Source organism: Scardinius erythrophthalmus (assembly GCF_964197995.2).
Source record: "Scardinius erythrophthalmus genome assembly, chromosome: 19".
NCBI classification, from domain to species: Eukaryota; Metazoa; Chordata; class Actinopteri; order Cypriniformes; family Leuciscidae; genus Scardinius; species Scardinius erythrophthalmus.
This window is the reverse complement of record NC_138239.1, coordinates 17,131,861-17,255,268: the sequence shown is the minus strand read 5'-3', so window position 1 is coordinate 17,255,268 and position 123,408 is coordinate 17,131,861. Positions and strand designations below refer to the sequence as shown.

At 32.9% G+C, this 123,408-nt stretch overlaps 8 protein-coding genes across 8 annotated transcripts; 4 read left to right on the top strand and 4 right to left on the bottom strand.

Moving 5' to 3' along the window:
* Nucleotides 1–1,720: 1,720 nt before the first annotated feature.
* Nucleotides 1,721–8,686, bottom strand: arhgef33 (Rho guanine nucleotide exchange factor (GEF) 33). Its single transcript, XM_081394205.1, has 15 exons — nucleotides 8,220–8,686; nucleotides 7,998–8,032; nucleotides 7,511–7,675; nucleotides 6,711–6,808; nucleotides 6,493–6,605; nucleotides 6,255–6,350; nucleotides 6,049–6,175; nucleotides 5,609–5,741; nucleotides 5,416–5,517; nucleotides 5,136–5,228; nucleotides 4,744–4,958; nucleotides 4,607–4,672; nucleotides 3,327–3,921; nucleotides 2,573–2,709; nucleotides 1,721–2,483 (listed from the first exon to the last, which is right to left on the bottom strand). The coding sequence occupies exons 1-15, from the start codon at nucleotides 8,239–8,241 to the stop codon at nucleotides 2,369–2,371; spliced, it is 2,112 nt and encodes a 703-aa protein (XP_081250331.1). The 5' UTR covers nucleotides 8,242–8,686; the 3' UTR covers nucleotides 1,721–2,368.
* Nucleotides 8,687–9,409: 723 nt separating this feature from the next.
* On the bottom strand, nucleotides 9,410–10,699 carry morn2 (MORN repeat containing 2). The gene is made up of 5 exons (XM_081394206.1): nucleotides 10,594–10,699; nucleotides 10,378–10,434; nucleotides 10,177–10,283; nucleotides 9,685–9,821; nucleotides 9,410–9,589 (listed from the first exon to the last, which is right to left on the bottom strand). Exons 1-5 carry the CDS (start codon nucleotides 10,598–10,600, stop codon nucleotides 9,487–9,489), a joined length of 411 nt encoding a protein of 136 aa, XP_081250332.1. The 5' UTR covers nucleotides 10,601–10,699; the 3' UTR covers nucleotides 9,410–9,486.
* Nucleotides 10,665–12,766, top strand: znf593 (zinc finger protein 593). Its single transcript, XM_081394208.1, has 4 exons — nucleotides 10,665–10,822; nucleotides 11,529–11,731; nucleotides 11,829–11,891; nucleotides 12,117–12,766. Exons 2-4 carry the CDS (start codon nucleotides 11,532–11,534, stop codon nucleotides 12,241–12,243), a joined length of 390 nt encoding a protein of 129 aa, XP_081250334.1. The 5' UTR covers nucleotides 10,665–10,822; nucleotides 11,529–11,531; the 3' UTR covers nucleotides 12,244–12,766.
* Nucleotides 12,767–13,376: 610 nt separating this feature from the next.
* Nucleotides 13,377–22,183, top strand: selenon (selenoprotein N). Its single transcript, XM_081393910.1, has 12 exons — nucleotides 13,377–13,742; nucleotides 14,647–14,764; nucleotides 14,960–15,090; nucleotides 15,316–15,528; nucleotides 15,722–15,846; nucleotides 16,010–16,147; nucleotides 16,677–16,758; nucleotides 16,957–17,145; nucleotides 18,534–18,639; nucleotides 19,811–19,923; nucleotides 20,031–20,132; nucleotides 20,211–22,183. The coding sequence occupies exons 1-12, from the start codon at nucleotides 13,548–13,550 to the stop codon at nucleotides 20,376–20,378; spliced, it is 1,680 nt and encodes a 559-aa protein (XP_081250036.1). The 5' UTR covers nucleotides 13,377–13,547; the 3' UTR covers nucleotides 20,379–22,183.
* On the bottom strand, nucleotides 21,460–37,321 carry LOC308707415 (oxidation resistance protein 1). The gene is made up of 15 exons (XM_081393909.1): nucleotides 37,033–37,321; nucleotides 35,844–36,069; nucleotides 35,591–35,754; nucleotides 34,703–34,770; nucleotides 32,972–33,124; nucleotides 32,642–32,773; nucleotides 32,350–32,534; nucleotides 30,913–31,229; nucleotides 30,669–30,816; nucleotides 30,355–30,520; nucleotides 24,418–24,528; nucleotides 23,114–23,266; nucleotides 22,865–22,960; nucleotides 22,658–22,731; nucleotides 21,460–22,538 (listed from the first exon to the last, which is right to left on the bottom strand). Exons 2-15 carry the CDS (start codon nucleotides 35,903–35,905, stop codon nucleotides 22,403–22,405), a joined length of 1,965 nt encoding a protein of 654 aa, XP_081250035.1. The 5' UTR covers nucleotides 35,906–36,069; nucleotides 37,033–37,321; the 3' UTR covers nucleotides 21,460–22,402.
* Nucleotides 27,323–28,638, bottom strand: LOC308707417 (uncharacterized protein; the record flags this gene model as incomplete). The annotated part of the gene is made up of 2 exons (XM_081393911.1): nucleotides 28,285–28,638; nucleotides 27,323–27,814 (listed from the first exon to the last, which is right to left on the bottom strand). Exons 1-2 carry the CDS (start codon nucleotides 28,618–28,620, stop codon nucleotides 27,323–27,325), a joined length of 828 nt encoding a protein of 275 aa, XP_081250037.1. The 5' UTR covers nucleotides 28,621–28,638.
* Nucleotides 37,322–37,527: 206 nt separating the features above from the next.
* Nucleotides 37,528–44,417, top strand: mtfr1l (mitochondrial fission regulator 1-like). Its single transcript, XM_081393908.1, has 8 exons — nucleotides 37,528–37,710; nucleotides 38,227–38,346; nucleotides 38,426–38,533; nucleotides 39,407–39,516; nucleotides 39,652–39,863; nucleotides 40,039–40,393; nucleotides 42,317–42,460; nucleotides 42,595–44,417. Exons 2-7 carry the CDS (start codon nucleotides 38,332–38,334, stop codon nucleotides 42,426–42,428), a joined length of 912 nt encoding a protein of 303 aa, XP_081250034.1. The 5' UTR covers nucleotides 37,528–37,710; nucleotides 38,227–38,331; the 3' UTR covers nucleotides 42,429–42,460; nucleotides 42,595–44,417.
* A 10,735-nt stretch (nucleotides 44,418–55,152) lies between these two features.
* Nucleotides 55,153–81,195, top strand: stac (SH3 and cysteine rich domain). Its single transcript, XM_081394109.1, has 12 exons — nucleotides 55,153–55,490; nucleotides 60,912–61,266; nucleotides 65,985–66,014; nucleotides 68,520–68,620; nucleotides 70,923–71,004; nucleotides 71,134–71,240; nucleotides 75,539–75,620; nucleotides 76,238–76,305; nucleotides 77,441–77,535; nucleotides 78,936–78,987; nucleotides 79,403–79,540; nucleotides 79,627–81,195. The coding sequence occupies exons 1-12, from the start codon at nucleotides 55,383–55,385 to the stop codon at nucleotides 79,723–79,725; spliced, it is 1,317 nt and encodes a 438-aa protein (XP_081250235.1). The 5' UTR covers nucleotides 55,153–55,382; the 3' UTR covers nucleotides 79,726–81,195.
* The last annotated feature ends 42,213 nt before the right edge of the window (nucleotides 81,196–123,408 follow it).

Below are 123,408 nucleotides of genomic sequence, written 5' to 3'. Positions count from 1 at the left end.
CATGTCTACGTTGTCTTAATGTGGGGCAAGGAGGAGAGTTTGAGTGGCCAAAGACTCTCCAAGGATCAAAGTTGGAGAATTGCAGAGATTAGTTGAGTCTTGGTTTCAGAAAGCCTAAAATAATTTCAAACAGCCCCTACATCACCACATGTTGTTTGGGAGGGTTTAAAAATAAATAAAAAACCTCCGCTCTCATCCTAAAACAAACTCCAGCATATTCAGTTGTCAGACACTACGGGAAATTCAAACAGGAACGGGTTCTGTGGTCAGATGAAACTAAAAAAAATCACACCTGATGGGTTTGGTGCGCACAGGAATAAAAAGTACCCAATGCCCAAAGTTAAGGGATAGTTCACTTAAAAATGAAAATGGTCATTTACTCACCCTCATGTTGTTCCAAACCTGTATGAGTTTCTTTCTTCTGCTGAACACAAAAGAAGATATTTTGAAGAATGTTGGTAACCAGACAGTTGACGATAGCCATTGGTTTCCATAGTATTTTTATTCCTTCAATGGCAGTCAATGTCACCCTCAACTGTCATTCTTCAAAATATCTTCTTTTGTGTTCAGCAGAACAAAGAAACTCATACAGGTGTGGAACAACTTGAGGATGAGGCCCTGTCCTAAATAGCACCCTAAACACTTGCTATCTTCCTCCGAGTCCGCACTTTTGTGACTGCTTTGACTGTCGGGAAGAAGTCCGCTGTGGAGCTCGCTTCAGTGCGGGCTCGGCAAAAGTGTGCATTGAGGGAGCAAATCAACCACAAAGGGGTCCTCATTCAGAAGGACCCTTCTGAAACCTAAAATGACAAATGGGACACACTACAGTTTCATGGACTTAACAGACATGCGTACGTGGCAGCCATTGTATTTTCACAAGACTGAAAGTGCATATAGAGTGCCATTTGGGACAGGGCCTGAGTAAGTGATGACAGAATTTTCATTCTTGGGTGAACTATCCCTTTAAATATACTGCTGGATCTTTGAAATTGTGGGCCTATTTTTCTGTCCTGGACATCTTGTTTACATACATGGCATCATGGATTCTATCAAATACCAAAAGATAATAAAAAAATCGAAACTTGACCGCCTCTGCAAGAAATCTTATATGGGCTTATAATCTTTTATCGGGACAATTATCCAAAACAAACAACAAAATCAACACAAAAATGAAGGTTCTGCTATCCCAGTCCCCTGACCTGAACCCTATAGAAAACTGAAGAGAAGAGAAACCAACATGGACCTGGAAATTTGAAGGTTCTGGAGAGATTCTTTATGGAAGAATGGTCTCTGATCTCTTGTCGTCAGGTGTTCTACAAACTCATCAGGCTCATCTTGGCAAAAGTAGGGTTGCAAAAAGTATTGAATAAAAATGTGCCATTAATTGTGGCCAGAATGAGGATATTCTCCTCATTTTAAATTCTTTTACTTCAATAAAACGATAGATGATGAGATCTTGTGAATTTAAATAAAATATCAAAATAATTAATGCAGATTTATTTTCACAGGCTTCTTTGTTCATATTTACCAAGGGTGCCAATAATTCTGACCAGGACTGTACACATAAACACATTTATACTCAAGAATAAATGTTTTTCTTAAAATATTACAGTTTGTACTTTATTTTAATTGTTACCATTTACATTGCATTCAAATGTATGTACATGTGACATTTGATTTTTTTTTTTTTTTTTTTTTTGGAAAGTATACATGTATTTATAATTTTTATTTATTTATGAGTAATTATTGTAATTAAGTTAAGAGTTATTAATATAATTTATCATTTTATCACATATAGTTTTACATCCTGGCAATGCAACCCAGCATAAACCCCACAAGATATGGATAAGTGTGCCTGTTTGTTTATATGTTTGAGTATATATTTGCGTCAACAATGCAAGATGTTCTTTGTTTCTCAAAATTCTGACCAAAATTATATTGAAAATTGATTTATCATGCAAAATGTTTTTTGTGCTATGTCAGCTATGAAGCAGCTTGAGGGTTTTTTTTGTGTGTGAGAAAAACAGTGGTTCTCAACTGGGGTTGTGGCCAAAAAATGTGCCATAGCCTTGCAGGTCTATTCTAACAATCCTAAAAGGGTGGAGAAAGCACAAGGTTTTGCTTCCAGTATTCCGGTATTTTGATGCAAATTTACCTGTCATTTGGACAACTTGTGTGTAATAAACCACAAAAGAAACCCATGTTAAACACAGGTTCACTTGCAACTAGAATAAACATTCAAGAGATATTTAGAGATCAAACACTAAAAACCAAAAAGTGTGTTGGGTCACCCCTTGAAGTTCATTGTAAAATCTGTGTCCTGAAGCAAAACCAGTTGAGAACTTCAAGTTTTAACCTCTAAAACTGTTTAAACAGCAGTTCCTCTGTCAATGTCTCCTGCATGAGGGGCTTTGGTGGACTCCAGATCTCCACTGCTCTGACAATCAGCTTTTACTGTTGTCTTCTCCTTTCCGTCACTAGACCTGAGACACACATACAAAGTATCATGGCTTTAAGTGTGAGTACAGTATATAAAAGCAAAGCATCCTTGTGTCTATTCTTATGAACTCACTTCTTCTTAAAAAGCTTTTTGAAGGAGTTCCTAAATCCTTTTCCTTCTTTCCTACCAGGTTCACTCAAGGGGGTGTGGTCATAGTCATCAGACACACCCCTCAAATTGAGCTCCTCCCACACCAGCCTTCTAGGATCCTGAGGAACAAGCAGAATGAGCTTCCAAACACACTTGCAGTTAAATAACAGCATACTAATTCAAATAACATTTCATTTTAATTTATGGACATTCAGACATCAGAACTGTCTGGGTTGCCATGATGTTGCTTGCTAAGGTGTTTTTTTTTTCTTTTTTTTTACATATTTCTATTGCTTCGCTGTTGTGGGTGGTTACAACATACATATACATAGATACCACATTGACCGCTAACCTTTCAGAGAAGAGAATGTGTTGGTTTGTGTTTTTACATGTATTATGTAACTTGTTAGCTGACGCCCTCATCTTGTTGTATTGTGTTAGTTTAGCAAAATCATCCACTGAAGTCTACTTCAGATATTTGCACATGCGCCTACGGTTGTAGACGCTCAGTCAACTTGCTCTCGAATGTTCACGGACCGGCTTTGACTGCTCCAATATGGCGGATGGGTTCTGTATAGAGACCGATAGAAACAGCCGATAATGAGGCATCTATGTATATATATCTATGGTTAGCATGATGTTGTTTGCTAAGGTGTTCTGAAGGATTTTTAGTGGTAATTATGGGTTACCACTAATTGTCAATTATACATGTGTGTGTAAATGTGTGAGCGTGTACCTTTTGATTTATTAGTCGTGGCTGCTCCTCTGTGTCAGTGTGTGTCTCGAATCTGTGCTTTGGACTGCTGGATCTGAGTCTTGATTTGCCACTTGACTGACGCTCCAGCCTCGGGTGGGCAGGATGTTTTGTCTGGTGGGTGTGGCTATCAATACTGTCCATTTGCAGGCCATTCAGTGATTTGCTCTTTCTCTGCACTGCCTGTAGAGGCTGTGGTCTCACAATGTCTGCAGAGTCAGGTGACACACAGGCCCTGTTGGGCCTATAAACCACACCCCCAGCACTTCGCCCCCTACTGTGGAATTGTCGAGGTGGACTATTGGTAGGACTACAATGCACAAAGGCAATATCTATGCTGGAGTCTGAGGAATGAGATGGGCTTGAGCAGCGGTAGTCTCCAGTTCCGTAGGGAAAGAGTGCAGTGAGGGCAGATCCTGCTCCTTCCGTTTCTGGGATGCTGCGCAGAGGAACTGAGACAGCTTTGTGGCGAGAGTCAGAGTCGGACAGGAAGGAGACAGGGGACGGGATTTCTGGATCATAGTGATAGGGCATCGCTTCATAGTCAGGGTAGCGTCTGTTACGTCGAGAGGGATCACTTACAAAGAAAGACAAATTGGAAATGTATAAGTGTGTTTCTTCAATTACAGGCTCTTTTTCTCATTATTTGAGATGTAATTGCATAACTAAAATTAAAATGTAATTGCAATTTTTTTATCTCACAACTGACTTTATAACAAAAACTCAGAATTGCTAGTTTATATATTTTTGTCTATATCTTCTTGTGAGAAAAAAGTCGCAATTGCGAGAGAAAAAGTCGTGAAAATAAGCTTCCATACATACCCTACCGTTCAAAAGTTTGGAATTGGCAAGATTATTTTGTTATTTTATGTTTTTTAAAGGTAGTCAGTGTCTCAAATTTGATCTCAAACACACTCTTCAGTTAGACTCTTGTTTAGTATTTCACTAACTTTTGAAACAACTTTTTCAAAATAATTTTTTTTAAATTATTTAATTATATATAATTATTTAATACAATACAATAGTTTATATTCGTTTTACTCTGTTTAAATTATCATAGTTTTAAATATAATTCATATTTTTTATTAGGATTATTAGATTTATAATTAAACTAGCTTATATTCATTACATTTTTTTTAACCTTTTCATAAATGGCATTTGAAAAGTACCAAATGAATGAAGGCACGGTAAAAAAAGACACCCATAAATTCACAGAGAGATCACTTTGTAATATCTATTGGTTGGTGTGTCTATGTACTCACTTTTGTGCACTGTTACTGCTGTAATTTTTCTCATAGTCGACTTTATACAGCTGTCTCACTGTAGACCTGACATGAAAAAAAAAGAGCCAGTAAGTCTTATAACACAATAACACACATATTTGATCTTTTCCACTTACCTGCTTAGCTCTTTTCGGGTGTGTGAGGGGCGCTCCTGTTGGTGTGTACACAGGTTGTGTGTGTGTTCACGCAGGGCATGACTGTGGTCATGCAGAAGCTCCTGGTTGTGCTGCAGTAAATGGCTATACTGGGTCATGAAAGATCGGAGTTGTTGCACAGACACAAGTAACAGGTAATAGTCCGGATGCTCTGACTCTGTCTGCTGCAGAAGACTCTGTAAAACACATGAAATACAAATGGACACATATATACAGCATGCATTTTCTTGATTGGACAGTTTTTATGTTGCAATACTTGACCAAGGTGATTTCACAAGTGTCACTTCATCAAACATGCACAACCTATAAACATACAATGCTGTTAGTATGACAATAAAGATGAATCTGATTACCTGCAGGAGTGTATGGTATTCTGGGATACGTTGGACAGGCTGTAAAAGCAGAGAGTGCAGCGATGGACGTGTCTCATCCCCTGTGATGTCACTCTGGATTCGAATGCATAAAGCAAATCAGAAACATTTACAAAAACATAATGTAAATGCCATTTCTCAGATATAATAGTATTAAATCTGCCCCTATGTGCCTCAAATATCAGGATCTTTAAAAATATGAAATGTTAAGTCTTTTTAATTTTGTATTTATTAATTATAAAACTTGTGTATGTATACATACCTCCAGTAAGCTGCCTGATTTTGAAGAGGAAAACAGACTTACAACCGTCAAACATTCCGGCAAGTCCCGTAGATACGATACATAATGGTCCAGAAAATCACTCTGCAAAACACACATTTGATATTACATAGTGGACTATAGGAGAAGGTAGGATGGTAAATGTTGCTCATTTTCACTCATTATAATATTTTACTTCTTTGCTGGTGAGCCTTAAAAATACATCTCCCATGATGCCTTGCCAGTGGCTCTTAAGAACTCTCTCCTGGAGAAGGTGCAGGAGTTCCAGATGCTGCTGAATCAAGAAACGCAGAGAGGGAGGGAAAGGCCTGAGAGAGAGAGAGAAAAGAGAATAATAATAAAGCATGATGTGCCTCAAAACACTGTTTTACATCAAATGTGTCAATACTCAAATCAACAACAGAAGAGAGAAGAAAATATGTAGATGTGTATGTGTTGAGTACCAAAACCAGCTTTATACTATCCTGTTTCATAATAGACATTATATTTAGAGTCTCTGTTAAGCACTGTTGTTGTCTAATTGCACTTTGTGTGATGATCTGCATACTTTTGTCGGGTGAATTCTGATCAATTGGGCCACTTTTTGACTCTGAGATGAGAGTGATACACAGTTACCGTTTATCTTTGACGTTGAGGTTCTCTGAGCCGTTAAAACTGATGTTGGCCTTTAACAGGAGTGAGAGATACGACACATACACTCTTTCAGACTCCAAAAGCTCCAGCGCTGCCGTCTGCCTCTGGGCTGAAAAAAGACATGATTTTAAAACTCTTTGTTAATTTTTTCAGTTCTTTTCACTTCCATTCCACTGCATATCACTCACTTATAGCAGAGCTGTTTTGCTCTTTCAGATCTCGGCTGGTTTTTTTCTCCCTCCAAACTGGAGACTTTTTTTGACCGTCATGCTCAGGATAATAGTCTAAACAAACAAACACAACCTGTAGTCCTCGTATACACTATCATGCAATCATTTCCAGCAATAGCTCATGGTTGTTCGACACGTGTTTATAGTACAAAAACATTCATTCATTAGACATCCATCTCTAAATTGTTATACTCACTCGGATTGGCTGACAGGCTACTGATGTAATGCTGAATGAGACTGAGTTCTGTTTGGCTGTTCGGAGAGGCGTGGCCATCCAATGACCCCTCCCCCCTTGAGCCTTTCCTGTGACTGTCAATGATCCAGCATGTTTATATATTTTGAATTTAATGTTTAATATACTATAGCATAAATTGTAAAAGAATATTAAGCAATTTAACAGACACTGTGTAATACCTGTGTTGTGTGCTCTGCATGAGGTCCAGGTCCCTCTGTTGGTCTTTTTGGTTGCTCCGGACCTCAGAGAGCTGCGTTTGAACTGTACTTATGTCTTCCTGCACACACACACACACAAAATAATTAAAAATGTTGCTCAAAATATGAGCAACATTTTTAAATGAAAGTACAGAAAAAAACATGAAATAGAATTTACAAAAATGTATATTCTAGAAAAGCACTGCAACATATTTTGACTATTTTAATATCATTTAATTTATTAAAATATATATATTAATTTAATTTGTACATAAAATACACTACCATTCAAAAGATGGTACATTTTTGGTACACGGGTCTGGTACATTTATTTTTAATGTTTTTTTAAGTCTTACCAAGGCTGCATTTATTTGACAAAAACAGTTATTTTGTGAAATATTATTACAATTTAAATAACTGGTTTCTATTTGAATATATTTTAAATTATAATTTATTCCTGTGATGGCAAAATTTAGTTTTCAGCAGCCAACAGTGTCACATGATACTTCAGAAATCATTCTAATATGCTGACTTGGCACTCAAAAAACATTTCTTATAATTATCAATGGTAAAAACAGTTGGGATGCTTAACACTTGTGAAAACAGTGAGACTACTTTCAGCTTTGATGAATAGAAAGTTCAGAAGTTTTTTCATCATCCTTACAGAATAAAAGTATAATTTTATTCTTTTTTCTTTTTTTAAGAATCTTACAGACCCAAAATTTGAAAGGTAGTGTGCTTATCCACTCGTCTTAAGTCACATAATATATGTGTGTTAGAACCTGTAATGTGTTAAGTGTGTTTCTGAGAGACAGGATCTTGTCATTAGTTTCTTGCTGATAGGTGGAGACCTTCTCCTCCAATCGGCTGTAGGTTTGCCGTAGGATGGCAAAATCTTCGACCACGCTTCCAACTCCAGATTTTAGCTCCACCCACATTGCCTGCAACTGAAACAAGGAGTCAGAGGTCACCGGGACTGATTAGAGACAAAACCAAAGACAGAAGGAAAAAATAGATGAAGGTTAAACAGGATTAGCATTAGGGAGAGTCAAACTAAATGTGGCCTGAGTTCAGTCACACTCTTCCTATTAGCGATTCATTGTCTCAATGACTTTTACTTTCCTAACAGCTGTAATCTTTGTGCATGTGATTAGAATTAGCATTTATTTAAACAATGTACTTAAAACAAGTGTGTAGTAAATTGAAAATGTATTTTCCTCACAATTTCTTAATCTATTTAGAGTAAGAGAGAGAGAGCAATTTAATTACCTGAAGGTCTACAGCATCTATGTCATTACCTGTACCTGCAAGAACACACAAACATATACTTTCATACAGAAACATAAACTATATCATACTGAAGCTGACAGAAACATGCACAAGAGAAGGCATTATTTGAACTCTGAAGTGGACGTCATTGTTAATGATAAATTATTTATGTAAATAAAGAAGCATGATGGAAGATCTAATTTAAAAGAAAATATTGTTTACCCTCTATTTTGCCATTCTCCATGATCTGATGGTCTTCCAGGTCCAAATCCAGGATTGTTGTTTCAGATCCTGTGGTTTGGATCCTTCCTAGTCGCGTTTCTTTACTCAAACTACCTATTTTACAAGCTGATGAAATGTCACACTTCTATGGTTAGAAATGACATGAGAGCTCTCTGACTCTGTGACTTTTGTCTTTCTATCACTTTTCTTTCTTTCTCACTCTCTCATCTGTCCCACCTTTCTATTCCCCTCCTCTTTGAAACATGTGAGTCTGATGAAGTCGAAGACAAAAAGAGGCCTTGTTTTACAGTAAGTGGATGGATGAAGGGAGAGTGGGAGAAAGATAGAGACGGCTGTTAGCATTTTTATGGCTCAAAATCAGACGATTTAATTTCCTCTTCAACCTTTAAGACCAATTTTCCATTTTACAATGAACTCTGTATCAGCTCTGGAAAGGATCCGCTAGACAAATGAGCAAAAACACCCTCAAAATTATTGTCATAAACTCAGAAGTGAACATTGAGTCATACCAAATTAAATTAAGGTATAGCAATGAAAAAAAAAACCTAACAAGTTATTCAGTTTCAAGTCTAATCAAATGCACTGGAGCTTCAGGTTCATTTAAAGCAGGATTAGAAGTGGCCTGCAGGGCGGTAGATCTCTAGGAGCAGGATTGAGCTTTCCTGATTCACAGTAAACACGTTCTCACTCCAGAGGACAGGAAATTGAGCTTCACGCTCTTACACAACTCCTGACTTCTCACCGCAGTCATGAGCTCAGCTGCTTGTGCATGCTCGTGTATTTTGGAGATGCGCTCCACCAATGGCTTTACACTGAGAGTCACATTCCTCGCACAAAACAAAGTCATGATTCTTTCTGAAGTGCAGTGTGTAAGAACATGTGTTCTTGATCGTCAATGGATGCTGCTGGAACTGAAGTCATTTCATCTGTATAACAGATTACATCAATGCCTCAGGATTGCTAGCTGTGGTTAATGCATCAATGTGTATCTTAGATCTCTCTCAGTAGTTTCACAGGCGTTAATTCTTAGAGATTTGCCTCAAGTTATCTTGAAAATATGCTCATCACTATTTGATAATTGAGTGCTTCAAAATATCTTTTAAAGTTGAGCTTGATCCAGTGATTAAATTAAAAAAACTAAAACAATAAAGCACTTTCTGTCAAAGAAACATGTATATTCTGACATTTTATTGAGTGCCAAAGGGTTTCACTGTATTCATTTAAATGGTGTGTGTATCTGTGCACGTCACATGTTGACTTTGAGCTTCAGCCCCAGTGCTGCTTTGTTATGGAACATCCCGGTCCACAAAAGTCCTTGTGAATCTGTGAACTCCCCGTCACCTTCTAATCTGCAGAAAAATCATAAGTAACCTTTTTTTTGCATATGTTTGCATATAAAATCAGGTTGTCATTGAGACCAAGGATTGATTTTGTATTGTTTCACCTGTTGTTGTAGAAGTTTCCAGTGTATTTTGTCCCATCGGGAAATATGTAAGTTCCTTTGCCATGATACATGTTGTCTCTGAACAGGCCACTGTAAATTGCCCCTGATGGGTGTGTAAGAGTTCCTCCGCCATTCATCTGCTGGCCACAACAACAGCAACCAAGACTTAATTACTAAAATCACATTTTATTTCACTTTTACATTTTAATTTACATTTAATGAACTTTGCTGCATAATCCACTCAAAATAGAGATACAAGCATGAATAACAGTAGGCTATGAAAGGAGATCATATGACTGAAGTTCCAGTGTGTCACTGACTTTCAGTCCAGCACATGTGACTGCTTCACTTATTGAAATATTTTATTTTTTTAAACCATTTCACACATACACACACACACAGGGAGAGAGAGAGAGAGAGAGAGAGAGAGAGAGAGAGAGAGAGAGAGAGAGAGAGAGAGAGAGAGAGAGAGAGAGAGAGAGAGAGAGAGACCTTATCATTGGCCCATTCCCCAGTGTATGTGAGTCCAGAGGCTGATGTCTGTGTGCCAGAGCCTTTCCTTATAACCACTCCATCTGAAGTACGAGAGCACTCGCCATCTAATCACAACACACAAACAGACATCTTTTCAATGTGCTTAATGAAATAATAGTGAAATATCACAGACATGTCAAAAGCTGACAGCTAACTCACCATATTTGTCTCCATTTGGAAAAATGTAAGAGATTTTAAGTGTTGTAACGTTAGTCTCTGCAACAAAGAGTAGCAAAGTTAAATCAATAAGACTTTTATATCTTGAAGTAAGTTAACGTTAACAGAAAAAAAAACACTGTTTAAGTTGTTCAGCAAGTAACAAGCATTTATAATCAGAACATTTATTACGGTATTATATATTATGAATATATTTACCAGACATGATGGTGTATTTAATTGGTTTTAGTAAAAGCTTTATTATAAACTGTTGACACCTCCATAGCAACGACGCAACAACTCTGCTTCGTCTGATTGCTTTGAGTCGTGTGCTGTCTGTACAGCCCTCTAGAGGTTAACGCGCACATAACACGAGCGCGCCTGCCGACCCGGAAGTTATTCGTGCGCATGTCCAACGTGTGGTACGGTGAGGCAGCTGCGTGTTAACGTGAGTAAAGTAATAATTATAATTATATATCTTCATCACTTCTGCTTTACAGATCCATAATTCATAATAACAAGTTGATGAAAGGGCGCTTATTGCGAGATTGAGAGCACGTAAAGATGTTTTGAGTGGATGTTTTTGTTGAATGTATTTGATTTGCTGTTCTTTGCGAGTGCTATAACGTTACCACTGTCATACGAACTGGTATGACCGCATTTTGCTAATTTTCAGAATGGAGCTTAAATTGTAACTTTTTTTAAATGTGTTGCTCTGACATTTGATAGCTCAACTTTTCTGTTGACAGATTAAAGGGATAGTTCACCCAAAAAGGAAAATTCTGTCATCATTTACTCACCCTCAAGTTGTTCCAAACCTGTGTGAGTTTCTTTCTTCTGCTGAACACAAAACGATATTTTGAAGAATATTGGTAACCAAACAGTTGATGGATCCCATAGACTTCCATAGTATTTTTTTTCTATACTATGGAAGTCAATGGGGTTCGTGTTTGGTTACCAATATTCTTCAAAATATCTTCTTTTGTGTTCAGCAGAGGAAAGAAACTCATACAAGTTTGGAACAACTTGATGTTCAGACGGCAGATTTTGGTTGTAGTGACATATTTTAGTTCAGTGAATACTGTCTTTTGGAGAAGTTCAAAACTCCCTAAACTCACTTCAGAAATTTAAAAACTGATTTCTCTTGTTTTCAGATCATGGGTAAGTCCAAACAGGTAGGAAACCACAGAAGTACCAAAAAGAAGCATATTGCCAAGACATGGAAGACCAAGCACAGGACAAAGGACCTTGACCAGATCCATGTAGACATGACCCCTGGAAATGCTGCTAAGTTATTAAAGCAAGATGTAGATTATGATGTTACAGGCAGTGCCCAGCATTACTGTCTGCACTGCGCGTAAGTCACACCTCAACACCACTGAAAACAAAGCATGCACACGCCATAAAAATCAGTTTTTTATCTTAAATGTTTTTTTTTTCTTCCTGTTTTGCAGGAGATATTTTGTTGATTTGAAAACCATGAAAGAGCATTTCAAGACCAAAGTTCATAAAAAACGGTAAGCAGATCCTCATCATCTTCCTCCTCTCATCCTTAAAATTGAATCTTTGGATCATATATAAAATACATTTACCTACATAACTCGAATAAAATGATGCTTGGGTTTCCCCATTTAGAATCAGAATGATGCTCATTCTAAAAGCTCCATAATGCATCCCTGGTTGTTTAGACTTCCTAATATATATATATATATATATATAATTTTAATTTTAATTTTTTTAAGACTGAAAAAGCTGAGGGAAGAGCCGTATACACAAGCTGAGGCAGAGCGGGCAGCAGGAATGGGCTCTTACATCCCACCCAAAACCATAGAGGTTCACACACAGCAAGTCGAGGAGAATATGGACTGAAAAATGACTTCTACCCATCTATGGACTATTCTGAGTAAAACCATTAAGTCTGGACTCAGACCAACAATTTTGAAATTAATTTATGATAATGGAAAAACTCCTACATTTAACCTCTTCTCTCTCTCTCTCTCTCTCTCTCTCACACACACACACACACACACACACACACACACACACACACACACACACACACACACACACAAACACACAAACACACAAACACACACACACACACACACACACACAAACACACACACACAATTTTCCCAGTGCCAGGTGTATTACAAGTTTAGAAGGAGACAAGTTAAATTAAGTTGATATAATATTTTATGAATATTCATTCTCAGTAAATTTAGACTCTGTTTGATTTTGGAGAAGTCCTGGAACAGCTGACTACTTTCATACACTGCTTACAACAAGCAACCTTCTGGGACTGTAAGCCTCGCAGTGTTTACTCTGTGTGAGTGTGTATATATACTAAATAAATGTGCTTTAAGAGAGCTGAAATAAAATTATAAATCCATTAATGTCTCCTCTCAAATGTTTGTTCGCCAATGTAATTTTTCACCTATAGCATATTATAATTTATATTTGTCATGTGCCCTTCTTGAACAATGGCAGTTAAATGTATAATGTAAACCATAATCCATGCCAGCAAACTATAAATTATTTGTTAAAAACCTAATCTGTCATGGAAGAAACATGGAAATGTATTTATTAAAGAGTGGGACCCTGCATTATGGTTTTATGGTTGGAATTGCCACAGTTGTAAGTGTTTAGATCCTTCTTTATAAGTAATTTATTCATTGTTTCTTAAATATTAAAAATATTATTGACCCAATTCCTCTGTTTTCACTTAATATTAATTGTGTTCACGTCTAGTCTCCCTGTGGTTGAAATGCCCTTATCATTCATGGACATTACGCGAAAGACAGAGACAGTACATTCTCTGGCCCCGAACCGTATGATTATGGTCACACATTATATACTGTGTTTTAAAACCTAATCTGCTGCCTATCTAGACAGTATTTTTGCCATCATAGCCACGTTCCGAGATAGGCAGATCACTAGATTTGATCATCACACACCCAAAGTGTAATAGGCATAAATGTGCGCACTGGCCCTTTAAGAGCGTCAGTCAGACATGATCCACTAGCTAGCAGGAGAAATCTCGGAGAAGCAGGAGTGTTATATCCTCCTGCTCCGCTAACATTGTGATTTCACTTAAGAGTCTTGTTTTCACCCTGGGCTGTTTTTATGCCCCTGTAGTGATTTACAGAGCAGATAGAGACATTTATTAGAGTATGGCCGCAGACGTGGATAAAACTACTGCTGGAGACCCAACGGCTGATGATCATGATGAAGATCGCGCGACTCCATCCAGCAGACGCGCCCGCTCACGTTTCAAGCAGCTCTTCAGCTTATTCATAATCGCTGCTGTTCCTTTCATCGGCTTCTGCATTAAATATTATCAGGACATCCAGCTTGTGAAACGACATGTAAGTTATACCAGTTTGGTCAGATTTTCACTGCAGTTTGACCCCTGAAGGAGGGATGCTTCCCGGAGCCATTCTAGAGGTATTGCGTGATTGTCTTATTGTAGCTGTTCAAGCCACATGTTGTCTTTGTAGTTGACAAAGTTTATTTATCTTTATACACTCCTCTTTTAATATTCGTTTAAAGTGTAATGAATTTGGCTACAGACTGCCACGTCCTCTTTTGTTATTTGCGAACAGTAAACTTGCATCTGCTCCAGCTGCCCGCTGTTTTACAAGGGTTGGGTAATTGCCACAGCTGGGAAAGACTGTTAGAACACCAACCAACCCCCCTCTCTCTCTCTTTCATACATCACTGTTAATTCTGTCACTTCCCATATTAGACATTCTCCTGGTTGCCCTCCTTCTGAGACTGACAATAAACCCAGACACAACATACAAAGTAGGTCAGTAACTTAATTCAGTTAAAAATAAATCGACGCAGCCATCATTGTTTTGTTGCCCTCGGGTATTTAGCTGTGCTTTCCAAACGAATGGTTTGTTCTTTTGAGTCGAATCTTTTCAATGAATCAGTTGAACCGGTTAAAATGGTCTAAAATCATCACCCACGAATCTGCCTGGATCGGTCCGAGTAGTTCTGCAAGTCAAGTCGTGTAAAAATAATAAGCTTGAAAGTTAATAAATAACATTTTATTAAACCTTGCAAAAAAAAAAAACGCCGAGAACTAGGACGAAATTACAATAAACGGGAAGACATAATAAATGCTCCCCCCCCCCCCCCCCCCCCCCAGTTCAAAAGAACTAATCGCAAAATTAGCCTGTTTTACAATTACTAGTTCTTTCATTAATGGGAGCAGCCTGTAAAATTGCTGAGGTTTCTTCTCTGTTTGGATTGCCTCTATTGTAGGAAGCAGGATTGAAGGCGTTGGGAGCAGATGGACTCTTTTTCTTCTCATCCCTGGATACTGATCATGACCTTTATCTCAGTCCAGAGGAATTCAAACCTATTGCAGAAAAACTCACAGGTATTATTTACCCTGTCTGTACTCTTGCAGAGCATTAACATCCTTTCACAGGCAGATATAGTCTATTAAAGCAGAATTAATGTGCTTCAATGTCAGTATTCATCACTGTAGAAAACTGAATGCCCGCTGAGAGTTTTAAAGCAATGCATTTTTCACATTGTTGTAATGCCTGATGTCCATCTCTGTTGCCTGAAGGTGTGGAACCTCCTCCAGAGTTTGAAGAGGAGATACCACATGACCCAAATGGAGAGACGCTGACCATACATGCTAAAATGCAGCCATTACTACTGGAAAGCATGACTAAGAGCAAAGATGGCTTTCTAGGGGTAATTTAAACATTAGACTTCATTATTTATACATTTGTCACTAAGCAATGATATAAACAGACAGGGTGATGATTTCAAAATATATTAAAATGAAAATTACCATAATAAATTAATTTTATTATTATTAAAATATATATTTTTTAATTATATAACTTGGACCCATTACAAGGTAAATACTAAAAATGGGTGTATAAGGTAAATTGAGTGCAGTGTCCTTCTCAACAGGTTTCTCACAGCTCTCTAAGTGGGCTACGGTCTTGGAAACGTCCAGCTGTTCCTTCATCCACGTTTTATGCCAGTCGGTTCAAGGCCTTCTTGCCACCCAGTGGTAAATCTGCCCTGGGTGACACTTGGTGGATTGTTCCCAGCGAATTGAACATTTTCACTGGCTACCTTCCCAATAACCGTTATCATCCTCCCACTCCGCGAGGCAAAGAGGTACAAATATACCTTTAAATTTTTTAAATTAGTTCAGTGAGTTTAGTTGCTCATTGTTCACACCTTGTATTTATTCAAAGCAAATTGTTTAATAATAGGTTATCTGAGATTGTGAAGAGTATTTTGATCAAGAAGGAGATTGATTCGATCTCTTTATTTGTAGATGGGTGACGTGGTTGTCATTTATTTGCAGGTGCTGATCCACTCTCTGCTGAGCATGTTCCACCCGCGGCCCTTTGTGAAATCCCGCTTTGCTCCACAGGGAGCTGTTGCTTGTATACGGGCTGCTAGTGACTTTTATTATGACATTGTTTTCAGGTGAGTTAAAAAACTGCCATTTTAGAAATTTAAAATAAATGGGATTTTCTTAAAATCCAGTAGTAATCTACTGTGCATGTAACTGTTTGAAATCTTCTGTTTTAACTTTATTTGAACTGTGAGCCTCCAACGGATTCTAATGGTATTGTGCTAATAATTACAGAATCCATGCAGAGTTCCAGCTAAATGATGTTCCCAACTTTCCATTCTGGTTCACTCCTGGGCAGTTTGCTGGTAACATCATCCTCTCTAAAGATGCTTCTCACATCCGAGAGTTCCATCTTTACGTCCCAAATGACAAGTCAGTCTTCCCTCCACTATTCCTAACTGCAAGAATAAGCACTTTTCAGGTGTTGAGTGTAGGGCTGCGTAATTAATCTTGTTTTAATCATTAACACAATTTCTGTTTCTCTCGATAAATTAAGCATAATCGCCTGAGCATTTTGCCTGCTGGGTTTTTTCCTGACAAAGTTGTTTTCATTTGACTTTTCCATTATTTTGCATTAGTGACAAGCCTCCACAAGCTTTCATGTAAATAGAAAAACATTAACATAATTTAGAATTTAATTTTTCATTTCTCAGTTTTAGTTTTTAATTATGTAGAGTGTTAATTCATATAATAAACATAATGAACCAGAAAACTAGATGAGGTAAAATAAAACCATGTTCTCTTGATTTGTGCTCACATTAATGAATTCTAATGAAATGTATTAAAAAAAAACTAAAATCAAAATATTCATGATTATATAATTGTAATTGTGATCAAATATTTGTGATTATCTGTTTAACCGTTATTGTGCAGCCCCAGTTGAATGTGTTTTATATGGCAGAACTCTGAATGTGGACATGGAGTGGTTGTATGGCGCCAGCGAGAGCAGCAACATGGAGGTGGATATTGGATACCTGCCTCAGGTTAGAGCTGATAATTATGTACAGAGGGTTTTGATTTATGGTTCTACATAATACTGAAACTGCTTCCATTGACATTTTACTGCATGCTCTTAAATCACGTTGCTGATGAATCAAAGCTTAAATTATTATTTTACTGTCATCTTGGCATGATTAGCTAAAACATGATACATAAAGTAAACGGGCCGTATATGTTTACAGATGGAGCTCAAGGCAGCAGGACCCTCCACTCCCTCTGTGATCTATGACGAGCAAGGTAACATGATTGACAGCCGAGGGGAGGGAGGTGAGCCCATTCAGTTTGTGTTCGAGGAGATTGTCTGGAGTGCAGAGCTGAGCAGAGAAGAGGCATCAAGATGCTTGGAGGTCACAATGTACCCATTTAAAAAGGTGAGTCCCTTGCTACAATTCCTAAAAATTCATACTTGAACACCTGAAATCAGTTAACAAGAGTTTGCAGCAATGCTGTTGCAATGAAAGTTCTTTGAAGTCAGCATGGAATGAATTCACACTACCAATGAAGGTTTCAAAAAGGGGTTTTCACACCAATGTCATAGAAGAAGGGTTCCCCAAAGAACCATTCAGTGAACAGTTCATAATAAATAACCATTTTTGTTTCTAAAAGTAACATTTTAAAGGGGTCATATAATGGCATTTTTGTACAAGCTTATATGATTATTTAGGGTATAAATTAAAAGTTTGTAATATACTTGAATTAAAAATCCCCATTAGTATTGTAAGAAAACACTCATTTTACCTGGTCAAAAACAGCTCTGTTTTCAGCACGCCGTTTCAGTGCATGCGTCTTTAAATGATAATGAGCTTTGCTCACCCCGCCCCTCTGTTCTGTGTGTACACCGTTTCTAACACAATAACCATAACGCGTTGTTCATTATAAACGTGGGATTATGAATTATATTGAGAACGTCGTACATAGAAAACGTCATAATGTACCTGAGTGTAAAAATAGCCGCATTCATCGTGAAGCGTGCAGCAAGCGATTTGCAAAGATTAATATAAATATTAATATAAAGGTTAATAAAATGTTACTCACTTCAGTTCTTCTGGAGGTGCTGCAGGAACACGAATAGTTGGTACCGATCCTATTTTCAGGAACAGCTTCTTAGCAAAACCAGCTTTACTGACCCTCGTTTGTAAAGCAGTCTGGTGTGTGAAATGATTCGCAAACATGAAAGCATGGACGTTGATCGTGGGGAATCCCCGCGTCAATGCTTTGGGAATATTCCACCGAAACATCAAAATGACTGCTGTGTTCCTTATTACACCCAAGAACAGAACGCCACAATCGCTTAGATGCCATTCTTCTCCAGCATATCAATGCTCTATTATGACGGACAGCTCGCTCACGAGCGAGGGCGGGTCTGTGTTGAAACGCTGCTGTCAATCACAATCGTGGGAGGGGCGTCGATTTTGTGACGTCACAAAATCGAACGGCTTGATTTCAGAGAGGGTAAAACATATAAGGAGATTAATTTTTTTTTAATCATTTTATGATGGTTGTGTACAGGCACTGCCAACACACATTTCAGTACAATCAACTTGTAAAAGTGCATGTACCATTATATGACCCCTTTAATAATCTAAAGAACCTTTAGTGCAATGGAAAGGTTCCATGGATGCCAATAAGGAACCTTTATTTGTAAGAGTGCGTCTATTTTCTAAATGTTTCTAATTGTGAACGTTTGATCCATGTATGTTTTTTTGGAGCCCATAATTTTCACTCAAAATGTCAAACGCATGGGTCTTCTCTTTGGAAGGTGCCATATTTACCATTCAGTGAGGCCTTTAGCAGAGCTGATGCTGAGAAAAAGCTGATTCACTCCATTCTGCTCTGGGGATCCCTGGATGACCAGTCATGCTGAGGTAAGACACCCATGGTCGACTATAACAAAGCATACATGCTGCTGGAAGAGCTCAATTCGGCCATATGGGTCAGCATTAGGGATGCACGGAAATTTCGGCAGCCGAAGAGTATCGGCTGAAAATGGCAATTTTGGTTTTTGACTGAAAAGGAAAAACGGGCCCTCAGTGTTTAGCGCTGTTTGCCTCTCGCTCTAGCTGTTATCACTGCGTGATTTGATGCTCTGCTCAATTTTCAGCTCTATGCATGTGTGCTCCGCTCATGCTCATCGGAAAAGTCCACTCAAATAACATCCCGACATAAAAGTTCTATGTAATAGTAGACTTGTTTCTGTTTGGAATAGCCCTGTCAATCATACAAAAAAAGCTAATTTAAAATAATAAATAAAGCATTTTTGATTTTCAGTGGCCCAGAATTTTCATTTCAGTGTATCCATAGTCAGCATGACATAGATCTCTGGTAGTGTTAAAGGAGAACTCCGGTCAATTTTAACATTGAGCTCATTTTTTTGTACATTTGGAGTGCTGTCAATACAGAGAACAACGACAAAAATCGGTGTTGCCTACACCATGTTATCCTCTTTTTAAAATTTGCACCCTGTTGACTTCAATAGGGCAAGTACTAAACCTGCTTTTAGCCTCTTAACATCCTTGATGTGTCATTACAAGTGCACAGAAAATGTGAGTGATTCCTTCTGAGTGAACACAAGTGGATCTGACTGCAGTAGATGTGAAAGATATGTATAAAAATTATGTTATTTAAGCCAGCGCAAATACCTGTGTTTACATCCTGTTTTCGGGTGAAGTCCAAAGTAGTCGATTGCCGAGTTCACGCGCATAGGTTTATTACCTATGATCACGCGCGTGAACTCGGCAATCGACTACTTTGGAGTACTTTAGTACTTTAGTACTTGCCCTATTGAAGTCAACAGGGTGCAAATTTTAAAAATAGAATAACTCGGTGTAGGCAACACCGATTTTTGACGTTGTTCTCTGTATTGACAGCACTCCAAATGTACAAAAAAATGAGCTCAATGTTAAAATTGACCGGAGTTCTCCTTTAATCATTTGTCAGATTGTGTTTTAAAGCTAGAGTACTCAGGTTCTTTCAACTATATTAGATGTTTCTCTGATTTGCGTTCTGTACACTTCTGTTTCTCCTTATCTCCGGTAGGTTCAGGGCGGACTCTTCGGGAGACAGTCCTCGAGAGTTCGCCCGTTCTGGCCTTACTCAACCAGAGCTTCATCAGCAGCTGGTCTCTAGTCAAAGAGCTGGAAGATCTGCAGGTGAAGAGTTTGGGTTTTTTAGCTGATGTATATTTTTTAAGCCAAAATTAAAACTTATAATTTTAGATACATATCAGTGCTAATTAAGTGCTTTTCCTTCCATTTAGGGTGATAAAAAGAATCTGGATTTGAGTGAAAAGGCTCGTTTGCATTTGGAAATGTATACTTTTCCAGTGGAGATGATGGTGGCGCTACCCAACGGCACTGTGGTGAGTCTGCTTTAGATTTCTTAATCTGTGCCAACCTTATTCAAGTTGCTTAGATTAATATCACTGTAACTTCTCCAGGTCCATCACATCAATGCTAATAATTTCCTGGACCAGACATCCATGAAACCTGAGGAAGAGGGACCAGCTCTCAGTTTCTCAGCAAGTTTTGAAGATCCGTCAACCTCCACATACATCCGCTTCCTGCAGGAAGGACTTGAAAAGGCCAGACCTTACCTGGAGTCATAAAACTAGTTTAAAGATCAGATTTCTGTCTCCAGAAAAATCAGTGCATCTCAGAGAGAATTGAAGGGAGTATATGAGGGAAAAGAAAGGAAGTGCTGATATCAGCTCGACTCCCCCATGTCTGCTTTGAGGAAAGGTATGCGGAGGGGCTGACGCCATTTCTTCATTCAGAAGGCAGCTATTGACCACATCTTCTTGTACATGGTCCTTAGTGTGACACGTAAAAATGCACAATATAACATCATTTTGTCACTACAGTCACAAGAGTGTGGTTTGTCACCCCAATGAAACCGGGGTGTTAGCTATACACAATAATCTCAATTAAGTCATATATTTTTATATAGAAATTTGCCGTTTTATGTGCAAATTTAACACTTCTTGAGTGACGAATGTCATTAGTCTGATATATTGCTCAGATTAATGAACTAAAACAGCATTATGTAGTATTACTGATCTGATAAAACCACTTTTGTTTCATTACATACAAAGCCACTTATGTTTTGCTGCAAATTGTTTTGTTATTCCAGATGGTTCTGTAGGAGACAGAATTATCCAGGCTGTGGCTTCCACGATTAGGCAGTTTGTGATGGTCTTGTCTGAAAGCCCAATCAGGGTGAGGCCAGGCCTGATGTTGTTGTTTAAGTCTGGAAGCAACGCCTGTTTTTCTGTCTCAACAGAATACTGGCACTGTGCTAAAATACACACAAAGCAAAGCTTTGGATTTCAGCTCAACCACACAGCTGCAGGAAAGCTGCCATGGGCTCTAATATATCTGCTGAAATCCACTTTTGTCTAAAGGTGGAGATGCATAATGGCTAGTTAAATTTGAAAATAATTCTTTTAAAAATTAAATATAATGCAAAGAGCTCACATGCACTCGCGTCTGATTCTTTCTACCACATTTAAGCTGAAGAGCAGAAGCAGGAAGGAAAACTAGAATAGATTTATGTAATTTGGCATAGTATTCACTGTCTTGTTTAAATGGTGCAACTGAAGCTGAATTAACTTTTGCACAACTAATTATCTACCTTTGTCAAATAGATACAATGTGCTTTTTTTAAATAAATAAAACAGTGTTATTGTTAATTTGATGTTTATTAGGTAAGTTAATTAACACTTTAAGTATTGAGTGACTGCATTTTCACATGTATAAATATTGCATTGGTCTTGTATGACTATAATTTGTTTTGACAGTTTTTTTTAGAGCCATTGTTTGTACAGATATCTTTGTGAACTGATGTTATTACTATCGTAAGAGTTATTTACAGAAAGTAAGTTTTCCTACAGGCTAGGAATCCACAGGAGTGCTTAAGACTTTATGTGAATGTCTAAGAAAGTTTTGTGACACCAAAATTCTCAAGACATGAAACATGCAGCTCTGAGGTTTGTGTGATGTTTATGTGTGTGGTTTTTAACCCAAAATCATTTCAGTCTTGGTTTTGTTTTGGCTTGAGTGATGAGGAACCTTTTCTATGTGTAAAGTGTAGCTATGGAATTTAAACTAACGCCTAAGCTACTGTGTATAGCAGATGCTTTGCTTACTAACAGCAGGTGAGGCTTTAATCTGCGCCATTTAGTCAGGGTGTAGCTTATTTAAGTTATAAATGAACAGATAAAAAAGGTTTCCTCATCAAAGTAACATGCGCACTGTAACCAGCGCTGCAGTAATAATGTAGGACCCAGGATTGACCACACTAGTGTAAACGCGTACCATTCAAATGTTGTTTGGGCAGATACTATTCCATTCTGTCCCAGAACATTATTTCTTGTACAATGAAGTGCACTCATTTAAATAATGAAATTAACCCAAATGCATCAGGCTTTTTTTTTTTTTCAGCATGGTGGTAAGATGATAGGTGAGCTTTCATCCATTGGTGCAAAACTCTTCCCTTGACTTCACTTCAGGAAGAATATTCACAGTTTGCAGGGTCTCTTTCCCTTCATTTACAGGTGTCAGTAAAATGTGATCGAATAGTTAATTTGAATGGCCATATTTCCCACTAAATCATGATTATTTGGAGCATGTGTCAGCCAAATGTCCAGGCTTCCAAATCCAAAATTGTGAAGTCGTTAGTCTCAGACAGGCTGCAGTTATTAAAGGTGAAACAGGGGTTGCTTCTGCCCAAGAACAACCTCTCATCCACCCACAGACCAAAGTGACCACTGAAATGAAAAGAGACAAAAATGAAGTTTACTTGTACAAATCACTTGCTAGTCTAAAATAAAAGACAAGAAATATGCCGCTATGCATATATGGCATTTAGCAGAATATTAATATGTACCTTCCTCCTCCAATGGCAAAAGAGTCCAAATACCCTTTGATGAAAAAAGAGTTTTCTCCAGTCCATCGGAAACACTTAAATGTAATAAATATAATCTCAGAGGTGTTTCAAAGAAATTTCCATTAAGAATTTCATTTGATCTCATAAACCTTTAAAGTTGTTTCTCTCAATGATAATAAATTTGCTCAAATGTGTCTTTATGTGTACCTTAAAGCGTGGGTGAGACAGGAACAGGAAGGTCTCTCCGGTGCCATAAAATGCCTCACTAGGATGCAGAGGATGTGAGAGGAAGCTCCCAAAAATCTGAGGGGGAAATTAAAACCACTCAAATAACAATACACCTTAACGAAACCAAAACATCCAACTTAGGTCAAAATTACAAGTGGAATGAATATTGCAATTGAACAGTGACCCTTGACCCTCAGCTGTCCACTTCACCAGCTGTGAAATAATGACCTGCTGGTTGTTGTCCTTGATGATTATCAGCACAGGTGAGTCGGTAGTGCTGAGTTTTCTGTACAGGGTCTTGAGACTTGCCCCGTGTTTGTCCGTGCTGTAGGACAGCTGCCACGTGCGTCCGATGGTACGTGGAGGCAGCTCTCTCGAGATCTGAGAGAAGACGCATGCTACATATTTTACTACACATTACACACACTGGGCCACCAGCATGAGATCAGGGCCCGTATCCCTAAAGATTCTGAGAATCCTCTCAGAGAGCTCCTAACTTAACCTAAAAATTCCTTGCCAGGAGTTTTAGCTTAGAAGTGATTCCAGAACATTTTCAGTGAACTCTGAGCAAGGAATGGATGGAAAATCCTATCTTAGTGAGGAGGTGTGGTTGACCCCGTTGCTAGGTATGAGTCATCATTTCAAAAGCCGTGATTGGTTGATCCTACAAGTTTGATGAAAATTAACTTTTGGTGATAATGAGCAAAGGATGTACCCTCAAATCAATAAACATAATTATACACTCTAATCTTATGCAGACTGTAATTGTAAATAATATTTCACATTCAAGAAAATATCTGGAAAATGAATAGTAAGCTGTAGGGGTTATAGCCTAACATTAGAATCTAAAATATGTGAAAAATTACACCCTGTTCAAATAATGATTTGTCTTATTTGCTCATATTAATATCCTAGCTGGCATATTTGTACTTTCACTCCCATATGGACCCCATTGAAAACAAGATGGCCTATCTCAAGGGGCTGTCCTTAATGAAGTAGAAATTGCAACGTTACAACTCAGTGTGGTCTTAACGAGGGTAACACGGCTCAGCTTTTATCAATGTCTGTGATTGCTGGCTGGTCTATTTATGAAGGCTTGTTAAAAAATAAAATAACAAACATGATTCCTGCACGATCCAATCTGTAGCGTCTCAATAATTCCCTGTCATCCAGTGTTTGCAGGACATCTCTCCTGCCTCCTCTGTTGGCCATTTTGTGCAGCTGCTTAGGGGAACTCCTAAGCCACTAAAAGTCCTCTTCCCTGCTCTTAGCAGATCTCGCCTTAGGAGCCCTTTTAAGCGCAAGGAATCTTGAGAAATAGCTTTTATATTAACTGGGATTTTCGTGTCACTTTTAGGGGAAATTCTAAGAAAACGTCATGACTCTGAGAATTTTCTTAGAATTTGGCCGCTAGGAGCCACTTTTTGCACAAAAATTCTTTAGGGATACGGGCCCAGGTCTTCATTTTACAAAACTGCATGACTATGAATAAGTATTCATGTATACTGAATCTGAAGTGTGCGAGTACTGACCTCTCTAACTTGTTGGGCATCCAGTATGACACTCTGCTTCAGTATGTTAGTCAAACCTTCTGGTTCAGTAGAGACAGAAGCTTTCAGCCCACTCTCCTCCACTGACACCATCTGTACAGAAACAATAAGTGTATGACTCACCAACCCATACACTACCGTTCAAATGTTTGGGGTCAGTAGGATTTTAATAGTTTTATTCAGCAAGTATGCATTAAATTGATGAAAAGTGAAAATAAAGACATTTCTATCATACAAATGAAGATTTTTAGCATGGCAATGGATATGACAATATTAATGTAGTCGGTTTTGGTGGAATAGATCTGCTTTGCTTCTGTTGATTATTGGTGGTGTAGATTATTGTTGCTTCTGCAGAACAAGTACAGGAACTTGCTACTGCCAATACATACACTGATACACTGCTGTGAGCATGTAGCATATATAAAATTACCCGTAGCAGATGTGTACAGGTGGAGCTGGGGAAGGTGGAGGGTTTCAGAGGAACTCTGGAAGCATGCTGCAAAATGCTATAGTGAACGCTAACCAGCTATTTAAAGGTGCAGTAAACAATTTCTGAAAAACTGTCGAAAATGAATCGGACCAAGCAACACAACAAACTTCTAGCCAATCAGCTGTAGGGGGTGTGTCCACTCATGACGGGGTAGGAGAGAGAGTGAGCAAGAGGGAGATTTAAAGAAAGACTGCTAAAAGAGAGATGGCTGAGAGACATTACAAAACAGAAAAGGTCAGAGGAATATCAATGGAAAAAGAAGGGTTATGATCAAGCAAGAGCTTTAGGACCGGCGTTAATATTAGGGCTGGACCCGAATATTCGAATAATCATTCGGTGGGTTGGTATTCGATTTGAAAATTTGACATTCGAATATTCGTTTTTGTTTTTGTTTTTTTTGCACACCTGGGATCTCCCGCGAAACGGTTCTCATCTCAGGCATCTCAGGCGCGGCTCGAGACACGCGGAAAACGCGTGCATGCTAGAAATAGAACCGACGCCTGTTCCAGCAACGGGAGTGTTCGTTTGTAGCCTATGGACCGAAGTGCATGCCTGAGCTTGTGTTTTGGGTTAAAAACCCAAAATGTTGCTTTGACATTGTGAAAAATAGAATAATAGAAACAAAATGTATTAGCCTTTTTACCCGTTATTATCAATCTAAATTAATCTCGTTTTTAATTTAACTTAATTTCGTTTTTTTTTTTTAAATTTCGTTTTTTCTTTATTTAAATTTCGTTTTTCTTTATTTAAATTTCGTTTTTCTTTATTTAAATTTCGTTTTTTCTTTATTTAAATCTACCCTGTACTGTGTCAGTAATTTGTTAGTCAGAAAAATATTAGACTACCTTAAAAGTATTGCTTAATTTAACAGACCTGTGTGTGTGCGTTTTATATCACTAGTGCAGTGTCCGTTAGGAGCATATAAGCCCTGCCTGCGTGAGGTGCGCCGCTTCCCGCTCGCGCTTTTCTGTAGTTTACTAAAAGTTTAAATTCTGAATGTGTCGTGTGTCGCGTGTCCATCTATATTGCACCAAATGCGACACTGCACTCCCGTGTGAAGTCGATTGGATGAACGGTTCTCGAAATAATAATAATGCAAATGGACAGACAGACACATAGAGATTCCTGTCTTTATTAGAGAGAAGAATATGTTCAGCCCCCTCTCTCCGAAGCTTCGAATATTCGATGTTCATTACTACCGAAGCTTCGAAGCTCAAAAAAATGGTATTCGGACCAGCCCTAGTTAATATTAGAAAAGCTTTCCAGCGCTGGAGAGACCTAAGCGGGAAGGTCTGAAAACAGAGACCGAGGTTGCTTTGTTTCTGCTCCAAACGTAACATTGCTTGAGTGTATGCTGCTGGTGCCTAACAACAAACTCTTGCTTATGTTCATTTTTTGCTCTTCCTTGTCATTCGTTCTTCATCTTCGCTTTATTTTTCTTCGTTAATGCATTTTGGGGGCGGAGCAATGAAGTGTTTGTTTGGGTTGATTTCAAATATGAAATATTCAACAATGATTCTCAGAAATTGCTTACTGCACCTTTAAATGTTGAGCAGCAAGCTCATTGGCTGCAGATGCACAGAAACCAATCTGCTTGTGCCATGTAGTTAATGATGTAAAAGAAGGACCCATCAACCTGCACCATCTAAAGTTTCATAACAGAACGTGGCATTTATAATGTTACAGAAAAAAAAATTATATTTAGATAAATGCTGTTATTTGAACTTTTTATTCATCAAAGAATCCTGAAAAAAATGCATCTGTTTACAAAAAAAGCACAACTGTTTTCAACAGTGATAATAAGAAGAAATGTCTCTTGAGCAGCAAATCAGCATAGGATGATTTCTGAAGGATCATGTGATGAAGACTGGAGTAATGGTTGCTTAAAAATCAGCCATCACAGGAATAATTAAGCAATTGGTGAACATAGGAGACTTCTTTAAAAAAAAATGTTTATAAAAAAAGTGTATTTCACTTTAAACTAGCACCTATAAATAATGAATGCATGTTAACTACTGCAGTTTCTAGTTTAATAATATGGAGCACTAGACAGGTATATGAGAGGTGTAAACCAATTTGCTCATTCACGATGTGCCGTGTACAATACTCTACTGCATGAAAATCTAAAATATTTTTTGACCTGTGGATTAATTTTGTCTTCACATTTTAGTACTATATTTACACAGAATAGGGTTTACAAGAACTTTTGTATTGATAAAATCAAACTCCAGTTAAATATTGAAGTTTTTATTTATATACATAAACATTTACATCTGTGAAATAAAATAAAATAAAATAAAACATATATATACACATATATATATATATATATATATATATATATATATATATATATATATATATATCTATCTAGTCTCAGTGAAAACATGATGCTGTCTATGTTTGGGTATTTCGCACAGCTTCATACAGTACTTGATGGATCTTGAATTTAACCTCAGGCTTCCGGTGAGGATCAATTTTTGCCAGCATGTCAGCAATGACGGCAGCGAATCTGAAATCTTCAGTGTCCTGCTGCATGGCCCTCTCCCTCTCCCAGTCCAGCTGCTCCAGTATCTTCAGTAAGGCTTCTTCAGAGGTAGACATTCTCTTAGGCATTAAGTCAGTAGAAGATGGTGAGGCATTGGAACAGGATGAGATGCTTGGGGTAGGGTAAGTTGAAATTGAACAGGGCGAGGGGCTGCGTTTGGGTGATGGACAGGGTGGAAGAATGGATGGAGTGGGGGGAGGTGGCGATGATGGCATGAGGGACAGGGGTGGAGGTTTGGCCGAAGTCACAGTCTCTGATGTTTCTGATGTTCCTGATGCTGGAGAGGTTAGAAAGCTGTTTGTCTTCAGTTGTTCCTCAATGGAGTCCACTTTATATATTTCCTTATGAAGAAACAAAAATTACATTCAGGTCTAAAAGATGTTGTAAACGAACTAAACAATGGGTATATTTTACAAACATGTATACAATCTACCACTACATTTTTCATTCCCTTCTAGCAAAATTTTAAGCAACTTTAGTATTAAAACCACAATGAAACAGAAGTACAAATATTTAATTCCATATTAATCTGTACCATATTACTCTCTTACTGAAACAGACTATAGATATATAAAAAGTGTAGGGCATCCCATCCCACTGAACTATGCAACACTAGCCTGAGAACACAGTAACATCCGTCAATAACGTTAAAGAAAGGAAGAGTGACGTTAGAATGAAAGGTTAGAAAGTGTTGTCTCTAACTCTAGGGCTGAACGTGTATTCATTTAATAAAATTCATTCAATAAATGCCTAAATATATGCATTTGTGCATTTAGCGATTAAAAAAAAAAACATCATTTGTGTTTCTTACCTTTACATTTGAGACTTTTCCCCGATGTTTAACAAAGTGGCATAACCATCCCAGCTCTGTCATGATCCTGTATGGACTTGGATCAATGCTTCCTGTGTAGACCCTCTTCTTGATCCTCACAAACTTGTCTCTTAAATTCTTCCACGCTTTACGGCAATCTGCCTCGTCTGTTCCCGTGGCGGCGGCGATATCTTTCCATGCATTATTAATAATCTGAACGTCAGTATTATCGCGCATACTCCGATCATAGAGGCACCTATGTCGGCGGACTTGGTCCGCCACTATTTTCTCGAAATTATTCATTCTCAAATTAGTTGCGAAAATTGGAGACGTCATAGACTGTAAAAAAATGAACGCGCGAAACCTTGCGGAGCCAACGCGCGCGATACTGCGTGCGATGACGTCACTGTCGCGCGCGAGGGTTTGCTGTTTGGACAGTCACGGCTGGTGGCGCTGTTTCTTACAAAGATTGAAACAAATGACTGGTCTCTTCATCCAAGTACTTTAATCTACCACCAAAATAACACTACTGCAGTTTTACAGATGAAAACCTTGAATGAATGTTCAACATCTTTATTCATATTATATGAATTCCCTATCTAACATAATGTGAAAATATGATTTAAGACTCAAGGTTAATGAAGTAACCACAAGATCTAAAACATAACAGATAAAGCTAAAAAAAAAATTACATTATAGTAAACATATTATGAAGACTAAAACTACTGTTCAAAAGTTTGGGGTTGTTAAGATTTTTTTTTTTTTTTTTTTTTTTTAATACTGTTTTGTATTTTAATCTATTTTAAAATGTAATTTATTCCTGTGATGGCAAAGCTGGATTTACTCCAGTCTTCAGAGTCACATGATCCTTCATAAATCATGAGGTGTTTTTGAGTCTAACTAGGCTTCCACCAATAGGTGACATCTGCCAGTTGTGGGCAGGAAAGAGCTAAAAACAGAGACCCGAAGTTGGACACTCTGCTTCTCATGACGCTTGCGAGGTGTTTGTGCACTTTATCACATATGAACTGCATTAGATGCAGTATTTGTCAAATACATAGACGTTTAGATGTTTTCATGAAGCAACAAAAACACTTTTCATTCAAGTCTTTATGTACTGCTTAATACAGCGCCATCTGTACAAGCATAAAGTTCAACAGAAGCCTATACTATTTAAATACCAATAAAGTGGATCTATATTTTTTATTAGTTTTATTTTGATAAACATGACTTGCAATAACATTAAGGTTAGATGAAAAGAGTTTTTACTTTTATAAAAACACAAATTTTTGAACATCACCTGAGCTGAATGTGTCAGAATAAACACGAAACTGCTGTGTCGTCATCAGAGCTCGTGAAGCCAATTTGGGCCAGCTGTAGCACATGACCGAGGTGGCTGGTCTCGTCTTGCTCTCGCGGTACTTTGATGGCACACGTGATTGTGACGCGGCAGCGGACAAACTTTCTAAACAGAATGCATTGCGTTGCATCCGATTGGTCTAATATGCTGATTTGCTGCTCAAGAAACATTTCTTATTATTATCAATGTTGAAAACAGTTGTTCTGCTTAATATTTTTTGTGTAAACCATGATATCTTTTTTCAGGATCCTTTAATGAATAGAAAAGTACAAAAGAACAGCATTTATTTGAAATACAAATCTTTTGTTACATTATAAATGTCTTTACCTTTCAAAAGCTTGGGGTCATTAAATTGATCAAAAGTGACAGTAGTGTATGCAAAAAGTAGTTTGTTTTAGGCTTCAAGTTCTTGACCTTTGACCATGATTGAGATACTGAGGGTGTGAGTAATCTGGTTGTCATAGAAGCAACACTACAAGTCCATAAATATTGTTAAGCATGTTCGACCAGTGAATTACCATGTCTGTATTTACAGATGCAAAGTGTTTTAGTTTTAGTATCATTAAAGTGAGCGAGAGACATCCCCTGCACATTCCAACCAAAACAGGCATTTTTCTTTGTATCACTTCAGTTCGATTGTTATTCCTGCTCTCTTGACGTGTGTTATCTCAATTTATTTGTTTAATCCATACATTTAGAAAATAACTGACCTCCCAGTCCTCTCCGGCCTGGCCTTCTCGTGGAGACCCCTCTTCTTCCTCATCATCGAGAAGCACAAAATCCTCTTCATCATGCTGTGCTTCATCCTCCTCACCTCCCTCCAGGATGCACAGGTCCGGTCGATGCTGGCTCATGTAAGCGTACAGCTCGTCTGAGCTACAGCACAAAATCAAAGGGAAAAAGAACAAGAAAGTGAGATGAAGTAACTTGTACTATAACATTATCAGCATATTAATTAAAACATTCTGCCATGTTTTGCTGTTTATTTCTAGCAGGCTGTGTAGTCTAGGTAAGGCTTAAGTACCTTCCCTGCTGCATGGTGAACCAGGCGTCTCTGGAAGGAATTTTAGGTTTAGAGAAAGCCCTTTTCTTCCCATGCTGCAGTTTCTGTCGAATCCTCACAAACATCAGAGATCCGTTTATGCCACTACTAGATGTAGAAGTGCAAGGACCTAATGAGTGAAGAGAGATAACTAAGTGGATTAGCTGAAAAAAGAGTTGTCAGTACAAGTTAAATGTCAAAGTTCTTGAGTAAAAATCCTGATTACCTAACAGCTGTCTTTCCAAATATGACCGCTGTTCGGATTTGTCTCGGAATTCATATTCTTTGTTTCCTCTCTGAACACTGTCTGGTCCTCCACAACAGAAAGTAGCAGCAGCAGATGTTAGCATTCCCCCAGACTGCCTCTCAGCTTCAGACATGTCCCTGGTCTCTCCAACTACCTCATCCTCTTCTTTAGCATCCGGAGTCGCTGTCAGATCATGTGAAACGGAGGACACAGGTGCGGGAATGGTCTCTAATGCTGACTGACGGGTTTTCTTGTGGCTGTTTGTTTTGCTCTTTGATGGCTTACAACTGTTACATCTGGAAGAAAAATGAGATCAATGTGTCTGAGCTGTATGTGCAATGAATGATGGGAAAGTTGCACTGTTTAATTAACAACCAAAATTCAGTTGTTTGGGGGGTGCTGAGGGGTCTGCAACAAATTGTCACTTATTTGTGAGTGTGTGTATATACAGTATGTATATACTGTGTGTATATATATACATATATATATACACACACACACACACACACACACACACACACACACACACACACACACACACATACATACACACACACATTATCTATTACAAATTACATTATATAATTACATTGTATATTACAAAATGTATTTTCAGGGCTGTCAAAGTTAAACTTCTGGTGAATGACATATGTTAAATGTAATGAATTTTTGTACATTCACCAAATTTGATAATATTACAATTTTATTCTGTTATTCTCTGTTAATCTCAACTATTTGCTTTGTATTAATTAATAATTTATATTATTTATAATTGATCATTTTATATATATATATATATATATATATATATATAATTTTTATACTATCTCATAATTTGGCAGCAGGTATATTAGGCTGCTATCACTTTAAAACCTGACACACAGACCCATTATACTGTTTTATATAGCCATTATGGTGTATTTATGTGCACGCACTTTGGGGTTGAGCACAAAATCTGCTGGAATGAGTAAAATGATGCTCAATATGCACAATCCCATGCCAAAATTCAAGCCCCGTAACACCAAAAATATTCACCCGAAGCAAATTAAACGAGTGATTAAAGGGACATGGGTTTGTGTGTCACTCGCTGTTGGAGAGATTAGAGAGCAAGAATGCACAGATTGCATTGTGTATCTATTCTGCAGGAAGAGTTTCAGAAATTTCAGTATCGATAAATCAATATTTTTGACAACACTAGATTGCACTTAGTTTATTATTTCAGATGCCTTTTTAAATGACTTGAAAAATGTATATTATATCAAATTCAATCCACCAAAGTGGCTAGTAGGAATATCCACCTGCATTTGGAAGGTTAGTGGGTGTTAATGTCAAGCCCTGTATATATATATATATATATATATATATATATATATATATATATATATATATATATCCAAGCAGTGAAGCAGAAAGTACCTGTATGTGGTCTTGTTGAAGTGAATGTGAGAGATATCTGTGTAGAAGGACACTGAGGCAAGATCATCCACAGAGCAGGAGAATACATATTCTTCACAGCCATTCTCCTGAACAAGTGGGTGAGACTTTTGAGGGTCAAAGAAGATCTTATTGGACGTCACCAGCAATATTCCAGAGACCACACCCTAGTGAGACAAGCAAAATGGTGAGTCAGAACTGAAGCTGAATATGCTGCATTTTATCAAATGTAATGGGAATATAAAACAGGGTAACATAAACCTAACATTGTCACCTTTCTGTCTGTGATGTAACGGGAGAACAGTTTGAGGCAAGACATTGCGGCTGGCCCCTCCCCCTGAGAGCATTCAGATGGAAGAGCCAATAGACACACATTTCCATCAGGTAAAGGAACTGCCTCCACATCCTACGAGAGATAAATAAACATCACACAAAACAGTAGAAGAGAAGCCGTTGTGAGTCACTACATTACAGTTTGACTGGCATCACAAAGAGCTTAAACTTGGAATTAATGCTGTACTGAGATTTGTCAGGGTGTTCACTATTTAAACCATAATTCATTAAGCGCCAAGGTTTGTAAACACACTATTTTTTACTCTCTCACCGTCAGTTTGTCATATTCCGCATCCGTGGAAGGAGACACAAGAGTTGCAGTTCCCACAACACCAATGTCGAGCGCAGGATCAAGGCTGTGCTCTTGTCTTGGATGTGGGTCAGAAGCTGTCGCCGTAGAAGTTGAGACCTTGTTCTTGGATAACTGTTTGAGGTGGTGCATAAGGAAAGACATTGTCACACTGAGAGCAGTTTCACTTCCCTTCCTTTTTTCCACACTGCTGTACACCCCCTCATTTCCTTATTCATAGCCCAGTGACATCAGATGTCTGGACTTAGTCACAGCACCCAGGAACTATTAGCTAATCACAAAGATGCATAATTCATGCAAATGGGTTTACATGACATTGTCACTTCCTGTCATAGATTATTTTCCTTTGTCATGTTTGTCTCCCAGATGTCCCGAGAGATCTTATGCATAAGAATAAAAATTAATAGGAGATTAACTGCAACTTTTTTTCAAATAACATGATTAAAACCGTAAAGACTAGTGTTTGTAGTGTTTACCTGTGGGCCTGTGAGTTACTAAACTGAGAGCACATTAGAATGATTTCTGAAGGCCCAATCATGAAAACTGACATTACAGAAATAAATTACATTTTAAAATATATTAAAATAGAAAACAGTTTTTTAAACTGCAATAATATTTCACAATATTAATGTTTTTACTGCATTTTTGATCAGATAAATTAAGTCAAGCATAAGAGACTTCTTTCAAAAACATAAAAAAATCTAGTCTTTGAACGGCATTGTATAATAAAATTAAGTATAATACATATGATTTAATATGCATAATTAATGTACATAGGGACACCCTAAAAAGAAAACCTATGCAAAAACTATTCTGACCTCTATTTCTGATTTTATTCATGCCATTAACTGAAAGGTGGACTTCTTTTTGTTCCACAAATCTTACTCAAATCAATGAACTCTGCGCACAGTGTAATATCTGATCGTCCAAACTCAAATTCTTCATTCCCTATGGCTTTGCTACAGACAACTGCCTCCAGACATGCAAATAATGTTGGATAACATGTATTACTTATACTGGTAGTGGTATCTAATGATTTGCATAGTTTTATCTTTAAACAAACAGCCCAGTCTTTTATTCTGAAACTGTTTAAACCCAGCACACTTAATAGCAAACTAAAGTCAGTTTGTTTCCATATAACAGAAAAGTCACACTGAGAATCTTGTTGATGATCTTGTAACACATTTCATCTGGTGAAGCTTGAATAACGACAGACGTTGTGTATTTTCAACGGTGTCTCTGTGTAATACAATTCAAACAATATTACCTACTGTACACAAGAAACTAAATGGACATCAACTTAAAAAAATGAGAAGGAAAGACAGTTTGATATTGAACAGAAACATTTGGCTGGGTCATCAAATTAGCCTAGTTTATTATTTCTAGTTTATTAATTCATTTTAAATAATAAAATATTAGTTACCAAAGCCTTCGCAGTCGGCATTCTCCCATTACATTTGCTGTAAAGTTTCCATGTTCTCCTTGAATTATCCATTAAACAGTTTCATTAGAGATCTTTTAAAGCTTGACAAGACAGCATGGGGTGTTTCAGTAACCTTTGTTCCAAAGTTATCAGTACATGACGGCAAGGTATGACAATGTTGGCAGTTATATTTATGGAGACTTCTATCACATATAAACAGGAACTTGAAGGCGATAGAGTGTGTAAATAAGCTTAAAAACTTTACTCACTCCGTGTTCATTGTTTCTGCATGACTCCAAAATCTTCGTTATTGGATCTTTGACTGGAAATGCCGCCTCTATGAAGATAGATGCAAAAACAGTTGAAACTGCACACAAGTAACTAGAGTGAAAGCAGATGTGTTTGTTTCTCAGTTTGTTTCTTCAGCTGTTTAAACTACACACACACACTGAGTATGTTTAGTAAGCAGGAACTGTAATTTTAAACCAGTGTTTGTGAATCATTACCATTTAAAAAAATGTCAGCTGGGATTTTCAATGTATATGTACAAACTCCAAGATTGGCTTTACATTGCAGTATCACTAAGGCTGCATTTATTTATCAGTAATATTGTGAAATATTATTACAATTTAAAATAACTCTTTTGTATTTTAAAATGTCATTTATTCTTGTGATGGCAATGGTGAATTTTCAGCATCATTACTCCAGTCTTCAGTGTCACATGATCCTTCAGAAATAATTCTAATATGCTGATTTGCTGCTCAAGAAACATTAATGTCAGTGTTAAACAGTTGTTCTGCTTAATATGTTTGTGGAATATGTGATAAATTATTTTAAGGATTCTTTGATGAATAGAAAGTTTATTTGAATGTCTTTACTGTCACTTTAAGTTTTCAATCTTGATCAATTTAATGCATCCTTGCTGAATAAAAGTATTAATTTCTTCTTCTTTTTTTTTTTAATCTTACTGACCCCAAACTTTTGAACGGTAGTGTAAACCCTTTATGCAGTACTGAATTTCATTTCTGTTTCTAACTTAATGTGCCATAATAAAAAAGCAACTTTATAACTAAACACTATTTCTGTATAGGTGTGTAGTTAGGTGCCTAAAAAATCAGAAGCTAATTGTCAATCGTTGTTGATGGTCATTCACTTACCCTTTAGATAGTACTGTCTTAGTTTGGGGTTTCGGATTTGGTGATTTCCTTTGCCACACTCCTGCCCAACACTGTTCCCCAGCACACTCTGAGCGCCTATGGAACATTGAGCAGTAATGAAGCCTGGAGGCTGCGAAATTCCAGCCGGCAGCTTTGATCCCAGTCTAAAGACAAGATGACACAGGTCTCTTTATTAATTTACACATTAATGATTTCTTTTTCATCTATCCCTTTAGTCCCAACCAAACCTTACCTATTCTTAACATTTCCAAAGTAGCTGGCCCTGCTCTTGTCTCTCTGAGCTCTGTGGTCCATGAGGTCTCACTGCTGAGATTGAGAGTTGACCAGTCAAAAAAAAGTTAACCCTTCCAGTACAGGAATCAGTGATGGAACGACTGTCCACTGCTGTGTCGGCATCTGGAATTCTTCCTCTTCCTTCTCTCCATCCTCATCAGCATTCTCTGCACTTTACAGGAAACCTGCAATATGCAATAAGAAGAGTCTGTACTTAGTACAAACCATTTTTTATATGCACAAGACATTTTCATTGTATTCTTATATATATATATATATATATATATATATATATATATATACACACACACACACACACACACACAAATACACACACACACACAAACACACACAAGTATTATAGATAAGTAAATATATTTCAATATAAATTATAAATATATCATTTTGTTATATTGTCTTTTTTTATTTGATTTAGTTTTACCATTCATTGTATCTCTTTTTTTTTTACTAATATTTTATTTTCTGTACTATTTTAATACTTCAGTTACTATGTTCTGTATATGCTTCAGCAATTTTGTAAGGATAGAAAATCATGCCAATAAAGCTTAGTTGACTGAAACAAATCGATCTCTTTCGGTCCACATAGAGCCAGGGAATGCATACATCTAACAAAAGACACAGATTCATGCAAAATGGCCTACTTGAGCCCAATATTACAGCAAATACCCAGGTCCAGTAATTATGTGGTTCATCTAAGTTTTTTTTTTTTTTTTTAAACAACATCATCGACGACAACAACAACATCATCATCATCATCTACAACATATGCTCACAGCTGCTTTAAGAATTCAGTCATTTAATGTCGAAGCAATAATCAGGCCCAAAACACAGTACAAGATGTGGATTGTTGATAGTGCTGTTGCTGCAGGCCCCAAATGCATCACAATGTCGCACTTCTGTGTCTAGAATCCACAATAATATATAGATATATATATATATACAGTATTAATAAACAATATCTTTTCTGAAATCTTGATAGATCATAATTATCTCTCCCGATTAAAATTCTTAAGCAGTATCTACTGATGGACCACTCATTGTGCTCATGTTTTATGTGTTTCTCTAAACTTGGCACTAAAATTGAGATACAATAATCGAAAATCACCAAATATGTGCATTCATCTTACCTTGGTCTTTAATGATCCCATATAACGACCAGCTGATCGGGACGCTCCGCATGATGCACTGTCATGTGTTTTGATGCCAGTGAATCTGTCAGTCAGTCATTAGATAATAGTTAGGACCGCTCAATTCCCAATTACAATTCCCTTTCGCTCAAATTCCCAATTACAATCGAAATATCGTTTCAGAATGTACCAGCTGAAAATATCTCCCTCTAAATATTTGAATTTCTAAATCTACATTTGCTTCGATGCAGTCTGGCCAAGCAGGTATATTAACTTCCATCTGCAAGGTGACTTTTATTTTGTTTTTATGTATATAGTAGTTTAAATAAACCTAATGCGTCTGTATTTACAATTGTGTAAGTATATAAAACATAAAATCTATTTACATGTATATAAAAAAATGGTTTCAAAGCGGTATATTTATAACTTTGTGTGCAAGATTACTTTTATTTTGTACAGGACGAGGTTACCACACGCACTTCCGACTCATGCACCGCCTGCAAAATTCATGGCAAAATTAGCCGGGGGCGCGCTGGGCTAACTGCATACTGTCTATGGCTAACTGCTAAACGGCTAACGGAACAGGGAGAAAGGAAGCGCCGGACATTCACATCACATAAACCATAATAATATGCACCAGTGCAGAAAAAATAAACCAAACTAATCTGACCACACACGGTATGTTTTATATGTTTTCTAAATGCATAATTCGTAGCAGGACGTTATGAGGTCGGTTGTTAGCTGTGATGCTAAAAGAAGGAATGAGGGTCACAGGACGCCTTTGATTTGTTTACCTCCTTGTTTACATTTGAGGTTTTATTGTGTTTGTTAATGTTCACAATTACTCTGTTCTACCGCATAACGTATAGCATTATCGTATGTTCATTTAATTTCCCATTTTTATTTCTTTACCCTTATTTATGATTTTAGTACTCAACTTATCAGTTTATTTACTTAATTTATTACGTATATAGATAAATGATGTTATAAAAACGTCATAAAAACACCTTTGCTTACACTGCTCAACGCTTTATTTACTTTATTCACTTGATTTACACAGACTAACACAAAGGAGGCAATCAGTCTGCAGTTCTGTGCTTATGATCTCTTGATCTGCATTCACAGTGGTGTTGCACATAAAATATAGAATATGTTTTTGTTTTAATTTTATGTTTTTCTTGCTAATTTTTCAAGGCAAAGGAACCCTCGTCCCAGATGAACATGATCAGTGTGCTATAATAATAATCATAACACCACTGTAAAATCCAAGGCTGCAGTGTTTTCTACACTTTCAGAAAAATGGAGACAGAAGCAGTAAGTAAATAAACATCTAAAAGAGCTATTTTATGTTTATATATTTTTTTTTAAATACTTTTTTTTATTTGCTCTTTAGGAGGTAATCCCTATTTGGCAAAATAAACCACATGGATCAACTCGTAGTGTGGTGAGACGAATTGGTTCTACACTGCCTCTTAAACCCTGTCCCAGGGCTTGTTTCCAGGTATGGGAATATAGCCTACATTGTTCACATAAACAAGCATATGCTTTCATGCACCCAGATCATCAGGTGGTCGAGTTAAAGATTGAAAAGTGTTTTAAGTTAACCCTCATATTTTCGAAGAAGGAAAAAAAAGTGTCACGTTTTTTTTAAATGAAATGTTATAACACTAATTTCCCTGAAGTAACAATAAAAATATGCTGCTCTTTTTGGATTTTAGGTCATTTAGATGTCATTTATCATCTATTATCAAAAATAATCATCTAGATGTTATTTACCAGATTAAAATGCATGTTTGAGCTGTTTTAACTGAAAGCAACTTCACACCAGTAATATTTTTTCTAAGGCATGTTTAAAAAAGCTACTTAAATGTCCTAATTAAACTAAGGCTTAATCCTGGCTTAATCAAAGCCTTGTCTGTAAAACCAGGCCAAAGTAAATCATTGCTGCCATATGGTGAAAACAGAAGTATAGCATGACTTCATGTCAGGACAAAATCATGTTTTGACAGTAATGGTCCAGTAGATAGCTGAAGTGTCCTCTGCATCCACCCCTTGCACAAGAATTTGAGATCTTATGCTTAGGAAATATACATTTGGATATTTATTTAGACATTATCCAACTATTATGTGCCAAATTGTGGTACTTAAAAAAAAAAAAGTCATTTTGAAGCGTCATTTTTGCAGTAGTATGTAAAAAATAAAACATAAGCATTAAAAAACACATAAAAAAGAAGCTCTGCATTAGGGTCTTTCCCATGATTTCCCTATGGTTGGTGTGACCTTTTGTTATGATGACTTAAAAAATCAGCAAAAACAGAATAGCTTATAAGGGTTAAAACTAAAGGAATGGCTGTTGTCTGCTTGTGTTCTTCAGGAACTCCCAGGCCTTCCTCCAATGCGCTCTTTGGATGGTCCACTGGTGCCTACGCTGGCAGATATCGCCTGGATTGCAGATGATGAGGAGGAGACATATGCCAGAGTGAGGTAAGTCTGTCATGCTAGTGCACCAGATGTCCTATTTGACTGCTTTTTTTAATGGTGTTTTGTAGGATTTAGAGCAGAATTTGAATTTAGTGTTGGATCCTCACTAAAATATTAAATGAATTAATTTTATCCCAGGAGTGACACACGTCCCCTTAGGCATGAGTGGAGGCCAACACCGCTGCTGATCATGCACAGGAACTCGTCTGTGCCCAACTTCAGACGAGAAGGCAGGCGAGTCGAGGGCCTGAGGAAACCAGGGGTTACCGCTCTAAACCGCACCACAGCTTTACAAGATGAGCTGACTCGACTCCGAGCCCAGATCGCCAAGATTGTTGCTTCAGAATCAGGTTGAGCATTTGACTAAATCATTTAATTCTATATAATTTAATTTAGTTTCTCTTGGGTTCTAATTTTTTGACATTGGCAAGTTAATACTTAAGATGTATATGGCTTTAGACTCAAAATTAAGACTAGTATGCAGTAGCAGAAATGTATTTGCTTAAATGTTTTGACCCGTTTCAGATTCGAACCCCATCACCCCTGACCTGCTGTCCCCTGACGACACTAGTGTGGGCTTCTCCATGGCTCCTTTTGAGACCGCTGCTTACCAGGCTGCTCCCACAGCCTCCTTTGTCATTAGTGATGTCACAGAAGAGGTAGAAGAAGAGGAGGATGAAGAGGAGGAGGTGTCAGAGCTGGTGCCTGATCCTGTGCCGCCTGTTTCCATGACAGCATCTGCAACTTTTGATCTTGATCACCCCACTATGGACTTTCGGGAGCCAGAGGAGGACACGGTGTCTCTTTCAAAATCGACGAGCTTTGCTGATGTAATGGACATCCTGAAAGACATGAACCGCATGAAGATGAGCAAGGACAGGTGAGTGCTGTTTCAACACCAGCTTGACACTGACTATGCAGAAATTTGGTGGGGGGTGTTTTCATTCTTCTGTAAAGGCCTTGTATTAATATTCTTTATTGTATGAATATTATATTATTATTATTACTACTAATCTACTTATTTTGAGTCTATGGCAGCCCATAGAAACGCTTGCAGGAAAGTTATGAAATTTGGCACACAGATAGAGGACAGTCTGATCTGTTACCATAGCAAATTTAGTGTCTCTAACCCAATCTCTCTAGCGCCACCAACTGTCCAAAGTTGCGCTCATGTTTATGCTAAAAACTTTTGAACCATAAGGGCTAGGGATGGGCATTCGATTAAATTTTCTTAGTCGATCGTCGGGAGAATTAACGATCGACTATCGATTAATCATTAATATTTTTATATTGAAATTCATTATTTCTTCAACTTTTTATAAATTAAAAATGCAATGAAAATACAAAAATACAGTTTTTTTTGTCCTCGATGAGATCTTTATTACAAGAAGATCAACTTGTGGCAGTGAAACTGCACGTTCGGTAACGTTAGACTTGAAGATGCCCTGCGGTGCTCTAAAACAGCGGAACAGCGAGCCGGCGTTCTTAAACAGAGACCCATGGCCACTTCATCCGTTTTCTGTGATCGGATAACTATCCGATCGTGAAAAGACCAAATGTAAATGCCCTCCGAAACGCATTCGAGGCGGATTTAAACCCGATCGCTCAAACCACTTCAGGAGGAGATCTGAGACGCATTCCAGACGAAACTGGACAAGAGTAAATGCATCTGGTTGTTGAAACTACATATGTAAATTTGACTTATCTCAAAAATGCTAAGAAATAAACATGTGAGAGCGTTTTATAGGCCTAGGCTATATGTCATGTTATAGCCAGATATGACGGCGTTACTGGAACACGCATCACCACAGATGAGCATCTATTCAAGCCAACGTGCAAACTATCGCAAATCAAAGTGAAAGTCATTCATCAAAACACAATCATCTTCATTAAAAGTAAAGTACCGAAATGATCTTACCAGGGCTGTTGCCGCAATATTGTTGCAGTCTTTGATTTAGAAATTTTCGCTGATGATCAATAAAATGCAGCTCATATCAGTTGCTTTCGGACGTGCAACAATTTAAATATGCATGTAGCGCGGGAATTCAAGATCGGATTTATATCCGTTTTGCAAAAACACATTTATATGACCGGGTGTAGCTGCTAAATGGAATCGTTTTGATAAATCAGATAGCTATCCGATCTGAGAAAACGCATGAAGTTCCCATAGAACTTCTGCACCAGTCCACTGATTTCTGTTGAGAAAGATAAGCATGTTGACATGATCTGGGATCAGATGCGACCGCAACCTGGTGACAGCCAGTCAGCCGCTGAAAACACCCGCTCTGAGGGGACTGACGTTGCCGGGATGCACAGGTACCTCCGCGCTAAAATCAATTCCATTGCTTCAAGACTCACACTACGCAACGCAACCTGCATTAGATTAATCGATAACAAATAAACGTGATCGACGAAATTCTTAACGATCGATTATCGATCGTCGATTAATTATGCCCATCCCTAATAAGGGCTAGACATTATTCTTAATTCATTAATACAGTTGGTGCTGTTGTGTTTTGTGATCATAATAATATATATAATTTTATCATTGCTATTGATTTATATTTACAATAATAATAATAATAATAATAATCATTATTATAAATCAATAGTAATGGTGTTTTGATGCCTATTATTTTTTATTTTATTTATATTATTAATAATTAATGTAATTGAGTTTTACGTGTTAAATGTATAATTATTATTTTAATGAATAGTTATAGCATATTAATACCTATTTTTTATTTTTTTATTATTATTAATAAATAATATGGTGAATGATGTTATTTTGTATTGTATTCAGATATAACCGTGGGTGCACCTCACTGAGGGAGGAAGATTCTGCCTCTCTTATATCTGAAGCATTGAGGAAGAAATTCGTTCTGAAGGACGATGACATCAGTATGAGGAAATAATCTATTATCCAGACCTTCTCAGCAGACTCTATGTAAGGCTGAACTGCATGGATTTTTTTCTTCTCTGGTTTAAGTCTGAGATACAAAGCCGAGAGAATAAAACATGACTGTGGAATTTTAACTACTTTTATGTTCTTAAGTTGTTTTTTTTCTACTGGGTCAATAGGCCTGTGCCTGTGGATCATTGCCATGGAAACCCCATAAAGCCTCTGAATAAAAGGAGTTATTCTGCGTTCCTCAGTGCTTCCACAATGCTGCGCTGTTGTGAAGCGTCTGGAAGGAAAAGCAGTTCTCGTCAGCGCACACACATACATACTCCAACTGGCACTGAGCGATCAAGTTTATAATGCGTGTGTGTGTGTGCGCGCACATAAGGGTCCATAAGGATAGCCTTTACACTCAGCAGATCAGTGATCACTCAGCCTTTGTCGTTCCATCATAGATTTTGTGAAATCTAAGCACTACTTCCTGTTTCACCATCATTGTTTTGTTAATTTTAATAGGACATTAGTATCTTCAGATCCTTTATCAACAAGCACGCAAAATCACATCATTTCAAAATTTCAAAATCACATCATATTATTCAAGCCATGAAATTACAGAAGATTCCTGAAGGATCCCAGTTCCAGTCTGTTATTTTGTAGATGTGTAGTTTGGAGCTGTAGAAGTGTATCTCTTGCCTTACACGTTCCCTCATACAACCCTGTTATACTTGAAGCAGATTTGATGAGTGATCTGATGTTACGATACATGTGTATTTTTGCCTCCGTTTAGAGACTAAACAAGACGCTGTTCTATTTAAAGGGTTTATTGTGTGTGTGTGTGCATGTGCACTGAAGACTTCGGATTGCATTCTGTTGTAATTAGCGCTCTGTGATTTTCCCCTTCTACCCCACAGACTTTTGAAGTGTATATTGTGTACGAAGACTGATGTGGTTCAGCAACATAAGTTTGAATTTATAATTTGTGTTTATCTTCCGGAAGTACATGGTTTTTGCTTGTGTCAGGCAGGTTGTAAATGTTTCTGTAAAATCTGAATAGCATGTGTGATGTGGGGCTGGGTGTGACTGTAAGCCAGTTTTGAGGATGCCTCATGTTTTATATGATGATGAAGGATGTTTTTTCCTTTTTGCAAAGTGTAACAAGAAGCTGTTTTAATGCATACACTGCTTTGGTGCCATGATTGCTCACTAAAGTGGAAATCAAACTCGAAATGTGCTTTTCATTTCTTTCACATTCTTTTTTGGACATGCCTGCAGCCTTTCCCCATCTGTCTGACACTTTGCATTAGAAGAGATGTTTTGGTGTTTTTAATCCAAAACCCTTCTTCTCAAACTTAACAGTCATCCAGCTATGTTGAATCAATTTTAGTATGAATTATAGATACTTTTCAAACAAAATTTAAGGCCACAACTACCTACATTTTATTTCCTGAAGTGATACTCTAGTTTACAGTATAAATGTTTTCATATAGGCGTTATATTCATATATGAGCCTGATTAATGTCCTCATCGATGCTAATGGGTGAATAGAGCTGTAATATAGAGTGTTGTATCATGCACTGAACATACTAACGTATGTTCCTGTACCTGTCAGTAACAGGTTAAAATGTGTGTGCTGCTCTTTCATTCTGACTGCAAGATTTCATTTATAGTTTTTACCATAGTAAACACTGCAAGTTTGCTTTTATTCAGGTAAATCTTGCAGTTCCATAGTTTCTTTTAGAAGACAGAAATTTGTGTGTTTGCTTTTTGTCAAATAAGGGTATTCTATCTGCCTGTTGTTTGTGTGTAAGAGGAAATAAATGGTTAAAATGCATTATAATTCATGTATTTTCTTCACCCACAGGGGGCGGCATTCTCTTCAGTCTTAACAGAATAGTTCACTTAAAATTCTTTAAATGTAACCTTTACACTACTGTTCAAAAGTTGGAAAATTAATTCTTGGGTTCAGCAATGATGCATTGATTAAACTGATCAATTGATTTTGAAATTGTTACCAAAAAAATTATTCATATCAAATCAAATTCATATAAACTCTGTTCTTTTGAGCTTTTTATTCATCACAGAATGACTTTAAGTATCACAGTTTCAGCAACAAGATTACGCATCAAGCAGAAATACTGTTTAACACTGACATTAATGTTTCTTGAGCAGCAAATCAGCATATTAGAATGATTTCTGAAGGATCATGTGACACTGAAGACTAATGATGTTGAAAAGAATAATATTTCACAATATTACAGCTTCAAATATCAAGTAAATGCAGCAATGGTGAGCATAGGCTAAATTTATGGATGGAGTTTTCCCCAACCTTATTTTCTCGCGAGCTGATTCTTCTGATTTACTACAAAGCTCTTGCCATCAGTAAATTGAACAGCTGAAAACAAAAACAGGATGTTTTTTTCTGATGTTCTGTGACACTAGACCTACAGCTGAAGCAAACACACTTGCCGATACGTGATCGTGTCTCAGGCCAAACCTGCTGCCAAAGACTTCCTTTCACGTTATATTTAATCATTTACCAGATGCTTTTATAAAAGTTACTTATAAATGTTGTTTAAACACAATAAGCATATCATGTAGAAGTCAACAGTATTAGCAGTGCAACAATACTATATGTGTAGTTCTGCAGTTCATTGTAATAAGTTGCATTATTTACAGTTCTAAAAAAATGCTCAGAGCCAAGAGGCTTGTTCGACTTGAACCGGCGCTGCACAGACCGATCGGTTTATGACATCAAAGTACCGCGAGAGCAATTCAAAAGTATAACGAGCTGTCTGCTCTCTATTCGCTCTCGCGGTATTTTGATGTCATTCATTCACCCATCGGTTTGTGCAGCGCCGGTTCAAGTCGAACAAGCCTAAGGTGTTTCTTCTGCCATTTTTAGGTTGTAATTTTTTTTTTTTTACATGATTTAGTCACGTGATCTTCCCTGAATACTACAGTTACTGAAACATTACGGTCCCTGTTGCTAAAAAAAAACAAACAGTTTATCTTCTTTGACTGACACTGATAAATATGCCAGCTATAGCGTTTGCATGAGTGTCCTGTCTGGTAAAATGATGATGTCGCTGCACCTCTAGCACTGAGTCTCCTGCACCTATCAGTGCGCATGGGGCCTGTTCCTCACATTACCCCCCCAGGGACACCCGTGACTTCGAAGATTCTAGTTAACCTCCTTTTTTAATTTTCTCTCAAAGACCTGATTTGATCCAGGCCAGTTTTAGTGTTTAGTCTATTTTCTGTGGCAGTCCTTGGCCTACTTTATTACACCTCACCTCTGGAAAGCAGTTTCTGTCTATTTTAGATCAGAGAGGATTTTTAGACGTCTGTGGAGATTTTGTTTAATAGAGTCCAGTGACACAGTGGCACTGTTTGAGACTATAAATATTGACCTTTGTGTGACATTGACACACTAATTTAGCCTGTTGCTCAAAAGTTTCACGGATCATTTTCCGGCTACTAAATCTACGTTTACATTCTCACAAACTGGTCGAATTTGATTAATTTCAGGTGTCGTTATGTTGCTAAGATGAAAGCTGTCACACCAGCTCCCGAAAGCTCTTATTCAGACCTTGATTTACTGAACAATAAAATAAATCTCTGTCAGACTGACCAGTTGAGAAGAGTAACAAATAAAGCATTTTTTTTTTTTTTTTTTGCGATCCGCTTTATCACGAAAACCAGAATGTTTATGTCTGACCTGTTTTCACACATAATGAGCTGATGATTCAACATGCAGGTTGCTTTATTAAAACATACCTGAAGCACAGAGTCTGCGTTGTTTAAATTAGAGCTTGACTCCAAGAATACTAAGCCAATAAAACCATTTCCTTAGAAACCGAGTCGGGACTGAATGCATGTTTTATGCTTTAAATGTGGCAGAAGTGGCGTATAGAGGCCTACGTGAGAAGTATAATGGGCCCAGAAGAAAAGAAGTGCCTTCTGAATGAAAAATGCAAGTCTTCAATAATAGATTTAGCATTTTTGAACGGTTCAAAAAGGCTCTTTCATGGTTGCAAGACGTCACCAATGGGAGAGTTTCTCCACAGAGAAACACAGATGTGTCTTCGTCCATATGTGTGAATTGATGGTCTGATTGAGATTATTAAAGAAAAATGAGAAGTCTGTTTATTCTCGTTTTTTTTTCTCTCTCTGTTTGTCATTTTTCAAAGACTTGCATCATGCACACATAAATGTTTCATGTTCTGTGGAATTACGAAAAAGATTTCTGTTGAATGGGATTGAAATACCATCTGCATATATAGTGAGGCCTGTGATTTAAAATCCCATTTACACCTGTAAATAATCAGAAGCTTTAATGATTATGTGCAAATATGTAAGATTCTTCACTATTTCTGTCTTTTATAAAATCATTGGGCTACGCTTCCTTTACACTGTAAACTCCTTTGTACATATGACCAGATGTCCTATACAATGACACACAAGATGCTCTTTGGATCATCGTTGATCATCATGGATCATCATTATCATTGGTGTTTACAAACTTGTGAAGTTTGAGCTTAAGCACTATATTATATATATTATATTATATATATATATTATATTTATATATATTATATTATATTATATATATCTGTTTTCACTAGTAAGGTCAGTGTCCTGAAGTAATCTGTGTTTCCATTGTCAATGCAGGACACAGCAACCTTCACAAGCCATTTACATTCTTTCCACTTCAAATTACTAACAGTCACATAAAATACACTTGTCAGTCCTGGTTCCTTACAGCTACAAGGTTTTAATCCTTGCTTGCTCGAATCCAATGTGTTTTATCACTGTAGATGGCCTTGTACACACTGAACACAATCAGTGCAAACATGTCCTTTGTGCTTTAAAGGACAATTGTTGCCATGCACAAACGTGATGTTTTTGTTTCTCATGAGACATGAGGATAAAGAGGTTTGTCATCTGCTCTAAATAGAGTGATAAACACTCTTTGTCTTTCAAAGCGTTCCAAGTGTGTTTCAGCTGATATGTGTTTGATGCGGAAGTGTGTGTTACATTAGGAGATATCAACAGTCTCAGACAGGTTTTGTGCACTAAATAGAAACGATAAACACTTTGTCTTTCAAAGCGTTCCAAGTGTTGTTAGCAGATATGCGTTTGATGTGGGGGTGTGTGTTATATTAAGAGACGTCAACAGTCCCAGATAGTGTTTGGACAACATACTATATGTCCTAGTTTCACAGGTCTGTTATTTATTGGACAGTGTTCTGATCTTGATACTGTTTATTTTATTGTCTTTAATAAACACATACATCTAAATATGACTCTCACACCTTTTGTATTCAGTTGCATAATCATACCTTCTTTCATCGTTTCATTTAGCCATCTGCCTCCACCCATGCATCTGAGGAAGAGACAGACGGAGAGGGTGAAAACAAACTAGGTGGTTTTCTTGGCATGTTATTATGAATTACTGGCTTCAATATTTTTTTATTGTTTGTGATCAAGTTTTGAAAACAACAAACTCCTCTAGAGGATCATAGCTTGCCATGAAGTTTCAAGCTAATCTGATGTTTGGATGAAATCATCAAGTGCCTTCTGAAAGTGTCACATTTAGTATCAGAGAGAGATTTTGGCATCATTTTACAATGGGTATTTTTGCTTTTATAAAGCAATGGAGGTAAAGGGAAAGGGGGGACTTGGAATTGGGACATAACTCAATTCAACATGAATTCAAACCTGTCCCCCTATGAGTACACAACACTTATATGACGTCTACATGAGCAAAAAGCATGTGATTTTGCAATAAAAATTGTTCTAGCCAGTTTGATTTGTTTAAGCAGAATATTTTAGATGACACTTCATCGTCTGATTATATATATTCCAATCTGCAATAAAATCTCAGACTGTTTCATGAGTCATTCTTTCCATTAGAGCTGACAGTTGTGCTTTGTTAAAAAAAAAAGTCTGCCAATAGTCATAGTCATTATGTAATTGTGCCCAGAGTCACCCACTCACTTCCACCACATGCTATGAAGTTCAGTGTAACACTTTTTATACCAGTGATGAAATCGATGCAAAACATTTGAAATATTTACATGTACTTACATACTTACACATTGCAGAAAACTCGCAGTACATGGCATCCTCCTGTGAAATGTTATGCGAACTGAAAATCAGGCTTCAAATCCAAACTAACATACTGAACCAGAAAACTAAACAAGAAATTTCACAAGTATGTCAGTAATACAAAACAAATTGATATCAGACTACTTTCGTTTCGCATGTGCATCCGTTCTGAAGCCATGCAGCCAGTCCAGATCAACCTATTAAACTTGATTAGCACTGTTATGGCATTGGTTCAGCCTGCATCCGTAACCGATATATTTTATTTAGATAAATGATGCACTTGGAGAAGTGACGTGAAGAACACAGTATAATTATTGTAATGGTGTAACTGAGACAGGGCACAATAGGATCTGAAAAGATCTATGAGAGATAAAAATCTATTGGAAAATTTGATGGAAATGTGTTTAGTTCCTTGACTGAAAGATTAGATCTGTTTGACAAGTAATACTGATTTAAAGTCATGATAAAACAGAAGAAGCAACAGATCTTTTTTCTGTATTGTGAGGTGTAACAAATTATCTGAAAAGAACTATCAATCGGTTGTGGATTTGATGAAGGCAGATCAGAATCCGAGCTTGCAGTCGATTTAAAGAGATGAAACAGACTAAATGATTAGAGAAGCCCGGCATATGTCACCAGAGAAGTCTGTCATTTTCACTGGAAATTCACATTACGAGGTCCAAACATTTAAAAATAAGGCCTTTAGATGAATAGTTCACAGTAGACCTATAACATCTATTTAGAAAAAAGATAGAACTTTGTATTTTATTTTTGGATTAGATATGATTTCTTGATTTTATGTGTTTTATGTGTGCATTTTAATTTAGATTAGAGTTGGATTACTTTAACATAATAATAACAGTTCATTGGAAGTTTGCTGAGGCCCCTATAGTGGGCCCCGGACCCCTAGTTGAGAACCATTGCTTTAATGAATTATGGCTACAGCAATCCCAGAATCTAATCCATAGATATAAACCATTCCTGATCAGCTTTATTCAACCTCTGTGCAGTTTATTTATCTGTAAACACTGAGAGCTGCACAATATTTCACAGGAAGCAAAATGCAACCAGTAATTACAGTCTAATTCTGAATGCATAATGTTTATACAGTCATGCATGTGCCATGAGCTCACTATAATAAAACAGAAAGAACTTACACTCAGTCTAGGGGGATTCTGGTGTATAGCAACATAATTTGTATCATCAAGTCAGAATACACTAAATCACTGTAGGGGGATCTTAATTATAATTTGTTTCTAAGGACAAGAATGCATTGTGGGCAACCCAAACTGCACAGGTGGTTTCAAGCTGTTGCATATGTGCATGGATGCAAGTTTGTGAATAAGCATCTGCCAAGAACATGTGTGTGTGTGACAGAAAGGATGTCCCTCTCGTAGACACACAGCACGCTGTTTTTAGCTCCAGTCTCATTAGCGATGGCCTGAACAAGCAGCAGTCTTAGGGGTTCATTGTGCGTCAGCACTGCTCACGCTCCCCAGACGGGAGGAAATATTATTCTTCACTCCCTGACTCAATGTACTGAACAGGAAATGATGTGCTTTATTAAAGGTGCTTTGATGATGATACAAATAAGTGAGAAGCAAACTATGCGGTTCGGGTTCAGCAGATCATGGATTTATTTTTTTAAATTAATGCTGAGCTCCTAAAAGACTTGAGGTAAATTATGAACAATATGAAATACTTTACGTGAAACATGCAGGAATTGAGTGCAAACAGTGCCTGTCCACTTTTTCAGCAGCCTTTGTTCCAGAAGTTTCTTTCCCTTTCATTTCTTCCAGTGGGGATTAAAAAAAAAGAAGAAAAAGAAAAAAAGAAGGTTGGTTTGGTTCATAGCTTAACCAACTAGAAGGTGAATCACAACATTACAAACATTATTTGAAGCTAAAAGTATTTGAAAATCTGACAAAAAGGCTTTTATGAGGAAAAGAACTACAATCCCATGAAGCATTGTGAATGACAATCAAAATAAAAACATTGGATAAACATAAAACTATTGATTTAAAGATGTAGATTATGTATATAGATAGAATATATTTTAAATGTACTGCTATATATACATACACACACACACACATAAGTATTCTAAGAGTAGGGTGTGATTTTTTGCAGAATCATGGGTAATGTAGTTTCTCATGAGGAATTCAGCTGTTAAACATAATTATTTAAAAATATAGGTTGAAATAATGCAGGCCAACAGAAGCATTTGACATTGATTAACAACCTCATAAATGACAGTAGCTAGGTGTGTTAAAGGTTTAATTTATCGTTAAAAACCAATTTCCCTATGGATAAAATGAATGGGATTATTTTGGAACCCAACTGTTGCACTCTATATTAACTCTGATGTAAGTGAGGGGTTCAGAGATCCAAAGGAGACTGGGGCCAGGGCACAAACATCACAAGCCCATGTGTATCTGCAAACAAGCTTACATTTAGCCTATATATATTAACCTGTCCAAAGAGCAAAACACACACACACACACACACACACACACACACACACACACACACACACACACACACACACACACACACACACACACACACAAACAGCATATTAGATGGCTGTTGTGAAAGCATTGAACTTTACCTGAAGAATAGTTTGCAGTCATGACTCCCAGCTCCCGTTCCTCCCATTCTCTTGCTCTCTTTCCTGCTGGGATGGATGCTTAAATCCCTCATTAGGGGGTGGTTTAATTGGTACTAATGCTCTGGAGAACTTCTCAGGAAATCCATTTAGCACATTCCCGAGTTTTCCTGCTGTTCTGTCTATCTAACAGCGGTAGAGAGGACCATGTTCACCGTGTGGGCGTCTTGTTTTGGGTTCATATTGAGTTCAGTTTAACATCTAAGCTGTTTAATTTCATGCTCTCCTCTTTGTGAAACAAACTGCTCACAAAACGTGCAGTGTCATTTTTTTTCTTAACCTCCTAATATAGTCATTTATGGAAGAGAATTTTTGACAATTTAATATTCAACAATTGCAGTAAGAAATCAATGTCCAATCAAAGTGACAAGTGATTATTTTGTATCCCTCGTACTGTTGTGGGTCAATGAGCCCAAAAGTCTAGCGCCCTCTGGTGGAGCCAGTAATATCTGCTATGTCTTCTGTCAGTCTTTCTCATTTGATCTCTCATCTACGCACAGGCTACACCTTCACCTGCTATAGAGGATATGGTGTGTTGTGGGTGTTGTATTGCGTGTTCAGTTTCTTTAATTGTGTGTTTTGGTTTGTGTTTAGGTTTTTATTGTGCATTGAGGCCGTTGGATTGTGGTGGGCTTGTGTTGTAGAGATGTTTGGGGATGAGCAGTTGCTGTTTTTGCAGTATTGCTCTTTTTCTGGCTGTACCTTCAGATTTTTCACTTTCTTTAGTTTTTAATACTGTTTGAATGTGTTACCTGTCTGGTGCTGTTAACTGTTAATTTTTATATATACATTCATTTTAAAGCTGAAGATGTAAACAAACAGTACTTTTTTTTCTAGCTGAAATTTGTTGCATAACACTGTATCAAACTGTTGCACACAGAACTTGCATTTTGTGGTCTGTTGGCATCTGGATATGCATCTGAAATTTGATATTTATGTTTACCTTAAAATGTTTTTTTTTTTCTCTGTTCTCTGCTTCGATGTAGTTTCATCCAGAAGTGTTTAGAGTAGACGCATGTCGACCTGTTTAATTTCTCTGCCCTGGTGAAAACGGTTAGCGTAAAATGTCATTACTGCCAGTGTGTGTGTGTGTGTGTGTGTGTGTGTGCGCGCGCGTGTGTTTTCTCTTGAGGGCATTTGAACAAATCTTGCAGCTTTTATGTTTGTGACTCCATGATTCATGTGGAGCTTCGAATAGAACAGATGGAAAACCCCGAAAGCAGTTTCATCACACTCTTACGCTGAGAGTTTAAGATTTCCCTCTGTTTGTGTTTCAACAGTGGATGGAGAGAGTGACAGTTCAATGAGGCTGTGCAATGAACTGGCATGAAATACAAGTAAATGACCATAATTTGTATGTCACATTAAACTGATTTGAGGATGAGGAACATCAAGTATGATATTTAAGAGTGTGGATACTCATTAGACTATCCTCTCCTGTTTTATGATTCTGATGTCACACCTATGTGGGATTCCATTAAATATTCAGTGTCATGGATATCTGTCTCTCTCTCTCTCTCTCTCTCTCTCTCTCTCTCTCTCTCTCTCTCTCTCTCTCTCTCTCTCTCTCTCTCTCTCTCTCTCTCTCTCTCTCTCTCTCTCTCTCTCTCTCTCTGTTTGTTGAGTCATCTGATAAACAAGCAGCAAGCGCAATTACCTCAGTCCATTATTCACTAATGCTAAACTTAGCAGGGATCAGAGGTAAAACAGATGACAAAAAAAGATATTATTGAATCCATATATAACATGAGCCATAGTTATATTTAGAGACGGATCAACTCTATTTAAGGCAACTGCTCAGAAGGAAGTGCATGGATCTCAAAGCTGATATCTGACTGAATCTGAGCCATTTTATTTTCAAAGCAATGCCAAATCAGCCTCTGATCACTTTGTTGGTATAAGGCTCAGCACATGGGGATAATGTTTGAGCAGTGATTTTATATGTCATATTGTAACCAATAGATGAAGCCATATTTTAGATTGGGGAGGAATTTGCTGAAAGAAACTAAAGCGTGTTCACAGCTGATGATTCATTAGCTGAAAAGTAAATCATGATTCCCTGAGAAATGTTTGATTCTGGTTGAAGAAGTTCTAAATATCCTCCTTCACCAATTCTTGTGATTCTAGAATTGATCTGCTGTGATTGGCTTAACCTATGAAGGACTATTATCTAATTAACACATAAAAAGGGAAATTGAAAATTTTACCCTCCTCTCATGAAAGATACATTTGAAGCCCTAGTTTGATTGTTTCTATAGAGAATTACAAATCAGTTTATACAAATGTATCTGGCATAATATATTTCAGATTTAACTGCAGTCAGATTAAAGTTTCAATTTCAAGAAGATGGTGATGCTGGTAAATACTTGTCATTGTGCGAGAACTTGAACTAATAGAGTAAAACCCTTCTGTCCTCTATAATTAAGACCCTGTTTTCCTTCCCCGTGGCCTTCAGTGCTCTTCTGCAGCTGGGGGTGAAAATTACAGCCTTTCCTCGCTCTCCTGCACAGCTCTCTTATTCTTCCTCTCATATAAATGAGATGCCATCTGTTGCCATCACAACTGATGGATTTTTAAGAAAAAAATCTGATGCCATGATGCATTAAATTGGTAATTCTTGCTTATTTTTTGGCCAAATCTGTAAATATAAATGATGGGATTAGCTGGATTTGATGTCTAATGAATGAAAAGAGCAGAATGTTTGTGAGCCATGGCTCCAACAGCTCATAGGATATTGATGCAGAAGAATCGCACACATATGGTGAGACTAATTAAATAATGATGGGAATTAATCAGACCAACAACCTTGACAAAACAGAATGTGATGTGTTTTAAAAGATATTTACAATATGCAAAGGTCCTGGATGCTCCAAACAGTGTGTGTGTGTATATATATATATATATATATATAATAGCCTATATTTTCTTTTTCTTTTCTTTTTTCCAATAAATTAATGTTTTAATATTCATAGTAGCCTATCGTTTTTAAAACATTAATTAGCAGATTCTGCTTTTGTGCTGCCTTTGCAGTGCAAAGATGGCACATCTGTAGATTTAAAAATATATTGACCATTTTACATAGTCAATTTCTTTTCTGTCTTTATCCAAACATTTTGTTAACGGTTAGAGTCTGTTCTGTAGGCTATAGCTTTTAGGATCCGAACGTCAACGTCTAAAGTACTTTTTAAACACAACTTGAAATATATGGCCTAGGCTACATGTGTTAAAAAGTGAAAATGACATTTTGTTGATGAATATTTTAATTTTTTATCGTTGTAACGCAAACTACTGTTGTTATCTTTAAGCAAATGCGAATTCTGTTCACGACTATAGCAAATTCATCCTGCTTTAAAGAGCTTAAACATTTAAAGCAACAAACAACTGTAGCGCGTTCTTATGCTGTAAGCTTTTTCGTATACGTTGGTGTGGATAATAGTCATCTTTATAGCCAAGTTATCGTTCTTAGTGTGAATGGGCCTTTACCCCACACATTTACTAATTTATAATCTAACTTCTGTGCGTGCTGAAATGTTGTTCAAAACCCTGGGTAGAGTGTTCCTATTTGTATAGGCCTACATAGAATAGGCTGCCACATCCTTTTTGACACCCCAAATTTATGTTTTAATTCCTCTAATGCTTAAGCCTTAATTGGGGAGGCAGATCCTCCCCAAACCACCCATTAAGTGTAGCCTACAGATAGTAGCCTATTCATTCCAGAAATAGAAATAAACAGTAACACTAACTGTTAACACGGTTATTTTTAGATTCAAAATTTATGGATGAATGTGAAGATAAGAATAGAGGTGACAACAGCCAGTCTACTTAGGGGAAAAAAATCCCTTCTAAAATAAGGATGGGAATGAATCAGATTTGAACTCCTCCCTTAGTCGGTTCTGATTGGCTAATCCACAGCCTGACAGCCAGATCAGTCAGTCTGCTGGATCTGGACCTGGACTACACTGACTCTAATGAAGTGAGTGAGTTCATCTCGAGCGGACCACGTCTCCACTATGCATTATACAAACTGATGGAAACTCGATAAACGCGTGCGATATTGTAGCCTACATTCAGAACATTTATTCTCAGCGCATTCGGCAGTTCACAACTTCCATCTCAACTCAACATGTAGAGCGCGCTGGCATCCAGACGTACCCGACAGACTGGTGCTGTTTAACTGTTATTATCAACATGATTCCGCCAGCGAACATGATTCAGGAGGACACAATGGGCAAGGAGAACGAACGGGAGCACCGTGAGCCAAAGTCCCCCACATCCATCAGCCAACAGGAGTCAAAGGTTTGAAACACACATCTCATAACAACATCAGTCACAGCAAACCGACAGAGATGTAATGCGCAGTTTACGAGTCCTTTCACACTTTTACTGTCATTACAGAGACCGCGGAGTGTTGTGACATGTTTTTACTGTCTATTTTTGACGCTATGTGTGTCAAACTTTGTATTCTTAATAATATTCATTCACTCGTCTGCTGCAAATGAAAGTATATATCTACCACTTATCCTCGTGTTAATTGTGTAAATAAGCGTCAAATACAAAGAGTGTCGTTAATCTTGTAACACTACTGGGGCGCGTGTTAACCCACAGAATGGACGTATTCAATTTTGTGCATTAATTTATTATGGTAGGCTACTTAAATGTAATTGTTCAGATAATTATGATGTCACCCCCCATACCTCTCTCGCTCTCGTTTTATTTGAAACATTTTATTTCAAAATGGTAAACAAATACGTTACATTTTAATTAAAAAGCATGGCTAACAAATGTTCAGATGATACAATTTTGTAATTTAACATCCATTAACATGATCACAAATATATTTGTGATCATGTTAATGGATGTTAAATTACAAAATTGATAGCACCGACTATTTGATGTGCATTTTACATCTGGAAGACGTATTTTTAAGAATGTTTGCTCATCTGCAATACGTCTATAGGACGTTTCCTGTCAGATGTCAAATAGACGTTTAGAAGATGTCAGTTTAACATACATTCTAAATTACATTACATCATTACATCTTAAAGACATCTTCTAAACGTCTATTTGACATCTGACAGGAAACGTCCTATACACGTATTGCAGATGAGCAAACACTCTTAAAAATACGTCTTCCAGATGTAAAATGCACATCAAATAGTCTGTGCTATGTGACTAATTAAGTATGTCCGAATTCACAGTACTCAGTAAAAGTACACAGTAAAAGATTAGGCAAAAGGTACCCGCATGACCTACTACTTCCTGTGAGATTCAAAAGTGTGCATATGATGAACACTTTCCCATGAGGCCACAGGAGAGGATTTGTGAATGGCAGTGAAGCGAAGTAACTGATGCTGGTAGCCCAGCTAACAATTTTAGGTTAAGAACGTTTCCATAACATTCCCATTAAGTTATAAAAACGTTATTTCTGAATGTTCTAGGAACGTTCAAAGCGTCCAGTTTTTTTTCGTTATTTCTTAGTTATAATAACGTTACTGCAAGAACGTTTTTTCATAACTTTGAGAGAACTTTCAGAGAACGTTAGTCAATGTTCTGGGAACGTTCCCTGTTAGCTGGGAGGTCACTTGATAATGACAGCATGGTGAATGTATTACGTCCAGATTACACCAATACTACACATGATATAGCTATGATGTAATTACTTGTTCAAAATGTGTACCTACTCAAGAGAGTATGTGATTTTGGATGCAGCCCATGTGTTACGACATTCCTCAGTCTCTCATACAGTCAGTTTTTGGTGAGGTGTTCACCTATCATATGAAAGAAGAATAAATATTTGATTCAAATGATATATTTTTTTTATATTATTAATATTAAGCATCTGCTGCTTTGTGTTTACCAATAACACTGTGCACATCTCTAAAATAATTCTAATTATTAAACAACCCCATACTCTGGCAACATCTGTAATATGATATTGTTTGTATGCAGAAGCTAAAGTTAGCTTTTCAAGGGGAATTTGGGGATATGGCTGTATTTTCTGTATATGGCTTTTGTATTACCTTGAAGTGGTATTTTGTCACATTGGCCCTTAGTTTGAGCTCATATGTTTTTCTGGGTCATCTGTGGCCCTGAGTTCTACATTCAGCCCGGAAATGTTGGACAGGTCACTGTGCTTCTAAAGCTCAATGCCAGTTGCGAATTTGGCATATTTATTGTCTTTGAATCAGTAGAGATAAGTCCTGAAACACAGTTGTGCTTTAATTATTTATGCATAGTTATTCAGAAACTGATTTATTATTTAGATTACTTTGTGTCATTTCCCTTCTCTCCATAAATGCTGTTTGAGCGTCTGAGTGTGAATGTTTTAAATTTGTACATTAATCACTGAATTATGGAGTTAAATGTTTTCTTCACTGAAGAGTCTTGAGGGATTTGTATTTCCTGTAGTACATACAGTGATGTTACTTTGAGCACTTACAATTTGATGTTATTTACTGAAGTCCTGTTGAAGTGTTTTAAAAGGAAAATTATTTTTGAAATAGACAAAATCTGAAACCACATTATATTTGATTTATGACTAAAGGCTAGTTTTCATATCAGTTCTTTTGGGCTGTCCATATAAAATACACTGAAGAATATGTCAAATTAAGAATGTAATAGTCTGCTAAAGGAATATGACTCATTAGTGGTTAATGGGAGACTTTAATGCAATACGAATACATATATTCATAACTTAATCTCCAGTGCTGGTTGCATTTCACAGATTTCCAAGAAGCAAAAGGCTTTTAGTGAGAAGTGAGACCATCCTGGTTTTACATCCCTTGTTTGAACCCAGTTATAGAGCAATAATGACTTCTAGAGAGGAACTTGGGCATAATAATCATAACATTTCTTCAGTTTCAGGGCTTTTATTTGCTAATCTATCAAGCATTTCATCTGAATTGCTGAACCAAGATCCGGTTATTTCTGTCCCTATTAACATATTCATGAGCACATGGCACCTTGAATGGATCCAGGAACACCTTTTATGACTAAAACCCAAAGTGAATTATAATCTCTATGTGTTTCTGTTCTATACTTTGTGTCTGATTGCTCTGTTTTCATTTGTGTTTGATAAGATGAAAATGTATTACAAGTAAATCAGGCCTAAAAACAAAACACCATAATCTTGTTCCAAAAAATACCTGACTTCCACCTTAATCAGCTCCATCTTTCAGAGTTGTCCTTCAGGGTAGAGCAGGACGAGCATTTGGTGCTGACAGCAGCAGAATTAATTCCTAATAGATGTAGAAGTTTTGTGATTTTCTTGAAGTACTGGCCATTATTTTTGGAAGAGACACGTTCATTGCATTTTAATTTCAAAACTTGAAATTTCTTTAAATGATCTGGTTGCTCTAATGATCATATTTTAGGTTACATTTCCCTCATTAACCATTTTAATCAGTGCAAAAGACTGGGGTAATCATCTGTTGAGATTTATAATGCTTAATTTCTAATGTGAGGAACCTAGCCTCAAAAGCTTGAAATAAAGACCCAGACATGTACATCTGTCAGCAGTAGTCTCAGGCATGATTGATTTTTTTTTTCCCCCGTTTCATTAATTTTATTGCAACTGCCAGGCAAAGTGTAACTTGAACTAAGGCATTTTTGGTTTTCTTGATAGCCTGTTGTTTACAGTTTATTCTGTCACAAAGCAAGTGCCTTGTAAATGTCAGGAAGTACTTATAACAAATGTTTTACCAACAGCACTTGCACTTTTATAATTGATTTGATGCAATTTACATGGATTTCAGGTGGAAAAGCTACTTTTAATTAACATTGTCTGTAAGTTGACAGTGAACTATGAGCGATGATGGACAGAAGCGGCAAGTCGGGGCTCGGGACTAATCGATCTATCACTCTCTGTTGGGCGTTAGAGATCAATATAGGCCACCATCATCATCATACACAGGCATGCAGCTCACTAAATACACAGCACTGATTCTCAGCTCTGATTGGTGGAAACATAACGTAAGAGGATTGTCCAAATGGGCCATATCTCTCTCTCTCACACACATTTACGTACTGTACATGCATATAAACAAACATACACACTTAGGGTTCAGCAATAAGGATGGCCTGATGGCAAAGGGCTTTTTTTTCTTTGAGCCAGCAGATAGAACAATCACTCGCTTGATCATTAGTTCTGTTGATCTTGTACTGTAAATGTTTATATGCCTCGCAAAATAAAAAGAAATCTTTCTGATGGAATTGCTCTCTGTTCTGGAATTGCAGAATTGACTTAAAAGCATCAGTTAAAAAACAAAAATGATAAACCAGTCATATAATAATTTGCATTATATGTCATTGTTTTCCAGCAAACGTGTGTTTGTGAATGTAAAGCCATATTGAAGCTATAAATTATGTGCAGTATAATTTCAGTTAGCCTATTAGTGCAAATAAAATAAAAAAGTGATTTATATATATACTGTATATATACAGCAAAAAAAGAAACGTCTTTTTTCAGTATACTGTATTTTAAAGATAATTATGTAAAATCCAAATACGTTTTACAGATCTTTATTGGAAAGGGTTTACCCTTTCCTTTACCCTTAATGTTTCATTGAACAAGCATGTTTTTCATGCTTGTTCAATGAAACATTAACAATTATTACACATGCACCTGTGGAACAGTCCTGAAGACACTAACAGTTTTACTGGCAGATTTTTAGTCATAATGAAATAAAAATTTACGACACTTACGAAATGTTGCATGGCTTATTAGAAATGATTTATCAGTACATATATATATTTTTTAAATTAATATGCTCTTGTAACCTTTAATTAGAAAACGTTAACCTCCCCTCCCCCTCGAAATGCTGTCTGTTCTCTTCATGATGTGTTTCTCTGTGGAGTGTGGGGCTAAATATCCTCCACAACTGACTGCAAACTGGCATAAGGATCTTTGTCCATATAGTTAGCAACGCTCAACTTCCACGATCAAATCAAATCCCTCCCTACATTTTTCTCATTCCAGAAGCCATTTCACTCAGATATACAAGAAGACTATCGCACCTTCCATTTTATGCCGACTTTAAACTACTATACTGGTCTCCCCAATCCTAAATATGTGGATATAGCCTTACATTTAGAAATAAGTTTATTTGTGTCCCATTTATCACTTTGTTCATATATTGGTAATATTTGAGGAGTTATAGAAAGTAAAGCTAAAACATATGTAAGTTTTGTTAAGTCTGTTAAGATGTTTGACTACTCTTGTCTAACCATTTTTATTTAGAATTGAAATGTGTTCCTGTGCACAGTACTTTGGAAGTAGTGCAGGTTGGTGTGTCCTAGAGGACATTTTTAGTAGGCAAAGATAATCCTGGTGGGTGTTGTCAGCTAATTTAGAGGGCTGTCAGGTATGACCGATATCATGGGTAATGTGCTCCGCACAAAGAGGTTACGTACCAAGAGACATGACAGCCCATCTTTCTCTACTTTGTCTTTTTTTTCTTTTTTTCCTTTAAGCTCAGAGAGTTCCATGAACATAAATAATCTGTAATTTTAGCCTTGTTGAGGTTGGGTTAACACATAATGTCTGGAGAGATCATATAATCATCTGGAGGTTGTTTCAGGGAGAATGCCCTCATTTGACACCAAAAATTCCCCACTCACAGAGTTTAATGGTTTGGGGGCTGTTTACGCTGTATGGAGTTGAGCATTTATCTAAATCAGATGCTAAACTTTTTTTACTCTGTTTTGTGTTTATTTCAGCTGCAGAAGCTAAAGCGTTCACTGTCCTTCAAGACCAAGAGTTTTCGCAGCAAAAGCGCTGATAATTTTTTCCAACGGCCGATCGAGGATGTGAAGTTTCAAACCGAACTGCTCTCGGATGTCAGCAGCAGCACAGGTCATCTGAGCACCATCGGTATGTCCGTCTCAGCCTCCCCAGCGATGTCCCTTTCTCCACCACCCCCTCCGCTGCCCACCGTCATCCCGGGCAACCTACCCATCACAATCTGTTCTCCATCCCGTGCCCCCCGCCAGACGGACTCCAATGCACACACCTTTCTAGAGCACATCTTCAAGAAGCCACAATTCTGTGACATCTGCAACCACATGATTGTAGGTAAGAGGATGTGTTTTATCTTTATATACCGATGACAGGCTCAAGATTCTCATTAAACAGGAAACGCACAAACAAAGCTGTGCTTGTTTAGAAAGAGGAGCATATTTTGATCCCTAACATAATGATTTTAGATTAGACGACTGAACGCATAATCCAGAATATTGCATTACCCATCTGTTGTCTGGCCACCAGACGGCAGACACTAATGTTTTGTTACTTTGGACGACGCCAACACACAATGATTTGGCCATTTAGAGAACAGTGAACATTGATAGAGTGGCACAACATAATGAGTTAAAGACTCCATGAGATACAAATTGAATTTTTGTGTCTATTAGTCATTGTCTAATAGTTTTAAGGTCATATGCGAGTGCTCTTTTGAAAGCTTCAAATCTTGTAGCACCGCTTAAAGGTTTAGGGTCAGTAAGATTTTTTTTTTAATGCTTTTGAAAAAAGTCCCTTATGCTCACCAAGGCTACATTTATTTAAAAAAAAACACAGTAACACGGTAATATTGTGAAATATTGTTACAATGACATATTTTTACACAGTTTTCTATGTTAATATATTTAAAATTCAGCAGCCATTACATCCTTCAGAAATCATTCAGATATGCTGATTTGGTGCTTAAGAATTTTTTATTTTATTATTATTATTATTATCAATGCTGAAAACAGTTATGCTGCTTAATATTTTTTGTGGAAACAAAATATTTTTTTTCAGGATTCTTTGAGGAATAGTAAGTTATTTGTATTTATTTAGTATTTATTTGAACTTTTTTTCTAGTATTTATTTGAACTAATTTAAACTACAACTGTGTAAATGTCTTTGCTGTCACTTTTGACCAGTTTAATTCATCTTTGATGAATTAAAATATTAATTTAAACCAAACTTATAAGTAATATATTATTGCAAAACATGTTTCTGCAGGGCTGTGGCTTTAAACAAAAAGGATGAGTCCCAGTCCCACCCAAATATCTTGGTTTAATAGACGGTAATCAAAACAGGACAGAGAAGTACCTTCATATAAGGTCTTTAACCTCAACTCTTCCCTAATTAAGCCAATGTGTTTTTACTTTTTTGTTTCCAAATTGTATTTTTTGTAAGGGCAGTAAGACAAAATTAAGTCACATTGAGGTGTTTTACAGCCAGTTCAAAGTTTCATGCCCCATATTATGCACCTGTCCAAACTGGATTTGCTTGTCTATATCATGTAAATAACTAAGTTGATTCAGTTTTAAACATTGGTGTGGTTTTAAGATAAAGATCTCTACTTGTGTGTGGTGTTTAAAAGCATATGTGCTCAGCTAAGCCTGCACTAGGGTATTTGTGGGTTTATCCTAATAGAAGACAACAAGGGGTTGTGGCTCAGCTTTCAATTTGTGTGTGTGTGTGTGTGTGTGTGTGTGTGTGTGTGTGTGTGTGTGTGTGTGTGTGTGTGTGTGTGTGTGTGTGTGTGTGTGTGGTGAGGCGGACAGATGTCCACCTGTTTGAAAAGAAATAGTTATTTATTCCACTGCACAACGGGTGAACAGAACACACACATACACACATTTTTGGAATATATTTATTTATTGAAATATGTATATCACACACACATACATATATTGTATATTTGAATACGTATTAAATAGTGTTTTGAGTTTTTGTATGTGAATGTGCAGTGTGTGAGAGAGAGAGAGAGAGAGAGAGAGAGAGAGAGAGAGAGAGAGAGAGAGAGAGAAAGAGAGAGGACAAGTGTGTCTTGTCTGGTTGTGGCTGGCATATGGATCTGTCAGGCCTCATCACTTCTTTAGCTCACTAACACTCACTCAGAAGAGCAGACTAATGAGGGCAGGGCTCCAAATCCGGTCCTGGCACATCCTCATGAAAAGGACATCATGAGGCCAAATGATGCATTTTAAATCTTTGTAGTAAATGTAGAGAAACCTGAGCTTGCGCAGCACTAGATGAGGGATGATCTGTCGGTTCATTATCCCACAGTATTCTGATTACTGCCATGCAGGAAGGTGAATTTGATGAAATCTCACCAGCTGTTTGGAAAAAAATAGCGAGTGGAGGCGGGTATAGTTCTTCTGCTTGTGTGTCAAGTTTCAATTTCCTTCTCTGACTAATGGGTCATTACTAAATAACTAACCGTGAAATCTCCACATGTGGATTGGGTATCAGGATACCTGTGTGTGACCTGAATCTCCACAGGTAGACACCTGTTTACTTGTGTTTGACCCAAATCTCTACAGGTTGATTAAATATGAGCCCACATGTCACTGACCCAAATCTCAGCATTTGGATCAGATATCAGGACACTGCAATTAATTGGGTTTCAGCATCACATTCCTTAGTTTTCCATGGTTATTGGTGTTAGCCAATGGCATGGTGAATGGGGTATTTGAGCTCGAGATACAGAGACCTGACCTGTTGTTAAGCTGTTTTTAGTTCCTATTTTTTCTTGTTAAACAATACACCTTGATTAAATAGTATTTATTTGTGTGTGTGTGTGTGTGTGTGTGTGTGTGTGTGTGTGCGTGCGTGCGTGCGTGCGTGCGTGCGTGCGTGCGTGCGTGCGTGCGTGCGTGCGTGTGTGTGTGATTAACTTTGGCCACATTTATGACACAGTTTTTAGTTATTGCCATCATCATCAGACCCAGACTTTTTAAACTATGAAAATCCATCATAAAATATGAATTATTTAGTTTAACAGTGAAATAAACATAAACCATTTCAATATTTATTTAGTGAAAATTGTTTATAGCCTATACATTTTTTTTTTTTTTTAAATCACACCACAACCAACAATTTTGCCCCTTTTTAGTTAGGGGATTCATTTAGTTTCATTTAATTGGGGATCATTTCCAATTAAGCTGTAATTTTGGTCAATTATTCAAAAAAGTATTTTACAAAAATAAATGACATTCTGGTTGCATATATTTTCACTGTTGGACATTGTTAGTAGACATATTAAGTAGTGTGGCTGTGCAAAGTGTGTCTTTTCTTAAAGGCCAAAATGGAAGAAACACCCACTAAACACCCACTCAGCTCTGTGGGTAAAGAAATGCTTTAATGGCCAGCTGTGCAGCTGTAAAGATATTTACTGACCATAAACTGATTGCATATTTCTTTCAGAACAAGATTTTAACAAGTGTGTTCTGTGTTAATAATTCTAGATATTGAGTTTATTGCAAAATGTCAGTCAGCAATTTACAAAGCAGTTTCTGGATCGGAGAGCAACACGTTTTTCATGGTGATGTTCTCTCATGTTTGGATGGAGCAGAGGCATCTATTTCTGAAGACACAGAAACCATGCTGTATATCAAAGTATAAAAGGAGGCTTAGCATATTGGGAATATGGTTGGCTGTCTGTGTGGGTGGATTCCCATTCCATTGGGCAACTGATGACATTAACAACATTGAAATTAAGTCCACATAACATCTCATGCAGCTTTTGCAAGTGCTGTTGAATTGAAATCATTTTCAAGTCCTAAAATAAAGAACAAACATTTAACGACTTCGAAAAAACATTCGAATATCTCTTTCAGGCATTTTATCGAAGCCTGGCCTGAACTAGATCTCACTTTAAAAAGTGTTTCTAGGTCATTGACATTATGAAGAATTTCATGATAATTGTTCTGCCCAGTTTCATCTCTCGACCCCAGAAAAAAATACTCAACACATAAATACCCAACCATTAAACACATTAAAGATGCATTAAAGATTTTTTTCTGACGCTGAAGATCAGCTCAGGGATGCATGAGAGAGTCTGGACCGAGCATGTGATGTTTGATTAATCGATGGATAGCTGGAAGCAGTTTGTTGTAGCAGACAGGGGCAAATGAGCCTTGTGACAGAGTCATTCTCACAACAGCGGGACCTGATGTTTTCACCCTATTAATCATTTCACATTCATTTTTTTTTATAACAAAATTTTCAGTTGTCGTTTTAAATCTTAAAGCCACTCAAAATGAGAAAATATATTCTTTTCTACTCTTTGATCTTGTGTAGTTAAATGAATAGGTCAGCTAAAAAAATGAGAATTGTCATCATTTATTCATTTTTTTCAAACATGTTTTCTGTCAAACACAAAAGATGTTTCAGTGCCCCAATACAATAAAAGTAATTGTGGTCAAATATTCTTTTGGACCCCATTAACTTTCATTGTATGGACAAAAAAAAAAAAATTCTCCTCTTCTGTTCCACAGAGGAAAGAAAGTCATACAGGGTTGAAACGACGTGAGGGTGAGTAAATGATGACAGGATTTTCATTTTTTGGTGAACTAGTGCTTTAAGGCTATTACATTGCGTCGTTCAGAGAGACTTTTTAGCGCAATTTTCCACCGGACAAAATTGCGATTGTTAACTCATGATTTCTGTTCTGTCTGTGCGCACCAATCTTGCACTTCTATCTACTCCTCAACCAGACCACCTAGAGACTTCGGGTTTTCGGCATTATGTTAAAGAAGGTCTAATCTCGGGAACGCACAAAAAAAATCCAGGAAAAGATTTACTATCTCTTAGTGTTGTGATCCCATGACGTGAGAAAATTGCGCTAAAACACTCACTGAGTTTTTATTACTTGTTTTGTTTTAAAAATCAACATATGCGAACCTCGAATGAGCTGTAAATAATGTCATGTTGGCTTATATGACCACAATTAATTTTTTTATGATACATGGAATAATTGTAATGAAAGAGGGATTCTCTCCTGTAATTTTTTTTTTTAGCTTGCCAAGGGGGAGCAGGCAAGGTGTTCGGTAAGTCTGTTCTGTTTGATGATGAATTGAACTCTTTAGAAACCGAATCAAAATAAGATAACCCCCTTCACCCTCCCCCACCCTCTCCCTGCTTCTGCACTCATAATGACTTGTTCAGCACTCTCAGGAAATGCATATGATGAAGTAGCTCCTCAATGCTTAATAGAATTTTTCACTAGAGCGGTCAATATCAAGTTCCGGGGGATTGAGGGGTTTGTTTTTGAATGTTATTTCTTGTTACTGCCAAAAGAATAAAGATTAAGTTATTCTGTGTGTGCTGTTATTTTCCAGAGCTTTGCTATGCATGCTGTTATATATATTTATTACATGGCTTGGCTGAATTCCAATATAGAATGCGGTCTGTTATTTCTTTATAACAGACCGCTGCGAAGTATAACAGACCGTTGCCATGAAAAACAGCGCGTTGCTATGGATGAGGAACGGACTATTTTCTTTAGCGGAAGCAATACAATCGTTTTTAAATCAATAACCCCTTTTTAAATCAATAATTCGCGGCAAATTATTTATTTATTTTGTAGGTAGCCATGTAATAAGCGGGATAATGTATAGTGAGCCGGTTGTTATAGTGAATAACAACCCCTTCAGGCTGATTCAAGATCCCTCCGCTTCGCGTCGGGATCCCGTTCAGCCTGTCGGGGTTGTTATTCACTATAACAACCGGCTCACTATACATTATCCCTTACTTATTACATGGCTTGGTTGAATTCTAATGTAGAATGCAGTCTGTTATTTCTTGATAACAGACCGCTGCGAAGTATAACACACCGTTGCCATGAAAAACAGAGCGTTGCTATGGACGCAGGATTCTAACCATAGAGACGGAACGGACTATTTTCTTTAGCGGAAGCAATACAATCGTTTTTAATCAATAAACTCCTTTTTAAATAAATATTTTGTGTCAAATTATTGATTTATTTGGTGGGTAGCCATGTAATAAGCAGGATAATGTAGAGCGAGGCGGTTGTTATAGCGAATACAACCCCTTCAGGCTGATTCGCTTCGCTTCGGGGTCCCGATCAGCCTGTCGGGGTTGTATTCGCTATAACAACCACCACGCTCTACATTATCCCTTACATATATAACAAGAATAACTTGTCATAAACATATACTGAGAGACGTAGTTCCAGCTACGATGTTTTTCCGCAAGACGCATGCAGTTTTGTTCATTAACCGCTAAAAGTTATCTAGTGTATGTACTTTTAAAGTTAATGAAGACAGCTATTGTGTGTGCTGCTGAGATATAGTATACAACTGGAAGAGACATAGATTTTTACTAATAGGTGATTTTATTCTCAAGCTCGCTCTTGGGAAGCAGCTGGAAAGACTAATAACTTTAACACACTTTTTTTTCAGTAATTAGTATTCATTGTCTCACCACAATAAAATATTTTATTGCACTTTTTTTAATTTCTGTAAGCAATTAGGCCTTATTAATTCTTCATTACCTAAAGATCATCAAATAAGCATGCATTAAAGTGATTCATAATTTGTATTGGGAACAAGCTGATTTTCTTTGGGTAATAAAACATTCAGCATGGATTAAAGGATTTGATTATTATTTTATGGCACAAGAGTGTTGTTACTGGAAAAAGCAGAGAATGGATGTTGTAACATGCTGTCCCTTGGTGAATTTATTTATCATTTTGTTTACATTTTGTATGCAGCTTCAGAGTTTCACTGCTTACACATAATGACTTTTGAGTAGATTTACATTCCCTGCTTTCAAATGAACAAAAATGTTGTGTACAAATTTTGATAGCATGCAAAGCACACATGCATAGCTGCTTCTTCCTTCTTCATCCTTCCTCTAAGTCCATCCATAAAATGTCTGAATCAATAAAACCATGTCTCTAAATACATGTCCTGCACAGCAGGTGTGGTGATATCAAATGCTGAAACTGAGCAAATAAGAGCAGGATTAAGGATTCCTGTTAGATAAGAAGAGTGCTGTTTTATTAGATAGCTTCTTGTACATGCGTTCTGAAACTTTACGCTTGTCTATTGTTTGTCTTCTGCTGTCTCTGTTAAGCTTAGCAACCTGCATTTTCCAGTACTACTAATAAGTTTGGATTCTGCAAGTGTTTTTGGGACTGTGAAACCATAATTTGATGATCGGCTTATAAGGGATGTTCTTTTTAGTCAAAAGAAATGTAGAATGATGACCATCAACCTGAACACTTGCAGAATTGCACCCCTTAAACCCTTTAATAAGAATATACAAACATTTATTTTTTAGAATTAAATATTTAATTGTTAATTAAGAATTAATAGTGGATGGAAAAGAACAAACTGTTAGTCTTGATTATCGAATTTCGCAGCAAAACTGCACATGTGGGAATTTCTTACTCTGACCTGTATTTATTGATCACTTTTTGTTTTGCAGTAATATAACATTGTTTTTTTTTTTACAAATTTTTTCAATACATGTTCAATATGTTTGACTTGTAAACCTGATATTAACTCAATATGACCTCAACTTGCTAGGCACCAATGCTAAGCTGGGGCTCCGGTGCAAAGCCTGCAAGATGGGCATCCACCACAAGTGCCTGGATGGAGTTGGACAGCAGAGATGCATGGGGAAATTGGTGAGATATTTTTTACTTTGTGAATCGAGTATTTGTCGACATCTTGGAAATTAAATGTGGAACTAAACAAGTATTCAGTGTTCATGTTCATGTGTTGCTCAGGTTGGCCAATGTTTGTTTGCCGTACAAAAAGGTGCTGAAACCAGCTTCATACTTATAATTTGTAATACCACTTTCCTGTTGTTACTTTCTGGCAGTAGGTGAAGATTTGTGTTTGAGTGTTAAGATACGTTACTCTTGAGAGTGTTATTTTTGGTGATTTGGAGGTGTGATTCATCAGTCTTTTCCTTCTGTGAATTGCTGAGTGATTATGAATGTTAATGATTCTCTGGTGTGTACTAGAGAAAGTGAGGGAAAGGAAGGATGGGATAGTTGATACAGAATATCAAGATGCATCTATCATGTAAACACCTCTGTGCTTTACTCGGGGGACCCACAAGTCACGACTCTTATGGGAAATTCACACGCCCCCCACACACAGGAAAAAAATGGCAAGAAGGAAAAAAGTGCTAAAATTTCCATCGGTTTTCCCATGGTTTCACTGCGATGCCAGAGTGAGTCAGGTTTCTCAGAGAATGAGTGACTGACCATGAGAACAAGTTCACAGCTTTCTCAAAAAAACTATTATCTATTACTATTGTAGATATTTTTTGTATACTTCTGGGATACAATCTGTCAAATAACAGATTATATTAATTCTGAGATCAAGATATATTATTATATATGTAGAATTTTTAATTTTGAATACACAAAATGCCGTTCAAAAAAATCTTACTAATCCCAAATATATTTTTGATAGAAGGCACTTATGCTCAAGGCAGCATTCATTTAATAAAAAATGCAGTAAATCATTAATATTGTAAAATATTATTACAGTATTATCTGATTAGTAAGTAATTTCACATTTGTTAGGATGAATGACAATTAACCCGGTTACAGTTCACCATAAAGCACTGCAGAAGCAACTGTTGAAAAGAAAACAAAAGAACTTTGGGTAGAATCGCCTTTGACCAATGTTTTTTATTCTTAGAACCAAGCACTTTTGATTCTAGATCTCTACTATTAGATCATCAACACAGGAAGTGGAAAAAATGCTGTGCTTGTGCTTCAGACGGTTTGGCAGGTTTGAGTCTCCTGATGATGTAGTGGGCTCTCACAGATGGAAAATATAGCTGTGGGGGGTCAGGATTAAAAAGAGAACAACTCCCCACAGGATTCGGCTCTAATTCCACTTTTGCTCTAAAGTGGACAAGTTGCTATTTTAAAACTCTGTTTATTTCTCTTGGCTTGTCTGATCAGTGAGAACGTTTGAGTTACGAGTGCTTTTCAATAGAGTGCTTTACTACCAGTCCTGATTGTTAGTCAACCATTAAAACTCCCATTATGTACAAGTGGTGTAGCTATTGTTGTTCAATTTAATCATATGGACGTTTTGTTCGGTTGAGTCAATTCTGTATTTTAGGGCACTCTCAGACATGGTGCACTTTTGTTGAATGCATTTATTAGCATCTACTTCAGCACTGAACATGTCTCTTTACACGATTCCCCTAGTGAGCTCTTGGGGAAATGTGATGTAGCAACACTGGAGAGCTTCTCGCTGGGTTCGAGTGGTACTTAAATTAGTCCCCGACCCCAGTCATGGCTAACGAAGAAGTCTTCAAAGCAGATTTGTGATGCTGATTGCGTAGGTAGACACTCTGCCTGGACTAAACACAACAAATACTAATAAGGGCATAGTGAGGTATCTTTCTTGGGGTATGTGTATGTGTGTGATATAATGCTGTAGGAGCTTGTTCTTTGTTGATTTAAATCACTGAATCTCGGTGTAAATCTAGGCTATCTTAAAGGCATAAGATCATTCAAATACATTTAAAAAGCTTTAATCAAATTAATTTGCCTCGATAACAGTCATTTATAGGCTACAGTGTGCGTGAAAAAGAAGACGAATGCTATCAGACTGATACTGGATTAATAATTAAAGAGTTAACCTTTTAAGTCATTTGCTTCAGACATGAAGCAAATGTACAGTACACTGTAATGCAGCAGCTATAAAGAGGGCACTTTGTGTGAGAAAACTAGGGACATTTATCTGTGTATACTAGAGCATAGGATTGAGAAATATATAGTTTAAATTATATCTCAATATTTTTCAGTTTGATTGATGAAAAGTAATGCATATTATACATTTTATTTGTTTTGTTTTTACATATCCTTATCAAGGTGCCCATGAAAACCAATTCTGGGTATAAAAAGTTAATTAATGAAATAATAAAATCCACTGATCCTGTTTGTTTGATTGCAGCCCAAAGGTTTTCGGAGATATTCTAGCTCCCCTCTGCTGATTCAGGAACAGTTTGGCTGCATTAGGGAGGTTATGCCTATTGGTGAGCAATATGCAGAATTTCATTTATTTTATTTTTTACTTTTGCATAATATGGCATAGCATCACCAGCTTGAACATCCTGTTCACTGACATTTTGTAGCATTTTGACGTATGTTTTGTTTTGTCCTAGCCTGTTGCAGTAGAGTTGACCCGGTGTATGAGACTCTGAGGTTTGGAACCTCTCTGGCACAAAAGAACAAGCGGACCAGTGGATCGGAGTCACCGCAGAGAAACTCTGTAAGAAACACTTGTTTAGTTGTATCCCTTTTTTCTCATACCTTTTAAAAATACATGATTGTAATTAGTGTTTTTAATTGAAATGTTTAAAATATATTTAAAAAAACATTACTGTAAACCATTTTTTTTTTACCTACAAAATTAAATCAACTGAATTTTCAAATATTCAATTTTGTTTTGTTTTGGAAGTTAGATTAAAAAAAAAACAATAATAATAATGCATTTTATTTAAGGCGCCTTTCAAACCACTCAGTGTCACCATACAACAAGAAGCAGCAATAACAATATTAAAATAGAAAATAACAGTAAATAACAATGGCAATAAAAAAGTACTAGATTGGAGTGCACAAAGTAATCATGAAAGATAAGCAATTCTGAATAGATGAGTTTTAAGTTCAAATTGAGCTAACGAGTCTGAATTACGGATGCTGACTGGGAAAGAATTCCAAAGACCAGGAGAAGCATGACTAAGGGCCCTATGGTCCATGGTGGTTGGGCGAGCAGAAGGTGTGTGGAGGAGACCCAATGAGTTCAAGAAGGGGTGTAGGGCTGTACGAGATCTGAATGGTAAGGTGGAGCGAGGTTATGAAGAGATTTGTAAGTGAGGAGGAGAATTTTAAATTCAATCCGGAATTTGATAGGGAGCAAATGTAGTTGTTGGAGAGATGGGGTAATATGTTGAATAGCTGGAATTCGGGTTATGATACGAGCTGCAGATTTCTGAATCAGCTGGAGTCTTTGAAGAGATTTGTGTGGTAAACCAGATAAAAGAGAATTACAGTAATCAATGCGGGAGGTGACAAGCGAATGAACAAGAATAGCGGAACTACGCGGAGTGAGAAATGGACGGAGGCGAGCAATATTGCGGAGATGAAAATAACAAGACCTGGTTATGTTATTAATGTGAGCTTCAAATGAAAGGGTGCTGTCAAAGATGACTCCCAAGTTCGTAACCTGGCGGGAAGGAGAAACGGAAGAACCGTCAATAGATAAAGAAAAACTGCAGGAACTAGAGAGAGTAGAATTAGTGCCAATAAGGAGTACTTCAGTCTTACTGCCATTAAGTTTGAGGAAGTTGGCAGAAAACCAGACTTTTATTTCGTGAAGGCAGTTGGTAAGACAGGCAGGAGGGAGAATGGAATCAGGGTTTGTAGATATATAAAGCTGTGTATCATCAGCGTAACAGTGGAATTTAATACCGAATTTGGAAAAGATATTACAGAGTGGGAAAATCCAGTCTGATGGGTCTCTGATAGTTAGAATGGATACATGGATGTGTGTGTGTGTTTGTGTGTAATGGTTTGACCTACATTTTGAGGCCCCAAAGGGTGCATTCACACTAGTCGATCTGAACTGTGCCTGAGCACGTGTGACCGCTAGTGTGCCCGGACGCGGTTCGCGGTACACTATAGTATGATCACTAACCGTTGATAGAGCACGGAGTAGCTACTACTCTTGTGTGCGCTACTGTCATCATTACGACAGAAAACATCTTCTTTTACTGTTTGGATAGTACACTTTTATAGGGCAATCGTGCCAGGGCACTGTACAAGGCAACTGTGCCTAGTGTGAGTACACCCTAAGTTTGTGCGAGGCAGTATACCGATTCAACTGATAGGGTACAACAAGGCTAAAGGCGCATTTTACTTTATTCGCCTTCAAATCACTAGATGGCACAAAAATTAACCTCAGCAATTTTCTTAATAACCGCTTTTGATGATGCACATGGAAATTTGGCTGATCCTTGACGTAATCCCGGACAGCGACACAAAGTTGATTCTGTGCTAATTTGCTCTAATATTTCATGTTTTTTTTTTTAAATGTAGATTTATGTAGCAAATGATAATCGATTAAAATGTACTATATTTTGAGACAAAGGTCTTCTTAATGTTTTTCAGTTTTGTTTAAGGTAATTAAAGCAACATTTTTTCTATAATGAAAGAATATGTAAAAGTATGGTATTTGGGGTAAAAGGCGCCCCTGTTGTTGGGGCTAAAAGCACAATAATTAATTTGATAATAAATAGCTGCCTGGCTTATCCTTTTGTTGACATGACGGTTAGATTCAAAAGGTAAATATCATATATTAAGTTGGATGTCCACCATAGAGATAATCACCATATTTATAATGAAACCATCATATTAAAAAATATGCCATTAATCGTATCATAAAATAAAATATCATATATATTGTTACTACTGTAAAGATATGTGAAATTATTATGGCGCCTCTGACAATGCTACTTTTTCAAATAACTTTGTTCCTGTGTTTTTTCTAATGAACTTATTTTAATAACAGTATATTTATTGAACAAAAAAAAAAATGATTCATCAAAATTGGATATTATCAAAACATATTACTTTAGCTAAAGTTTTTGTATGTGGGGTAAAAGGCCCACCTTGCCACCTCATACATTTGTAAGATTTTTAAACAAATCAACCCACTTTTATGATTTATTTTTCACACAAATCAATGTTCAATTAAAACATATACTGGTATATTTTTTCGTCAATCATACACTATTAGAGTAGTGAAAAGCACATTATTCTTAAGGTGTGCCAATGTCCTCTATTCAAATATTATGAGATACTCAAATATTTTTTTATTAAAAATGTAAAAATGCGGAAAAGGCTAGAAAATGTAATTTATAATAATAGGTGTGTGTGTGTGCGTGTGTGTGTGTGTGTGTGTGTGTGTGTGTGTGTGTGTGTGTGTGTGTGTGTGTGTGTGTGTGTGTGTGAGAGAGAGAGAGAGAGACTGGTGTTTGGGTTAAGATGATAATAGTAAACACGCATCCATCATTTACCGGCAGACAATCTGCTTCAGTTTAGGCTTTTAAAAAGATTGATAACACATTTTAATGTGCATTTGCTTGGCTGTGAAGTGAAACTCTTGTGGTAAAAAAATGGTGATGATTATTATGATTAATTCAATGAAACACTCAAGACAATTAAATTTAATCTCTTTAAGCTTCTCTTTGCTCAAGTCTTAATTCACAATTATTATTTCCTCTCTATATAAAAAGTGCTTCTTTATTCTTCTATTTAAAGGGCTAGTTCACCCAAAAATGAAAATTCTGTCACTAGTTACTCATCCTCATGTCGTTCCAAATCCGTAAGACTTTCGTTCATTTTCGGAACACAAATGAAGATTGTTTTGATGAAATCTGAGAGCTTTCTGTCAGCTTTGACAGCTTTCATTGACAGCTACGCAACTACCACTTTGACGTTTCAAAAAGTTCATAAAGAGATTGTAAAAGTAATTCATATGAATCGAGCGGTTTAGTCGAAAATTTCTGAAGACACACGATCACTTTAAATGATGAACAGATTGAATTTTGGCTTTTATTCACATATAAACATTCATCAACTCACACATCAGTTGTGGTAAACAGAAGAACCAATGAGGTTCATTCTCGTGTTACGCAGCATGTTTGAGCTTCAGCAAGCTTCCGTCTCTTCAGAAAATTTGGACTAAACCGCTCAATTCATATGGATTCGTTTTACAATCTCTTTGTGAACTTTTTGAAGCGTGAAAGTGTCAGTTGCATAGCTGCCAATGGAGGGAAAGAAAGCCCTCAAATTTCATCAAAAGATCTTCATTTGTGTTCCAAAGATGAATGAAAGTCTTAGGGGTTTGCAACGACATGAGGGTGAGTAACTGATGACATAATTTTCATTTTTGAGTGAACTATCCCTTTAAGACATTATCACAGGGATCTGTTTCTGTAAACCGCTGTTATAAAACAAGAATATTGTTATCATTATGTCATTTATAGCAACATATTTGGTCCCTGTCATATGTACTAAATTTTATTACTTTATTACATTTATGTTTTTTTGTACTCAGGTTTTCAAATCTGTGTGTTCATGTGAATGTTTAAACCATCTAATGTGAAGTTACTATGGTTGTAAGGGAATCCAAGCGTCCCAGATGTAATGTTTTACTGCTTGAAACAAACACAGACACACACACCCTGGAAGGAAGTGATGGTCAGCTTCAGATAATGCCTCTCTAAAGCAAATATGACCAAAAAGGGAGCGAATGAGATGAAAGAGAGAGAATAGACAGAAGAAACAACAGGATGAAGCCAGGGTGAAATAAATCAACCATGAAATTATTTGCAAATAAAAGATAAAAGCATAATTTATATGGTATTTAATAAATCTCTGAATAGTAATGTTAACATTAAACATTTTACGTCTAAAATACATAACAGACAAAGACATTTGTTAAGACACATTGTGTTCATATATGTGTATTTAAGAGAATTCATGTGTGTTTACTCGTTTGTTCAGACCAGTGACGTGGCTCAGGTACCAGAGGAAAAGGCGGCCCACTGCAGTCGTGCTCAACTCACCAGGAAACCCAGTGACAATGGTGAGAACATGTTAAAAAACGTTATTTCCGGAAAATTTGAGCTTTCTTAAATAAGAATAAATCCAACTACAAATGTATTTTTTTTAAGATACATTTTTTTTATTTAAAAGTTTTTAAATTTTACAATTTTCTTATCAAATACATTATTTGTTATTCATTTATAAGCATTATTTATTGTCAAATTCTGCCTTAAATCACCCTATGATAAAACTGACCGAGCAGAAACTGCTCATCCATCCCACAATCCTCGGTTTAACTCCAAACTGCCAGCTTCTGATCAGAGACATTACCTAAATGGCACACTGTTGTTTGGACAGACTGTGATATAGTATCAAAAAAGTCTTCTGTTCATCACAGACTGACCCCCAGCTTCAGTGAATTCATGTGCCCACGACTGTGCTTGCTCTGGGAAGAGAGACAGATATTTTTTCTCTGGTGCCAGCATGACCGAGAAACTATGATTATTTATACCCACTACAACAGCATCATTAATTTAACATCATGCAATAATAAGAAAACAAGCAAGGTTTGTTCTACAATGAGTTGCTCATTATCAACAGATCTAAACTTGAATTACAGTCTTTACTCACAGATTTTTACTGTACTGTGTGTTTTAGTTTTTACACCCTTGGAGAATGGAACAGAACATTTTCATATTGCTGAAAGGAAATCAGAAGAATCATCTGTAAGCATCACAAAATCTCTTTTACACACTTTGTATAATCTTTTTTTAGATTGTTTATGCCATTTATGGTTGTCAAGTGTCTATGGGTCAGTCAATGTAGGCACATACCATATAGTTCATTGAGTTGTCATAAGGAAAATTAAACAGTAAAATAAATATGAGTTGCACTACTGTTAGAAAGGTTGGGGTCAGCAAGGTTTTTTTATTTACCAAGGATGCTTAAAAGTAACAGTAAAGACTTTTCATTGTTACAAAAAAATTGTATTTCAAATAAATGCTGTTCATTTGAAATTTCTATTCATCAAAAAAATCAGTTTTCACAAAAATGTTAAGCAGTGCAACCGTTTTCAGCATTCATGCTAATATTTAGCACCAAATTCGCATATTAGAATGTTTTCTAAAGGATCATGTGACACTGAAGTCTGGAGTACTGTTAGAGAAAATGCACATTTGTGCAATTGGACTTTTGACTCAAAACTTAACAGCTACTGAGCTTTAACCATTTTGACAACTAGCCCTGTTTCTCCCCTGTTTGTTACTTTCTAAAAAATAACCTTTTTTTCTGCTGTGTAGCACAGAGGTCTTGATATTTTAGGGCAGACGAAAATATTTTTTGCAATGTAGCTTTGTCAGAATTTTAATTGGTTTGTCAATTCTTTCTGACGTTAATATGAGGCAGCTAGCTGCACTTCATTCACGTGCGTGTGTGTGTGTGTGTGTGTGTGTGTGTGTGTGTGTGTGTGTGTGTGTGTGCGCGTGCACTCATACTTAAAAATTTCCCAGGAGCTTGTGGAAAAATTCCAAATTTAAGAAACGCATCCACCTTAGCCAATGTCTGCAGCCCAGTAATGATTGCATTCTGGAATCTGTCTTTATTTAACTCATGCTTCTGGCAATAATGTTTTATTATTAATATTTTCCTTTCATTGCATTACATAAATACAATCTGAAATATTTAATAAATTCAGGAATGATTCTATAAACTAGGAATTTAACTCTAAAACATTAAGCATGAACAACTAACATTAAAAGTTTAATGTAATTTTTTCCCCTATACACATTTTTAGTATAATGTCTGTTGTTTTGTGATGTAATTGAATCTTTCTGTTTATGTCCCTGTATGTTTAAACTGTAGTCAAACAGAGAGCTTAAGAGGGACCCCCTGCAGCTCAATACTTACGTGGCTTTGTTCGGATTCACCCAACAAGACAACCAAGACCTGGAAATGAGGTGAGAAGAAAGCATTTTTTAGATTTCAAAGGAGGCAAGAGCTGCTGTTCTATTCCTTTCCTATATTTATTTTGTGGTATCAACAGCAGATGGTAGTATTCTACTAACATCTATAATAAACTTCCTTTTCCCTCTCAAGACACACACACACACTAGAAATGTGCTGAGTTATTCAGTGTCACAGCTGATTTGAGTCTTCACTCCAGTATCATGTGATCATTTGTGATCTCTCTCTCTCTCTCTCTCTATTACCGCCCAGTATATCCTCAACAGGATATGCAATCGGTTGTCACAGGAAGGCTGTTGGCTATCTGCTGGACAACTTCCTGGTGATAACGATTAGCTCAGGGTTTCTTTGTATGCAGAACGCACACCGTATGCTTATCTACATTGACAAGCATACTCTTGAATAAACATGAGTTTTGATGGGGAAAAAAGTTTTTAGTTTTCTGCCTTGACTGATTTTATGTTGTCTCCATTCATCATCATCAAACTTTATTAAGGACACACGTGGTCCAAGATTTTATGTTGTTTCCATTCATCATCATCAAACTTTATTAAGGACATACATGGTCCAAAACACAAACAGTAACAAAAATTTGTTAAATAAAGATTTGTTCAAAAAAGATGCTGACCTTGTAACTAAGGTGCGGTCACACTGGACTTTGAGCATGCAAAATTACTTCAGAATATGGGCAACTGCACAGGGTTTCTGTTTTTGATAATAAATTATAAATAATAGATAATAAATTAATGAATGAAGGTCAATGGCATTTTATCAGTGCAACTCTTCCTTGCAATAAAATAACAGGTTGAATAGTGCCATAGTACTATTTGTAATGCAGCTCATCACCACCAATTTAAAAAGTAATGGGGAATTAAGCTTTCAAGAGCTCAAATCATCGTAAAATATCATTGAAGTGATCTATACGAGTTTTACTCTACATGTGTGCTATACTCCTGTCCATAGAGCGCTATAAACATAAAAACTGTATAAACATTAAAAGTCCATTACCATAAATAGATGTTAAATTGACAGAGTTTGAACAGCTTGGTTTGGTACTTTGATTGTGACCTCTGTGTTATTTTCCCTGCTCAGACTGATTCTGAATGCACACATTTCTCTTTACAATCGTTCACACAGTAGCTATTTCATATCCTTTGGTTCAGGTCTGATTCTCAGAACCTCTCCAGAAATCTGAGGCTGCAAATGACTGTTGACTTTAGATCTCTTTGCATGTGCAGTTTCATTCTGGCCTCATGTAATAGAATGAGGCCATCGCAAAAAATGTTGTCTCATCAAAGCTTTCAATCCAAAACTAATTCCAAAAGTAATTTCGTATTATTGAAAGGGGTTGTAATGTACTCATTTGTCCTAATGTGTTCCTGTCTCCCTGCAGACCCGGAGATCGAATAATCCTGGCAGATGATTCCAATGATGACTGGTGGAAGGTAAAACTCATGACAGATTTGCAGACTTCCACTTTCATGGTTAAAAATTGATCCTCTCTTTTATGCGACGCTCTGCGTCATTCTGCAACTTGATGATTTAAAAGATGCTCACAAAAAGTAAATTACAAAAAGTGCAATTAAAGTGAAGTATAGTGCTATTTGTAATGCAGGTCACTACCAATACATGGCCAACATGATATTTGGTTGGTTCCTTTGAAGTATTTTGAAATTGAATACACAGAAAATCTTAGTGATTAGTCAAACAGGAGAAAATAACCCATGCAATTACAAATTGATGAGAAAAAAAGCTTTCAAGTTTTTTTGTCAAAATTATTACTTTAATCAATAGCATATTTTAACATACATTTTTGTGAGTTCAAATTTTTGTTCTTGTGTATCTTACTTCTAATTCCAGGGTGTGATTGAAGATAGAATAGGTTTTTTCCCAGCATCCTTTGCACATCAGGTGAGGGCAGGCGACAGGGTGTTCAGATGTCACCGAACCTTTATTGGCTGTAAGGAACAAGGGCAGATCACCCTGAAAGAGGGACAAGTGAGTACATTTAAGCAATTGCTGTAGTTTAATGATTTCTAACTTGGCTTCCCGCCACAAACAGCTTAATAATGCTGCACTTTCAGATTTGTGTCAGCAGTGAGGATGAACACAATGGCTTCATCAGAGTAGCCAGTGGAAAAAAGAGAGGATTTGTGCCCTGTGACGTCCTGGAGAATATATGAAATGAAAGAACAGAGAAAAGAAATTATTTGGTTAAAGAAAAAGACTTTCCAGGGCGACGACTCGAGCAGACACTGCAGGGCTCTCAGGAGGGATCACAACAGCCCTCTTCTAACCCCTGTCTTCCTCAGTGACAAAGGAAGAATGTACACCGACTCCAAAGAGTATTTGGACACCTAAAAATGCATTCCATTAACTAACAAAACCAACCGCAAACAAATGATGCCAAGCTTTTCTCTGAACAAATTTCACTTTTCTAAGCCATTTTTTTCCTATGACTTTTAACCAAATAGTGTCAAGGTTGTTGACTACTAGAAAGTATATGTATTATATCATTTCAAACTTGAACCTATATTTCATTAAACGCCACTTGGTTTGATATTTTGATATCTAATGCAATGATATGCATACTTCAAGTTTAGCTTAAATGTCCAAATACTTTTTGGGGCCCATTGTATGTGTGTTTCATTAACTAATGAATGTAAGTCATATTTTTTCTCATCTGAGAGAATTGTGTTTTCTGTATTTCATTTATTGAATGTTAGTGTAAGGCGTCATTAACTGCAGCAGTTTTAACGATCAGCTATTCACTATAGCATTAAAACTCACTTCACACTGTTTTGAAATACTGTAATTGTTAAAGCAACATATTTAATGCTTCAAATATTTCCATAAAATCAAATACATGTCTGATTCTATATAAATGTTCTTTTTTTCAGCTGTTTTTTTTTTTTGCTATCATTAACACTTCAGAATTTGACTATTTATTTTTATTTAACTTAATTAGCTTAACTTAAGTTAAATTATTTAACTTCCAAAATGTTATTTTCCACTCATGCTTCTGAGAACAGAGCAGGAAGGAGCAGAGCTCAGCTGTGTCAGGATCATGAGTGTGTTTAGATGTTACTTCTAATACAAAGCAGAAATAACATATTCTTTGCTCAAACGCACCCTCTGGACTGTGATAAAACCATGTGGACAAATCTTGACATGTTTTTAATGCCCTATGTGTTCAGCTGTCTCGATTTCTCAAACATTTGATATGTGCTAGCCTACATGTCACACTGATTATCTTTTATCAATAAGTAAACACAAGGCATTATAGGAAAATAACATTTGTAATGTTCAAATTTTGAATATTAAGAGCTAAATGAAGCAGAAATATGTATTTGCTGCACATCACAGCAGGTATGACTGAAGAAGATGATTATAGTAAACCTTTTTAAATGAACGTTGTTGGTTTTTTTTAGTCTTGTCATGGAAGTATAGACATTACATTTAATTCAAATGATCCATAATCTCTGTCTCTTACTAAGATGTTTCACAGAGCTGATATATACATTTTTCAAACAAAAAAGTTAACTCAACTTGTCTGGTCTTTTGATATTCTTTTATTTTGAGTTAAATGACTGATTGCATCGTCATAATATTTCTGTATATACTTTATGTACAGAATTAAAGTTTATTTATTGATCTTATTTGTTCTGTGCTTTATTATAATAAGTCATGCATCACATTTAATAGACAAACAGATATGAAATATTTTGAAATACCAGTATAACTATATTATACCATTTCAATGCCACACTCATTTACTGATGACCTACAACCAATGATCATGTGTGGAAACACTTGTACAAAATTTGATCACTTGGAAATCAAAACTCAGTGTTTTGAGACTGAGGGAATTTGCTAAATGAGCTGAGTGCAGACATTAGCTGCGTTTACATGGACACTTATAATCGGATTGACGGCTCAATCGGACTAAAAAACCTTCATGTAAACACCTTAATTGATCCGATTGAGCTCGATCCGAATGAAATTTCGATCGGATTGAAAGGGGTGGTTTATCCCTTTTGTAATCCGATCGAGAGAACATGTAAACACTTGATCGGATTGAAAACCGAAACTGAAAGGTCTGCGCATGTGCAATGACGTTAACTAGCGTAATGACGTATGACGCGCGGAACGAGCTGTTCTTCCTGTTGAATAATAGGTGTTTCTCAAAACCAAGAATGCAAAGAACGGACTTGTGTTCTTGAGGAGAACGCTCTTGCTAGTTGTTCTTGGAAGAATGAACTCACAAGGTGACAAGCACACAGAACGCCGCTGACAGTTTGAGACGATGTGTTCTTGCTGGTATTGCGCAATAATACCTCCGCACAGACGCCGTCTGCAGTACCCAAACATAACGAGAATTATTGACGATAACAGCCAGGCTTTATCGCCCAAGCCTACCCTCAGCTCAAGGGATTACTCTACAACTGTACACTATGTATATTCATAACAATAAAGCTACCTACGCTGGAGATTCTCACTTCCGAAAACGTTTGAGCGCATTTTCGAAAAATGCCAATATTTGAAATCTAACGTACACAGTTGATTTCTCGCATCAAATGTTCTCAGAAGTGAATTTAGTGATGAAATGGCGTACGAAATTGTAGAAAAACGACTTGCTGTATTGACCTCTCATTCCTCGAATGCCGAAATGAATGCTGGGATATTTCTGCCGTCAAGTTCACACAAGTTACCAACCTATGCATCCTCGGTAAAATGGGCGTGTCAAGAACACTTCCGGGATTTTTAACCGTTCTTGCCAAATTGCAAACTTGTGTATTGGGACGGTACTTGGGCAGCGACTGATGACGTTTCACAAGTCCACAAGAACGCAAGTGCAGACAAGAACGCATATTGAGAAACGGCCAAAGTGTCATATTAATAAGTTTCCCGTCATTCTAAAATTCTCATTTCACTCGCGCGTCTGTGAAGTGAAGCAGGACAACGTCCCACCAGTCCTTGTTTTGGATTCTCATCCACAGACGTCTGGTTTTGGCCGCGGGGAGGGGCATTTTTACTGCGTGATCAATAAGCAGCACGGCAAAACGGTTAATGTGCTCTAAATTATGACCAGAGACGAATTCATATTACGTCTGCTGTTTAAAACAAATAAAGATCCAATAGAGGAGAATATTTATGCGCGAAAAGCGGGAAACTCTGTATATTCGTGCAGTGTGCGCATGTCAAAACATCAGATCCGATTTAAAACTTGTGACATATAAACGCGCACATCAACCCGATTACTTTATTTATCATTCATGTAAACACCTTGTTCGGATTCATCAGTCGGATTGATTTCATTCCGATTGTGTCCATGTAAACGCAGCTATTGTTCATCATTGACTGCAGTTTTGCCTTCGCCCTGTTCTGTGTCACTGCCCTCATTGAGTCTGAAGTGAATCTGGTAATAAATAAATAAACTAGATGTACCGCATCGCGGTACAAAATATGACCGCCGCTCAGGCCTGCACTGGCTTTCCACAAAAATAAATGACGTGGAGTAATTTGGCTGTATTGCGTGTTTATGTATATACCTAAAAAAAGTAATAGTATGTGCATGTCTGTCTGTGTGTGTGTGTGTGTGTGTGTGTGTGTGTGTGTGTGTGTGTGTGTGTGTGTGTGTGTATGTGTGTGTGTTTGTGTGTCTGTGCGTGTATGTATGTGTGCGCGTGTGTGTTTGTGTGTGTGTGTCTGTGCATGTGGATTTGTATGTGTGTGTATGGGTGTGTGTCTGTGCGTGTGGATGTCAGTGTGTATGCATGCTTGTGTTTGTTTGTATTCCTGCATGTGTGTGTGTGACAGTATCATCCTAAACCAGCAACCCTTCGCTCAACAGCACCATCTACAGGCCGATGAGTGTACAGTCACTAAATGTGCACATAAATGAATTTATTTTATACCCCCCCATGGATGAAATTCTACAAAACTTAGCAGAGGATACCCCCAGAGGATGTCAAGTTAATCATACACATGAAATATGGTGCAGTTCTGAACATCTCCACTGAAGATAGGGGCGATTAAAGCAGAATAATATTGCATTTTCATTTTTTATGGGAGGGGCGCAAATCAAAAATGAGTGATGGGGACCAAACGAAATTTTTCCGTAGAAGTCTAGTGGGGCTACATGCCCACCAAATTTCATGTTCCCCGGTGTTTCGGTGTCCCTTGTATCGTTGACGAAAAATTTACGGGGGCCCCAGCGCAGGGGGGGGAAGTGGCCCCCGGGGACCAAACGAAATTTTTCCGTAAAAGTCTAGTAGACCAACATACCACAAAAATTTCTTCATCCTCGGTGCCACGGTTCAGGTAGTTATTTAGGAAAAACTGCATTTTTTGGGTTTGGGGGGGCCCAGCGCGGGGGGGGAGTGGCCCCCGGGGACCAAACGAAATTTTTCCGTAGAAGTGTAGTGGGGCTACATGCCCACCAAATTTCATGTTCCCCGGTGCTTCGGTGTCCCTGGTATCGTTGACGAAAAATTTACGGGGGCCCCAGCGCGGGGGGGGGGGGGGGGAATGGCCCCCGGGGACCAAACAAAATTTTTCCGTAAAAGTCTAGTAGACCAACATACCATAAAAATTTCTTCATCCTAGGTGCCACGGTTCAGGTAGTTATTTAGGAAAAACTGCATTTTTTTGGGTTAAGGGGGGCCCAGTGCGGGGGGGGAGTGGCCCCCGGGGACCAAACGAAATTTTTCCGTAGAAGTCTAGTGGGGCTACATGCCCACCAAATTTCATGTTCCCCGGTGCTTCGGTGTCCCTGGTATCGTTGACGAAAAATTTACGGGGGCCCCAGCGCGGGGGGGGGGGGGGGGAAGTGGCCCCCGGGGACCAAATGAAATTTTTCCGTAAAAGTCTAGTAGACCAACATACCATAAAAATTTCTTCATCCTCGGTGCCACGGTTCAGGTAGTTATTTAGGAAAAACTGCATTTTTTGGGGTTTGGGGGGGCCCAGCGCGGGGGGGGAGTGGCCCCCGGGGACCAAACGAAATTTTTCATTAGAAGTCTAGTGGGGCTACATGCCCACCAAATTTCATGTTCCCCGGTGTTTCGGTGTCCCTGGTATCGTTGACGAAAAATTTAAGGGGGCCCCAGCACGGGGGGGGGGGAAGTGGCCCCCGGGGACCAAACGAAATTTTTCCGTAAAAGTCTAGTAGACCAACATACCATAAAAATTTCTTCATCCTCGGTGCCACGGTTCAGGTAGTTATAACACTGCATTTAATTAAAGTGTACTTCTTTTTCACAAAGTGCTTCACACTTCCATACCACACCATAGATGTTCGTAAAGTCAGGGTGTGTTTGAGAAAGAGGTGTGAATAGGTATACGCACTGAATAAAAGCAAGCAGATGTTTCATCAGGCTGCAGTTATAGATCTGCTGTATTTTATATCTCATTCATGCATACACAATATTACCTTCACTTTCTCTTTTCATATCACACATGTATCACATAAATATAATAAAAATCACATAATCATTCAAATGGCATGGCAGTTGATAAACCAGAGTCTTTTAATCGGTTAACACGAGAGAAACGACTTGCCATGACATGGTAATATTGATGACAATATCCTTCTTGCTATTCCACATTCCATGATTAATTAAATTAGATTAGTATGCATACATGATTTCAAAGAATATTTTGAAGTTTTAGTTAACTAATTACTGCTAATACCATGAAAAGTTTAGAATACAGCGAAAAGACACTTGTCACCCATGTTTATATACAAACACATTTCGCTACCAAAAACTAGGGCAACATTAGTTTATGTACGTTAATATTCTCCTCCAAGAATAATATGTCATCTGCACATAATGCAAAAATGACTTTTATATTGGTGTATTCTCTCTGGAAACCCCCAAACACTTCCTCTGGGGATTTTAATCATGCTTTGCTCTCTGTCGTTCTGTTGGTTTGTAGACAATTTGAACAAAGATGCCCTGGAGAATTTATATTCCAGTGTCATGAAACTAGAGCAACATAAAGGTGGTGTGAGGTGGAGCACACGTGAACATAGCTAAACGTGGCATTGTCGAGCGTGATTGTCACAAATGTGCATGTTTACACAAAAAAAAGGAAAAGCAGAGAGTGAAAACGTGAGACACAAGGCAGTGTAAAGGGGAAAAATAGAAGGTCTAGAGAAGTTTTTTTAACTTTTAACTTGAGTGTCGTGTTTTTAGAACGGTGTGTCATTGTGCTGTTTTATGACGTCATTATATAGATCAGTGACTGTAATACATGTATAATTACACTGTAATAAAGTTATAATCACACATTTATTATTACACTGTAATAACTTTATTATTAGACTGTAATAAAGGTATAACACAATGTCTTATCACGCTGTAATAAAGTTACAATTAAACATTTATTGTTACATTTTAATAAATGTATAATTACACAATGTTATTATTACTCTGTAATTAAGGTATAAACTGTAATTAGAGTTTAAATTGGGCCTGAGCAATGTCAACTAACTTAGCTTATGTTACTGAGCTCGCTAACATTAACGTTAGCTCAATTGAATGGTTAGACATACAGACAGCTAACATTTCTTTCAGCTCAAACGTTTTTTTTTACCTATTTTTATTATTTGACTTTATTGTTTCCTTTTATTGTTATCACTTACCGGAGCAATGGGGAGGCGCCATCTGTCCAGTAGATGCAGACTTCAAAGAAGAACGAGCTTCGCTTTCATTTGACCTAGATTTCAACAGTGACCACCATTTTTTAACGGCTCTTTTTTCCGAAGTGTTTTCCCCGTTAAATATCTCCATTGACGTTTCATTAAAGTGCTGATATAAAGAGTTTTATGTCTGAAACCAAGGCAGCCAGCTACGAGATGAATCTTGACCATAAAACATTTGATTTGGCAACAAAAAATAAATAAATAAAAAATCAAAGATTCAAGACTGTAAACAGGACTTAAGTGGTCGCAACTCGATCGCTCTAGCTGTTTGCGGGTTTCCTTGGTAACGTCGCTGTTGCGCTTATGCTGCGTTCTATTATTTATCCGTGTCGGAGTTCCGACTAGAAAGACCCTTTCCTCGGATTTTGACGCTCGGAAGTTTGGACAACCGTGAGGACACCGAGCAAGAATTCCGATACGGAATCCAAGATGGCTGCGCCCTGTGTGACTTGTTTTCATTGTTTGTGTAGGGGAGAGGCGGGACAGTTGAAACACTTTTCAGATAAATGTCGTTTTCTAAGATAAGGTTACAGATAGATTTTTTATTTTTTTGTTATTAACAACTCACATATGTGTTCTCTTAGTATCATGTGTTCTTCGGTACAAATATAGAATGATTTAAGTAAAATATGACTTTGAACGGGAGTTGTGCTTTGTTTCAATCGTCCCGCCTGTGCGGGACGGTTGAAACACAGGGGTGGGACGGATGAAACATAACAGTTTAAATGGCAACTATTCATCTAATGCTTATTTTTGTGAACAACACCTGACAAGTAACTTATGTACATATTGTTACAAACATATTTTGTCATTTATTTTCATTTAAAGGTTCATATTAACCATTTTTGTCCTGTTGCCCAATAAACAATAGGCGATAATTTTGTAATCTTTCTAATAGGCTATTTTAACGAAGACAGACAAATCAGTTTACAATTAATTTTCTTACATTTCTTCCTTGAGTCATATTGAGTGTTTGCTAGTTGAATAGCCTGTTATTATGAAGAAAACGAGGCCAACCAGAAGACGATAAATGAAATTTATTGAATATTGAAGATTGGACAATTGATGATTATTACAGAGATAGCATGTGTTGCGTAATTGAAAATGAATTTGCATTAAAAGAAACACAAGTCTAGAAGCAGTATATGAATCTATGAACAGTATAGGCTATGACCAGGTTTAACGTGCAGGACGCGCGGTCGGGACGGTTGAAACACTGTTTCAACCGTCCCGACAGCGCATCCTGTCATTTAAACCTCTATTGCTCTTAAACTAAAAAACTCTGATATTGCCCACTTAAGGGTGTGTTGCAGTACTAATACACCTGCCGTATTATCATTACAATGGCACATGAAACAATAAATCCAACTTGTCAGTCCAAAAAAAGTACCGCACGAAATAATTCACTCACCGCATTCAAAAACAGCTTTGCGGCTTTAACTCCAAAACGACACGACGTAAAGAAGAAATGTTTTCGCGGGTATGTTAGGCATTGCGTGCTGTACGTGCTGACGAAATTTGACGTACATGACGTGAGTGGTTTTCAAGGAAATCTCAGTGTTTCATCCGTCCCGCGTTTCAATCGTCCCGCCTCTCCCCTACCGCTTTGGTTGTTTAAATGATGTTGTTTAAATTTTAATCACTCGTCGTATTACTGCAATATCTTACTGCGTCCGTATCACTGCCTGTGGGTATGGGAATCGGTCTTGTTGTGAGTGCAATATTGAATGAAGCCTTATTTCAAACAGGTGTTACTAACGTGGCTAGCGTTGCTAACAGGAGGTAAACTAGTTACTAGACGAAGCACATAGAGCTACTTATTTTGGAGCGGCTGGTACTCGGCCAGTGCTACATAGCAAAAGCTTTCCGGGTAGCGTCCATCTTTTTCTCCGACTCGGACGTGCAAAACATACCAGAACGCTTGAAGTGTGGAAGTGACGTCATATCCGAGGTCCGAGTCGGTTCATTGACAATAATAGAACGCACCATTAGAATTGACCGTTCGCAAAAGCCACGCCCCCTAGTTATTGTTACTACAATTGAGAACCAGACATAGCCATGGCTGGGTTGAGCTCCATACCTATTGGTATAAGTGATTGGTTTTGGAGTAATGCAGCAGACATATCCTCCAGGGCACGACAGAAAGGGCTGCAATCTAGTTTAGGTTACAAAGATTCAGTTTCTACCTGTTCAATCAGAGGTATGACATGCTAGCTAAGCTAAGGATGACGACCAACCTAAACAAGTACCGTTATTAGCCTACAATTTCCCCACCTCTCACGTTTAACCTTTCATCATCGCATATGTTCTACGTGTCTTTAAACATTTCATACTGCACTCGCTCGCTCGAGTCCTATTCGCTTTGGACGCGCGAATGGATTCAGAATGTTCAAGCGTCAAACTAGACGCGATAAACGCGAATGTGACGCTCTATTTACGTTTGGTGTGAACGCAGCATAATGAACAGGCTCCGATGTCAAGATTGCAATGCTGTTATGTGTGTGTGTGTGTGTGTGTGTGTGTCAGAGAGAGAGAGGCACGGGCGCGATCGAACAGTGGAAACATAAAAATAAATACTCCGTCATTTTATTCATACAGGACATCATTAAAACTGCAAAGTGTTGTAAGAGTAACTTACTTAAACTACTTATTGATAACTGATATGCTAAGTTAGCTCGCTAGCTTTACTTACAGCAGACATATGTATGCTTATTAATCTTCGAGGCATTTAGCTGTGAGTGAGGTCTCCCACACTGCTTAATCCATTGTCGGCATCTTTCCGCTTGGGTCTTGGGCTTTGGAAAGGCGAAAAAAACGACCCCTCCCTCTAAACTTTTGGGGTACCTGGTGTCAGACTTGCAGGTGCCATAGGCGCATCGTATCGCCATTTGCTGAAATCGCAATGTTTGACGGAGCTGGAGGTCCTTCTCCTTACAGTTGCTGAGCTAGGATTGGACGAGGACCGTTCCCGGGCGGGGATTTGCGAACGGTCAATTGTGACAGTTTTCCCTTAATGACTGTGGGCGGGGTGCTGAACCAGGGAACGCAGAGATTAATGCATTATGACGTCTGATAATTCCATATAGCCTGGGTGTCTCTGTGTAGTCTTGCTAATTATTCAATATCATATGCCATGTATTTGCCAGGAGATGAAAAATAATTCAAGTGGAATAAAAATATTTGGTGCTGAACGAGACGGAGCTGAGCTCCGGCAGGGTGTGTTGTGGACCTGTGGACCTGGCCTAATTTTACCTCTGATTAGAGTGTATTTCTTCCTTTATTACAGAGTAATAATACATTCTTATTATACATTTATCACAGTGTAATAATACATTGTGTAATTATACCTTTATTGCAGTGTAATAATACATTGTGTTATTATACATTTATTAAAATGTAATACATTGTGAAATTATACCTCTATTACAGTGTAACAAATTGTGTAATTATACCTTTATTACAGTGTAATGACACAGTTTTATTATACCTTTATTACAGTGTAATAATACATTGTGTTATTATACCTTTATTACAGTATAATAATACATTGTGAAATTATACCTTTATTACAATGTAATAATACATTGTGTAATTATACATTTATTACAATGTAATAATACATTGTGCTATTACACCTTTATGACAATGAAATACATTGTGCTATTACACATTTATCACAGTGTAATAATACACTGTGCTATTATACCTTTATTACATTGTAATAACACATTGTTGTATTATACCTTTATTACAGTGTAATAATACACTGTGTTATTATACCTTTATTACAGTGTAATAATACATTGTGTAATTATACCTTTATTACAGTGTAATAATACACTGTGTTATTATACCTTTATTACAGTGTAATAATACATTGTGTAATTATACCTTTATTACAGTGTAAAATACACTATGCTATTATACCTTTATTACAGTGTAATGACACATTGTTTTATTATACCTTTATTAAAGTGTAATAATACATTCTTATTATACATTTATTACAGTCCCATAATACATTGTGTAATTCTACCTTTTTACAGTGCCATAATACATTGTGTAATTATACCTTTATTACATTGTAATAACACATTGTTGTATTATACCTTTATTAGAGTGTAATAATACATTGTGTAATTATACCTTTATTACAGTGTAATAATACATTGTGTAATTCTACCTTTTTACAGTGCCATAATACATTGTGGTATTATACTTTTATTACATTGTAATAACACATTGTTGTATTATACCTTTATTACAGTGTAATGATACATTGTGAAATTATACCTTTATTACAGTGTAATAATACATTGTCTTATAATACCTTTATTACAGTGTAATAATACATTGTGTTATTATACATTTATTACAATGTAATAATACATTTTCTTATTATACATTTATTACAGTGTAATAATACATTTTGTTATTATACATTTATTACAATGTAATAATACATTGTGTTATTATACATTTATTACAATGTAATAATACACTGTGCTATTATACCTTTATTACAGTGTAATAACACATTGTGGTATTATACCTTTATTGCAGTGTAATAATACATTGTGAAATTATGCCTTTATTACAATGTAATAATACATTGTGTAATTATACCTTTATTACAATGTAATAATACATTGTGCTATTATACCTTTATTACAGTGTAATGATACATTGTCTTATACCTTTATTACAGTGTAATGATACATTGTCTTATACCTTTATTACAGTGTAATAATACATTGTGTTATTATACATTTATTACAATGTAATAATACATTGTGTTATTATACATTTATTACAATGTAATAAAACACTGTGTTATTATACCTTTATTACAGTGTAATAATACACTGTGTTATTATACCTTTATTACAGTGTAATAATACATTGTGAAATTATACCTTTATTACAGTGTAATAATACATTGTGGTATTATAGCTTTATTACAGTGTAATAATACATTGTGAAATTATGCATTTATTACAATGTAATAATACATTGTATTATTATACAATTATTATACATTTATTACAATGTAATAATACATTGTGTTATTATACCATTATTACAGTGTAATACATTGTGTTATTATACCTTTATTACAGTGTAATAATACATTCTTATTATACATTACAGTCCCATAATACATTGTGAAATTATACCTTTATTACAGTGCAATGATACATTGTCTTATTATACATTTATTACAGTGTAGTAATACACTGTGTTATTATACCTTTATTACAGTGTAATAATACACTGTGCTATTATACCTTTATTACAGTGTAATAACACATTGTGGTATTATACCTTTATTACAATGTAATAATACATTGTGTTATTATACCTTTATTACAGTGTAATAATACATTGTGTTATTATACATTACAATGTAATAATAGATTGTGTTATACATTTATTACAATGTAATAATACACTGTGCTATTATACCTTTATTACAGTGTAATAATACATTGTGGTATTATACCTTTATTACAGTTTAATAATACATTGTGTTACTATACATTTATTACAATGTAATAATACATTGTGTTATTATACATTTATTACAATGTATTAATACATTGTGTTATACCTTTATTACAGTGTAATAATACATTGTGTTATTATACATGTATTACAATGTAATAATACACTGTGCTATTATACCTTTATTACAGTGTAATAACACATTGTGGTATTATACCTTTATTACAGTGTAATAATACATTGTGTTATTATACATTTATTACAATGTAATAATACACTGTGCTATTATACCTTTATTACAGTGTAATAACACATTGTGGTATTATACCTTTATTACAGTGTAATAATACACTGTGTTATTATACCTTTATTACAGTGTAATAATACATTGTGTTATTATACATTTATTACAATGTAATAATACATTGTGTTATTATACCTTTATTACAGTGTAATAATACATTGTGTCATTATACATTTATTACAGTGTAATAATACATTGTGTTATACCTTTATTACAGTGTAATAATACATTGTGCTATTATACACTTATTACAATGTAATAATACACTGTACTATTATACCTTTATTACAGTGTAATAACACATTGTGGTATTATACCTTTATTACAGTGTAATAATACATTGTGGTATTATACTATTATTACAGTGTAATAATACACTGTGTTATTATACCTTCATTACAGTGTAATAATACATTGTCTTATAATACCTTTATTACAGTGTAATAATACTTTGTGTTATTATACATTTATTACAGTATAATAATACATTGTGCGATTCTATTTTTTACAGTGCCATAATACACTGTGCTATTATACCTTTATTACTGTGTAATAATACATTGTGTTATTATACATTTATTACAGTGTAATAATACATTGTGTTATTATACATGTATTACAATGTAATAATACACTGTGCTATTATACCTTTATTACAGTGTAATAACACATTGTGGTATTATACCTTTATTACAGTGTAATAATACATTGTGTTATTATACATTTATTACAATGTAATAATACACTGTGCTATTATACCTTTATTACAGTGTAATAACACATTGTGGTATTATACCTTTATTACAGTGTAATAATACACTGTGTTATTATACCTTTATTACAGTGTAATAATACATTGTGTTATTATACATTTATTACAATGTAATAATACATTGTGTTATTATACCTTTATTACAGTGTAATAATACATTGTGTCATTATACATTTATTACAGTGTAATAATACATTGTGTTATACCTTTATTACAGTGTAATAATACATTGTGCTATTATACACTTATTACAATGTAATAATACACTGTACTATTATACCTTTATTACAGTGTAATAACACATTGTGGTATTATACCTTTATTACAGTGTAATAATACATTGTGGTATTATACTATTATTACAGTGTAATAATACACTGTGTTATTATACCTTCATTACAGTGTAATAATACATTGTCTTATAATACCTTTATTACAGTGTAATAATACTTTGTGTTATTATACATTTATTACAGTATAATAATACATTGTGCGATTCTATTTTTTACAGTGCCATAATACACTGTGCTATTATACCTTTATTACTGTGTAATAATACATTGTGTTATTATACATTTATTACAGTGTAATAATACATTGTGTTATTATACCTTTATTACAGTGTAATAATACATTTTGTCATTATACATTTATTACAGTGTAATAATACATTGTTTTATTATACATTTATTACAATGTAATAATACACTGTGCTATTATACCTTTATTACAGTGTAATAATATATTGTGTTATTATACATTTATTACAATGTAATAATACATTGTGTTATACCTTTATTACAGTGTTATAATACATTGTGTTATTATACCTTTATTACAGTGTAATAACACATTGTCTTATAATACCTTTATTACAGTGTAATAATACTTTGTGTTATTATACATTTATTACAGTATAATAATACATTGTGCGATTCTATTTTTTTACAGTGCCATAATACACTGTGCTATTATACCTTTATTACAGTGTAATAATACATTGTGTTATTATACATTTATTACAGTGTAATAATACATTGTGTTATTATACATTTATTACAATGTAATAATATATTGTGTTATTATACCTTTATTACAATGTAATAATACATTGTGGTATTATACCATTATTACAGTGTAATAATACACTGTGTTATTATACCTTTATTACAGTGTAATAATACATTGTGTTATTATACATTTATTACAATATAATAATACATTGTGTGATTCTATTTTTTTACAGTGCCATAATACACTGTGCTATTATACCTTTATTACAGTGTAATAATACATTGTGTTATTATACATTTATTACAATGTAATAATACACTGTGTTATTATACATTTATTACAGTGTAATAATACATTGTGTTATTATACATTTATTACAATGTAATAATATATTTTGTTATTATACATTTATTACAATGTAATAATACACTGTGCTATTATACCTTTATTACAGTGTAATAACACATTGTGTTATTATACCTTTATTACAGTGTAATAATACACTGTGTTATTATACCTTTATTACAGTGTAATAATACATTGTGTTATTATACATTTATTACAATGTAATAATACATTGTGTTATTATACCTTTATTACAGTGTAATAATACATTGTGTTATTATACATTTATTACAATGTAATAATACACTGTGTTATTATACATTTATTACAATATAATAATACACTGTGCTATTATACCTTTATTACATTGTAATAATACACTGTCTGTGGTATTATACCTTTATTACAGTGTAATAATACATTGTGTTATTATACATTTATTATAATGTAATAATACATTGTGTTATACCTTTATTACAGTGTAATAATACATTGTGTTATTATACATGTATTACAATGTAATAATACATTGTGTTATACATTACAATGTTATAATACACTGTGATATTATACCTTTATTACAGTGTAATAACACATTGTGGTATTATACCTTTATTGCAGAGTAATAATACACTGTGTAATTATACCTTTATTACAGTGTAATAATACATTGTCTTATAACACCTTTATTACAGTGTAATAATACTTTGTGTTATTATACATTTATTACAATGTAATAATACATTGTGTTATTATACCTTTATTACAATATAATAATACATTGTGTTATTATACATTTATTACAATGTAATAATACACTGTTATTATACCTTTATTACAGTGTAATAATACACTGTGTTATTATACCTTTATTACAGTGTAATAATACATTGTGTTATTATACATTTATTACAATGTAATAATACATTGTGTTATTATACATTTATTACAATGTAATAATGCATTGTGTAATTATACCTTTATTACAGTGTAATAATACATTGTGTTATTATACATGTATTACAGTGTAATAATACATTGTGTTATACCTTTATTACAATGTAATAATACACTGTGCTATTATACCTTTATTACAGTGTTATAATACATTGTCTTATAATACCTTTATTACAGTGTAATAATACTTTGTGTTATTATACATTTATTACAGTATAATAATACATTGTGCGATTCTATTTTTTTACAGTGCCATAATACACTGTGCTATTATACCTTTATTACAGTGTAATAATACATTGTGTTATTATACCTTTATTACAGTGTAATAATACATTGTGTTATTATACATTTATTACAATTTAATACACTGTGTTATTATACCTTTATTACAGTGTAATAATACATTGTGTTATTATACATTTATTACAATGTAATAATACACTTTGCTATTATACCTTTATTACAGTGTAATAACACATTGTGTTATTATACATTTATTACAATGTAATAATACACTGTACTATTATACCTTTATTACAGTGTAATAATACATTGTGTTATTATACATTTATTACAATGTAATACACTGTGTTATTATACCTTTATTACAGTGTAATAATACATTGTGTTATTATACATTTATTACAATGTAATAATACACTTTGCTATTATACCTTTATTACAGTGTAATAACACATTGTGTTATTATACATTTATTACAATGTAATAATGCATTGTGTCATTATACCTTTATTACAATGTAATAATACATTGTGTTATTATACATTTATTACAATGTAATAATACACTGTGTAATTATACCTTTATTACAGTGTAATAATACACTGTGTTATTATACCTTTATTACAGTGTAATAATACATTGTCTTATAATACCTTTATTACAGTGTAATAATACTTTGTGTTATTATACATTTATTACAGTATAATAATACATTGTGCGATTCTATTTTTTTACAGTGCCATAATACACTGTGCTATTATACCTTTATTACAGTGTAATAATACATTGTGTTATTATACATTTATTACAGTGTAATAATACATTGTGTTATTATACATTTATTACAATGTAATAATATATTGTGTTATTATACATTTATTACAATGTAATAATACATTGTGGTATTATACCATTATTACAGTGTAATAATACACTGTGTTATTATACCTTTATTACAGTGTAATAATACATTGTGTTATTATACATTTATTACAATATAATAATACATTGTGTGATTCTATTTTTTTACAGTGCCATAATACACTGTGCTATTATACCTTTATTACAGTGTAATAATACATTGTGTTATTATACATTTATTACAATGTAATAATACACTGTGTTATTATACCTTTATTACAGTGTAATAATACATTGTGTTATTATACATTTATTACAATGTAATAATATATTTTGTTATTATACATTTATTACAATGTAATAATACACTGTGCTATTATACCTTTATTACAGTGTAATAACACATTGTGTTATTATACCTTTATTACAGTGTAATAATACACTGTGTTATTATACCTTTATTACAGTGTAATAATACATTGTGTTATTATACATTTATTACAATGTAATAATACATTGTGTTATTATACCTTTATTACAGTGTAATAATACATTGTGTTATTATACATTTATTACAATGTAATAATACACTGTGTTATTATACATTTATTACAGTGTAATAATACATTGTGTTATTATACATGTATTACAATGTAATAATACATTGTGTTATACATTACAATGTTATAATACACTGTGATATTATACCTTTATTACAGTGTAATAACACATTGTGGTATTATACCTTTATTGCAGAGTAATAATACACTGTGTAATTATACCTTTATTACAGTGTAATAATACATTGTCTTATAACACCTTTATTACAGTGTAATAATACTTTGTGTTATTATACATTTATTACAATGTAATAATACATTGTGTTATTATACCTTTATTACAATATAATAATACATTGTGTTATTATACATTTATTACAATGTAATAATACACTGTGTTATTATACCTTTATTACAGTGTAATAATACACTGTGTTATTATACCTTTATTACAGTGTAATAATACATTGTGTTATTATACATTTATTACAATGTAATAATACATTGTGTTATTATACATTTATTACAATGTAATAATGCATTGTGTAATTATACCTTTATTACAGTGTAATAATACATTGTGTTATTATACATGTATTACAGTGTAATAATACATTGTGTTATACCTTTATTACAATGTAATAATACTTTGTGTTATTATACATTTATTACAGTATAATAATACATTGTGCGATTCTATTTTTTTACAGTGCCATAATACACTGTGCTATATACCTTTATTACAGTGTAATAATACATTGTGTTATTATACCTTTATTACAGTGTAATAATACATTGTGTTATTATACATTTATTACAATTTAATACACTGTGTTATTATACCTTTATTACAGTGTAATAATACATTGTGTTATTATACATTTATTACAATGTAATAATACACTTTGCTATTATACCTTTATTACAGTGTAATAACACATTGTGTTATTATACATTTATTACAATGTAATAATACATTGTGTTATTATACCTTTATTACAATGTAATAATACATTGTGTTATTATACATTTATTACAATGTAATAATACACTGTGTTATTATACCTTTATTACAGTGTAATAATAAATTGTGTTATTATACATTTATTACAATGTAATACACTGTGTTATTATACCTTTATTACAGTGTAATAATACATTGTGTTATTATACATTTATTACAATGTAATAATACACTTTGCTATTATACCTTTATTACAGTGTAATAACACATTGTGTTATTATACATTTATTACAATGTAATAATACATTGTGTTATTATACCTTTATTACAATGTAATAATACATTGTGTTATTATACATTTATTACAATGTAATAATACACTGTACTATTATACCTTTATTACAGTGTAATAATACATTGTGTTATTATACATTTATTACAATGTAATACACTGTGTTATTATACCTTTATTACAGTGTAATAATACATTGTGTTATTATACATTTATTACAATGTAATAATACACTTTGCTATTATACCTTTATTACAGTGTAATAACACATTGTGTTATTATACATTTATTACAATGTAATAATGCATTGTGTAATTATACCTTTATTACAATGTAATAATACATTGTGTTATTATACATTTATTACAATGTAATAATACACTGTGTAATTATACCTTTATTACAGTGTAATAATACACTGTGTTATTATACCTTTATTACAGTGTAATAATACATTGTGTTATTATACATTTATTACAATGTAATAATACATTGTGTTATTATACATTTATTACAGTGTAATAATACATTGTGGTATTATACCTTTATTACAGTGTAATAATACACTGTTATTATACCTTTATTACAGTGTAATAATACATTGTGTTATTATACCTTTATTACAGTGTAATAATACATTGTGTTATTATACATTTATTACAATGTAATAATAAGTTGTGTTATTATACCTTTATTACAGTGCCATAATACACTGTGCTATTATACCTTTATTACAGTGTAATAATTAATTGTGTTATTATGCATTTATTACAATGTAATAATACATTGTGTTATTATACATTTATTACAATGTAATAATACATTGTGTTATACCTTTATTACAGTGTAATAATACATTGTGTTATTATACATGTATTACAATGTAATAATACATTGTGTTATTATACATTTATTACAATGTAATAATACACTGTGCTATTATACCTTTATTACAGTGTAATAACACATTGTGGTATTATACCTTTATTACAGTGTAATAATACATTGTGTTATTATACATTTATTACAATGCAATAATACATTGTGCTATTATACATTTATTACAATGTAATAATATACTGTACTAATATACCTTTATTACAGTGTAATAATACATTTTGGTATTATACCATTATTACAGTGTAATAATACATTGTCTTATAATACCTTTATTACAGTGTAATAATACTTTGTGTTATTATACATTTATTACAATGTAATAATACACTGTGTTATTATACCTTTATTAGTGTAATAATAAATTGTGTTATTATACATTTATTACAATGTAATACACTGTGTTATTATACCTTTATTACAGTGTAATAATACATTGTGTTATTATACATTTATTACAATGTAATAATACACTTTGCTATTATACCTTTATTACAGTGTAATAACACATTGTGTTATTATACATTTATTACAATGTAATAATACATTGTGTTATTATACCTTTATTACAATGTAATAATACATTGTGTTATTATACATTTATTACAATGTAATAATACACTGTACTATTATACCTTTATTACAGTGTAATAATACATTGTGTTATTATACATTTATTACAATGTAATACACTGTGTTATTATACCTTTACTACAGTGTAATAATACATTGTGTTATTATACATTTATTACAATGTAATAATACACTTTGCTATTATACCTTTATTACAGTTTAATAACACATTGTGTTATTATACATTTATTACAATGTAATAATACATTGTGTCATTATACCTTTATTACAATGTAATAATACATTGTGTTATTATACATTTATTACAATGTAATAATACACTGTGTAATTATACCTTTATTACAGTGTAATAATACACTGTGTTATTATACCTTTATTACAGTGTAATAATACATTGTGTTATTATACATTTATTACAATGTAATAATACATTGTGTTATTATACATTTATTACAGTGTAATAATAGATTGTGTTATTGTACATTTATTACAATGTAATAATACACTGTGCTATTATACATTTATTACAGTGTAATAATACATTGTGTTATTATACATTTATTACAATGTAATAATACATTGTGTTATTATACATTTATTACAATGTAATAATAAGTTGTGTTATTATACCTTTATTACAGTGCCATAATACACTGTGCTATTATACCTTTATTACAGTGTAATAATTAATTGTGTTATTATGCATTTATTACAATGTAATAATACATTGTGTTATTATACATTTATTACAATGTAATAATACATTGTGTTATACCTTTATTACAGTGTAATAATACATTGTGTTATTATACATGTATTACAATGTAATAATACATTGTGCTATTATACATTTATTACAATGTAATAATATACTGTACTAATATACCTTTATTACAGTGTAATAATACATTATGGTATTATACCATTATTACAGTGTAATAATACATTGTCTTATAATACATTTATTACAGTGTAATAATACTTTGTGTTATTATACATTTATTACAGTATAATACATTGTGTGATTCTATTTTTTTACAGTGCTATAATACATTTTGTTATTATACATTTATTACAATGTAATAATACATTGTGTTATTATACATTTATTACAGTATAATAATACATTGTGTGATTCTATTTTTTTACAGTGCTATAATACACTGTGCTATTATACCTTTATTACAGTGTAATAATACATTGTGTTATTATACATTTATTACAATGTAATAATAAGTTGTGTTATTATACCTTTATTACAGTGCCATAATACACTGTGCTATTATACCTTTATTACAGTGTAATAATTAATTGTGTTATTATGCATTTATTACAATGTAATAATACATTGTGTTATTATACATTTATTACAATGTAATAATACATTGTGTTATACCTTTATTACAGTGTAATAATACATTGTGTTATTATACATGTATTACAATGTAATAATACATTGTGTTATTATACATTTATTACAATGTAATAATACACTGTGCTATTATACCTTTATTACAGTGTAATAACACATTGTGGTATTATACCTTTATTACAGTGTAATAATACATTGTGTTATTATACATTTATTACAATGCAATAATACATTGTGCTATTATACATTTATTACAATGTAATAATATACTGTACTAATATACCTTTATTACAGTGTAATAATACATTTTGGTATTATACCATTATTACAGTGTAATAATACATTGTCTTATAACACCTTTATTACAGTGTAATAATACTTTTTGTTATTATACATTTATTACAATGTAATAATACACTGTGTTATTATACCTTTATTACAGTGTAATAATAAATTGTGTTATTATACATTTATTACAATGTAATACACTGTGTTATTATACCTTTATTACAGTGTAATAATACATTGTGTTATTATACATTTATTACAATGTAATAATACACTTTGCTATTATACCTTTATTACAGTGTAATAACACATTGTGTTATTATACATTTATTACAATGTAATAATACATTGTGTTATTATACATTTATTACAATGTAATAATACACTGTACTATTATACCTTTATTACAGTGTAATAATACATTGTGTTATTATACATTTATTACAATGTAATACACTGTGTTATTATACCTTTATTACAGTGTAATAATACATTGTGTTATTATACATTTATTACAATGTAATAATACACTTTGCTATTATACCTTTATTACAGTGTAATAACACATTGTGTTATTATACATTTATTACAATGTAATAATACATTGTGTCATTATACCTTTATTACAATGTAATAATACATTGTGTTATTATACATTTATTACAATGTAATAATACACTGTGTAATTATACCTTTATTACAGTGTAATAATACACTGTGTTATTATACCTTTATTACAGTGTAATAATACATTGTGTTATTATACATTTATTACAATGTAATAATACATTGTGTTATTATACATTTATTACAGTGTAATAATAGATTGTGTTATTGTACATTTATTACAATGTAATAATACACTGTGCTATTATACATTTATTACAGTGTAATAATACATTGTGGTATTATACCTTTATTACAGTGTAATAATACATTGTGTTATTATACATTTATTACAATGTAATAATAAGTTTTGTTATTATACCTTTATTACAGTGCCATAATACACTGTGCTATTATACCTTTATTACAGTGTAATAATTAATTGTGTTATTATGCATTTATTACAATGTAATAATACATTGTGTTATTATACATTTATTACAATGTAATAATACATTGTTATACCTTTATTACAGTGTAATAAAACATTGTGTTATTATACATGTATTACAATGTAATAATACATTGTGTTATTATACATTTATTACAATGTAATAATACACTGTGCTATTATACCTTTATTACAGTGTAATAACACATTGTGGTATTATACCTTTATTACAGTGTAATAATACATTGTGTTATTATACATTTATTACAATGCAATAATACATTGTGCTATTATACATTTATTACAATGTAATAATATACTGTACTAATATACCTTTATTACAGTGTAATAATACATTATGGTATTATACCATTATTACAGTGTAATAATACATTGTCTTATAATAACTTTATTACAGTGTAATAATACTTTGTGTTATTATACATTTATTACAGTATAATAATACATTGTGTGATTCTATTTTTTTACAGTGCTATAATACATTTTGTTATTATACATTTATTACAATGTAATAATACATTGTGTTATTATACATTTATTACAGTATAATAATACATTGTGTGATTCTATTTTTTTACAGTGCTATAATACACAGTGCTATTATACCTTTATTACAGTGTAATAATACATTGTGTTATTATACATTTATTACAATGTAATAATACATTCTGTTATTATACATTTATTACAATGTAATAATACATTGTGTTATTATACATTTATTACAATGTAATAATACATTGTGTTATTATACATTTATTACAATGTAATAATACATTGTGTTATTATACCTTTATTACAGTTTAATAATACATTGTGTTATTATACATTTATTACAATGTAATAATAGATTGTGTTATACATTTATTACAATGTAATAATACACTGTGCTATTATACCTTTATTACAGTGTAATAATACATTGTGTTATTATACCTTTATTACAGTGTAATAATACATTGTCTTATAATACCTTTATTACAGTGTAATAATACGTTGTGTTATTATACATTTATTACAGTATAATAATACATTGTGTGATTCCATTTTTTACAGTGCCATAATACACTGTGCTATTATACCTTTATTACAGTGTAATAATTAATTGTGTTATTATACATTTATTACAATGCAATAATACATTGTGTTATTATACATTTATTACAATGTAATACATTGTGTTATACCTTTATTACAGTGTAATAATACATTGTGTTATTATACATGTATTACAATGTAATAATACACTGTGCTATTATACCTTTATTACAGTGTAATAATTAATTGTGTTATTATGCATTTATTACAATGTAATAATACATTGTGTTATTATACATTTATTACAATGTAATAATACATTGTGTTATACCTTTATTACAGTGTAATAATACATTGTGTTATTATACATGTATTACAATGTAATAATACACTGTGCTATTATACCTTTATTACAGTGTAATAACACATTGTGGTATTATACCTTTATTACAGTGTAATAATACATTGTGTTATTATACATTTATTACAATGCAATAATACATTGTGCTATTATACATTTATTACAATGTAATAATATACTGTACTAATATACCTTTATTACAGTGTAATAATACATTATGGTATTATACCATTATTACAGTGTAATAATACATTGTCTTATAATACCTTTATGACAGTGTAATAATACTTTGTGTTATTATACATTTATTACAGTATAATAATACATTGTGTGATTCTATTTTTTTTACAGTGCCATAATACACTGTGCTATTATACCTTTATTACAGTGTAATAATACATTGTGTTATACCTTTATTACAGTGTAATAATACATTGTGTTATTATACATTTATTACAATGTAATAATACATTGTGTTATTATACATTTATTACAATGTAATACACTGTGCTATTATACCTTTATTACAGTGTAATAATACATTGTGGTATTATACCTTTATTACAGTGTAATAATACACTGTGTTATTATACCTTTATTACAGTGTAATAATACATTGTGTTATTATACCTTTATTACAGTGTAATAATACACTGTGTTATTATACCTTTATTACAGTGTAATAATACACTGTGTTATTATACCTTTATTACAGTGTAATAATACATTGTGTTATTATACATTAATTACAATGTAATAATACATTGTGTTATTATACCTTTATTACAATGTAATAATACATTGTGTTATTATACATTTATTACAATGTAATAATACACTGTGTTATTATACCTTTATTACAGTGTAATAATACACTGTGTTATTATACCTTTATTACAGTGTAATAATACATTGTGGTATTATACATTTATTACAATGTAATAATACATTGTGTTATTATACCTTTATTACAGTGTAATAATACATTGTGTTATTATACATTAATTACAGTGTAATAATACATTGTGTTATTATACCTTTATTACAATGTAATAATACATTGTGTTATTATACATTTATTAAAATGTAATAATACATTGTGTTATACCTTTATTACAGTGTAATAATACATTGTGTTATTATACATGTATTACAATGTAATAATACATTGTGTTATACCTTTATTACAGTGTAATAATACATTGTGTTATTATACATGTATTACAATGTAATAATACATTGTGTTATACCTTTATTACAATGTAATAATACATTGTATTATTATACATTTATTACAATGTAATAATACACTGTGCTATTATACCTTTATTACAGTGTAATAATACATTGTCTTATAATACCTTTATTACAGTGTAATAATACTTTGTGTTATTATACATTTATTACAGTATAATAATACATTGTGCGATTCTATTTTTTACAGTGCCATAATACACTGTGCTATTATACCTTTATTACAGTGTAATAATACATTGTGTTATTATACCTTTATTACAGTGTAATAATACATTGTCTTATAATACCTTTATTACAGTGTAATAACACATTGTGGTATTATAGCTTTATTACAATGTAATAATACATTGTGTTATTATACCTTTATTACAATGTAATAATACACTGTGCTATTATACCTTTATTACAGTGTAATAATACATTTTGGTATTATACCATTATTACAGTGTAATAATACACTGTGTTATTATACCTTCATTACAGTGTAATAATACATTGTGTTATTATACATTAATTACAATGTAATAATACATTGTGTTATTATACCTTTATTCCAATGTAATAATACATTGTGTTATTATACATTTATTACAATGTAATAATACACTGTGTTATTATACCTTTATTACAGTGTAATAATACATTGTGGTATTATACCTTTATTATCCCGCTTATTACATGGCTACCTACAAAATAAATAAATAATTTGCCGCGAATTATTGATTTAAAAAGGGGTTATTGATTTAAAAACGATTGTATTGCTTCCGCTAAAGAAAATAGTCCGTTCCGCGTCCATAGCAACGCGCTGTTTTTCATGGCAACGGTCTGTTATACTTCGCAGCGGTCTGTTATAAAGAAATAACAGACCGCATTCTATATTGGAATTCAGCCAAGCCATGTAATAAAATGTAATAATACATTGTGTTATACCTTTATTACAGTGTAATAATACATTTTGTTATTATACATTTATTACAATGTAATAATACACTGTGCTATTATACATTTATTACAATGTAATAATATACTGTACTAATATACCTTTATTACAGTGTAATAATACATTAGAGTATTATACCATTATTACAGTGTAATAATACACTGTGTTGTTATACCTTTATTACAGTGTAATAATACGTTGTGTTATTATACATTTATTACAGTATAATGATACATTGTGTGATTCCATTTTTTACAGTGCCATAATACACTGTGCTATTATACCTTTATTACAGTGTAATAATTAATTGTGTTATTATACATTTATTACAATGTAATAATACATTGTGTTATTATACATTTATTACAATGTAATAATACATTGTGTTATACCTTTATTACAGTGTAATAATACATTGTGTTATTATACATGTATTACAATGTAATAATACACTGTGCTATTATACCTTTATTACAGTGTAATAATTAATTGTGTTATTATACCTTTATTACAGTGTAATGATACATTGTGTTATTATACCTTTATTACAGTGTAATAACACATTGTGGTATTATACCTTTATTACAGTGTAATGATACATTGTGTTATTATACATTTATTACAATGCAATAATACATTGTGCTATTATACATTTATTACAATGTAATAATATACTGTACTAATATACCTTTATTACAGTGTAATAATACATTAGAGTATTATACCATTATTACAGTGTAATAATACACTGTGTTGTTATACCTTCATTACAGTGTAATAATACATTGTCTTATAATACCTTTATTACAGTGTAATAATACTTTGTGTTATTATACATTTATTACAGTATAATAATACATTGTGCGATTCTATTTTTTTACAGTGCCATAATACACTGTGCTATTATACCTTTATTACAGTGTAATAATACATTGTGTTATTATACATTTATTACAGTGTAATAATACATTGTGTTATTATACCTTTATTACAGTGTAATAATACATTGTGTCATTATACATTTATTACAGTGTAATAATTCATTGTTTTATTATACATTTATTACTGTGTAATAATACATTGTGGTATTATACCATTATTACAGTGTAATAATACACTGTGTTATTATACCTTCATTACAGTGTAATACATTGTCTTATAATACCTTTATTACAGTGTAATAATACTTTGTGTTATTATACATTTATTACAGTATAATAATACATTGTGCAATTCTATTTTTTACAGTGCCATAATACACTGTGCTATTATACCTTTATTACAGTGTAATAATACATTGTGTTATTATACATTTATTACAATGTAATAATACACTGTGTTATTATACCTTTATTATAGTGTAATAACACATTGTGTTATTATACATTTATTACAATGTAATAACACATTTTGTTATTATACATTTATTACAATGTAATAATACATAGTGTTATTATACATTTATTACAATGTAATAATACATTGTGTTATTATACCTTTATTACAGTGTAATAATACACTGTTATTATACATTTCTTACAATGTAATAATACATTGTGTTATTATACATTTATTACAATGTAATAATAGATTGTGGTATTATACCTTTATTACAGTGTAATAATACACTGTGTTATTATACCATTATTACAGTGTAATAATACATTGTGGTATTATACATTTATTACAATGTAATAATACATTGTGTTATTATACATTAATTACAGTGTAATAATACATTGTGTTATACCTTTATTACAGTGTAATAATACATTGTGTTATTATACATGTATTACAATGTAATAATACATTGTGTTCTACCTTTATTACAGTGTAATAATACATTGTGTTATACCTTTATTACAATGTAATAATACATTGTATTATTATACATTTATTACAATGTAATAATACACTGTGCTATTATACCTTTATTACAGTGTAATAATACATTGTCTTATAATACCTTTATTACAGTGTAATAATACTTTGTGTTATTATACATTTATTACAGTATAATAATACATTTTGCGATTCTATTTTTTACAGTGCCATAATACACTGTGCTATTATACCTTTATTACAGTGTAATAATACATTGTGGTATTATACCTTTATTACAGTGTAATAATACACTGTGTTATTATACCTTTATTACAGTGTAATAATACATTGTGTTATTATACATTAATTACAATGTAATAATACATTGTGTTATTATACCTTTATTACAATGTAATAATACATTTTGTTATTATACATTTATTACAATGTAATAATACATAGTGTTATTATACCTTTATTACAGTGTAATAATACACTGTGTTATTATACCTTTATTACAGTGTAATAATACACTGTGTTATTATACCTTTATTACAGTGTAATAATACATTGTGTTATTATACATTAATTACAATGTAATAATACATTGTGTTATTATACCTTTATTACAATGTAATAATACATTGTGTTATTATACATTTATTACAATGTAATAATACACTGTGTTATTATACCTTTATTACAGTGTAATAATACACTGTGTTATTATACCTTTATTACAGTGTAATAATACATTGTGGTATTATACATTTATTACAATGTAATAATACATTGTGTTATTATACCTTTATTACAGTGTAATAATACATTGTGTTATTATACATTAATTACAGTGTAATAATACATTGTGTTATTATACCTTTATTACAATGTAATAATACATTGTGTTATTATACATTTATTAAAATGTAATAATACATTGTGTTATACCTTTATTACAGTGTAATAATACATTGTGTTATTATACATGTATTACAATGTAATAATACATTGTGTTATACCTTTATTACAGTGTAATAATACATTGTGTTATTATACATGTATTACAATGTAATAATACATTGTGTTATACCTTTATTACAATGTAATAATACATTGTATTATTATACATTTATTACAATGTAATAATACACTGTGCTATTATACCTTTATTACAGTGTAATAATACATTGTCTTATAATACCTTTATTACAGTGTAATAATACTTTGTGTTATTATACATTTATTACAGTATAATAATACATTGTGCGATTCTATTTTTTACAGTGCCATAATACACTGTGCTATTATACCTTTATTACAGTGTAATAATACATTGTGTTATTATACCTTTATTACAGTGTAATAATACATTGTCTTATAATACCTTTATTACAGTGTAATAACACATTGTGGTATTATAGCTTTATTACAATGTAATAATACATTGTGTTATTATACCTTTATTACAATGTAATAATACACTGTGCTATTATACCTTTATTACAGTGTAATAATACATTTTGGTATTATACCATTATTACAGTGTAATAATACACTGTGTTATTATACCTTCATTACAGTGTAATAATACATTGTGTTATTATACATTAATTACAATGTAATAATACATTGTGTTATTATACCTTTATTCCAATGTAATAATACATTGTGTTATTATACATTTATTACAATGTAATAATACACTGTGTTATTATACCTTTATTACAGTGTAATAATACATTGTGGTATTATACCTTTATTACAGTGCCATAATACACTGTGCTATTATACCTTTATTACAGTGTAATAATTAATTGTGTTATTATGCATTTATTACAATGTAATAATACATTGTGTTATTATACATTTATTACAATGTAATAATACATTGTGTTATACCTTTATTACAGTGTAATAATACATTGTGTTATTATACATGTATTACAATGTAATAATACAGTGTGTTATTATACATTTATTACAATGTAATAATACACTGTGCTATTATACCTTTATTACAGTGTAATAACACATTGTGGTATTATACCTTTATTACAGTTTAATAATACATTGTGTTATTATACATTTATTACAATGCAATAATACATTGTGCTATTTACATTTATTACAATGTAATAATATACTGTACTAATATACCTTTATTACAGTGTAATAATACATTATGGTATTATACCATTATTACAGTGTAATAATACATTGTCTTATAATACCTTTATTACAGTGTAATAATACTTTGTGTTATTATACATTTATTACAGTATAATAATACATTGTGTGATTCTATTTTTTTTACAGTGCCATAATACACTGTGCTATTATACGTTTATTACAGTGTAATAATACATTTTGGTATTATACCATTATTACAGTGTAATAATACACTGTGTTATTATACCTTCATTACAGTGTAATAATACATTGTCTTATAATACCTTTATTACAGTGTAATAATACTTTGTGTTATTATACATTTATTACAGTATAATAATACATTGTGTGATTCTATTTTTTTACAGTGCTATAATACACTGTGCTATTATACCTTTATTACAGTGTAATAATACATTGTGTTATTATACATTTATTACAATGTAATAATACATTGTGTTATTATACATTTATTACAATGTAATAATACATTGTGTTATTATACATTTATTACAATGTAATAATACATTGTGTTATTATACATTTATTACAATGTAATAATACATTGTGTTATTATATCTTTATTACAGTTTAATAATACATTGTGTTATTATACATTTATTACAATGTAATAATAGATTGTGTTATACATTTATTACAATGTAATAATACACTGTGCTATTATACCTTTATTACAGTGTAATAATACATTGTGTTATTATACCTTTATTACAGTGTAATAATACATTGTCTTATAATACCTTTATTACAGTGTAATAATACGTTGTGTTATTATACATTTATTACAGTATAATGATACATTGTGTGATTCCATTTTTTACAGTGCCATAATACACTGTGCTATTATACCTTTATTACAGTGTAATAATTAATTGTGTTATTATACATTTATTACAATGTAATAATACATTGTGTTATTATACATTTATTACAATGTAATAATACATTGTGTTATACCTTTATTACAGTGTAATAATACATTGTGTTATTATACATGTATTACAATGTAATAATACACTGTGCTATTATACCTTTATTACAGTGTAATAATTAATTGTGTTATTATACCTTTATTACAGTGTAATGATACATTGTGTTATTATACATTTATTACGTAAGGGATAATGTATAGTGAGCCGGTTGTTATAGTGAATAACAACCCCGACAGGCTGAACGGGATCCCGACGCGAAGCGGAGGGATCTTGAATCAGCCTGAAGGGGTTGTTATTCACTATAACAACCGGCTCACTATACATTATCCCGCTTATTACATGGCTACCTACAAAATAAATAAATAATTTGCCGCGAATTATTGATTTAAAAAGGGGTTATTGATTTAAAAACGATTGTATTGCTTCCGCTAAAGAAAATAGTCCGTTCCGCGTCCATAGCAACGCGCTGTTTTTCATGGCAACGGTCTGTTATACTTCGCAGCGGTCTGTTATAAAGAAATAACAGACCGCATTCTATATTGGAATTCAGCCAAGCCATGTAATAAAATGTAATAATACATTGTGTTATACCTTTATTACAGTGTAATAATACATTTTGTTATTATACATTTATTACAATGTAATAATACACTGTGCTATTATACATTTATTACAATGTAATAATATACTGTACTAATATACCTTTATTACAGTGTAATAATACATTAGAGTATTATACCATTATTACAGTGTAATAATACACTGTGTTGTTATACCTTTATTACAGTGTAATAATACGTTGTGTTATTATACATTTATTACAGTATAATGATACATTGTGTGATTCCATTTTTTACAGTGCCATAATACACTGTGCTATTATACCTTTATTACAGTGTAATAATTAATTGTGTTATTATACATTTATTACAATGTAATAATACATTGTGTTATTATACATTTATTACAATGTAATAATACATTGTGTTATACCTTTATTACAGTGTAATAATACATTGTGTTATTATACATGTATTACAATGTAATAATACACTGTGCTATTATACCTTTATTACAGTGTAATAATTAATTGTGTTATTATACCTTTATTACAGTGTAATGATACATTGTGTTATTATACCTTTATTACAGTGTAATAACACATTGTGGTATTATACCTTTATTACAGTGTAATGATACATTGTGTTATTATACATTTATTACAATGCAATAATACATTGTGCTATTATACATTTATTACAATGTAATAATATACTGTACTAATATACCTTTATTACAGTGTAATAATACATTAGAGTATTATACCATTATTACAGTGTAATAATACACTGTGTTGTTATACCTTCATTACAGTGTAATAATACATTGTCTTATAATACCTTTATTACAGTGTAATAATACTTTGTGTTATTATACATTTATTACAGTATAATAATACATTGTGCGATTCTATTTTTTTACAGTGCCATAATACACTGTGCTATTATACCTTTATTACAGTGTAATAATACATTGTGTTATTATACATTTATTACAGTGTAATAATACATTGTGTTATTATACCTTTATTACAGTGTAATAATACATTGTGTCATTATACATTTATTACAGTGTAATAATTCATTGTTTTATTATACATTTATTACTGTGTAATAATACATTGTGGTATTATACCATTATTACAGTGTAATAATACACTGTGTTATTATACCTTCATTACAGTGTAATAATACATTGTCTTATAATACCTTTATTACAGTGTAATAATACTTTGTGTTATTATACATTTATTACAGTATAATAATACATTGTGCAATTCTATTTTTTACAGTGCCATAATACACTGTGCTATTATACCTTTATTACAGTGTAATAATACATTGTGTTATTATACATTTATTACAATGTAATAATACACTGTGTTATTATACCTTTATTATAGTGTAATAACACATTGTGTTATTATACATTTATTACAATGTAATAACACATTTTGTTATTATACATTTATTACAATGTAATAATACATAGTGTTATTATACATTTATTACAATGTAATAATACATTGTGTTATTATACCTTTATTACAGTGTAATAATACACTGTTATTATACATTTCTTACAATGTAATAATACATTGTGTTATTATACATTTATTACAATGTAATAATAGATTGTGGTATTATACCTTTATTACAGTGTAATAATACACTGTGTTATTATACCATTATTACAGTGTAATAATACATTGTGGTATTATACATTTATTACAATGTAATAATACATTGTGTTATTATACATTAATTACAGTGTAATAATACATTGTGTTATACCTTTATTACAGTGTAATAATACATTGTGTTATTATACATGTATTACAATGTAATAATACATTGTGTTCTACCTTTATTACAGTGTAATAATACATTGTGTTATACCTTTATTACAATGTAATAATACATTGTATTATTATACATTTATTACAATGTAATAATACACTGTGCTATTATACCTTTATTACAGTGTAATAATACATTGTCTTATAATACCTTTATTACAGTGTAATAATACTTTGTGTTATTATACATTTATTACAGTATAATAATACATTTTGCGATTCTATTTTTTACAGTGCCATAATACACTGTGCTATTATACCTTTATTACAGTGTAATAATACATTGTGTTATTATACCTTTATTACAGTGTAATAATACATTGTCTTATAATACCTTTATTACAGTGTAATAACACATTGTGTTATTATACATTTATTACAATGTAATAACACATTTTGTTATTATACATTTATTACAATGTAATAATACATTGTGTTATTATACATTTATTACAATGTAATAATACATTGTGTTATTATACCTTTATTACAGTGTAATAATACACTGTTATTATACATTTATTACAATGTAATAATACATTGTGTTATTATACATTTATTACAATGTAATAATAGATTGTGGTATTATACCTTTATTACAGTGTAATAATACACTGTGTTATTATACCATTATTACAGTGTAATAATACACTGTGTTATTATACCTTCATTACAGTGTAATAATACATTGTTATTATACCTTTATTACAGTGTAATAATACATTGTGTTATTATACATTTATTACAATTTAATAATACATTGTGTTATTATACATTTATTACAATGTAATAATACATTGTGTTATTATACCTTTATTACAGTGTAATAATACATTGTGGTATTATACCTTTATTACAGTGTAATAATACACTGTGTTATTATACCTTTATTACAGTGTAATAATACATTGTGTTATTATACATTAATTACAATGTAATAATACATTGTGTTATTATACCTTTATTACAATGTAATAATACATTGTGTTATTATACATTTATTACAATGTAATAACACACTGTGTTATTATACCTTTATTACAGTGTAATAATACACTGTGTTATTATACCTTTATTACAGTGTAATAATACATTGTGTTATTATACATTTATTACAATGTAATAATAGATTGTGTTATTATACATTTATTACAATGTAATAATACATTGTGTTATTATACATTAATTACAGTGTAATAATACATTGTGTTATTATACCTTTATTACAATGTAATAATACATTGTGTTATTATACATTTATTACAATGTAATAATACATTGTGTTATACCTTTATTACAGTGTAATAATACATTGTGTTATTATACATTTTTTACAATGTAATAATACATTGTGCTATTATACCTTTATTACAGTGTAATAATTAATTGTGGTATTATACCTTTATTACAGTGTAATAATACACTGTGTTATTATACCTTTATTACAGTGTAATAATACATTGTGTTATACATTAATTACAATGTAATAATACATTGTGTTATTATACCTTTATTACAATGTAATAATACATTGTGTTATTATACATTTATTACAATGTAATAATACACTGTGTTATTATACCTTTATTACAGTGTAATAATACATTGTGTTATTATACATTAATTACAATGTAATAATACATTGTGTTATTATACCTTTATTACAATGTAATAATACATTGTGTTATTATACCTTTATTACAATGTAATAATACACTGTGTTATTATACCTTTATTACAGTGTAATAATACACTGTTATTATACCTTTATTACAGTGTAACAATACACTGTGTTATTATACATTTATTACAATGTAATAATACACTCTGTTATTATACCTTTATTACAGTGTAATAATACACTGTTATTATACATTTATTACAATGTAATAATACATTGTGTTATTATACATTTATTACAATGTAATAATAGATTGTGGTATTATACCTTTATTACAGTGTAATAATACACTGTGTTATTATACCATTATTACAGTGTAATAATACACTGTGTTATTATACCTTCATTACAGTGTAATAATACATTGTGTTATTATACCTTTATTACAGTGTAATAATACATTGTGTTATTATACATTTATTACAATTTAATAATACATTGTGTTATTATACATTTATTACAATGTAATAATACATTGTGTTATTATACCTTTATTACAGTGTAATAATACATTGTGGTATTATACCTTTATTACAGTGTAATAATACACTGTGTTATTATACCTTTATTACAGTGTAATAATACATTGTGTTATTATACATTAATTACAATGTAATAATACATTGTGTTATTATACCTTTATTACAATGTAATAATACATTGTGTTATTATACATTTATTACAATGTAATAACACACTGTGTTATTATACCTTTATTACAGTGTAATAATACACTGTGTTATTATACCTTTATTACAGTGTAATAATACATTGTGTTATTATACATTTATTACAATGTAATAATAGATTGTGTTATTATACATTTATTACAATGTAATAATACATTGTGTTATTATACATTAATTACAGTGTAATAATACATTGTGTTATTATACCTTTATTACAATGTAATAATACATTGTGTTATTATACATTTATTACAATGTAATAATACATTGTGTTATACCTTTATTACAGTGTAATAATACATTGTGTTATACATTTTTTACAATGTAATAATACACTGTGCTATTATACCTTTATTACAGTGTAATAATTAATTGTGGTATTATACCTTTATTACAGTGTAATAATACACTGTGTTATTATACCTTTATTACAGTGTAATAATACATTGTGTTATACATTAATTACAATGTAATAATACATTGTGTTATTATACCTTTATTACAATGTAATAATACATTGTGTTATTATACATTTATTACAATGTAATAATACACTGTGTTATTATACCTTTATTACAGTGTAATAATACATTGTGTTATTATACATTTATTACAATTTAATAATACATTGTGTTATTATACATTTATTACAATGTAATAATACATTGTGTTATTATACCTTTATTACAGTGTAATAATACATTGTGGTATTATACCTTTATTACAGTGTAATAATACACTGTGTTATTATACCTTTATTACAGTGTAATAATACATTGTGTTATTATACATTAATTACAATGTAATAATACATTGTGTTATTATACCTTTATTACAATGTAATAATACATTGTGTTATTATACATTTATTACAATGTAATAACACACTGTGTTATTATACCTTTATTACAGTGTAATAATACACTGTGTTATTATACCTTTATTACAGTGTAATAATACATTGTGTTATTATACATTTATTACAATGTAATAATAGATTGTGTTATTATACATTTATTACAATGTAATAATACATTGTGTTATTATACATTAATTACAGTGTAATAATACATTGTGTTATTATACCTTTATTACAATGTAATAATACATTGTGTTATTATACATTTATTACAATGTAATAATACATTGTGTTATACCTTTATTACAGTGTAATAATACATTGTGTTATTATACATTTTTTACAATGTAATAATACACTGTGCTATTATACCTTTATTACAGTGTAATAATTAATTGTGGTATTATACCTTTATTACAGTGTAATAATACACTGTGTTATTATACCTTTATTACAGTGTAATAATACATTGTGTTATACATTAATTACAATGTAGTAATACATTGTGTTATTATACCTTTATTACAATGTAATAATACATTGTGTTATTATACATTTATTACAATGTAATAATACACTGTGTTATTATACCTTTATTACAGTGTAATAATACATTGTGTTATTATACATTAATTACAATGTAATAATACATTGTGTTATTATACCTTTATTACAATGTAATAATACATTGTGTTATTATACCTTTATTACAATGTAATAATACACTGTGTTATTATACCTTTATTACAGTGTAATAATACACTGTTATTATACCTTTATTACAGTGTAACAATACACTGTGTTATTATACATTTATTACAATGTAATAATACACTGTGTTATTATACCTTTATTACAGTGTAATAATACACTGTGTTAATATACCTTTATTACAGTGTAATAATACACTGTGTTATTATACATTTATTACAATGTAATAATACATTGTGTTATTATACATTTATTACAATGTAATAATACATTGTGTTATTATACATTTATTACAATGTAATAATACATTGTGTTATTATACCTTTATTAGAGTGTAATAATACTTTGTGTTATACATTTATTACAGTGTAATAATACATTGTGTTATTATACATTTTTTACAATAATACACTGTGCTATTATACCTTTATTACAGTGTAATAATACATTGTGTTATTATACCTTTATTACAGTGTAATAATACATTGTGTTATTATACATTTTTTACAATGTAATAATACACTGTGTTATTATACCTTTATTACAGTGTAATAATACACTGTGTTATTATACATTAATTACAATGTAATAATACATTGTGTTATTATACCTTTATTACAATGTAATAATACATTGTGTTATTATACCTTTATTACAATGTAATAATACACTGTGTTATTATACCTTTATTACAGTGTAATAATACACTGTGGTATTATACATTTATTACAATGTAATAATACATTGTGTTATTATACATTTATTACAATGTAATAATACATTGTGTTCTACCTTTATTACAGTGTAATAATACATTGTGTTATTATACATGTATTACAATGTAATAATACATTGTGTTCTACCTTTATTACAGTGTAATAATACATTGTGTTATTATACATGTATTACAATGTAATAATACACTGTGCTATTATACCTTTATTACAGTGTAATAATACATTGTCTTATAATACCTTTATTACAGTGTAATAATACTTTGTGTTATTATACATTTATTACAGTATAATAATACATTTTGCGATTCTATTTTTTACAGTGCCATAATACACTGTGCTATTATACCTTTATTACAGTGTAATAATACATTGTGTTATTATACCTTTATTACAGTGTAATAATACATTGTCTTATAATACCTTTATTACAGTGTAATAATACATTGTGTTATTATACATTTTTTACAATGTAATAATACATTGTGTTATTATACATTTATTACAATGTAATAATACACTGTGCTATTATACCTTTATTACAATGTAATAATACATTGTGTTATTATACATTTATTATAATGTAATAATACACTGTGTTATTATACCTTTATTACAGTGTAATAATACACTGTGTTATTATACCTTTATTACAGTGTAATAATACATTGTGTTATTAAACATTAATTAAAATGTAATAATACATTGTGTTATTATACCTTTATTACAATGTAATAATACATTGTGTTATTATACATTTATTACAGTGTAATAATACATTGTGTTATTATACATTTATTACAGTGTAATAATACATTGTGTTATTATACATGTATTACAATGTAATAATACATTGTGTTATTATACATTTATTACAATGTAATATACACTGTGCTATTATACCTTTATTACAGTGTAATAACACATTGTGGTATTATAGCTTTATTACAATGTAATAATACATTGTGTTATTATACCTTTATTACAATGTAATAATACACTGTGCTATTATACCTTTATTACAGTGTAATAATACATTTTGGTATTATACCATTATTACAGTGTAATAATACACTGTGTTATTATACCTTCATTACAGTGTAATAATACATTGTGTTATTATACATTAATTACAATGTAATAATACATTGTGTTATTATACCTTTATTACAATGTAATAATACATTGTGTTATTATACATTTATTACAATGTAATAATACACTGTGTTATTATACCTTTATTACAGTGTAATAATACACTGTGTTATTATACCTTTATTACAGTGTAATAATACATTGTGTTATTATACATTTATTACAATTTAATAATACATTGTGTTATTATACATTTATTACAATGTAATAATACATTGTGTTATTATACCTTTATTACAGTGTAATAATACATTGTGGTATTATACCTTTATTACAGTGTAATAATACACTGTGTTATTATACCTTTATTACAGTGTAATAATACATTTTGTTATACATTAATTACAATGTAATAATACATTGTGTTATTATACCTTTATTACAATGTAATAATACATTGTGGTATTATACCTTTATTACAGTGTAATAATACACTGTGTTATTATACCTTTATTATAGTGTAATAATATATTGTGTTATACATTAATTACAATGTAATAATACACTGTGTTATTATACCTTTATTACAATGTAATAATACATTGTGTTATTATACCTTTATTACAATGTAATAATACACTGAGTTATTATACCTTTATTACAGTGTAATAATACACTGTGTTATTATACCTTTATTACAGTGTAATAATACATTGTGTTATTATACATTAATTACAATGTAATAATACATTGTGTTATTATACATATATTACAATGTAATAATACATTGTGGTATTATACCTTTATTACAGTGTAATAATACATTGTGGTATTATACCTTTATTACAGTGTAATAATACACTGTGTTATTATACCTTTATTACAGTGTAATAATATATTGTGTTATACATTAATTACAATGTAATAATACACTGTGTTATTATACCTTTATTACAATGTAATAATACACTGTGTTATTATACCTTTACTACAGTGTAATAATACATTGTGTTATTATACATTAATTACAATGTAATAATACATTGTGTTATTATACCTTTATTACAATGTAATACTACATTGTGTTATTATACATTTATTACAATGTAATAATACACTGTGTTATTATACCTTTATTACAGTGTAATAATACACTGTTATTATACCTTTATTACAGTGTAATAATACACTGTGTTATTATACATTTATTACAATGTAATAATACATTGTGTTATTATACATTTATTACAATGTAATAATACATTGTGTTATTATACATTTATTACAATGTAATAATACACTGTGTTATTATACCTTTATTACATTTATTACAATGTAATAATACACTGTGTTATTATACCTTTATTACAGTGTAATAATACACTGTGTTATTATACCTTTATTACAGTGTAATAATACATTGTGTTATTATACATTTATTACAATTTAATAATACATTGTGTTATTATACATTTATTACAATGTAATAATACATTGTGTTATTATACCTTTATTACAGTGTAATAATACATTGTGGTATTATACCTTTTATTACAGTGTAATAATACACTGTGTTATTATACCTTTATTACAGTGTAATACATTTTGTTATACATTAATTACAATGTAATAATACATTGTGTTATTATACCTTTATTACAATGTAATAATACATTGTGTTATTATACATTTATTACAATGTAATAATACACTGTGTTATTATACCTTTATTACAGTGTAATAATACACTGTGGTATTATACATTTATTACAATGTAATAATACATTGTGTTATTATACATTTATTACAATGTAATAATACATTGTGTTCTACCTTTATTACAGTGTAATAATACATTGTGTTATTATACATGTATTACAATGTAATAATACATTGTGTTCTACCTTTATTACAGTGTAATAATACATTGTGTTATTATACATGTATTACAATGTAATAATACACTGTGCTATTATACCTTTATTACAGTGTAATAATACATTGTCTTATAATACCTTTATTACAGTGTAATAATACTTTGTGTTATTATACATTTATTACAGTATAATAATACATTTTGCGATTCTATTTTTTACAGTGCCATAATACACTGTGCTATTATACCTTTATTACAGTGTAATAATACATTGTGTTATTATACCTTTATTACAGTGTAATAATACATTGTCTTATAATACCTTTATTACAGTGTAATAATACATTGTGTTATTATACATTTTTTACAATGTAATAATACATTGTGTTATTATACATTTATTACAATGTAATAATACACTGTGCTATTATACCTTTATTACAATGTAATAATACATTGTGTTATTATACATTTATTATAATGTAATAATACACTGTGTTATTATACCTTTATTACAGTGTAATAATACACTGTGTTATTATACCTTTATTACAGTGTAATAATACATTGTGTTATTAAACATTAATTAAAATGTAATAATACATTGTGTTATTATACCTTTATTACAATGTAATAATACATTGTGTTATTATACATTTATTACAGTGTAATAATACATTGTGTTATTATACATTTATTACAGTGTAATAATACATTGTGTTATTATACATGTATTACAATGTAATAATACATTGTGTTATTATACATTTATTACAATGTAATATACACTGTGCTATTATACCTTTATTACAGTGTAATAACACATTGTGGTATTATAGCTTTATTACAATGTAATAATACATTGTGTTATTATACCTTTATTACAATGTAATAATACACTGTGCTATTATACCTTTATTACAGTGTAATAATACATTTTGGTATTATACCATTATTACAGTGTAATAATACACTGTGTTATTATACCTTCATTACAGTGTAATAATACATTGTGTTATTATACATTAATTACAATGTAATAATACATTGTGTTATTATACCTTTATTACAATGTAATAATACATTGTGTTATTATACATTTATTACAATGTAATAATACACTGTGTTATTATACCTTTATTACAGTGTAATAATACACTGTGTTATTATACCTTTATTACAGTGTAATAATACATTGTGTTATTATACATTTATTACAATGTAATAATACATTGTGTTATTATACCTTTATTACAGTGTAATAATACATTGTGGTATTATACCTTTATTACAGTGTAATAATACACTGTGTTATTATACCTTTATTACAGTGTAATAATACATTTTGTTATACATTAATTACAATGTAATAATACATTGTGTTATTATACCTTTATTACAATGTAATAATACATTGTGGTATTATACCTTTATTACAGTGTAATAATACACTGTGTTATTATACCTTTATTATAGTGTAATAATATATTGTGTTATACATTAATTACAATGTAATAATACACTGTGTTATTATACCTTTATTACAATGTAATAATACATTGTGTTATTATACCTTTATTACAATGTAATAATACACTGAGTTATTATACCTTTATTACAGTGTAATAATACACTGTGTTATTATACCTTTATTACAGTGTAATAATACATTGTGTTATTATACATTAATTACAATGTAATAATACATTGTGTTATTATACATATATTACAATGTAATAATACATTGTGGTATTATACCTTTATTACAGTGTAATAATACATTGTGGTATTATACCTTTATTACAGTGTAATAATACACTGTGTTATTATACCTTTATTACAGTGTAATAATATATTGTGTTATACATTAATTACAATGTAATAATACACTGTGTTATTATACCTTTATTACAATGTAATAATACACTGTGTTATTATACCTTTACTACAGTGTAATAATACATTGTGTTATTATACATTAATTACAATGTAATAATACATTGTGTTATTATACCTTTATTACAATGTAATACTACATTGTGTTATTATACATTTATTACAATGTAATAATACACTGTGTTATTATACCTTTATTACAGTGTAATAATACACTGTTATTATACCTTTATTACAGTGTAATAATACACTGTGTTATTATACATTTATTACAATGTAATAATACATTGTGTTATTATACATTTATTACAATGTAATAATACATTGTGTTATTATACATTTATTACAATGTAATAATACACTGTGTTATTATACCTTTATTACATTTATTACAATGTAATAATACACTGTGTTATTATACCTTTATTACAGTGTAATAATACACTGTGTTATTATACCTTTATTACAGTGTAATAATACATTGTGTTATTATACATTTATTACAATTTAATAATACATTGTGTTATTATACATTTATTACAATGTAATAATACATTGTGTTATTATACATTAATTACAGTGTAATAATACATTGTGTTATT

Coding starts and splice junctions, on each gene's coding strand:
- arhgef33 (XM_081394205.1), bottom strand. CDS start 8,241: ATGGAGAATGGCAAAATAGAGG. Junction 7,676..7,997: donor TAGATGCTGTAGACCTTCAG/GTAATTAAATTG, acceptor TCCTTGTTTCAG/TTGCAGGCAATGTGGGTGGA. Junction 5,229..5,415: donor AATCAGGCAGCTTACTGGAG/GTATGTATACAT, acceptor ATTCGAATCCAG/AGTGACATCACAGGGGATGA.
- LOC308707415 (XM_081393909.1), bottom strand. CDS start 35,905: ATGGACCACAGAGCTCAGAGAGACAAGAGCAGGGCCAGCTACTTTGGA. Junction 22,961..23,113: donor TCAAGGACAACAACCAGCAG/GTCATTATTTCA, acceptor TTTCCCCCTCAG/ATTTTTGGGAGCTTCCTCTC. Junction 22,732..22,864: donor TGTCTCACCCACGCTTTAAG/GTACACATAAAG, acceptor ATTACATTTAAG/TGTTTCCGATGGACTGGAGA.
- stac (XM_081394109.1), top strand. CDS start 55,383: ATGATTCCGCCAGCGAACATGATTCAGGAGGACACAATGGGCAAGGAG. Junction 71,005..71,133: donor TAGGGAGGTTATGCCTATTG/GTGAGCAATATG, acceptor GTTTTGTCCTAG/CCTGTTGCAGTAGAGTTGAC. Junction 79,541..79,626: donor TCACCCTGAAAGAGGGACAA/GTGAGTACATTT, acceptor CTGCACTTTCAG/ATTTGTGTCAGCAGTGAGGA.
- mtfr1l (XM_081393908.1), top strand. Junction 38,534..39,406: donor GTCCCAGGGCTTGTTTCCAG/GTATGGGAATAT, acceptor TGTGTTCTTCAG/GAACTCCCAGGCCTTCCTCC. Junction 39,864..40,038: donor GATTGTTGCTTCAGAATCAG/GTTGAGCATTTG, acceptor GACCCGTTTCAG/ATTCGAACCCCATCACCCCT.
- znf593 (XM_081394208.1), top strand. CDS start 11,532: ATGGGTAAGTCCAAACAGGTAGGAAACCACAGAAGTACCAAAAAGAAG. Junction 11,732..11,828: donor CATTACTGTCTGCACTGCGC/GTAAGTCACACC, acceptor CCTGTTTTGCAG/GAGATATTTTGTTGATTTGA. Junction 11,892..12,116: donor ACCAAAGTTCATAAAAAACG/GTAAGCAGATCC, acceptor AATTTTTTTAAG/ACTGAAAAAGCTGAGGGAAG.
- morn2 (XM_081394206.1), bottom strand. Junction 9,822..10,176: donor GGGAATGGGCCAATGATAAG/GTCTCTCTCTCT, acceptor TGTGGCCAGCAG/ATGAATGGCGGAGGAACTCT. Junction 9,590..9,684: donor GGAAACTTCTACAACAACAG/GTGAAACAATAC, acceptor ATTTTTCTGCAG/ATTAGAAGGTGACGGGGAGT.